Raw genomic sequence first — 109,160 nt, 5'->3', positions numbered from 1 at the left:
ATCCCCTTGCCCTGCCTCCAGGCAAACCTTCTCTCAAGCATCGATTTCCAGCCTCACTTATTCCTGCTACCCAAATGTGCTGTCTGGCCCTTGTCTGTTTTCAAGGTAAATGCATTGAAATTATTTTCCCTTTGAGAATTTTATGAGGATCTCACCTCCCTCCCCCAACCCCTGTGGTGACCCTGAACTCAACTTGAGAATTGCCCGGCTCAGTTTTTACAAACTAAAGGGGATGCATTGATACTGTTCTCAGACATATCCAAGGAGTCATCTTCTCTCTAGGGAAGCCTTTGGTAACGACCATTCACACTTAGGGTGAAGGGAGAATGAGAAAAAGGACAGGAGAGGAGAAAGGAACGTCCCCTGTCCCCAAGAGAAGACACAAAGAAGTAGGTTCCCATTGAAGTGAGAGGGATTTACTCTGGAGCCCAGAAGAGGGCTGGGAGTGCAGTGCGCACCCTTTTCTCTTCTTAGAGGTGGAGGACAATGGACGTGGAACGCTGCTTATTTTGTTAGACTCTGACGACGTATTGATTACTTTGGCTGAATGAACGGTTTTTCCCCATCTTTTTTTTTCTTTTGTTACTAGGGAATGTGGGCAGCTAGGTGGCACGGTGGGTCAGGAGTCAGGAAGGCTCCTGCTCCTGCGTTCAAATCTGGCCTCAGACAGTTACTAGCTATGTGACCGGGACAATGAGAGAGCTGGCGGGCTGAAGGAGTTAGGCATTTTTAATCTATAGACGAGAAAACCTGAGGCACATGATGCCTGTCCAAGTATTTGAAAGGCTGGCCGTCCCAGCCCTTAGACTGGAATATAATTCAATTCAATGAATATTCCTTATGACTAAGTGGGATACAAAGGGGGGGGGGAATAACCCATGTCCTTAGCCCTGTTTGCCTCAGTTTTCTCATCTGTAAAATGAGCTGGAGAAGGAAATGGCCAACCACTCCGGCACCTTTGTCCAGAAAAGCCCCGAATGGGGTCACAAAGGTCGTTCACGGCTGAAACGACTGAGCAACAGAAACCACCACGGAATGGAGAAAAACGGTGATTTTTAAAAATCATTAAAATTCTTAAAAAGAGAGAGAGCAGAGCCATGGAAAGAAGACGGCTCAGAGGCCGGAGAGCTGGGCTTCGGGCCTGGCTGTGTCACTTCGCGGGCCCCGCCCACACCTGTCTTTTCTACGACTTCCTCCTCACTGGTTATCCAGCTGCCATTCTATCTCCAGCAACGGCAAACTCACCACCTTCCTTCTGCTTTGGGACAGCTCCTCGCTAGAACCTCAAGATTAAACCTGCCTCTCTGCAAAAGCTCCCCAGCTCCTAGCCCTGCCCTCTGAGGCCACGCAGAACAAAACCAGTCCTTCGTCCCTCCTTGAGGACATGGGTTATTTTTCCCCCCTTTGTATCCCACTTAGGCATAAGGAATATTCATTGAATCAAATTATATTCCGTTCCAAGGGCTGGGATCGGATGTGCCCCAGGTTTTCTAGTCTATAGATTAAAAATCCCTAACTCCTTTAGCCCGCCAGCTCTCTCATTGTCCTAGTCATCATCTAGATTAGCAGCATTCTTCCTAAAATGAGCTGGCTAGAGCTGAATGTGGTCCTCCAGAAGTCATCCAACCAGAGCAGAAGGCATCAGGCTTTAGACATTAAAATCTCTCTTAACAAAGCCTAAAATTACAATAGCTGGTTTCTGTTTCTGGCTTTTTGTTTTTTGTGTTTTGTTTTGGTTTTTTGCTGACATCTCATACAGTTGACTCATATTATCTGACTTATTAGCTGTGTGACCTTAGTCAAATGATTTCCCCTCAGGCCCCCAGCTTTCCCTGCTAAGGGTGGAGGAGAGGTGTTAACATTCTAAATGCCTAGAACACAGTCTCAAAGGGTAAGGGAAATGCGGCCCGGGAATATACAGTGCTCTATCAGACCCCAAGAGAGCCGGGCTTAAGCTTTCCCACCAGTTACCGACAGGGCGAGCCGGCTGAGCTCTAGACAGCTTGTGCATAGCCGGGAAAGGACAGCAGGGAGACATTTGGGGAGGGGGGGCCAATGAGCAGACAGAATGCCCACTGTAGCTAGCACAGATGTTTAATAAATGTTGATTGATTGAAGGAGTAATGGGTGAACCCAAGGGGCCAGCTCAGAGGGAAATCAGTGAGCAGAAAGGGAGTAGACAGGAAGATTACTGAGGTTTGCACTGTGTTCTGCACACAATAGGTGATTAATAATTGCTAATTAATTAATTGTTAATTAATAATTCTTCAGTTGTTCGAGGGGGAATCATCAAACAGACAAGACACAGACTCGGAATTTAGGAGGCAGAGTGTCCTGAGTGACCACCCAGCAGGGCGGTAGTAGAGGTGAGGCCCTGATGAGGGTCCCCATCTCGGGGGTTGGGGGTGGGGGCGGGCAGGGCGGTGCTCGGCCTGAAAAGTAGCAATGTCTAAAGTCCTTGTGGCCCACCAGCCACGGAAGGCTCTGATTACCAGCCGGACTCTGGGCCCCTCTCCCCCCGCCCCCGGCTGTCTCTCTCCCTCACATTCCTCCGGGAGCTGATCAGGGCTTGAATGACACCCCAGATGAGTCTTCACTATTAATTCCCACAGACAGAATGGGTCCCTTGTTCTCCAGTTCCTACTCTTGGAGAAGAATGGCCAGCACCAACCCAAGAGTTAACCCTTCTCCCGGCTTCCCCGGCGCCTTCACCAAGGCTGTGGAGGGCAGTAGGAGCCCCCTGGAGTGGATTGGAGGTCTGTGGGGACTTCGGGGCAACACAGGGAGCTCTCGCCAACCAGAGTCTCCCCCTACCCCATCAGAAGCCAAGGTCCCACAGAGAAAAGAGTCAGGGACACCCCATTCTTCCCTTCGAGGGGGGGCTCTAGGCCCTCAGGGACGTCTGTTGGGGAGTCGGAGCTGTTGCCCCTGACTGAGGGACCCCCAGCACCTTAGGGCCTCAGCTAAGTCCCCCCAGGCCTCTCTGGCCCACTGCGTGTCCCCTAGAGGTGGGGAACTGGCATTACCTGAACTCAGTCCTCCACTCTGCCTCTCATACCAGAGGGGGTTAAAAGCACAGACAGAGGCAGGACACCACCTGCCAGGGCAGGTAGCTGAGAAGAAACACTGGGGCCCAGTGACTCCTTTCGATCCTCCAAGGCCCCCAAGAACAGAGGAGAAATTGCTCAATTTAGCGCCAAAAAAAAAAAATCTCCTTCCTTTCAATTCTGTAACCCTGCCCCACACCACCACCTCCTCTGCCTCTGCCTTGCCCAGAGGAAGGCAGAACCACACAGGATAGACAGAGCTGGAAGGAACTTCAGGATACGGTGTTGGAGAGCCAGTATGAGCCAGCAGAGTGGGTGCTGGATTTGGAGTCAGCATAGTCCACCCATTTTACAGATGAGGCAACTGAGACCCAGAGAAGGGAAGTGACTTTCCCAAGGTCACACCGTAGTGGCTAGATAGAGACTAGACTCAGAGCTGCCTGGCTCAGGATCTGCTGTTCTTTCTATGACAGGCTGCTGTCTTCCTTATAGAGTAACCCTTTCCTCCCCTCCCACCTGCTCATCCAGGGCCTAGCCAGGCTCACCCCTGGCTCTCCTGGTATTCTACCCAGTGTTGGCCTCTTCTGTCCTTGAATCTGTGACCCCTTCGAGGTCTCAATGGAGAGGAGGTGGGTTTGGCTAGGATGTACTCTCCCCCGTTTCCTGACCTGCCACCACCTCCCAGAGACCTGGAGGACAGTGTCATGGGGACCGCGGCCAAGCTAACTGACTGGAACTGGACCCAGTTCAGGGGAACGGCCCCCTGCCCTGCCCACTTCCGCCTTTGCCTGGCTCAGCCCCACAGGCATTGGAGCTCCACTGGGCAGCCTCTCCCATAGCCTGATGAGCTTGGACTGGGAGTGGGGGAGAAATGGGTGCTGACTCTCCTCTATGAGGGTCCTAAGGCGAGTTACCTCAGAGACTTTGGGCTGGTCATTTCATCTTTGACAGTAAGCTTTCTCACTTACCAGATAGGGAGACTAGATGCTCACTATGGTCCTTCCTAGGGCTGACATCCTCTGTTCTAGTGCCTCTCCCAGCCCTGACAACCCCTGTTCTAAGGCCCTCCCAGCTCTGACATCCTCTGTTCTAGGGCCTCTCCCAGCCCTGACATCCCCTGTTCTAAGGCCCCTCCCAGCCCTGACATCCTCTGTTCTCAGGTCCTCCCAGCTCTGACATCCCCTATTCTCAGGCCCCCCCCCAGCTGTGACATCCCCTGTTCTAAGGCCCCTCTCAGCTTTACAAGTCTCTATAACCCTCTGATCCCTGGGCCTCAGTTTCTTCACAAAATGAGGATCACCATGAGGCACGCTAAACTCTCAACACTGTCCTGAAGATCAGACTTTTCAGTGGGTCACTCTTGTCTACAGGACAAAGTCCACAAGGCCCTCCACAATCTGGTTCCCACCTTTCACTCACACAGGAACACTCTCAGCTCTGGGCAAAAGGGTTTCCTCACTGTTTCCCAAACACCAATTCTCTTCTGGGGTCTGTGCAAAGGAGATGCCTGCTCCCCACCACCCCCCCCACCACACACACACACACACACACACACACACACACACACACACACACACAAACACTTATATTCCTACACACCCCAGTACCCTGGAGGGCAGTGATATTAGGAACCCCAGCTACTCTGCCTGAACCAAACTAGACTCTTTTGATCCAGCTCTGGTCTGGCCAGGAATGTTCTCTTCATCTTCTCAGCCCAGCTCCTGTCCGACCTGGCCTAGGAAGTCCCTCTACTCAGCCCTGTCTACAGAAATTCCTCCCTTCTCCCTTCCCTCCTCTCCCCTCCTGTAGCCTGGGGTGTCTGGGGCCCTAATCATGATCTTTCCAGATGTGTCTCATCTCCCTGACTAGACTGTGAGCTAGTTCCATGAGATTTGAGAGTGGCATACAGTAGGTACTCCACAAATACTCATTACATTGTTCAGCATCTGTTGAATCGAACTGACAAGTGTCTTCGTTGGGTTCCCATAATAAATATGAAACTTCTTAGCATCATCCCTGTTCCTGGGCCATGCCCAACACCAGTCTACTTTAATCCATGATTGCCTTCCCACCTGACCCTCCCCAGCCATTCAGGCCTTCAGCTAAAAGGTTATGGTCCTTCTATTTACAAAGTCTCTCCATTGGAATGGGACTGCTTTCACTTTTTCTTTGTGACCCCAGCATTTTGCACACAGTGAGCTCTAGTGAATGCTCAGTTGATTGATTGATCAAAGAAAACGATCTTGAAAATCGTGGCTGATGTTAGACACGTGGGATCCCCACCCACGTGGGATCTCTGAAGGTTCCCGATCTCTTTTCCAACGAAGAGTGAGGAGCTCTCCAGTCCCATGGGACAGCTCGAGGGGCAGGGTGCGACGCCATGGACACAGAAGAAGCCAGTGCCTAGCCCAATCCATCTCCCAGGCTCTAATTCATTTTCCCTGTGACACTTTCCCTGGGTGGACTCAGGGCCCCGGGAAAATCCCCCTTCGGCCAGCCTCGTGAGTAGCTGCAGTGCGACCTACAGAGCTTGAGAATGGGGAACTGTGTGTCAGTCTGGAGGGACTGGGGTTCCCAGGAGAGGCTGGGAATTAATAATGTGATTACGACCTCTTTCATTCCATTCAACACACACACATTAAATATCTATGAGGGGCCAGGCACTGGGCTAAGCGCTTTACAAACACTATCTCATTTGATCTAAGAAGAGACAGGCTGACAGACTGAAAAGTGAAGAGAATAACTGATCAAGAAGATAGTGCAGGGGGGTGGAGCCACGATGGCAGAGTGAAAGCAGTAACTTGCTTAAGGTCTCCCCCAAACCCCTCCAAATACTCATATAAAATGGCTCTAAACAAATTCTGAAGCAGCAGAACCCACAAAAAGACAGAGTGAAACAAATTTCCAGCCCAAGACAACCAGGATGGTTGATCAGAAAGGTGTATCACGCCAGGCTGGGAGCGCAGCGCAGCACGGCGTGGGCGTGCAGGCCTCAGTGAACCTGAAGCAGGCCTCAGAGGACTGAATTGCGGGCAGCTGTGGAGGTTTCCAGACTTCTCAACCCACCAATGCCAAAGACAACTTAGAAGGTCAGTGGGAATAGTCTGTTTCTGTCAGTGCTGAGAAAGAAAGGTGGGTTCTCAGCTCCATTCCCCAAGAGTGGCCCTGGGGGGGGGCAACTGCTTCCCCAGCTTCCGGCCCACAGACTGAGGGGGAATCCAGTGGCTGATCAGAGAGGGATTGCAGGGATCTCTTTGCCAGTGCTCAGGCAGGGATCTCTTGCTTTGCCCATGTTTGGATCTGGGTCACAGTTCTGGGGCGGTGCTGGGGTGAGGAGGAAGCTGGTGGGTGGAGCTTGTAGTGGCAGAGGCCCTCCTCACAGTTACAGGACAGAAAGGAATACTTGTGGTCACAGGCCAGGAAAGGAGTAAACACCTGCCCCTTATCATACCACCTTGTGAGAACTGAAAATTTACAGGTCCCTACAAGTATCTCTGAAAACAGCTGTACAAACCCCTGAAGCTTGGGACAGTACATTCTCCACATTGGAAGCAGACTCTTACCTTAACAAAGAGTTTAAAACTCAAGTAATTGGCTGGGATCATGAGCAAGCAGTGCAAAAAGAGTCAGACTATATTATCTTACTTTGGTGACAAAGAAGATCAAAATATACAACCAGAAGAAGACAACAAAGTCAAAGCTCCTACATCCAAAGCCTCCAAGAAAAATATGAATCAGTCCCAGGCCTTGGAAGAGCTCAAAAGGGATTTTGAGAAGCAAGTAAGGGAAGTAGAGGAAAAACTGGAAGAGAAATGAGAGTGATGCAAGAAAATCATGAAAAACAAGTCAACAGCTTGCTAAAGGAGACCCAAAAAAATACTGAAGAAAATAACACCTTAAAAAATAGCCTAACCCAAATGGCAAAAGAGGTCCAAAAAGCCAATGAGGAGAAAAATGCCCTAAAAAGAAAAATTGGCCAAATGGAAAAGGAAGTCCAAAAGATTACTGAAGAAAATACTTCCTTAAAAATTAGAATAGAGCAATTGGAAGCTAGTGACTTTATGAGAAATCAAGACACTGTAAAACAAATCCAAAAGAATGAAAAATTAGAAAACAATGTGAAATATCTCATTGGAAAAACAACTGACCTGGAAAATAGATCCAGGAGAGAGAATTTAAAAATTATTGGACTATCTGAAAGCCATGATCAAAAAAAGAGCCTAGACATCATCTTTCAAGAAATTATCAAGGAAAACTGCCCTGATAGTAGAACCAGAGGGCAAAATAGAAATTGAAAGAATCCACAGATCTCCTCCTGAAAGAGATCCCCAAAGGAAAACTCCTAGGAATACAATAGCCAAATTCCAGAGTTCCCAGGTCAAGGAGAAAATATTACAAGCTGCCAGAAGGAAACAATTCAAGTACTGTGGAAACACAATCAGGATAACACAAGATTTAGCAGCTTCTACATTAAAGGACCGCAGGGCATGGAATATAATATTCCAGAGGGCAAAGGAGATAGGATTACAACCAAGAATCACCTACCCAGCAAAACTGAGTATAATCCTTCAGGGGAAAAAATGGTCATTCAGTGAAATAGAGGACTTTCAAGCATTCCTGATGAAAAGACCAGAGCTGAATAGAAAATTTGACTTTCAAATACAGGACTCAAGTGGAACATGAAGAGGTAAACAGGAAAGAGAAATCATAAGAGACTTATTAAGATTGAACTGTTTACATTCCTGCATGGAAAGATGATATTTATAACTCATGAGACCTTTGTCAGTATTAGGGTAGTTGGAGGAAAAAAATTATATGTATGTAGATAGAATAGATAGATAGATAGATAGATAGATAGATAGATAGATAGATAGATAGCACAGGGTGAGTTGAAGATTAAGGGGTCATATCTGGAGAATAAAATTAAGGGATGAGGGAGGATTATACTCGGAGAAGAAGAAAGGGAGAGGTAGAATGGGGTAAATTATCTCACAAAAAAAAAACAGAAAAGAAAAGTCTCTTACAGTGGAAGGGAAGCAGGGGAAGGTGAGAGGGAATGAGTGAATCTTATTCTCATAGGATTTGGCTTAAGGAGGGAATAACATACACATTCAATTGGGTATGGAAGTTTGTCTTACCCTACAGGAAAATAGGGGGAGAAGGGGACAAGAGAGCAGGGGGATGATAGAGAGGAGGGCAGATTGGAAAAGGGTGTAATCAGAAGTAAATACTTCTGAGGAGGACAGGGTCAAAAGAAAGAATAGAATATATGGGAGAGCAGAATAGGATTAAGGGAAATAGAGTTAGTTTTTCACAACATGTCTCCTATGGAAGTTTTTTGCAAAACTGCACATGTACAACCTATATTGAGTTGCTTGCCTTTTCAATGAGGGTGGGTGGGGAGGGAGGAAGAGAGAAAATTTGAAACCTAAAGTTTTAAAAACATATGTTTAAAAAAAAGTTTTCACATGCTATTGGGAAATAAGAAATACAGGAAATGGGGTACAGAAGTCTATCCTGCCCTACAGGGAAATAGAAGGGGAAAGGGATAAGAGAAGGGGGGAGAGAAAGAAAAGAGGACAGACTAGGGGAAAGGATATTCAGAATGCATTCCATCTTGGGGTGGAGAGAGGGTGAGACGGGTTGAAAATTTGGAACTCAAAAACTTGTGAGGAAATGAATGTTGAAAACTACAAATAAATAAATTTATATTAAAAAAAAGAAGAAGATGGTGCAGTGGAGAGAAGGATGGATGGGTGAGGAGGAGTGGAAGGATCTGGGTTCAAATCCTATCTCTGAGAGGAGACTTTAGGTCAATCACTCCTCTCTGTGCCTCAGTTTCCCCATCTGTAGAATGAGGAGGTTGGAGTGAGTGGCCCCTGAGGTCCCCTCCAGCTCTAAAGCTGGGATCCTTCTTCTGGAGTGGGGGGATGGCAGCAGGAGGAGCAGGAAAGAGATACGCAGGGGGTGGTGAAGGCGAGCAGGAGGAAAGGGTTGGGGAGCAGGAAGACCTCCCATTTCTACAGCATTTATGAAGCACTTTGGCACAGGCTTCACTCTGACAGCTCTGTGATGGCTCTGTGAGGTCACCCAAATTGGAAACGATGGACATAGTTCAGCCCAAGCGATCCAGACCACGTTCTGATCTTTGGGAGGGCCATTTACCCAGCAGCCCCCCAGATCTCAACGGCTGCTTGAGCAGTAGCTACAGCAGGGGTTGACACCCAGCTCAGCCCCAGCCCATCAGGACCCAGGGGCATGATTTCTGTCTCTCCTGCCCCCCCACCCCCAACTACCCCCACTCTGTGTTCTTCCCTTAACCTTCCGGCTGATGTGGAGAAGTCTGAGCCAAGGCCCCAGGGCTTCATGTTGGGAGCCAGAGGTGGGGGTGGAGGGTGGGGCCAGGAGGTAGGGAGGAGGGGCCGGGGTGCTTCCTGTCTGCTGGGTCCCACTGAGTGCTCAGGGCTGGGTCCCCCCTGGGCACTGGTGTCTGAAGCAGAGACATCTGTCGGCCCCAGGTAGGGAGAGTCAAGGCTGGGACAAGCCTGGATCCCCAAGCGCTGTCCCTGGCATTCCTTGGCTTGGCACCAGTGTTTGCCTCCTGCATTCCAGTGCTCAGAACCTTCCAGGATCCTAATGTTCCTTATCCCAAGGTTAGATCTACCCCACACAGGGGAACTCAGTTCCATCCCCTGTTCTAAGGTCCCTCCCAGCTCTGACCTTCCCTGTTTTAAGGCCTTTCTTAGCTCTGACATTCCCTGTTCTAAGGCCTCTCCCAGCTCAGACATTCCATGTTCTAAGGCCCCTCCTAGCTCTGATATTCCATGTTCTAAGGCCTCTCCCAGCTCAGACATTCCATGTTCTAAGGCCTCTCCCAGCTCAGACATTCCATGTTCTAAGCCCCTCCCAGCTCTGACATCCCCTGTTCTAAGCCCCTCCCAGCTCTGACATCCCCTGTTCTAAGCTCCCTCCCAGCTCTGACATTCTTTGATTCTTTAATTTGTTAAATGCAGTTGAGCCCCTGAATAACCCTGAGTGCTCCTGGCCCTGAGACTACATTGATTCCACATGGTGGGAGGAGGCTTCCCAGCCTGGAGACTCTGCCTCAGGCAGAGGCAGAGAGAACACAGACCCTGAGGGTTCCTGGGTCTAGCTCTGGACCCCTCTTCTGCAGCCTCCTCTCTGCTTCCTCTCTTCCCTCCTCTGCTGAAAAAGCCTCGGGTGAGCGCTCTTTGTTGCCTCCTCCAGGAAGCTTTCCTAATTGAACCACCCAATGATGGTTCCCTCATCCCTCATTCCCGAAACACCTGGGCGCTCAGTTCTCAGCTTGCTTGTTCCTATATTTCTGCTTTATGTCCCAGAGTCTTTTTCGTGGGTCTTTTTCTCATCACCCCCGCTAGACTCAGTCCTGTGGGGGGCATCATGTTGTAAAACACGTGTATCTTCTCAAGGCCCAGAGGGAGTCAGTGAACCGAGCACCGCGTACGGAGCACCCTCCCTATTCCAGGTGGTGTGCCACACACCAAGGATCTCTGAGCCCGTCTAATCTGCCCCTTATTTTAAAGATGAGAAACTGAGGCACAGGGAGAGAAAAGGATCTGCCTGAGATCAGAACAAATCGGTAGCAAAGCTGGGACTCAAAACCAGGCCTCCTGATTCTCAGTCCAGAACTCTGTCTACCAACCCACCTCTGCATCACCTAAGAATGAAGACAAGCTTCTATCACGTATTGACCTTGGACCCCTGAAGGGGGAGTCCGGAGCCCTGAACACTGCCCACAACCTCGGCCAATCACATCTCCGAGTTCTGTCGAAAGGACCAGAATGGGGGGGGGGGCGGTGTTTACCTGGGAGCCACTGACAGAGGGGTCTGGGAGCTTGGATGGGAAAATGGTTACGCCTTTTTTCAATAGAATTGGTTTTCTTTGTAATTGCTTCTCTTTTTCATTTGTGCATTTAAAACGGGATTCCGAGAAGGGCTCCATGCACCCACCTGACTGCCCGAGGCATCTGGGACACACACAGAAAGGCGAAGCGCCCTGGGCCAGGTGCTCCCCAGGCTCCTTCCAGCTCCCAAGCCCACAGGCTAGACTGGAGCCCCGCTCTAATTGTGTGTTTGTATTTTGGACTCTGCTTCACTCCTCGGACTTGAAAGGAGAAAGATTTTCTTCAATTTGCATTTACATTGACTGTTGAATGTTAGCCAACCCCTCTGGCTAATGACAGACATTAACCTGCTGTTAACATTAACAGTTATAAATACAGACGTAAGGACTCACATAATCACACAGACTGGAAAGAACCTCTGGCATCATTAAATCCAACCCCCTCATTTCACACAGGAGAACGCTGAGTACGTAGGAGGTGACTTGTCCAGGGTCACACAGTGAATGGCAGAGCCGGGATTGGAGTTCAAATTGGGGGCCTGCCCAGTCAGGCACACGCACCATTGAGGCCTGAACTATGTTCCCTGGCGATTCCAATTAATATTCATTAATAATGAGGACACCATAAAAGTGTAAAGAATAAGCTCACTCCCAAAGAAAAGATAGGAAACAATACCTTTCCCAGCTCCTTTGCGGAGGTGGGGGTCCACAGGTGTGGGACATTACATTTAATGTCAGATTTTTTTTTTCATTATGTTGATCAGTTTTGCAGATTTTTTCCTCTTCCTTTTTTTTAAAGTCTTTGCTATAAAGGCATACATCTCTGGGAAGAAGGTGGGAGGTACACAAGAGGAGAAGAATCTGGGTCATCTCAAAACAAAAACAATCAGTAAAAATCTTATTAAGAAGTAATAAATGGGGGAAGCTAGGTGGCTCAGTGGATAGATGGCCTTGGAGTCAGGAGGACCTGAGTTCAAATGCAGCCCCAGACACTTGACACTAACTGTATATGACTGTGAGCAAGTCACTTAACTCCAATTGCCTCACCAAAAAAAAAAAAGTAATAAAGGAACTATAATACATCAAGAATCTGTGGTTTGGTCTGTATGGATTTGCTCTCCACCAAAGCAGATAGAGAGTGACTCCTTAGGAAGAAGTCCTGAAGAGCCACTGCCCCTCCCCCCAAACTACTACCTGGGGACTAATGTTCCTGGTTATGAGGCTCTCTAAACATAGCTAGGCCAGTGCTGGGATGATGGATACACAGTCTACTAGTGGGTCCAGGTTCCAAGTCTTTCCAACTTGGTAGGCCCTGCCAAAACTTGGGCTCTGCTGGTACAACCTTCAAGAAGTGGGGCGGTCAGAATTCTGGATTTGGAATTGGAAAGACCCAGGTTCAGATCCCAACCACAGTGACTTTCTAATTTTGTGATCTTGGCTAAGTCCTTTAATAACTCCCCCCTTCCCCCACTCCTCAGTTTCCTCTTCTGTAAAATGAGGTTGGACCAGTTATCCTCTGCCATCTCTTCTATCTCTAGAACTATGATGATATGAATTCAGTTTCAGCTCCAAAGTATGCTGAGGCACTAGGGGAAGGACCTGAGTGGAGGAGTCACTAGTGATAATAAAATAACAATTCACATCCATGTAGTGGCATGAAATATATGATCTCACTTGAGCCTAACAACAGGCCCGCAGACTAGGTATGCAGGTATCGTTCCTTCCACCTTAATCCATCAGCCAACATGTATTAAGCACCTACTATGTGCCCAGTACTGTACTAAGTTCTGGGGAAGCAAACAAAGGCCAAAAGACAGTCCTTGCCCTCAAGAAGCTTACAGTCTAATAGGAGAGACAACAAGCAAATAAATATATACTCAAAAGTTATGTGCAGGATAAAAATACTTAAATACTTGAGAGGGAAGGCAGCAGAATTGAGAGGGGTTAGGAAAAGCTAACAGACGAGATTTTTGCTGAGGCTTAAAGGAAGCCAGGGAAGGCAGTGGGTAGAGGTGAAGAGAGAACACGCGGGGCAGGCAGGACGGTCAGTGAAAATGCTTGGAGCTGGGAGATGGAGGCTCTTGTTCCTGGGCCAATCAGGAGGCCAGCGTCCCTGGATGGAAGAGCACGTGGTGGGGCGTGAGGTGTGAGAAGGCTGGAGAGGTAGGAGGGGGCCAGGTTATGAAGGGCCTTGAATGCCAAGCAGAGAATGTTGTATTCGCTCCTGGAGGTGATAGGGAGCCACTGCAGTTTACTGAGTATGGGAGCGACATGGGTTTAGGTGGAACCATGATTTCGGAAATGGCAGAGCAAGGGGTGAAAAAGAAAGTGAGAGGAGGGAAAGTGAAGACACCTATTGTAAACATTCTTCTTGAAGAGTTTAGCCACAGAGGTCAGAAGAAAGATAAGACCATAATTATCTGGGACAGAAGCATCCCGTGAGGGTTTTTTCAAGATGGGGGAGACAAGGGCATGTTTGTAGGCAATAGGGAAGGGGCCAACAGAAAGGGAGAGAGTAAAAACAAGTGAAAGTGGGGATGAGAGAGGGGATGATCTGCTGGAGGAGACAAAATGGAATGGGGTCACTCGAACTCCTTGTTAGTAAAGAGTAAGGCTACCTCATCATGAGAAACAAGGGTGAAGAGAGTGACAAAGGGCACCTGAGTGACAGGAGATGAGGAAGAGGAGAGAAGAGAGAGCTCATGGAGAATGGCTTCCATTCCAATAAAAACAGGAGGCAAGGGTCTCGGCTGAGAGAGTGGGGGGAGGAGAAGTCATGGGACGTTTGAAGAGGGATGAAAATGCTCGGAAGAGCGGCCGTGGAGAGTGGCAGCGTGAGTTAAGAGGGAGGTAGGGTAGGACTTCCTGGCAGCAGTGAGGGTCCAGCCAAGGTTGTGTGACAAAATTTGTAGCGGACCCAACCAGAACAGCTGTGGGATCTTCTGCGTCTTCACTCAGTGGCACATATGTTGGAGCAAAGGTGACAAACAGGGTGGGTGATCCAAGGCCGATAACCCAACTGGTGAAATGATAAGGAGTTGAATTGGTTCACCAAGGAGCCCAGATGGGGAAAAGAGGAGAGAATGGCTAGTGAGGAAGAGATGGCCTGGAAGAGAATTGAGGTCAAGGGGTTGGAATTCCTGGTGCAGATGAAGAGTAGGGTTATGGGGAAAACAGAGGAAGAAGTGAAAAGCCAATAGATTACAGCTGGATTAAGGAATTTCAGAATTCTTGTACATCGACATGGTACATTCGTGTGATGGCAAGATTGAGGGGATAGCCATCTTTGCGTGTGGCTGAGGTAGAATGGATGAGTAGTAGCTCATAAGTAGTAAGTAGGTTGAGGCACTGAATGTTTAGGGTGTTTGAGGGAAAGGCAATATGTATATTGATATCCCCCAGAATGAAAGCAGGAGTTGGGGAAGAGAGAAAAATTGTGAGCCATGCATCGACCTCATTGAGTGATAAGGATCTCCACTCAAGTCTCTCTCCATGGTATGGAGGCAACTGTAGGCTATCAAAGACCAAGGGAGTACAGATGGTGCTCACTCCTACCAAGACTGGAAAGACTTCAAGTCAGCAGGTCCAGTTGGCCAAGCCTACAGACAAGCCCAGTCTAGCCAAGTGCAGAGAGGCTTGTGACAGAAGCGTGGCCACTGGGCAATGAGTCTGTTTAAACATGGCAGCTCATGCAGACCATCCGCCAAAGTGGGGAGACATTGGCATCTGGATGGGCAGGAAATCAGAGATCCTGGAATGGGAGATTCACAAAGCACATGTCACTCCTCTGCTCAAGAAACCCTTGACATAGGAGCAAATACAAAGTCTGTTTGGCATTTACAGCTCTTCACAACCTGGCCCCAGTTTCTCTTTACAGCCTTATTATATATTTTCCTCTTCCATGTTCTCTGCAATCCAACCAAACTGACTATTCTGTCATTCCTAACAGAACACTCCATCTCCGACCTCCCTGACTTTGCTCTGGCAGTCCTTCAGGCCCGAAACGCCATTCCTCCTCATTTCCACTGCTTACAATCCCTAGTTTCCCTCAGAGCTCATCTCCAATGCTATCTTCTACATGAGGTCTTTCCTGATCCATCCCTGCCAGCTGTTCATGCCTCCCCTCCAAAAAAAATTACTTTATACTTACTTTGCATATATTTTGCATGTGTGTACATGGAGAGGCAGTATAGCAAAGCAGGAAGAGGACATCACTGGGCCTGGATTCAAATCTCAGCTTGGCCACTTACGACCTTTATGAACTTGGGTAAGTCACTCTTTCTGGGCCTCAGTTACATTATCTGTAAAATGAAGAGGCTGCACTAAATCAGGGCCTCTTAACATGGTATCTGTGACCTTGTTTTCCAAAAATATGTTGATTGCTGTATTTTAATAGAATTGGTTTCCTTTGCAATCCTGTGTATTTTATTTTATGCATTTAAAAATATGATCCGGAGAAGAGGTCCATAAGCTTTGCCAGACTGACTGCCAAAGGGGTCCAGGTCACAAAAAAAGGTGAGGATCCCCTAGATGAGATGACTTTTAAATCTCTGACCCTATGTTGTTTCACCTAGTAGAATGTGAAGTAGGCAGAGACCAGCTGGTTTTTATTTTTCTTTCATTCGTATCCCTATTTTCCCAGCAATATCATTAAAATAACTATACCTCAATTCAATTCAATTTAATTCAATAAACATTAAGTGCTACGATGTATGAGGCACTGTGCCAACAGATTAAAGACAGACGAAGATCCTACGTGTATGAAAAGAACGTGTTGCAGCTCTTCTTGCAATGGTCAAGAACTGGACCCTAGTGGGGTGCCCGTCCACTGGGGAGCTGGGGTATCTGAATGTAGTGGAATACGCCTGGGCTGTAGGAAATGTAGAGATGCTTTCAGAGAAACCTGAGAAGACTTATATAAACTGATGCAGAGTGGAAGGGAGTAGGACCAGGAGGAGGCTTTGTACAAAGAGAACAATATGGTAAAGACAAACAACTTTGAAAGATTTAGGAACTCAGGTCAATCCGAAGTAAACCTCAAATCACCTCCTGGTAGAGAGGAGATGGATTCATAAGCAGAATAAGACACACATTTTTGGAAACGACCATTATGGGAGTTTGTGCTGTTTGACTACGTTTGAAAGGTTCTGTTTTTTTCTTCCCAGTTTGGGAGTGACAGGGTAAAAGGGAGGGAAAAACAGTTCAATAATTGAAAAAAATTAATTTAATTTTAAAATGTGTATCCCTAGCTGCTAGCATTGTGCCTGACACATAGTAGGCACTCAATAAATGTTTGTGAGTTGATTGACTGAAGTAAGTTCAGAAGAGGAAACTGAGGCTCAGAGCAGTCATGACTGGTCCACAGCCATATGACTAATAAGCAGCAGGGCTGAGACTGGGCAGAGTCGTCTGACTCCAAGTCCAGAATGACATGAGTGATAGAAGGAACCAGTTTGCTGTCCCATCCCCCACTCTAAGAAAGTACATGGAAGGACAGCTCCACATTACAGAGAAGGGGATTCTGTTGGGACAACAGGAAGGTGAGACAGAGAGGGCTGTGTGATCCAGGAAGGTGGCAGTCCGTTCTCAGATTTCCAAGAAGCCAGCAGACGTCAGCCTCCTCCCTCCTGCCCTCCCACTGCCCAGCCAGAGAGGCATCACGTTCTGCCCCAATCCCAGAGCAGCAGACGTGCCAGCCTGCTCTGGCTCTGTATGACCCCCCAGCATCCCCCTGGGCAGAGTTGGGGGACAGTGCTGCCGACCCCCACAGGGTTTGACCTGATTGTCCCCCTCTGGTGGGGCCGGGGGCCCTGGAGAGAGTGCACTTTGGCCTGAGGACAATAGCCTTTTCTTTGCATGGGTTCTAATTCTCCAGCTTTCAAGCACCTTCCTCCAGGAAGCTCCCTTGGCCGTGCTCCGAGAGAGAATAGACTCACAGATTGTGATTCACCCTTCATTCTAAAGAGGACCAGTGCTAGAGTTGGGAATAAGGGAGTTATTCCCAGACTGGGAATCCTGCCTCAGACATTCTCTAGCTGAATGACCCTGGACAAGTCACCTGCCTTTTACAGACTTCAGATTCCTGTCTGTAAAGAGAGGGGGTTGAACTCAATGAACCCTAAGGTCCCTTCCAGCACTAAATCTACAATCCTGTGGTCCCTCTGAGCCCCACAGCTGGATTTGGAGACAATGGTTCAAGTCCCAGCTCAGTGACTTACTAGTAGTGTGACCCTGGGGAAGTCATTTCCATTCTGTTCATTTGTAAAGGGGGTAATATTGACACTGGGTGTTTGTGGTGAAAGTGCTTTGAGATCTCGATGGAAGTGGGAGTTGTGTTTACCCCATATTTGGCACCAGGCCTCTGGCCTTCCCAATAAGGCTGTGAGTACTCTCAGCACCCATAGCTTCTCCTCCCTCCCTCACAGGGCCCAGGATGGGATGCCCCCAAAGTAGAGACTGAATAGAACTGCATTAAGTTCACTTGAATTGAAAAGCCCCTTCTCCACTTTGCAGAAGGCACAACAGTGCCCAGATGCAGCGGCAGAGACCCCTCATTGCAGCTTCCTCCTTAAAAAATGTGTCATTCAAGGCTCCTCTTTCGTTTCTGCCACCACCAGATGCATGCCTGGGGTCAGAGCAGGAGAGAATCCCTTCCCGACCAGGGCACTCCCTCCAATACTAAAGTCCCGAGTCTGCCCTCAGACACTCCTTACAAACCCAGAGTGCTCAAGCCTGCAAGTAATAATAATAATAATAGCTAGCATTTATAGAAGGCTTTAAGGTTTACCAAGCATTTTATATACCTCATCTCATCTGATCCTCACGACACCCCTAGGAGGGGGTTATTATATATTATTAGCCGTTATTATCCCCACTATACAGATGACGAAACTGAGGCTGAGAGCTTAACTGACTTGCCCAGGGTCACAAAGCTAGTCTCTGGGGCAGAATTTGAACCAAGGTCTTCCTGATTCTAAGAATCTATTCATTCTGCTGCCTAGTTGTCTCATGTACAAGCCCCAGTACATGCCCACAGAACACACATCATACTCCCATGTGCACATCCCTAGGGCTAACAACACACAAATATACAACCCCCAAAGCCCACAACACTGCCTCCCCACTTCCCAATAATCCCAAATCCAATAACTCCAAGGTCATTAAGCCCATCCAGGTTCAAACTGACAAGCTTCCTTCCCCCCACCCTACCCTGTCACACAGACATGATCCCCATACTAACTTCTGGGAAAAGCTCCCTGTTCTCAGCCCCCAGTCCCCAGGGAACTCTTCTGACTCTTGTCATCCCCCCTCCCTCTATGTCTCTTCCCTGAACTGGCCCTGGCTGGGTTGGGGGGATGCTGGTGTTCCAGAGGTGGGAGATGGGAGGTGTGGCCGGTCACAGCCTCTGGGCACACCCATGGGAGCCCATGGGGATCGGGGTGGGGTTCCCTTTAAGCAGGCCAAGCCCAGCAAAAACAAATTAGAGGGGAGGGGACCGATGGCTTGCTAATCCTCCATTTACAAAAGGCTCCTTCACAGACTAGGAAAGATAGAGGGGAGGGGAGGGGAGGAGGAGGAGGAAAGAGACGTTGGGAACTATAGGGTTAAGAGTCAAGGGCCCTAAAGGAATGAGAACAGAAAGCAGCCCTGGACTGGCCACGTCAGTCCAGAAGACAGTGAGAGGGAATTTACAGACATTTGATTTACCTATGAACTCTCTAGAGTGTGGTAGGCCACCTCGGGGACCTAGGGCCAGCCTTACTAGTAAATGGAGAAGTAAAAGGAGTAAAATAGAAACACACAAAAAATTCGGGGCTGCAAAAGACCTTAGAACATGGAATGTCAAAACTGGAAAAGGCCTTAGAACAGAGAATGGCAGAGCTGGGAGGGAGCTTAGAACAGAGAATGGCAGAGCTGGGAGGGAGCTTAGAACAGAGAATGGCAGAGCTGGGAGGGAGCTTAGAACAGGGAATGGCAGAGCTGGGAGGGAGCTTAGAACAGGGAATGGCAGAGCTGGAAGGGAGCTTAGAACAGAGAATGGCAGAGCTGGGAGGGAGCTTAGAACAGGGAATGGCAGAGCTGGGAGGGAGCTTAGAACAGGGAATGGCAGAGCTGGGAGGGAGGTTAGCAGAACAACTGACTTAGGAAGAGACTTAGAACATAGACTGTCAGAGCCTGGAAGTACCATAGAACATCAGCTGTGACCAAGGGGCCAGGGAGATCAGCTAGTGTCACACCTTCATTTTCCAGGCTCTGAAAGCGAGAGTGACTTGCCCCCTCAATAGAATCCGTGGCCAGCTAGGGTTGGAGCCCTTTCTCAAGGGTCCTGGAGGTCTCCTTTCACCTCCATCCCTTAGAAGTCCTCCATTGGATGACAGGGGACATTTCAGTCATCTCCTGATGACCCAAAGCCCATCATCCTTAGGAACTAATCCCTTTGGCTTAAGATTCCGCACTCTGTTAAAACGCAAAGTGGTGGGGAAGAGAGCTAGGCTCTTATTGGCCGTGGACACCTATCTGAATGAATGTGTCAGGCCCTTTTCTGGGAGCATGTGCTGTGGGTGGGCAGATAGAAGAGGAGGGCACTGAGGGCCTGGGGGAAATCAGGGTGGGGGGAGGTTATGATTGGTTCTTCGGCCATCCCTGGAGAGATGTTCTTTTGGGGGACACTTCCCTCCATACCCCTAACCTCTACAAGGGCAGATGCATGGTTTGACCCTGACCCCCCAAAAACAGGGCCAAGCTCAGATCCCTCAACTTGGCTCTCTAAAAGAAATGAGAATTTCTATCCTTTCTTCATCCCAAAAAAGATTGCTTGGCCCCTGAGATATTGGGGGGCGGTGAGGAGTAAGGCAGGGGCTGCAGAGAACTTCAGGATCATAGATCTAAGATCTAGAGCTAGAAAAAAAACTCTGAGGTCACCTAATCCAATCCCCTCCTTTCACAGATAGGGAAACCAAGGCCAGGGGAGTTAAGTGACTTACCCCAAGTCACATATATATAAGTAGAATTTGAACCCAGGTCCTCTAACTCCAGAGACAAAATATGTAGAGTCAGAGAAAGCAGCCTAGGAATGGGGAATTGGGGGCAAGTTAGCAAGAAGCCTCTTCTCCCCACCTCTAGTCACTCTAGTGAGATTTTCACTCCCTATGCCCCCTCCTCCTCCTCACACACACACACACACACACACACACACACACACACACACACCCCACCTCCACTGACCAATAATTCTTTTGAGAACAGAATGACCAACCTTTGGCAGTATATGGCCTCAATCTGATGGTCAGAGGTAGGGGCTCCCCCCAGCTCTGGACCCTCCTGAGCCATCATATCTACCATCCACCCTCTCCAGACCAGGAGAGGGAAGGAGGTGTGCCCCAAAGGGGGAGAGGTCAGAAGCACCCTCCTTCCTCAGCCTCCCCCAAAGAGGGATCTCTCTACTCCTGCTCTGCCCCAAGGCCCTGGCACTGAGGGCCCCAAGAGCTAAGGGGAAAAAGAAATGGAAAACAGGGGGACCCACCGGGAGCCAGAGGCCGGGGCTGGAGGCTGTCAGCAGCAGAGGGTTGGAAGGAGGGAGGGAGGGAGGCCAGGCCAGGAGGCTGCCTCTGGCTGGGGCGCCTGTCCCATCGGTTCTGAGGCTGGTCTGCCGGCTGCTCTCAAAAAAGCTTTTTATGTGAGACTGTGTGTGTGTGTGTGAGTGTGTGTGGTGTATATCACATGATTGCCGTTCACCTGTATTTCGAACAAAGACGGCTCACTGTTTCAAGGCCCCAAACCCGAGCCCAGGCACAGGGAAGAAGGGCGGGTAGGAGGGGTGGGGGCCGGCTGCACTGGGGGTGGTGTCGAGGAAAACTGGGGGGGGATTGTCAGAGTCCAGCGAGGGAGAGAAAGAGAAAACCCTTATCAAACTCCTAATTCATTGGGCTCCTGAGCCCTGACACACTGGTCTGATTGTCTGATCTGTTGTGTGTGTGTGTGTGTGTGTCTGTGTGTGTGTATGTGTGTGTCTGTGTGTGGGGTTTTACAGTGTCCATCCCCCCACACACACACCCCCTGGCCTTCTCTGTATGTGACTCTTTCATTGTGATCCACCCCCCCCAATCTGGCCTTTCCTGGGCATGGATTGGCCTATGCCCCCTTCCCCAGACAGGACCCCAGGACAGAGAGCTATCTGCTCTCACCCAGCTGCTGGTGGGCTACTCAGGTGTCTGGGATCCCTGTTCTCCTGCCCCTGACTCCCGCTTAAGGGGGCCTCCCCTCTTCTCCTTCCTCCTCCTCCTCCTCTCCTCCCCCCTCCTCCTTCTTCCCCCACCCCAAGCCCGAGGGCCATTGGAAACCCACAAGAGACCAGGTACCATATTGGCAAAATAGGAGAAAAAAGGGGGTCAATTCAGCAGAAAGAGGGTGCTCGGGGGTCACCAGACTTGTGTTCAAATCTTCCTCTGATACTACCTGTGTGACCCTACGCAACTCAGCCTCTCTGGGCCTCAGTTTCCCAGCTGTAAAATAAAGGATTCTGGACTACATGATCTCTGAAGTCCTTTCCAGGTCTCTAGGATTCTATTTGGCGGGGGGGACATAATAAGGGAGAGCAACCGGAGGGAGACAGGATAAAGGGTGGTCCTGGGAAGGTAGAAACAGGAAGAGACATCTATAGAGCCAGGTGAAGAGCAAATAGGGGAGGATGGCCATTAGAACCTTGGGGAGAATCTGGACCCTGGATCAGGGCCCCTGAACTGGCATCACAGTCAAAGGGCCGAGATCACACAGTGACTCAGTACCAGGGCCAGGGCCAGGGCTGGCTAGGATGTCCTATGCTGCACGGAGGGAAATTCTAGTGGGTCTGGGGTTCCCTTAGCTAGCTGCTTAAATCTCTCCCTTACCCTGTACCTACACTCCTTCTCCCATTCACTTTCCCTGTGGGGAGTCAGGGCTGAGGTCATCAGAAGCAGGGAATGGGGTGGGGGGCTGTCTCTTCCCTTCCCTCCTTCTTCCAGAGCCTACAGAGATCCTTGCCTCCAAGGCCCAGGCATCAGAAATTCTGTTGGGGGGGGGAGACCCCTGACTTTAGAGAGTGAAAATTCCATCCCCTACTCCCCTCCCCCCAATTCATTCCTATAAGCAACCCTCCCTCCCCCCATCTTAATTCCCTAGCTGGACCAGAGAGGAGGCATGTGATGGTGGTGCACTGGCCACACCCCTCTCCCCCGACCCTATTCTACTCATCCCTTCCCCCTTACCCCAGGTTAGCTCCACTAGTAAACCCAGAGCAGGGAGCTGAGTGGGGAAGGAGGGGAAACAATCAACTCAGTGTTTCCAGACTGGGACCACCTTCCCAAGCAGATCTCACACTGTTCCCCCACCCCAGGCTACGTCCACCCCCAATATCCTCCCCTCTACCTCTTCTGCCCAGGGCATGAGCATAGGAGACCCAGATGCATAGGACTGTCAGAGTCGGGAGAGCCCTTAGAACAAGGAATGTCAGGGCCGGGAGGGCCCTCAGGATGAGGAATGTCAGGGCTGGGAGGGCCCTTAGGACAGGGAATGTCAGGGCTGGGAGGGCCCTCAGGACGAGGAATGTCAGGGCTGGGAGGGCCCTCAGGACAGGGAATGTCAGGGCTGGGAGGGCCCTCAGGATGAGGAATGTCAGGGCTGAGAAGAACCTTAGAACAAAGAGCACAGTAAAGGAACCTTTGATCCAGAAGTGCTCTTTACTCTACACCTCAATGATCCTTGGTTGTTCCCTCCCCTACCACAGCACCCCCAGGCTTGGTGGGGGTCACCCCTTTTCCCACAGGCCCTGGGGCGGCCGCTGCTTTGGGCACCATTAGACACCCCACCACAGTCAGACTTCCATCTCCACCTCTGGCCTAGGGCATCCTGGGAGTTGTAGTCCCCCTCACTCCCCATCATGTCTCCAGGGATCTGGGGAGGGCCCTCTAACCTAGGGGGAAGGGAGTCAGAAGCTCTCCACACTTGGCTTCTGCATCCTGGTGCTTCAAACAAGCTGGAGTCCAAAATCTTCCCTCTGTGGGCCTCAGTTTCCTTTTCTGTTAAATGAGGGAGTTGGATCAGATGGTCCATCTCCAAGCCCTCTCCCAGCTCTGACATTCCATGTTCTAGGGGCTCATGTAGCACTAACATTCTGTGTTCTAATATTCTAGGTTCTAACATTCTAGGTTCTAAGTCTTTAGATTTATGACACTTTAGGTCTGTGATCCCTTAGCCCAATTGCTACTTGAGGCCCCCAATCTTAACCCAGAAAGAAACTGCCTCCCCCCACCCCTGCTGCTTCATTCACAATGGCTACCGCACCCCAAGAGGCCTTCACTGGGGGGAAAGGGGAACAGGGTAACTGGACCCCAGCAAGGCCCTTTGAAATCCCCTAAGGCACAGGGCCCCACTTCCCAGTGGAATGTCTTTCGTCCCCAGGCCACAATCTATGTGCAGCTCTGGCACCCCAACTGCTGTCTCCCCAAAATGAGAAAGGAGAAGTGGCCCAGAGAAGGCAGGGTGGGCTGAAGGGGTGGGGGGGCCTGGGGGGACCTGTAGGAACCCCACGGGTCGGGCAGAGCAAAAGAGCAAATGACTCCACCTTCCGCCCTTCCTTCCCTCCCTCCCCCCCTCCCTCCCTCCCCAGCCCTCAGCAGCCACAGTCAGTCAGTGGCGTCCAGCCGGAGTGGTGGTGAGCAGAGTGAGCTGGTTTCTCTGCTGCATGGCAGCAGTCTGAGGCCCTCTGGGCCCCCCAGCTCCCTCCCTCAGAACCCAGAGGGACCCCATCCTCCCCAGCCTGGAGCTGGACCCCGAGCCCTGGGATACCCCTCTTCATCGCCCCACTTTGGGACTCACTGCTCCAGACGGGACCGGAGGCCGACCGAGGTGAGCTCCCTCCCTGCCCCTGTGCCTCTCTCTGGACCCCCCTCCCACCCCAATCCTTCTTCTGCTAGTGGACGGCAAGGGGAATCTGGTGGAGGCTGAGGAGGGGTCTCTCATCCCTTCTGTTGCCTAATCTCCTTCGCCCAGATGGGCACCAGAGTGAGAGGAGGGTACAGGAGGAAGCGGGGAGTTGTCTGGCCCTTTCCCTGTCTGCCACCTGCCTGGTGCCCCTGCTCTTGTCTCGGAATCTTGGAAAGGGATAAGGGGAGGCTGATGGGAGCCTCGGTCCCTGTCCTGCTTCCCCTCATTCCCGTCCCCTCTGCCCAGATGAGGCACCACTGAGAGGCAAGGGGGAAGAAGGTGCGAAAATGGGAAATTCCCAAAGAGAGATTCTATTCTTTAGGGAGTCCGTTTTTCTCTCTTTCTCTCCACAAACCACCACCTGAAAGCAGAAACAAACAAAAAAAAATCCTCAAATCCACCCACACCAAGAAACGGTTGGGACTGGGTTGGGGGGAGGGGAGGGGGAGGAGGTCTCTTTCCCTGTCTGGGAGGGACTTGCAGGGTTGTAGTCAGATCCCCTGGGCCACTGCGGCTGGAGTTCACTCTCTGCCAAGGTGGGGACCTGGGGGGCTGGCCTGAGGCTCTGGCCCTGTCTCTCTCTCCCCTCTGCCACCCAGCTGGGCTGGGAGCCAGGGCTGGGGGAAGGGAGGACCTGTGGGTGCTCCCCAGGAGCAGGAGATCAGGAGGCACTTCTATTCCATCTCTCTCTTCCCTTTCTAGTCCAGAGGCAAAAGGCTTCCCTGGCAGAGGGGCCCAGAGGAAGAGGACGAGCAAGAAGAAGGCAGGATGAGTGAGGAGCAGGACCTTTCGGAGGTCGAGCTGAGCCCAGTGGGCTCCGAAGACCCCAGGTGCCTGTCCCCCGGAGGCCCCTCCATGGGGCCGGACGGCTCAGCCCTCCACGCCAGCCCTGGGCCCGGGGAGCTGGGCAAGGTGAAGAAGGAGCAGCAGGACCCCGAGGCGGACGACGACAAGTTTCCCGTGTGCATCCGGGAGGCTGTGAGCCAGGTGCTCAGTGGTTACGACTGGACCCTGGTGCCCATGCCCGTCCGAGTCAACGGCAGCAGCAAAAGCAAGCCTCACGTGAAGCGCCCCATGAACGCCTTCATGGTGTGGGCGCAGGCCGCCCGGAGGAAGCTGGCCGACCAGTACCCGCACCTCCACAACGCGGAGCTCAGCAAGACCCTGGGGAAGCTGTGGAGGTAAGGGTCCAGGGCCGGGGTCAGAGCCGGAGGAAGCAGGGGCGAGCCCTCTACAGGGGAGGCCAGCCGGGGAGGGGGGCCCCCTTCCCATTCTTGGCTGTAGAGCTGGGACGGAACTTTGGAAACCATGTTGTCGAGAGCAAGGGAAACTGAGGCCCCAAGAAGGGAAAGGACTCGTCCAAGGTCACCCTGGTACTAGGTGGTGGCAGAGCCCAAATTTGAACCAATGCGCTTCCTGTTCGGGCACGTAGCTATCTCCCCTCCTGGGGTGGCTAGAAGATAAGGGGCCTTCTTTGCCTCCTTCTCACACGTACACACCAAGTTCCCCTTCCCCCAGAACATTTGAACCCAAGACTCTTTGGTAGCTTCTCCCCCCAGGGCTAGAGTCAGCAGAGTCACCAGCACCCTCTGGTGGTTGGTATTCTGTTGGGGGAGGGAGGGAGGGGACAAGGAGCTTGGGTTGGGTTGGGTTGGAGACCATGGGTGGATTCACAAGATTACAGGATCCCAGAACCGCAAGCTTGGAAGGGCCCTTAGAAAGCAACCATCTAGTCCAACCATCTCCTTTTACAGATGAGGAAACTGAGTCCTCATACCATACACATGAAACAGCCTTGTCTAATAGCTGAGTTCTCCATACTTTCCAACCTCGAGAACAGAAAAGGGCTGGGGGCCAGGGCAGAGTTGGACAAGAAGTGTCATAAACTGGACAGAACCTCTCGGGAGAATTGGGCCCGTATCCCAGCTCCACCATTTACAAGCTGTGGGACATTGGACAAGCAGTTAATCCTCAACCTTTTGGGGTCTCAGTTTCCTCATCTGTAAATTTTTTTTGGGGGGGGGAGTCTGGGCTACAGAATTCTAAGAACCCTTCCGGTTTTGACAGACTGTGATTTGATGACCGAATAAGGATGGGGATGGGGTGGGGTGTGTGTGTGTGTGTGTGTGTGTGTGTGTGTGTGTGTGTGTGTGTGTGCAGATACTGGAGAAGGGGGGAAGGAAGGATGCAAGGATGGTGAACTTTTCTCTCGTTTTAGCCCTCGGAGTTAGGGACAATCCCAGGCAACCAAGAATTTTAAAAGATGAGAAAAGAGGGAAAGTAGAAAGAAATCTGTAAGGACGAATAGGATGTCAGACCTGTCCCAGCACGTTGGTACTCCTTTCATTTTGCTGCCCCCATCTCCGGGCATACCCGCCATGCTTGGCCTCAGAAAGGTCAGCCCCAATTCCCTCATGACACCAGTTGGCACAGGCTGCCCCAGCCCTGTCTTCCCAATCTCCCATTATGTCCCATTCTTGTTTCTACTCTTGTATTCCTAGGCTTCTCTTTCTCAAGCTCAAGAATAACCCCAAAAGGAAGAGCCAGGCACTCATCCCTATGGCAGCAATGGAGACTGTCTCCTAACCCAGTCTTATATACTCTGACACTCTTCCCCTGCCCTGGTGCCCTCCTGCCACCCAGCCTGCCCCCAGGACAGTCTCAGGTCATCTTCCTTCCTGGTGCCATCTTCCCTCTTGGGACCCTACCCAGGGATTACCAATTCCCTCCTTCTCTCCCTGGCAGGTTCTACCTCCACCCAAAGGTGGGGTGAGGGACAGCAGTGCCCAGGATGGTCATATGTCTCCTCATCCCACCACCCCAGTAGACACCCTCCCCCAAACAGGGGACTCCAGCCCAGAAACGAGACTGTATCACCTCCTTCCCCCTGCTGCCCCATCCCCCAATCTGTATCTGAAAAAGGGCAAGTCTTCAGATCAGGGGACCTGGGCGGGTCCCTGCTGGCGCTCTGCCCTGTCCCACAATTCCTCACCTCCGTTCCCTTCATTCCAGCCCTGAAACCATGTGCCTATGCTTTCAGAGTGTGGTAGTAGGTTGAGCAAGAAGACAGGAGTTGAAAATTGGGGTCTTAATTCCCAGGCCCATCATAGTGAGGACATAAGCTATTCACCTTCCTTCTGGGCCATAGTTTTCCCATTTGTAAAACCAAGGAGTTGATCTGGCTCTGAAGTTCCCCGTTCTAAGGCTCCTCCCGACTCAGACATTCTGTATTCTAGAGTCTTTGCAAGCGCTGGTGTGTGAGAGGGCAGAATGCCTGGGCCCCAGGAGCATCAGCCCAAAATGTCAGGAGCTGGGAGAGCTCCCTCTGGGCCCTGGTCCGAGCAGAGGTTTTCTGAGAGTCCTGTCCCCAGTCGCCCCGATCTGGGAGCTTCCCTCCATTGCAGGTCCAAGGCTTGGAGGAACCCAGAGATCCCTCGGAGCTGCCGGGCCAGGCCCCCTGGGACAACCTGGGCATGAACAGCAGAGCCCGGCTGGGGAGTAGGGGTGGGGGAGGGGTCCTTGGTCTTGCTCCCTAAATAAGTCTCATGTACGTCTGGGCAGACCTGGGCCCCCAAGAGCCAGCAAAGAAAGGATGTGAGAGAAAGAGAAAGGGCAGGCCAGCCTTGGGAGGTGGGTGGGGAGCTGGGATGGGGGGTGGGTAGCACAGAGTAGGAGACAGAAAGCAGAACAATATAGAACACCACTGGCTGTGAGACCCTGAGCAAGTCACTGAACTAACCTCTTTGAGACTCAGTTTCTTCATCTGTAACATGGGGAAAACACTTAGCAAGGCAGTGTGATACACAGCACCGACTCTGGGGTCACAGGGCTTGGGTTCAAATCCTACCTCAGTTTCTTGCTACCTGTTCGATTTTGGGCAGGTCATTTAGTTTCCTCCTCTGTAAAATGAGGACTGGATGGCCGTGGAGGTCCCATCTATGATCCTACATCCTACTTGGACCACCCACTACCCACTTCACCAGATGGTTAGAAGGAAAATACTTTCTAAACCACTGGCACGTATAGCTTATTGTATCAATTAACAAACATTTATTAAGCACTTACTGTGTGCACAAGGGATACAAAGACAGATATACCACTCCCCTCCCTCAAGAAGCCTAAGTATAACTAGGGAAGCCACTCTGTGCATATGGAAGCGTATCTGATAGATACTAGGGGTAGGGGGAAGTGGGGCGCTGGCGGCTGGGGGTCAGGGAGGCTTCGTGCAGAGAGCGTTCCTGGAGCTGAGCACTGCAGGAAAGGAGGCATGTGAAGTCAGCCCTCCAAAGCCCTCCAGGCTGAGGATCCGCCCACCCAGTGCCGACTTCCAAGTCTCGACCCTCCCTGCCCTTCCCACGCTACATTCCCCCACCCAGGACTTGACCGAATGGGGGAGACCCAGGCCCCAGTTTGGACACAAGACGCGTTCCCACCTCCCCAGTCTGCTGCCCCGCGTGTGCTAACCAGACTCGAGGGATGGGTTGGGGTAAGCCAGGATAGGGAATGAGGAAGGAGAGACTAGGTGTGGCTGCACCCCGGGCAGGACCTGAAGGGGCTGCCAGGCAGGCTCTGCTGGGCAGATACTCGGGGAAGTCGGTGCCTGAGGGTGGCAGGCTGGGAGTCGCGGGCCCTGGGTGCGAGGAGTCCGACAGCCAGCCCACCACACCTCGGGGGAGGTTGGAGAGCTGAGCTGGCCAGCTCCCCGCGAGCTCCTGGGAGCCCCCGGGAATCTCGCTCAGGAGCTCCGGGGACCAGGGCTTCCAGATGGGCAGTGCTGAGACCCTAGGAACACCTCCCTTTTCCCGCCGCTGGGCGATGCGCAGAAGGGGCGAGCAGTCCAGGGTCTGGCGGAAGGTGCCCAGGCTCCTAGTGAGTGAGAGCAGCGGCTGAGGTTGCCGGTGCCCCGCAAGCACTCTGCTCCCCCAACCCAGACCTCCTGGAACTTTCTAGAAGTGAGGGGGGATGGGAGGAGAGAGTCTCCGACCTCCCCGATGACCCCAACCCCCTTATTTAGGATGCCGCCGGTCCCTTTGTCCCGGAGTATGAGATGGGCGCATCCGGATTGGGGGAGCGCTCTAGGGTGGTTGCCTCTGCGAGCCGGCGTTAGGGGGTGGGGCTGGGGAAATTTCCATGCTCCCTCCCCTTCCCCACCCTCACCCCACCAGGACATCTCGGGTGTAGCTTTGGTTTTTGACCCCTCCTTCCTCAGCTCTAGGTCCCCATGCCTAATGGGTGCCAGCCCCTTAAGTGATTTGCCCAGGGTCACACAGGGAATGAATGAGTGATGGGGCAGAGATTCGAACCCAGGTCCCCTGACTCCAAACAGGCACCTTCTCTCCACTGTTCTGCTCTTCCCCAAAGGCAGGGTTCGAGGGGATCCAGGGCAGAGTGGTTCAGCTGAAGGAAGCCTGGACCTGGCAAGAGTTCCTCAATTCAAACCCCAGCTCTGCCACTTGCTCTATGTGTGAATGTGGGCCTCAGTGTCCTCACCTGTAAGATGAGGACAGTTAGACTAAATGTCCTAGAAGGTGCCTTCCACCCCTGACTCCATGGTCCTTCTGAAACCACTAGGATGTTAGCCTGGGGCCCCGGGGCTGAAATCACCAGGCAGACATAGTCAGCTTTAGGCTGGGGATTGGTTTCAGGCAGGGTGAGGGTGAGGTTTGGGGTCTTCCTTAAGGCTAGTGTTGAATTGCGGTCAGAGTTAGGGCTGGCAGAAAGGGGCAGGGGGTGCAGTGCTCCAGCCATCCCTTCCAGCTAACATTCTTCACTCCCCATCTCAACCCCCCCCCCATTCCATTCAAGTGGCCTGGAACTCAGATCCCAGGACTAAGGACAGGTCTGGGTGCCTCATTTCCCCATCTATTCCCACCCAACCCTGCCCAAGGAGTCTCAAGCTTTAGGTCTAGTGAGAGAGGGCTCTCCTCTTCATGCTTAATGTGGGACCCAACACCCCCAATTCTACAGCCAGGTGGTGTGGGGGCTGAAGCACTGGACCTGGAGTCAGGAAAAACTGAATTAGATCCTGCCTCAGATACTGACTAGCTGTGACTCTGGGCAAGTGCCTCAGGTTCCTCATCTGTAAAATGTCGCTGATAACAGCCCCTACCTCCCAGGGTTGTTGTGAGGATCAAATGAGTCACATGTGTAAACTTTAAAGTGTTATATAAATGCCAGCTGCTATTATTATTATCATTACCATCAACCACCATCATTATATATTCCCCAATTATGATATGGGGTCAGAATGAGACACTGGAGGTTAAAGGCCACCCTGGGGTAAAATTAATAATAACTGATATTTCCAGAACACTTACTATGTCATTTTTCCTCTCAACAATTCTGTTGCACATTTTACAGATGGGGAAACTGAGGCTCAAAATGTTAAGCAACACAGCTAGGGAATGTCTGAGGAAGGATTCGAACTCAGGTCTTCCTGACTCCCAGGCCAGTGAGCTGTCCCTTATCCCAGGGTGCCTAGGCTCTGTTCATTACTTTTTTCTGTGGGCTCTGCAAACATTCTATATATCCTGATGGCACTTAGCTCTTGGGTCTCAGCCCAGAAAACAATGGCCAAGTCCTGGGCTTTGCTGGCCAGCAGATATCAGGGATGGGGAGCGGGGAGGGGGAATAGTACAGGATTAACCACTGGGATGGACCCTGGAGATAGTTTAGCCCACTGCCCTCATTTTATAGAGAGGGAAACTGAGGCCTGGAGAGAAGGGATTTGTCCAAGGTCAAACAGCTAGTAAATGACATGGATAGGACTCCAGCCCAAGGCCTCCAGCCCAGAGGGTGGGGGTGGGAAGGGAGGAAGCTGGCAGTGGGGAGGAGCAGCTGGTCTCTAGGCCTGGCAGCTCAGAGGTTTAAGACTCAGGAATGAAAGTCTCCTAGGAATGCTGGCCCTAGGAATGCTAGCCAGGCAGGGATGCCTGGCATGACCACTCCCTCACACCCAGGCAGGGGGGAGGGGGAGGAGGGGAGGAGGCACAAGGCAAGTGGGGGAGGGGAGGGGGAGCACAAAGCTAGTGGGAGAGGGGAGTGGGGGGAGACACAAAGCTAGTGGGGGAAGGGGCACCTCCTAAAAAGAAAAGGGAGTGGGGATACAGCTGCCCAGTGGGTCCTTTCCAGGAGAGATTAGCACAGCAATGAACACGTGTGGCATTTTCTCTGCTGGCTTGTATCCTTGCACTCAGGGTGCCTCTGTCCCCGGAGCTAGGGAAGGGTCACTTCCACTTCTCTGAAGGCTTTGGGAAGGACAGGAAGGGAAAGGCTCCTCCAGTGAGTTTCCCTTGGCTCTCTCTGTCTCCGCCCTACTCCATCCCCCAGTCTCCATGTGAGCAGTGTGCCACAATGCTCAGAACGCCAGCATGGGGCAGGGTGGGAGGAGGCCCAGGATACCCAAGTTCCTTATTCCCCACTTTTCAGCTCCTCTGAACCCAGTCCCCACCCATAACATGAAGAAAGGATTTCTCTCCCTCGATCATCCCCCTCCCCCCACCCCTTTCTGCTGGAGCTGGAAAGAACCTTTGGGTATCATCTAGTCATGCCCTCACTTCACAGATAGGAAAACTGAGGCCCGAGGAGGGAAATGACTTGCCCAGGCTCGTGAAGTAGCAGAGCCAAGATTTCAACCCAGGTCCTCTGACTCCAAATCCAGTGGGTTTTCCCCACTGGGTGGTTGCAAACATCGGCTCCCGCTTACAGAGGCAAACACACCCTGACTAAAATGGTCTCACTTGGGATGGAGCCTATGGGATCCGGGACACAAAACCAGCTCCATCCCTGCCCCTCACCAAATCCGGGATGAGCGGCCCCACCCTCATGGGTATTTCCTTCCTGGCAGCTGAGAGATAGGCTAAATGACCCCTGGGGGTCTCTGTGAGCCAGAGGAGTTCTGGGAAGCCCTGGCCTATCCTCAGAAGCAGTCTGTGGGGAGGCAGCGTGGTGAGGGGTGAGAAAGGCAGGAGAGATAGAATCAATCTGGCCCAAACTCTGGGGTCAGGAAGTAACTGACAGACAGACAGACAGACAGAGAGACTTCTGCTTCCTGGGTTCAGGATGGGAGTTTGTGGGAAGGGGAACCAAGTTTTGAGAGCTGCAGGGAGATGGGAAGGCAGAGGAGAGGCCCCCTGAGAATCCCAAGATCTGAGACCTGGAAGGTACCCAGTCCTTTCACAGAGGATGAGACAGTGACCCCAGAGAATTCACGCTCTGGCCCCAGGCTCATGCTCTTCTGTCTGCATTTTCAACGAGAGGAATTGATGCAGGATGGGTCCCTCGGTGCTGACTGAGCCCAAGTTCTGGAAGCTGGGAAGATGACCAAGTGCCCAGATCCTCTCAATCCCTGGGTGGCTCAAAGCTGCTCTGAGGTTTCTGGCCACTCCATCCCACATCCCCTCGGTTCCCATCCCTCCTAAAATTCCAGCTTGGGGTGGGCATGGGGGAGAGAGAAGACAAGGAAAGACGTGGGGAACATAACTTCAAGGATCTGAAGGGCCCTCACATGGAAGAGAAGTTAGCCTGGCTCTGCTTGGTTTTTTCAGGGCAGAGCTAGGAGCCGTGAAGGAGGAAAGATGCAGAAAGACAGATTCCCTTCAATGAATAGGGTTCCTAACAATGAAGCTGTCCAGGAGTGAGCGGGCTACCGCTGCGGTCGGTAGTGAGTTTCCCATCACTGGACACTGTCAAATGCTCACTGGAGGCCCACGGAGCAGGGGCCTTATAGAAGAGATTCCCTCATGGGGGTGGGACCTTTGAGAGCCTGACACCCTCAGATTCCAAGGTCCTTAGTGGCAATGATAGTAACAATAATAATAATAATAATAATAATGATAGCAGGCATTCCTATAGCAGTCCAAAGTTTGCAAAGACATTGACATAGGATTTTAGATTTAGGGGCTGTCTAGTTCAGCCTTCTCATTTTGTAGGCGAGGAAACTGAGCAAAAGAGGTTAAGAGACTTGCCCAAGATCATATGGGTAGCAGGTGATATAGGCAACATTTGAACACAGGTCCTCTGATCCTCAATGGCTCCTGCTACTGTAGGGCACCCACAGGATTTCTTTTGACCCCCACAACAACCCTTTGAGGCACAGCTTGCAAGATTCAACAACTCACACTCTGTTCTCCCATCCCACCTTCCTCCCCTCTTCCTCCTGCTGCCCCACCCCCTCCTCCCCTCTTCCTCCTGCTCCCCCATCCAACCCTCCTCTCCTCTTCCTCTTCTTCCTCCTGCTGCCCCACCCCCTCCTCCCCTCTTCCTCCTGCTCCCCAACCCCCTCCTCCCCTCTTCCTCCTGCCCCTTCCACCCACTTTCCTCCCCTCTTCCTCCTGCTCCCCGCCCACTCCTCTCCTCTTCCTCGGGGCACCCAGGCTGCTGAATGAGAGTGACAAAAGGCCCTTCATCGAGGAAGCTGAGCGCCTGCGGATGCAGCACAAAAAGGACCATCCGGACTACAAATACCAGCCCCGGCGCAGGAAGAACGGGAAGGCGACCTCGGGGGAAGGGGAGGCCCCTGGCGAGGGAGAGCCTGGAGGGGCGGCCGCCATCCAGGCGCACTACAAGAACTCCCACCTGGACCACCGGCACCCCGGCGAGGGCTCCCCCATGTCCGACGGGAACCCAGAGCACTCCTCAGGTGAGGGCTGGACAGCAGGGCAGGTGATGAGCTGGGGCGGGGGGCGCCGTGGCACTGCGGGGTTGTGACAATGAGAATGACCCCCCAAGGCAGGGAGGCGGGGCCCAGGAGTCTGAAGGGCGTGGTCCGATTGGCCTTTCTCTGGGTGGGGTGGGATAGGGGACAGGAGGAAGGAGCCAGGTCCTGCGCTCACCTGGCCTGGCTTCCCGAGGGGTGCCAGCCTGCTCAGGTAGACCGGGCTCCTTGGGGAGCTCAGCGGCGCTGTCATTCTTCTGGGGAAGGAGGGATCGGGGGTGGCCGACACTCAGCTGGGGGGAAGATGCGATCCATGAGGGGTGGCCAGGAAAGCCAAGGCAGGGACCGCAAGATGGGGCAGGGCAGCTGACAAGAGAACATCGTTTCTGATCTCGATGAACCCCAGATTTGATGGGGAAACACCCCCCTTAGGGAGTTCTTGGTATGAAGAGGGGGACACAGTCCGTGCCCCTAGGGAGCCTAGGTCTGAGGAGGCAGACCAGTGTCAGAAAGGTGCTGCCCCACAGCTGTGCCCACCCCCCAGTTTCTCAGTCTCTTGGACAACCCCGGGGGATGTCATCTGTGTGCGGGCCCTCCTCCTCAGCAGGAGGTGCTAGGAATCCAAGACAAAGGGAGACATGCCAGCAGGCTGGGACATGTGCCCACACTGAGGGAGCCCCTTAGGTCCAGTCAGCTAGTAGAGGCATGCTGATCTTGAGGGGAAAGCCATCCCAATAAAGGAGACACAGGATGCTCCTGGCTTTAAAAATGTCCTGGGGATTCATCTGCTCCCCTCTGTCCCTGATGGTCTCCCCAAGCAGCCTGGAATTGAGAGCTTGAAGAGACCACCTACTCCCAGTTTTACAGATGAGAAAGCTGATTCCCATTTTACAGATGAGAAAACTGATTCCCAAAGAGGGGAAGCAATGTATGCAAGGTCACACAAGTAATAAGGAACAGAGCCAGAATTCAAACTCAGGACTGCAAACTCCAAATCGAATTCCCCTTTCCTTACACCCTGCATCCTTCCTTAAAAAGCCTGACCAGCTTCTCTGAAGCTGGTGTGGGAACCTCCCTCACTGCTATTAAGAGAGGTGGGCAAAGTGGCTGGGCCAGAAACATCCATAAGACCATAAACAAGGTTGTGCTGACAAAAAGCAGACCTCAGTTCAAGGACAGAAGACATGAAGTTAGACCCACTCAGCCAGAGTTCCTCATTCCCACCTTGTGCTGGAGAGACAGACAAAGACAGAGATGGGGAGGGAGAGAGAGACAGAGAGAGAGAGAGAGAGAGAGAGAGAGAGAGAGAGAGAGAGAGAGACAGACAGACAGACAGACAGACAGAGAGACAGAGAGACAGAGAGAGAGAGAGAGAGAGAGTGAGTGAGAGTTGGCCCCTGGCCTTCAAGCTCACGAAACACCTGGAGACAGTCTATAACGGAGCCCCAGATTATGCGGTGAGCCAGATTCTTGTGAGTACCTTAGGAAGATGTGCCTTCCTTGTAAGCTCAGCAGACTTCTTGGAGGAGGCAGTTATGAGCAGGGGCTTGAAGGACGGGAAGAATGTAGCTCTTGGAGCAAAGAGGAAGAGAGGAAGGAGGGCAGAAAAGGGAATCATTTGAGCAAGGTCCCTCCCAGGAGGGAGCCTGGCAGGGGCAGAGTCACCTGAGTGGAGGGAGGGTCTGTGGAGGAGAAGAAAATCTCAGAGGAGATAAAATGAATTCAAGTCCACTGCAGCCAGGCTTTGAATGTTGGACATAAAGAATCCATGGGTAGAATTCAGTGCACATTTATTGAACACCGACTGTATGCAGGGTTCTTTACTCCCTACGGGGGATTTAAAAGTGGGAAAAAACCACAGGTGCGGTGCCAGCCTTCAGGTATCTACTTCTAATCTACTTGGGGAGGGAGACGCAAACAGAGAAATCTAACTCGAGGTAGGGTGTGAGAAGAGCGCAGGAGAGATTCAAACAAAGTGCTCTAGAAAAACTTGAGGAAGAAGACCACGTTCTGGACAAGGATGTTCCAGCCAGTTGGGCAAGTCAGTTGGCTTATCGACTGCTTGAATTTCTAGCCAGGAAAGTTATGGGGGCTTCAAGTGTACTTCTTCCTGTTCAGCAATGGAATGTGAGGTGCTGGTAAATATTTAACACCTGGCTCTCTGGGGAAAATAAACTCATGGGGCACACATTTAAATTCAGTTTGCAAAATTAATATTTTCTCCCTCACTTTCTTAAGTTTAGACAATCCACAAAACAATAAATTGAGCCCTAATTTGCAGCACTTGTGGATTTCTGATGTGTAAACGCGTACTCTGAAGATTTAACAATCAGCTTGCCGCTCAAACCCCAGCACACTCCTGGTAGTGAGTACCTCGTCACTGGTGATCAAGAAGGAATCTCTGAGGTTATTTAGCTCAACTCCCTCGTTTTATGGGCCAATTGAGAAACATTTATTGAGCACCTACTATGTGCAGGGCCCTCAGAGGAAACAGAAATTAGATAAGAATGATCCCTGGAATATGGTCCAAGGAATCACTGCTTTTGTGTGTAAACAGGTATGGAAACTGAGGCCCAGAGGCAAAGCGGCCCAGGGTCTGGCAGGCATTAAGTAGCATAAGTGAGATTAGAATTTCTGAGGCGGTGGACAAATCATGGCTCTGCCATTCACCAGCTATGGGTGAGTCACTGGGTCTCAGTTTCCCTATCTGTAAAATGAGAGGGGCTGAAGTAGAGGGCCTCTGAGGCCCCTTCCAGCTGTAGAGTGATGGTCCTCTAGGAGTTCATACAGTGATGAGCAAAGCCTGGCACTCATTCCAGTAAGACTTCTTAAGGGCAGTCTTCATTCCACCAAGAAAACAAACCATCAGACTTAAATTGGATTCAACTAACTCAGTGGAATGCAACAAGCCTTTAGTAAACACCAGCTGTTTGCCCAGCAATGTGCTGAGCACCAGGACATGAAGACAGGGCAGGTCCAGTCCTTGGCCAGGCGTCCCAGAAGTCTTAGTGCGGATAGACGCTTCCATAGTTCTGCAGAGGGCATTTATAGCAGCAGAAACAGGAGCCTGAGTCGTTCCTTGAGTCAGTCAGTCAATAAGCATTTATTAAAAACCTACCGTATCCAGGGCCTGGAACTACAAAGACCAAAAAATCCCTACGCTCAAGGATCTGACGCTTTAATGTGGAGAGACAGGAACGGGGAGTGGGAAAGAGTCCACTGTCTTCTCCCATTAGAGTGTAAGCTCCTTGAGGGCAGGGATTGCCATACTTATTTCTGTGCATGCAAAGGTTTAGCACAGTAGATGCTTAATAAATGCTGATTAATGGCTTGCTTGATTGGGGGATGCTGTAAGCAAAGGCACAAAAACGGGGAGAAGACTGGGGTAAATGGAGGGTGGAGAGTGGTCTGCCAAGCCCCCAGAATTTATTAAGTGCTTACTGTATGCCTCTGGCCTCACCAAGGGAGGGCACAGAGACAGACTGGCTGGAGCCAGCCTGAGATGGGCTTTGGCATGCAGAGGCAGTTCCACGGGCCACGGGGAGCCACGTGTGATCAGAGCGGTGCCTGAGAAGGTCATTCAGGCTTGGAAGGACGGACGGACGACCGGGACGGGGCAGAGGCTGGAGGCAGGGAGCTGTTAGGAGGTCATTATGCACAGAGGCCAGCAGGAGGAGAGACAGAGCAGGGAACACGTTCCCACGGCACAGTGACCATCCTGTGATGTCAGCTGTTCAAGGATCACTGCAGCCATTTGGCTGACAAGGAAACAGGCTCACGGAAAGTGACCCGGAAGCGTCAGAGCCAAGACAAATACATGTTTTCTGAGGTAGAAGAGCTATGTCTTGAAGAAAGAGAAGGACTCTCTGAATTCAAGATGAGGAGGGAGGGCATTCCAGCCATGGGGGACAGCCAGGGCAAAGGTGTGGAGGCGGTAGATGGAGGGCCTTAGTAAGAAGGCCAGTTTGGCTGTCCTGTAATGTGCATGGAGGGAGGGATGTGTAGCTTGGAGCCAGGTTGTTGAAGGCTTGCAATGTCAGAGGAGTTTGCCTGGAATCCCAGAGGTAACAGGCTCCTGAACCCTCAAACTCGGTGACTCAGTGTCCCTGTTTTCTCTCTTCTCCTTCCACCCCCACCCTAGGCCAGAGCCATGGCCCCCCCACCCCTCCGACCACCCCAAAGACAGAGCTGCAGTCGGCCAAGGCAGACTCGAAGCGGGACGGGCGCTCACTGGGGGACAGTGGGAAGCCCCACATCGACTTTGGAACCATGGACATTGGGGAGATCAGCCACGAGGTGATGTCCAACATGGAGACCTTCGATGTGGCTGAGTTTGACCAATATCTGCCCCCCAATGGACACGCTGGCCATCCCGGTCATGTGGGGGGCTACGCCGCGGCCGGTTATGGGCTGGGCAGCGCCCTGGCAGTGGCCAGCGGACACTCGGCCTGGATCTCCAAGCCGCCTGGGGTGACCCTGCCTGCCTCCTCGCCGCCTGGGGTGGACACCAAGGCCCAGGTGAAGACGGAGGCCTCAGGCCCCCCAGGACCACCGCACTATGCCGACCAGCCGTCCACCTCCCAGATCGCTTACACCTCCCTCAGCCTGCCCCACTATGGCTCTGCTTTTCCTTCCATCTCGCGCCCCCAGTTCGACTACTCTGACCACCAGCCCTCGGGACCCTACTACGGCCACTCGGGCCAGGCCTCCAGCCTCTACTCAGCCTTCTCCTACATGGGGCCCTCTCAGCGGCCACTCTACACGGCCATCTCTGACCCCAGTCCCTCAGGGCCCCAGTCCCACAGCCCCACACACTGGGAGCAGCCTGTGTATACGACGCTCTCCAGACCCTAAAAGGGTTCTGGGACCCCACTTGAGGCCCTTCAGGAGGCCACCCCCTCCTCCTCAGCCCTCGACCCTCTCGGCCATCAGCCACAGAACAGGTTGCCCCGTCTCCTTCCTTCTAAGGGAGGCTCTCTCCATCCCTCTTAACTCCATCACTGTCCCCCCTCGCCTCCCCTGGTCTCGACGACGCCTCGTCCTCCCAGGACCTCAGTGGGATACTCTCATCTTGGCCTGTTATGGCTCGAGGGTGGGTACTGTAGCCCAGTTCCTCTTAGGACAGCCCTTCTTCCTTCCTTCGGGCCCATAGACTTTGCTCGTCTCCGCTGGGGAGGACGGACCTGTCCTGGACCCCACAGCCCTGACGTACCAGCCCAATACTCAGGCTGGCCAAGGACCTGACGACCTGACCACACTGACTGAGGTGGCTGTGGGGGTGGTAGAGACCCTCTGAGGGCCATGTGGGTCAGCCACACCAGCCAGGTGTGCAAGGGGACAGAAGGAAGGGTCATGGGGCTTCCCCTGCCCCCCAAACTGATTGTATATGGAGGAGGCAGCAGAGAGGGCCCTGGGGATGGATTCGCACCAGCCCCCTCTGCCTGCGTAAGCAAGAAGAGACTCTCAACCTCCTTCCTTCAACTTTCTTTGCTAAATGAGCTGGGGGCTTCACCCCAGGCAGTGATGGGGAAAGGAGTCGCCAGGGAGGTGGGCAGAGGATTCAGAAACAACTAAATGGGGGGGGGTGCTAACTGGTCACCCCTGCCCCTCCCACCATGCCTGCCCATCCCACATCCCCACTCCTTCCCTACAGTACTTCCCACTTCCCTGCCCACATCCCAGGCCCCTGGACCCCCAGGTTGGAGAGGTCAGGCCAACGAAGCCCCAGACTTTGGCTCCCAGTCCCAGGGGAGAGCCAAGGCCCCTGTGGTCTGGCAGCCAGGACCTTCCTGAAGACACCAAAATATCAGTATGTACATTCTCCTCAACCCGTGCGTTGGCCCTATCCACCCGGCCCCCAGTCCCAACCCCAACCCATGATGTTTGAAGAAAATATGTAGCTGTGTCTGTCCCCCCATGCCCAGGTCCCCAGCCCCCCAGCCCACATATAACACATTGTTGCCCCTCTCCCCCTATTTATCTCAGTAGCCCCTTGTCTATTCCCCTGCCCAGCCCCTATTAACTCTGCATTAAGCAATCCAGAATAATAAAATTAAAGGTTTCAGTTACTGGTCTCCTGGGCCTGGCCTTAGTCTGTCTGTTGGGAATAGGGTGGGAGACCAGGCAGCCCTTAGATCTCAGACCCACAGGATGGCAGAGTCAGAAGGAAGCTCAGAGGTCTCTGGGAGCCCCTCCTCATGGGCTCCAGGGAAGGGGGGGGGTGTCTATCTCAGGTGGATGCCAAAGTCGATCAACTCCTGGTTGGGGTGGGGATGGGGAAGTGACGAAGCTGTTCTCCTGAGGGTAGAGATGGACATGTGCACACACTCATACACATACACATGTTCATACACATGCATTCACACTCATGCACACGTACTCATGTACTCTCTCACACACATGCTCACACTCATATATTCACACACATGTTTGTGTACACACATGTTCACACACACACCCATACACACACACACACACACACACACCCAGCACTCACATCTTCAGCTATGGGTTCTCCTTAGGGGATGTTTCACTGTCTCCCCTCCACCCTACCCGCACTGTACCATATGTCCCCTTCTCTCATCCATGCCCTTTACATAATCTCAGGGTTGGGAGGACCACACACTACTACTTCCACGCCCTTGGGGAGATGACAGAGGGACAGCTTGGTTGGGGAGGGGCTGGAGGTTCAGAGGGGCCGGAAGTCTCTGAGCCTATTCACAGATAGAGCTCATCAGACTGGGTCCTCGGAAACCCAGCACCCAGCTGCCCTGGATGACTGCGAACCACCTGGCCCAGATGAATTACATCCCCAGGTCGCGGAGGAAAGGGAAGACACGCTTAAAAGGAGGACAGGAAACACAAGACTGGAGGACAAACGTCCCAATTCATAAATGACCGACTCCTGGATTCACAGGAGCAGAGCCTTAGAGCTTCAAGGGGCCCCCAAAGTCATTGAATCCACCCCTCCCCCACCTCACAGATGAGGAGAATGAGGCTCAGGAATTAAGGGACATGCCGAGGATACACACAGTTAGTAAGGGTCTGAGGTGGGATTCGAACCCAGGTCACCTGGATGCCATAGTCTAGTGCTGTGTCTACTGGGACATGTTGCCTTTCTATAAGTTTGGTTTAGGGTGGAATCTGACATTTCACACACAGACTCAGAGTTAGAAGAGACAGCACAGTGCCTGGCACATAGCAGACGCTATAGCGATGCTGGTTATTATCATCTGGTCCAACCTCCCACCATTGCCAGAAGTGCTTTTACTAAAACCCTGACCAGTGCCCATCCGAGTACCTCCAGCGATGAGGAGCTCACTACCTAAAAATTGGCCTGCTCTACAGCTGGGTAGATCTCATTGCTAGGAAGTTGGTCTTCATCCCAAGCTCCTGATTCTGCTCTCTGGGGCCAAGCAGAATTAACCTGACTCTGCTTTCATGGGACATTCCTTCCATGACTTGAAGGCAATGATCATGGCCCCAGGCTTTCCCAGCTAAGCTTCCCAAGATAGTCAGTCATGCTGTAGGGAGTGGGAGAGCCAGACAGCCAGCATTCAGCTCTAGCGTACACATACAACCTGGAGAGAACAGAGGAGGCCTCTGGCTTGAGGTGAATTCATGGAAAAACACAGAAAAGAATCCCTCAGGACAAAAGGGTCTGAAAGTTTGTGATCTGTCCTGGCACGGGCAGAGGTAAGACAAGTACCAAGCTGGTGAACCAATGACAGTACAGTATGGTGGACAGAATCACGGACTCGAGCTCAGGAAGACCTGGCTTCAGACCTCAGCCATGCCACTTGCTAGCTGTGTGACCAACATAACAATCCCTGCCCTCAACAGGCTTGCATTCTACTGGCGCAAACAATGATAACACACGGAAGCAAAGACAAATATTTACTAAGTAAATATGAGGTAATTTGGAGGTCCTAGAGGATGGCAGGAGGGGAATCAGGAAAGGCTTCATAAGTCACTTCTCTAGGGTTTATTTTCTTGATCTATAAAATGGGAGTAATAATTATGCATACTATCTGCGGTTACTATGAGGCGGGCACCAGGGAAAACAGTAAAGAACAAGGTAAATGAGAACAAACCTCATTATTACTAGAATCAAGCCTGCTGTCAACTCCCCCCCCCCCCACCAAGGTCTCCTTTTCTACACAAATTACATATAGACCGCATAACCCTGTCTTCTAATCATGTCGCTGACTTTTTGGACCTAACTGTAAGGCTTGACATTTCTTCCTGTTAAACTGCCATTGGACAAATGCAAACAGATCTTTCCAAGTCAGGTTAACAGACATTTACCAAAAGGTAGTCCAAGCCTTTTGGGATCCTGAGGCTGTAATTTAATCTATCAGCTCACCCCCCTCCTCCCCGTCGGCTCCTCCAGTCTAGGGTCACCAGGGTATTCAGCCAATATGTGGGAATTTGGTGCAACTGCTCTGGAAAACAATTTGAAATTTTGCAAGAGCAGTGACTAAATTAGCCATGCCCTTCCACCTCACCTCTGGGACTAGATGCCAGGAGACTGTTGACTGCAAGTAACCAGGAGACTGTTGACTGCAAGTAAAGACCCACGGGTATAAAAAATGTTCACAGCAGCATTATTCATGATAACAAAGACAAAATGTATCTAAAAATTGGGGAGGGGGATTCTAGCCCGCGAGTGTAACGGAATATTAGTTTGCAAGGAAGAATTCCAGCCTCAGACACTTGGTAGCTATGGCACCATGGACAAGGCTGGAAGACTTGTATGAATCCTCCAAAGGGAGGATTGGGAAATTTTAAAAAACAGCTTACTTAAGGATAGAAGTGAATGAATGAATCCATGAATGAAGCATTTATTAAGCGTTTACTAGGTGCAATAGAAAAGTCAGTCCCTGCCCTGGAGGAGCTTCCATTCTAATGGCATAGACAACACAGAGCAAAGGTTTCAGCTGCAAGTCCTTAGGCAAAGCAAATACTCAGGCCTCTTCTTTCATGTCCTAGCCACCGATAAAAATCACGAGTTTTGACATTTGACAACGATGCCAACATTGAAAGACAAGAAAATTCTGAATTGAATGGTGTTTGTTCAGAACTCCAAATTAAAGGACACATCCTTCCCTGATTTTCTTTTTTTTGGGGGGGGCAATGGGGTTAAGTGACTTACTCAGGATCACACAGCTAGTAAATGTCTGAGGCCTGATTTGAACTTGGGTCCTCCTGTCTCCAGGCCCGGTGCACCATTAGCTGCACCTCCTTCCTTGCTTTTCAACAACTGATTAACCTATTTTCTCCTGGAATTTATTTTGCCAACAGGTTGGTTTGGGTGCAGGGTGGGAAGTGTCTGTTGCATCAAACCCAAGGAAATACCCATCTGATAAGCGGGTAGCCTATGCTTTCCAGCTGAGTCAGGGCTCCCTCTTCGAAGCCGAGAAGATGACGATCCTAGCTCACTCACTCCTGGTCATCCCTTCCTTGAGATATCCCATCCCAACTACTTCTCCTAGCAACGATAGCTCACGTTTGCCTAACACTTTGGAGTTTACTGAATGTTTGCCCACAAGGACCCCGTGAGAGAAGTCCTCCAAATACTGCTGCCACCAAATTACAGGGGAGGAAACTGAGGCTCAGTGAGCCTGTGTGCCCACCTAGGACTCGCACCCAGGAAGGCGGGCTCGAGGCCCAGCGTGTTGCTGCCTCCTAGGGTAGTTTTCAGACCGTGGCCTCACATCCTCATCCCCCTGCTCTGGGTTTGGTCCAGTTCTGACGCAGGGGCCTGCAGCAAGCTACTGAAGAGGTAGTTAGTTGGCAGCTAGAGCCCCAGGTCTGGAGTCGGGAAGACCCAAACTCAGACCCAGCCTCAGACACTTACTAGCCGTGGGACCCTGGGCAAGTCATTTTACTCAGTTTCCTCAACTATAAAGTGGAGATAATAATATCATACCCAGGGTTATTGTGAAGATCAAAGGAGATAATATTTGCATGATGCTTGGCACAGTGCCTGGCATACAGTAGGCATTTAATAAGTGCTTGTTCTCTTCCTATTGAAGAGTTCATTCCAGGTTAGCATAATCCATGAACATTTAAAGCTGGAAGAAATCTTGGGGACAACCTTGCTCAACTGCCTTGTTTTGTAGATGGAGAAGTCAACCAATTAATGAGCATTTATTAAACACCTACTATATGCCAGGCACTGTGCTAGAGATACAAAAATGAAACAGTCCCTGCCTTCAGGGAGCTACAAGGAGCCAGAGGGAAGCAATTCGTAAACAGATAAGTATAAGCAAAATAAACAAGGTAATTCTGCAGGGGGGCAGCCAAGTGGCTGGGCCGAGTCAGGAAGACCCGAGTTAAACTCTGGCCTCAGACGCTTACTGGCTGTGTGACCCTGCCTCGGTTTCCTCATCTGTAAAATGAGCTGGAGAAGGAAATGGCAAACCTCTCCAGTATCTTTGCCAAGAAAACCCCAAATGGAGTCACGAAGAGTCACAATTTTGCTGGGCAAAATACTAGCAACTGGGTAGGGTGGGGAGCTACAGCTGTTTTATCCAGCTGCAAATCTTCCTATGACAGAGCAAAAAGTGTCTATGTTCTGGAGGCAGATGCCTGAGACCCATTAGGCTCACTTGGATTAGACTGCCTTTATCCCCTCTTCCTTTTTAAAAATCTTTCCTAGCCCAGGGGGCAGCTAGGTGGCACAGTGGATAGAGCTCTGGCCTTGGGGTCAGGAGGACCTGAGTTCAAAACCAGCCTCAGACACTTGACACTTACTAGCTGTGTGATCCTGGGCAAGTCACTTAACTCTGATTGCCTCACCAAAAAAAACCCAAACCTTTCCTAGCCCATCTTTGCATACTCTGCTTGACTGGCGGGTCATCTCCCTGCCTGTGGCATCAGAAATGACAACCAATCAGATGTGAATGAGAGGCAGCTTGGCATGGATAGAACAATGGAGTTGGGAGTCAGGAAGACCTAGGTGCAAATCCTGTCACCTCTGATAATTCAACCCCAAGCCAGGTCACTTTCACTTTTCTCAGTCTCATTAATCTGTAAAATGGGGATGATAATAGCACCTATCATGAGGATTAAATGAGTCAATACATACAAAGGTGCTATAGGACATGGCAGATATGATGATGAGAACCTCCCCCTGACCTATAAAATCCCTGGCCTCCAGCACCACAGCAAGCTGTTCTGGCAAAAGATAAAGGACCCAGGTGATCCACCCATTGGCCAGGGAGCTTCAAGTGTGGCAAGAAACAGGTACTGTTGGAGGGCTGCGTCTCCCAAGCATTCTCACCAACTCATCCCCACCTTCTTCCTGCTATGGTGTGAGGACCACCATGGCCAAGCATCCCTCCCCTTCTGGCAACTGAGACCCCGATGTCTCCTCTGCCCTGAACCTCTCCTTCTACTGCACCCATTTTCCAACACTTTTGCCTCCAAGTGATTCCTGAATTTCGGACTCTGGCTTTTCTTGAGTGAATTAAACTTTGCCACACTAAAGGATTATCGTTTTACTAACTGCTGACCTTTCCAATTCTTTTAACCATCTCTTAAGTCTCACACCTGTTGGGCTAAACTGGGGCACACCTAACCATGTGGAAACTGTAACAAACCTAAGAGGATGCTACATCTCTGGCATTCTGATGATCTAGCAGCCTAACAGAACAAAAAAGGGGGCTCCACAAAGCATATGTTCATAGTGAATCCATGCTGGCTCCTAATGATCACTGCTTTCTTTTCTAAGTGCCCAGAAACCATCAGTTCATGGATGCAAACTAGAATCTTCCTGAGTGATCAGTATTAAGCTTGGCAGTCTGTAATTCCTGGAGTCCACTTTTTTTCCCTTCTTGAAAATCAGAACCTTTGTCCATCCTGAACTAAGTTTTAGTATCTCTCTTGGGCTCCATGATTTCTTAATTACTGACAATCGTATTTTCAGTCTTGAAGATGGTATTACACTGTCTTTTCGGGGAGAGCACTTTATAAGCCAACAAGTTAAGTAAACAAACATTTATTAAAGGGATTTGGGTGTTTGTTGGGAAGTGCCCCACTGTGTAAGAACAAAATGTAGCAACTTAAACATTTTGTTTAAATTTGTTAAAAGAAAAAAAATTACTGACAAAGATTCTTGGATCCCAACTAAATTGAATTGTTTCTCATCCAGTGAGATGAGAGTTTGCTAAGGAAGCCAAGAGCCCAAGAATGATGCCTCAGATGGCCCAGGAGAGATTGGAAGTGGCACTAGCTGAAGGAGGGGAAAATGGATAGAAGAATAGAGGGGACAAGAATAAGGCAAAGAAGTCAGGCACCATGTAAAGACAAGTGTCCTCAGGGATGAGGAGGGTAAAGGGTGGGGGTGGAGAAGGGGCTCCCGCTAGTCGTACGTAGGAGAGAAGAGCTGAATGAGTTTCAGTTGAGAGGGTGAAGGGAGCGTGGGCCAAACCACAGAGGATGTGGAAGGACAAGTGTTGACGGTGGCATGAGATCTATTATCTGAATGGCACCCAGGAAGGGACAAATCCCAAGCCAGGCCAGCAGAGGAACAAGGCTCCCCCAGGAAGAGATGCAGGGAGAGCAGCAGGGACTCATCCAACTCTCTCCTGGCCCCCTGAGGGTTAACCCCCCCATCTTCTCCAACCATACCACCCCCTGCCACCCCAACCCCACCTCCCTTTAATCACATCTGATACTGAGCAGCCCAGCAGGGAACAAAGAGGCCATTTAAAGAAACGGGGCCGAGAAAATGACCCCCGCGCTCCGGGGCGGTGGCCCGGGATGCCTGCACAAAGGCGGCATTTCAGGACTGAAATTTCAGCGCCCGATGTGATTAAAGGATTCCATGAGCTTGGGGCGGGGGTGGAGGGTGGGTGATGGGGGGGGAAGGGCCACAAAGGCCACAGCTCAGCTCCACAGATTAACCCTCTCCCACCTGGAGAGTCATCAGCTGCCCCCTCACCCTAACCAGGGCTGCCAAAAACTCAAACCGGCTCATCCCTTCCCTCCCCGCGCTGGCCGAAGCAGCCCGGGGTCCTTCCAACTCCTGGGCCGAGGCAAAGTGCATGGGGATGGCAGAAAGGCTCAAGTGATCCCAGGGAACCTTCACAGTCCTCTGAGGCAGTCACCCCATGTTACCTCCGGGGGAGCAGAACATGCACATGGCACAAGGGGGTGGAGAGGCGAGGCCCTGCCTCACCTCAGAGAGAGAGCCAGGAGCGAGGCCAGGACCCGGCTTCTACAGCTGTCTGCCCCAGCACAGAGAAAGACCAAAGGGAAAGCGGAGGTCCCAGAGGGGGTGTGGGCAGGGCCCAGGGCCTGAGACGTGTACATGAGAGGGAAAGCAGGTGTCAGCCCCTCTGCCGGACACTCATTTGTCCAGGGGGTTCCCAACAGGGCCAGGTGAGGGGCTGGGGGAGGGGGGAAGGCTGCCTCCAGTCCTGCGCTTCCTGCTGGGACGCTGCTCCTGAAAGGGGATCCCGATGGGTGATAAGGGCTTGGGGCAGGTCCTCAGGAAACAATGGGTGGCTTGATGAGACCTGCTCTGTGATACTCCTGAGAAGCCCCCGAAGTCAGTCCCCATCGGAGGAAATTGGAGGTTTCCATGGCAACCAGCTCCCTGGGCACAAAGGCTCGTCTGTGTGCTGGGGAGGCAGCTGAAGCGTCTCCCTCCCTTGCAGCAGCCATGGCCTCTTGTCAGCGGGGCTGGGGGAGAAGGAGCTGGGGGGGGTGCAGGGGGCTGGAGAGATTCTTAGAGAGCTGAGGGGTGACAGGAGCAGTGGGCCGGGGGCCAACGCAGAGCCTGGCAGTGGCACCCAACGGGGAAGCAGCTGGACTAAGGAGAGCAGGAGAGGGTGAATAGGCTTTATTATCCATAGAGAAAAACAACAGAGCATCGAAAGGACCAGGGGCAGGGGCCGGGCAGGGGCAAGGGCCGCTCAGTCAGTGATGATGAGCTCGTCCACGCCCCAGTCTTCGTAGCTCCCATCGGGCAGGTAACGGCGGATGATGATGGGGATTTTTCGAGCCCTGTGGGCGGAAGGAGAGGCTTGAGAGACAGTAAGCCCCCCCGCTGCCCAAGCCAAGGCCAGAGCAGAAGGGGCACGGAATGCCAAAGTGAAAAGGGGCAGGCCAAAGGCCTAGGAGGCTCTGGAAACCCCCCTTTTCAGGGCAGCCTCACCCCATACAGGGCATCTGTAGGGGACGGCCAGAGAGCCGAGGAGGTCCCCGGGGATGGGGGCAAGAGGCAGGAGCAAGAAGGGGACCATCGGGGCTCTCAGAAAACTCACTTGAGCTCTTTCATGGCGATGAGCAGCGGGTCAGTCTCCCCTTCCAGCTCCACCATCACAGGGGCACACATTCTGCAGGGCACAAAGTGACAGCATGGGCACCCTCCCCCTGGGGGGTCTGAAGCCACCGGCTTGTCGTAGAACAAGGAGCAAACCAGGGCACTCCCCGGGGCCTCAGTTTGGTCACCTGTGAAATGGGGGCGCTCTCAGGCCTCTCCCAGCTAGGACCCTCCTTCCCAGTGCTCAGCTCTGAGTTCTAATTCTGAGCACCTGGGTTCACCCTCCCAGCTCGCCGATTCGGTTCTAACTAACAGCTGTCCTGAGGTCCCTCCTGGCCCTGGTTTTGTGTGCTCTCTCTCCCAGATAACTGCAGATGAGGAAGACCGCTGCATCCTCCAAAACGGGCAGGATCTGGGAAAGACAGTCCAGCCACAGGGACAGTAACAATGGAAGGGCTGGGGAGCGGGCTCCTACTGAGACAGGTGGGACAAGCCTGATCCCCGCCATTTTACCCAGGAGGAGACTGAGCCGCAGCCAGGGTGAGGCTGCTCAGAGTCACAGCTGTCTCCAGCCTCCAGGCCTCTTCAGCCTCGATGGGCCCGCTTCTCCCTCTGCACAACGAGGGGAGTGCCCAAGAGGACCTTTCCAGGTCAACAGGTGCACACACCCCGAGCCCAGGAGAAATGCCCAGCGACTAGCGGTGTCTCTGCATCCCTGGCATCAAGCACGGTGCCTGACACCCAGCAGCACACAACTAACAAACGCTTGCTCACTGACTAAGCCCTCAGAAACGGCCGTCTGAAGACCACCAGCAAGGCAGGGCCCACACAGCCTCTCCTGGGCCTTTGGGCCTGCTCTTTCTCCTGCCTAAAAAGCAGCACTCAGGTCTCTGCCAGCCCCACCATCCTCCCCATGCCACCTAGACAGCCCACCTCCCCCAGGAAGTCTTCCCAAGAGCTGTGGTGGCTGCTGCTGCTGCCCGCATGCATCTTCTTGCCCTTCTCTGGGCAGCGCCACGCTAGGCCCCAGCTGTGTTCATACTGATGCACATCCTATCTTCCCAACAAGATCCCAGGCTCCCCAAGGGCAGGGAGCCCGTCTTATTAATAAGCATTAGAGCAACACTCTCCTCCCAACCACCCTGGAAGAGGGGCCGGGGTACAAGGCTCCAGGGCCTAGGATGACCTAGCTGCTACAGCTCCAGGGCAGGGCAGGCTCTGAGCCTGGACGCCTGACTCCAAGCCCAAGCTCTCATCCGATTTCTCTTTCCTCCTGAACCACAAGGTGAAAAATGAGCCTTAGATCCATACCTTATAGCTTATTCCACAATAAATTCAAAATAGACCCTCGACCTGCATATTAAAGATCACACCATTAGCAAATTAGAAGAGAAGCTACATGGCATCATGGGAAAAGTGCTAGATTTGGTGCTAGGAGAGACCTCCACAGGTAGGCTACCCCCAGTCTCAGTTTGCTCATCTATAAAATGGAGGGAATGACACTGTGTGCCACCTCCCTTGCTGGGGTGCTGAGGCACATGCTTGTGTTGAACAAAGGAAACTCACACCATCGGCATGAGAGGAGCCGCCAGAATGTACCCAGTCCAGGCCTCTTCAGGGAGCGCAGGCCAGAGAGGGAGGAAGTCACCTGCCTGTGGTTCCCTTGGGGGCCACAGGGTGTCCCACACAATCAGCCCTTGTCCGAGCGACCTGTCACTTGCAGGGCCCCTTCTCACACCCCCAGGGACGGAGTGCTCTGTGGACGGCCTCCTCTCTTCTCTCCTTTCACCAGATCAGAGGAAACCTCAGCAAACCCAGGAGGCCGTGTGGCCCAAGCTAAGTCACTCCCCAGGTCTGGGCCCTACTTTTCCTGAGTAAAATGAGGGGGAGCTAACTGAAAGTTCTGCATGGTTCCTTCCAGAGCTGATAGGAGGCCTCTGGCTGGACTACCGCCTTATACTTATTGGCTGGAGGAACCACCATCCTTCAGAACCTAAGGCAGCAAGAAGAAAGTGACTCCCTCTGCCCGACAACGCAATTAATCCAGCAAAGCTGATGGAGGGAGAAAAGATGAGGCCACCGAACTCCGCAGAGGTCTCTGGGCCCCAAGAGAGACTGATGAAGGACTTCCGCTCACTTGGGAGAGAAGATGCCCCTCCTTGTCTCCACTGGCCAGATTTCCCATCAGGGTAGGGGCTGGGCCTTTCTGGCCTAAGGAGGCTATAGCCAGAAGCCGCCTGGCCTGGGAGCAATAGAAGAAGGATGATACTGGCTAACACTTAATCTTTGAGAAGCACTTCATTTAGTCTCAGTTTCAATCCTGATTGTTTACTAATGAACCTTGAGACCTCTGAAATGTCACCTCCCCCTGGGGGCCTCAATCGCCTGTTCTGTGAAAAGGGAGGGTTGAGCCAGACACCGAGGTCCCTGCTAGCTCTAACACCCTGTTATCTAAGGCAGGCGTGGAGAGCCTGCAGCCTCGAGGCCACACGTAGCCCTGTAGGTCCTCAAGTGCAGCCCTTTGACTGAATCCAAACTTCATAAAAGGATTGGTTCTGTAAAACTGCGGCCTTCAGGCTGCAGTCCCCGTCCCCCCCCCCAATCTAAGGCTCTGCCTCAGGCAAGTCATGACACTTGCACAGGCCTCGGCTTCCCCATAAGAACAGCAGATCGGGCAAGCTTCTAGATCCGACAAAATGAAGTGTAGCTGATGAGGCTTGTGATGATGCTTTTATGAGTGATGTTTCATAGGAAAAAAAGGTGTCTGCCCTTCAGCCTCAGATCTAGAGTTGAAGCCTTCATTTCAACCAGACGTCTGCTTTCTAAAACTCAGGACCTGCCTCCTCTCAGCAGACGACAGTCTGACAAACAAGCATGCTGTATATTCTGGACACTACTGAAAAAGGCCTTGAACCTGGGAATTCATGACATAAGCATTCATTCAGAGGCACTACGGAACCTATATGATAACATCTACCACATCTGTGAATTCATTTATTAAAAAAAAGGCCCTCCTACTTGGCAACACGCACACTCTGCAATGCTGTCCACTGAAACCCGCTCCAAACTCACTCTCTTTCAGCTGAGGCCTAAAAGGACCACAGGGCAGTGCCTGCAGCACGGGGCAGTGACCACCAGGTGGCGCACACAAGGCTTGTCCTACACAGCAGTGACCGCCAGGCGGCAGGCTGAAGCCGATGCAGACCTTGCCCACCTGCCCAAACCCTAGCCAAGGCTGCCAACCTCATGAAGGGCCAGTGAGCAGACCCATGGATAATCCTTCCGTTTCTATTCTGATTCCAAAGTTAATGTCCGTTTAAGATGTGCTTGCTCCACCGTGGCCAAGAACTTATCAATCTCTCCCGTGAATGCTCCCTCCGCGGAGGGCCCAGAGCTGGACACTTGACAGGACACGGAGACGTGTAAAACAGAAGTCTTGGCGTCACGAAGCCTAGGAAGTCAAGAAAAGCCTTGGAAGGAAGAGCAGCTCCGAACCCCACAGGGAACAAGGGAAGCTGGGACAGGCGCTCTCCAGCCCCCACCCCTCTGCCTTGTGCTCTTCCTACCACACACCGTCACCATCATTTTATCGAGCCAAAGTCTGCCTCTCGATCTTAGCTACTCTTCATTCTGTCTTCTGAGCAGAGTGAAGGGCAGCTGGTCCCCCTGCCCATGCCAGTGCCTCAGATATTGGAGGACAGGTATCACACACCTCCCCCTAATCCAAGTTTTCCTTGCCCCTCTCCCTTCAACCCCATTATCCCACACTTGCTGAACAAATACCAGCCTGTCAAAATCCTGCCTAAAACATAGCCTCAGCATGAAAGTCAGCCCTGCAGATGTGGGCAGCCCTGGGCTGCAGCTCTAGGGGCTACCTGTCTGCTTCCCTGGGCTGGGTGCTACGCCCCCCTCAACAGAGCCTCAGGTCCTCTGGACTCTGTTTCTGTCGATTTTTCTTCATCTACCCGAGTTCAAATCTGGCCTCAGATGCTAGCTGTGTGACCCTAGGCAAGCCACTTCAGCCTGCTTGCCTCAGCTTCCTCATCTGTAAAATGATCTGGAGAAGGAAATGGCAAACCACTGCGGTAGCTCTGCCAAGAAAACTCCCAAATGGGGTCACAGAGTTGGACGTGACTGAACAATGACAAACAATAAAAACATTTCTTTCTCTTCATCCCCCTCTTCTCTCTCTCTCTCTTTTCACACTGTTAATGCTAATGAAATCAGCACGTTAATGAAATTACTAACCCTTCTGCCCCTCAATCTTTTCCAATCATGTGGTCTAGCCACACCCTTCCTGCTCTGATGTCTTTAGCTGACAATTTTGAACCCCCACATAGGGGTTAACGTTCATTTCTTTCCATCTCCTCTCGTTAGACTCAGTCTATATGCCTGTCATCCCTCCTACACATTTGACAATCACACCTTCATCCAAACCACTGACAGAAAAGCTGAACAGAACGTGGCCAAAAATAGACTCCCAGGCACTTCCGTAAGACCCAGAAAAGAAAGTTCTTGCCCCCAAAGTCTTGGGGCCGTCAAATCGTTCAACATCAACAAGTGATGATTTTATCAGTGGGGATGAGGCCTGACATCTGACCGCTGCCCCCTAAGGCCCATGGCACACGTCCATCTGACTGGAAGCTGAAACCTGCCCTCAGTGCTGCCTCCTCCATTAGAATGTGAGCTCCTCGAGGGCAGGGCTGACTTTGTCCGGTGCTCAGCAGTGATCTGTACAAAGGAAGAGCTTAATAAATACCTCACTCCTTCATTCATCCCTCCCTACCACTTCGTTTATCTTGCCCTTTGCCCAGGGAAGTACATCCCTTCGAGGCCCCAATCAAATCCTCCAGGGGAGAGGGATCTCTTCTTCAACAAATTCATCCTCCTGGATTTGTCCCTGCATCTCTACTACGCGCTGGTATCACTTATGTCAGTTCTCTGTGTACCTGCTCATTCGCTAATCTATCACTTGATAACCTTTTGTTCAATGCCTAGTATGGGGGGGGTGGGAACCTGTCAATCCTTCCATAAGGGGCTTTGTTCTCAGAAGTCTGGATTCAGTCAAAGGGCCGCATGTGAGGATCTACAGGGCCACATGTGGCCTGCAGGCCGCAGGCTCCCCACCCCTGGCCTAGCAGGTGGAATGCACTGTGCTGGGTACACATGAAGGCCAGTGGCCCCGGCTCAGAGACTCAGAGCTGGGAGGGACCTGTCAGTTCATCTTGTCCAGTCTGACTTTACATATGAGGAAGGTGAGGTGCACAGAAATGAAATGACTTACCCCACATCAAACAGAGCCCTGGGCCTTTGACTTCTGGGTGACTTTGGGCAACTGGTGGCACAGGGAAGAGAGCATAGGGCCTGCAGGCAGGAGGACCTGAATTCAAATCTGACCTCAGACACTTCCTAGCTGTGTGACCCTGGGCAAGTCACTTCACTCTGTGCTTCAGTTTCCTCATTAGTCAAATGAGCTGGAGAAGAAATGGCAAACCACTCTGGTATCTTTGCTAAGAAAACCCCAAATACGGCAGCTAAGTGGGGCAGCGAACAAAGCTGCAGCCTTGGAGTCAGGAAAGACACTTCACACTTACTAGCTGTGTGACCCTGGGCAAGTCACTTAACCCCAACTGCCTCACCAAAAAGCAAAAAAAAAACAAAACAAAACTAAACAGAGTCACAAAGAGTCAGACACGAATGAAACAAATGAACAACAATAAAACCTCTGACTTCAACTCTGTGTCAATTTCCTAAAATTTCCTTAGTGTAGGAAGTCCTTTCACAAAAACACATTGCAACCCATTAATAGCTGAGTGGATTAGGTCTTAGGCAGTTGTCATCAAGAGGATATAGCTAGAAATGACAGGGTTGGACAAGGGCCATGAGAGTTGCATCTGAACCCAAGTCTTCCTGGCTCTCAAACTCATCATTTTACCTACCATGCCCAGCTGCTTTTCAGAGAGAAAACTTAGTATCTGTTGAACTGAGATGTCGATGGGGGTAGGGAGGAATGAGCAAAAGAGGGAGATTCCCACTTACGCAATCTGAAGGGCCCGGGTCCCCAGAACCCGGGCTCGCTCATACTTGGTCATGTAGGGAGTAGTGATCCTCTTCTGGTTGGCCTGCTGCCGCTCCCCAGAGGGAAGGATCTCCACATTCTCCTGGCCCTCCTAGAAAAAGGGAGAGGAGAGTGGGAAGTTTCCTTTTGGATGCAAGAAGTCTAAGGCTCAGATCTAGAAGCTCCTGGCGACTTCAACCAAAGATCATGGTGAAGTAAGACTACAAACCCTCCCAAGAGAGGGCCAGGTGCCTGCTTCCCATTTTCCAACTGGAGTAAACAACTACAGCGGTGACAAGTGTCTGGCAGAGTCAGTTTGGAGGAATCAAAGTTTAAAAGATTTTGGCTGCCAGACCAAAATTCTAATGACTGGCCACGTCACTGGTCAAATGGCAACGTCCTCTTGTTATGAAATCCCCATCCAGCTGCCACATCCTGATCACAAGGCAGACGCCTGTCTTCCAGAGTTACTCTATCCCAGACCTGTCCCTTCCGTGACGCTTCACCTGCGATAATGGACTGAGAGCCCCAGCAGCCGAGAACAGTCAAAAGACGGGATGAAAAACCTGCAGTTAGCCGGCTCACATGGGGTGGCTGTTCCACTCAATGCTCAGTGGCCCTCTCTGTGGTTCCAGGTGAGGAGAAGAGCCATGAATTAGAATGACACCATGCCCTGCACCTGAGTCACTGGCTGCCAGCCCTGGCTTTGGTTGTGCTGGGGCAGTAAGAGGCCATGGGAGAAGTACAGACCTCCTCGGGATTCTCCAAGTCATCGAGACCCTCATCTTCCTCCACGTCATCGAAGTCATCACCATCATAACTGCACAGGAAGAAAGCCCCCGTGAACCTGGGTGCTCAGAGAGGGCTGAACACCCTCCCCCACCTCCCCCAATTCCAGCCTGGAGCTGATGGGAGAGTGGAAAAGAAGGCTGCATCTAGAATGGGAGAAGCTGGGTTTGAAGCCTGGCATGGTCACTCAGCAGCTGTAAAAAGCAGGAGCTGGATGAAATGAGCCCCAGGCCCCTCTTTCTCTGGCATCTCTGCCCCCAATCCGGCCTCAGGATGCTCAAGGTGTGAGACCCCAAGCACACCCCGACTCCACAGCCTTTCCTGAGCACCGACTATGTGCCAGGCGCTATGCTGGGCACTGGGAATACAGACGGAGCCCAAACAGTCCTTGCCCTCTGGGAGCTTTCATTCTACAAGAGGAAACAACAGGTCCACAGAGAGAAGAGCCTTCAAGGGCCACGGAGTCCAACCCCCCTCATTTCACAGGACACAAGGGAGCCCAACGGAGGGGAAAAAACTTGCCCAGGTGGTTTGTATCACGGACAAGATGTGAAGCCAAGCTCTTCTGACCCTAGACCACTATTACGCCTCTCTGCCTGTACCACTTTTCAGCCGACCCTCTAACGCTGACACCCCATCTCCTGCCCTCCCCTCCCCTCCATCCCCCAGCTCCTCCTCCATCCTCCACCGCCCCTCCATTCCCTCCCCTCCCCTCCATCCTCGCCCCTGCCCCGCACTCACTTGTCCTCGTTGTCAGACATGCTTGCGGATCCTCGGGCTCGGGCCGAATGGCCGCCTGGGCCAGGAGGAGCTGTCCCAGGGCAGCGCTTTCTTCACACAAGCCGAAGAGCCCCAGCCCCCGGGCCCGGCCTCACGCGCCGCTCGCGCTCGCGCCGCAGCGACCAAACTCACACTTCTAGCACCCACTTCCGGGTCGGCCCTACCAGAACCCCCAGCGCCTGCGCAGTGACCTTAGCGTTGACGAAATTTCCGGTGATCGGGGAGGGGGCGGAACCTCGAGCTCACGGGGCGAGGAAGGGTGGTAAAAGGCCAGGGGGGTGGAGCCTGATGCCAGGAGGGGGCGTGGGGCTGCCGTTGTCATGGCAAAGAGGAGCCGGATAGCTGTGAGAGGGCGCGTGGCTGTTCCCTCGGTAGCCGGAGGCGGAAGCAGATCCGGGAGCCGAGACTGTTCCGGTGCAGTGGCAGAGCCCGGTGCGCGTCCTTTGCAGCGGAGGCGGGGCCGGGAATTACACTGGGGAGGGAGAGCTGGAGGGGAGGAGCCGGTGTTGCCATGGCATCTGGAGGCGGGGCCTAGAGGGGGAGGAGGCACGGGGTCGGAGGCGGGTACGTAAGCGCTGGCGGAAGGGGTGGAGCTTGAGAGAGGTAGCTCGGCGGAGCGTAGCTAAGAGGATGCCGGAGGCGGGGCCCAGAATGTTCGCGAAGGGGCGGAGCCTGGAGGGAGGTAAAGGGCTCGGCCGTTGCCATGGTACCGGAGGCGGAGCCGAGGGTTCCGGAGGCGAGCCTAGAGCCTGGGCAGTTGCCATGGCAGTGTGGGCGGGGCCAGGGGCCCTGGAAGCAAGCGGCCGTTGCCATGGTAGCTGGAGGTGCCAGCTGCTCGGAGCCCTATGGACCGGGTTGGGGGACTGGAGCGGTCCGGAGCCCGTCCCTGGGGGAGAGGCGAAGCCCAGGGAGGGTGGCCGTGGGGGGCTTGTGGCGTGGCACCGCCTCGACCCGGTCGGCCTGTCGCGATAGTTCTGACACCATAAGCGGGAAGTCTCGTCCTCTGCGTCGCTGTGGGTCGTCTGCAGTGATCGCCTCTCCTTGTGGCCTCGAGTGCAGCCTGTTCCCCCAGCTCCGGACATCTCTGGAGGGCAGAAGATGCTTCCCATCAGGCCCGGCCTGGGAAGAGCTGAAACTGGACTGCTAGGGGTCAGAAGCCCAGAGCTGCGGGGAACCTCAGGCCACCGAGGCCACCTCCCCCCCAACTAGGAATCCCCCATCTCTACATCCTGCTGAGAGGAGCTGCCCTAGAAAGCAGTGAATTCCCTGTCACTGGAGGTCTTCAGGAAGTCTGAATGACCGCTGGTTCCAAACGCTGGAGAGATTTCTTCCCATTCTAGATCTGTGATACTATGATTTCCTCCAACTTGATTCCGTGATAAGCGATAGTCCAGCCTCCTATTTCCTTCCACTTTTGAATAGCTCTAATTGTTAGGGGTGTATCCTGACATACAAGCATAAATCTGCCCCCATGACTCGGTTGTCAGACTGCTCTCTGGGGCTGAGCAGAACCGGACATCCCTCTGTAGAATGACCCTTCTAATGCCTAAGGACATCCGGCATTTCCCTCTCCCAAGACCTCTCTACTTCCACCCAACATCACCAGACCTGAAATCTCTTCACCGCTCAGTGGCTCATCTTAAGCAAGTCACTGCTGCCCCCAGGCCTGCTTCCAAGAAAAGATCTCCTCTAGCTCCTAACACTGTGGGAAGGCTAGTCATAAGAAACGTTCTTTTCCACCTCTAGGGTTTTGCCATGGCGGCAAAGGGGAAATCAGGAGCTGTGGCCAAAGGTACTGGCTTCTGGCACTCACCCCAATCCAACTACACCCCAGAAACCTGTCAGCTGCTGAAAGGTCAGTGGGGGAACAGCCCTGAAGGAAGGGCTGATCAGGAAAGGGCCCCAGGATGGACGAAAGCCCAGCGGCAATCATTTCAACTGTTTGTTTTGCAGTGATGATGGAGGAGTCCAAACTCACCAACTTTCAGCAGCGGCAGCTCATGGATTCGATGAAAAGTAATTTGAAGCCCCGATCCTCCTCCTACCTGTCCACTGCCCTCCCCACCCCTTCGTTGTAATGGCACAGCAGTGGCTGTCTGTGTAGCGGAGGGGGCACCTCTCCCTGACTGCCTAGAGATTCCTTTGGGATCATCTGTGGATGTCTCATCTCCCCTATCCATGAACTAGTCTGTTTGGGAAGGTGGTAGACACCCCATCTTGCTTCCACAGAGGACACTTGCCTGGTTTGACTGGGAGATTTGGGAGAGGAATCTTGAGGGAGCTCACTTCTGTTGGCCTTACCTTTCTCAGTGAAGTGGGAGATGACTCATCTGTTGAAGGTTGCAGGTTTGGGGTGGAATCTTAACCTGAAAAGAGTGGGAAGTAAAGGTGGCACTGGGCCCCAGAAGCAGTCCAACTCTGGAATTCTGTGGGAAATATCCCATTTCAAGACAGTTCTCCACACTCTGGCCCAAACTTGGCTCTCCAAACCCTTTTCCCACTGCTTCCCTTTGGGGAAATCCTCCTCTGTAGCCAAACAGGTTTCCCCCACTCTGCGGATGTTCCTCTTCTCCCCAAAGTCTTTGTCCTGCTCCCCTTATCCAAATCTTGCCCATCTTTTAAGACTCTGTTCATATCCCACCTTTTCAATAAAGTATTTCCAGCCTAAGCCATAGCCTTGGTCTCTCTTCTACCCCTTCTAATTCCCATGGTACTGATTAGCTGGGCTATTCCTAGGCTGGGTACCGTGGCTGGACCTGTAATTTCTTTGATAGAAAGACTCCCCAAGTGAAGACATTCCCTCTCCCTTCTCTGCAGCCTTACAGAGCTGCTGAAATCACAGAAAGGGTCACCCAGCCAGGATGTCAGGTGTTACTGTCTCAGAGACCAGCTCCCTACCCACTATACCTTGCTGCCTGTCCTGTGCCCTGCGCCAGGGTTACAGATGGAATTGGGACCTCTGGGATCATCCATTCCAGCCCCTTCCCAGGAAGAAGCCGGGGTCCTCCTTCTTCAAAGCTGCTGCTCCCAGCATCCTTCCTTCCTTAGTAGCCCGTGCTTTTCTTTGTGTGACAAGACTCCCTCCTGGTCTTGTCATGGGAAATGTCTTTGGTCTGTGGAGCTGCTCCTTCCCTCCACTTGAGCTCAATGACACTGAGTCACTGATTCTTCCAGCCCACATTTATGGAGGGCCTCCTAGGTGCAACACCCCGACCTAGGTAATAGAAGCAGGACGTAAAGATGTCTACATGGCCCTGCCCTCTGGGAGCTTCCAGTCTAGTAGAGGGCCACGATTAACCAGGACAGACATCAGGTTAAGTGCATTAAGGAGTTGCCAAGTTTAATGAAAAACTACAAGGAGAGAGGGTGTTACTTCCAGGGACTCTGCGGGAGAGGCCAGGACTTCAGGGTGTCCTGCTCAGCTAGGGGCTGGCCTGCATCTTGGAGCTCTCTTCCAGCTGGAGGCCCAGGGGCAGGGATGTGCCTTCCTAAGCCCTCAGTAGATAACATTCCTTGGCCTCCCTGGACCTTCCTTCACATCCTCCTCCTGCCCCCAACCTCATCCCCTCTGCTGACCTGGACAGTACCCTCCACTGGTGGAGATCTGCTACTGGAGCCCTGTAAGGGCCAGCCATCCCTATTAGACATTTAGGGAAACTGAGGCTCAGAGGGGGAAGGGGCTAAGAAGTGGCCGACCAAAGGAGGGGCTCCTGGTTCCTGGGCCTTGGCCTTCTTTCCATTCCTGTCTCTCTCTCTCCCCAGGAGGCGATGCACTACCTTCTCGCTGCAATCCAGTGTCTAGCCAGAAGCCAATGCCCAAGCGAGTCAACAAGTTCTGTCTGCCGCCCATCTTGACCCCGAGGCCCCACCTCCGCCCTGCTGAAGTCTGCCAGGCCAATAAGGCCTACGCCCGAGACCAGTTCAAGCCGAGACCTTGTCGTAAGTGATAAGGCTCTGGGCCTGGGGGAAGTAGCCCAGAATAGGGAGATGAGGCACTGCTGACCTCTGAGGACCATAACTGAGGACAGACATTGAACCAGGGAAGTTCCCCTGAGTTTGCAAGATTCTCCTTAAAATGAACCAGAGAACTGGGCAAGGTCTCCCACTCACCAAACATGTGCAGCAAATGCCCCTGGGAATGAGTGAGGCAGGAGGGGAAAGGGGAAAACACAAAATCCATGAAATTCGTGTGTCCAAAGGAGATTTATTGGGAGAGACACGGTGAGCTGAGCAGGGCCTGAGGGCAGTGCTGGGGCTGCCGGCTTGCTCTCTCCCCACCCCACTTCAACAGGGGCAGAGGACGTCTGTCATCCATCTTTCCTTCCTCCCTCCCTCCCTCCCTGAGCCTTGTCCTGAGGCTAGGCCTCCCATTCCAAGCTCTGCTCCTGTCCGTCTCCATCACCGAAGCATCATCCGGCCCGTTGGCACCACTCGCTGCCCTGTCTCTGCCCAGCACACAGAGCCCTTCCACTCCTCTCTCTCCCAGAGAGAAAGATGCCCTTAGGGGTGAAAGGCACCCAGGCCCTCCCCCACACTTGGGCTCTTCTTGGGAACCTGCAGGAGACATGGAGAAGGAGAAGGAGCGGCTCCAAGACATATTTGCCAACGGGAAGGACGGCAGTGAGAAGAAGAAAATAAAGCAGTCTGCTCGGCAGGCCGAGCCTCTGCCCTCGGACCCAGAGCCAGATAGATTTGAAGAACGTAAGGCACTAGAGAATGCCCAGGGCCCACGAGGGTATCCTGACCTTCCTCTGGGCCACCTCAAGCAAGGCACAGCCCATCTGTGTCACACAAGTGGCTTCCGAGGTCCCCTCATGCACCTTTGGTCCATAGCGATGTCACAGGCCAGATGAGAGAAGGGAAGGCCCACGGCCCTAGAGAACACAGCCCTTCCTCGCCCAGGCCGGTTATTCCTCTCCCTCTGGTCAATTCAGGGAGGGCCTTAGAGACTGAGAGGTGGATGGGCCTGGAGGGCTCCAGCCCCATCTTCCTGTGTGCGAATGAGTCTTCTCTCCTCCACAGTGGTGAAGGAAGTCCGGGAGAGGCAAGAGTTCCTGGCCGAGATGCAGGCCCTCGGACAGGGCAAGCAGTACCGAGGAATTATCCTTACTGAGATCTCACAGGTAGGGCCCGGGGGCTTCAGAGCAGCCTGAGGGCGTGGGCGGCTGCTGCAGCTCCTCTCCCCTGACTGTCCTTTGTGCAGAAACTGCGGGAAATGGAAGATATCGACCAAAAGAGAAAAGACGAGCTGCAGAAGGCGCTGCCCAAAGCCTCTCCTTAAGGAGCCGACACCATCCGCAGTCCTGCATTGGTCACCCTGCCTGCTGTGCTCCTGGACCCCGGCGTCCTCCAAACACATGACGGGGGAGGGCGGAGAGGCTCCACTTCTGAACGGCTGGCTGGCTGGCCACAGCCCAAGAGATGGCGCCCGGCCAAACCCACCACTACCTGTGGGGGAGGAAGCCCCCGTGCTGGAGGAGACCACAGCAGCAGGGAGGTCTCGTCCCATCGGCCCTGTGCTCCAGGGAAGCTTGCAAGGCCCCTTCTTCCTGCTGGAAGCTTGGGAGAGAACCAGCTCCTTTATGTCGCCTACTTCAGGCCCTACTTCTGACATCTCCCAGCATGGGCCATGGGGGTGGGAAGATCAATAAAAATGTCTTGGTCCGAGCCATGCGGAAAAGGCAGCTATTTCCAAAGGGGCAAATCGCATGTTAGTGGGTTAGAACTTCAGGGCCCCGACTGCTTGCGGCTAGGAGCTAATTAACAGCTGACCTATGTCAGTGCTCTAGAGGTTTGCAAAACATCTAGTCAGATGGAAGACCACCCCAAAGCAGCCGCTTCCACTTTGGGCAGCTTTCCAAAGCCAAGCCAACAGCACAGCACCCATGGCTCCCGCCATCGCCCCCTGGGGCCAAACAAGACTGCTCTTACCATCCCTCCACAAGGCAGCAGCCCCTGCCCTGGCTGTCTCCCCTTCCTCAGCCTACCCAGCCTCCTTCCTCTGCCTCAGACTCTGGGCCCTTCCCCATGGAGGCTGCCTCCTCCAGAACTCCAGGGCGCCTACACACTCTTGAGGTGGTCTGCCCAGGGCTTAGCCCCTCGTCCCAAGAAGCCTGCCTGAGATTGCCATGGCTCTCTTGGTGGCCACCGCATGCAGCTGTCCACTCATCCCCCAGGGGCCTCTTTAGACAGAGTGCTAACCAAGCCTCCCCCCATATCTGCTCCATCTAAAATCAAGCAGAAGATGCTTCTCCCCCTCAAGCTTCCCCTTCCTCCATCACGGTGCCATGGTCCCACCTGTCACAATCCATTTGGATCCCGCGTGAGCTCCACCCCCCCGCCCACTGGCCCCCACACATGGATGCACACGTTGTCCACGCCTTTCTCCAAATCACAGATAAAAACGTCCCAATAGCCCAGATCCCTGGGGATCCCCACTTGGACTCTCTCCACCTAGGGAGGCAGGCAAGCGGCAGGAGTACTTTATACATGAGGCACAGCGTGCTTTGGCCTCAGAGGCCTCCTCCTCAGTGCGGTACCGGACGCCTGCCATGCTTTCTCACCACTCGTCTCTAATGGCTGCATTGCAGATATTACTAGGTCGCGTTTCTGTAGCAGTTTAAGGGTTACAAAGTGCTTTCAACACATCACAGGTGCTAGCCCCATTTCCCAGCTCTGCCTAGGCAGTGGCGATGGGTAGCGGCCAAGTCTGGGGGTGTCCCCAGGGTACTACATACAACAAAGGGGCTGAGCAGGGGGCGGGGAGGGACTTCCCACTGGCACTGAGGTGCCAGTCACACCTCCAACCAGGATGCCACAGAGAAGGCGTGGTCATCCACCCAGGCCAGGTGGGCACAGCAGGTCGGGCACAAGAGGTGGTATCTGCAGAGCTCGGTTCTCATCCTGGGGACGTACAAACCTGGAGCAAGTCATTTCCTCAGTTTTCCCTCTGGACTGGCTGAAGGAAATGAGAACGTTTAGTCTGGAAGACAAGGGCAGGGTGGCAGTGGGGCCTGAATGCCTCTTCAAGGATGAAGGAGCTGGTCCATGAAGGGGTCCGACAGCAGACGGTGGTCTAAGGGGCGGGTTTAGGCTGGATGTCAGGAAGCCCTCCTGAGGAGGTCTGCCAGCATGGGCCGGAGCAGCACGTGACAAGGATACTGGAAGAGATGTTTCTCCATCAGGTTTGGATAGCATCAGACAGCTTCCAAATTCCCTTCCAGTTCTGACCCCCTAAGGTCTTGTGCTTGGATAATCTCAGAGGGTCCCTCCTCGTCCTCCAAATCCTGCCTGTCCCGTCCGAGCCTCTGGCCCACATGGGTTGGCCTCAGGTAAAGAAACAGGAATGCCCGCCTGGTTGATGTGGGACTGGGGCATGCCAGGCACTCACAAAGATGGCACGGTCAGCACAGCCATCTCAGCTTGGGACGGGCGGAGAGTGGACTGAGCACTGCTGAGCTCCCTCAACCACAGCTGCCCAACAGCCTGATGAGGAGTGCAGGCCAGAGGTCAAAGCAGCTTGATGGACAAATCACCAGGGGGATTCAGCTGGGTGGCAAATTTAATTGGGTTCCATTTATTCTGGGGAAAAGACACCCCCAAGATAACACAGTGTGACCTTTCGCTGAGCTCTATGGGCGCCAGCAGGGCCCTAGAGGTCACTGGGCCAGCCCAGCTGTGGGGAGTGAAGATGTTGGCTCTGGAGGAGCTAAGCAGGACAAGATGGGAACTTCTCGGAGTACAGGGGACCCTTCCCCTTCTGCAAAGGATCCATTCTGGAAGCTCCCCTCCTCTTAAAGAAGTGGAACGAGCCATCTACTACAGCTGTGACACGTGGAGACGGGTGCTTAATTAGGAGCCAAGTGACAGGTATTGGCGAGAGCCGGACTCTGGCCAGGAGCTGTCTGGTACAGGAAGAACTGAAAAGGTATCAAGAGACGGGAGAGGGCTTTTGGTATTGCCTGCGAGGAACCACTTCCTGTCGCCTTCTAGCACTGTGGGAAGGGAATCTCCTGGTAGCCCCTTCTATTCTTCCGTCTGCCATGAGACCAACCGAGGCAGCCCCCGTCTGCAGGTCAGGACTGAACTTCAACCCATCTGATCATTTAATAAATAGCCTCTGCGGTGGGGGGGGGGGCATGCTTCTGCTGCCATGGAGGCACTGGGGTGCTGCTACCGACCGCCTCAATCACGGGAAGCCTGACCCTTTCTAGAAGTGGGGAGGAGAGGGGCTGGGTAGGGGTGGGGCAGAGTAAAGTGGGACAGGGTGCACCCCAGTTCCTTGCCTGCTCAGTCAATAATAATAATAATAATAATAATAATAATAATAATAATAATAATAGTAACAACAACCATAAAAACACCGCTGAATAAATACTCCCTGGCACCCAGAGCCATGGGAAAGAGGGAGCTCTTTGGCCCAGCTCAGCCTGAGGATAGGGAGAAGGGAGAAGGCATTGCCTGGGGACCCCTTCCCGAAGTCCTCTGCCTGGTCTTGGAAGCCCCCCCTCAGGGAAGGGAGAGCCCGGCCCACGTGGGGAGGAAGTCGGCACCGCTGGGTGGAGGCAGAGGTGGAGGCGGTCAGCTGGTGCATGTTGCCACGCTGCTCTTAGCTCTTGTCTTTGGGGGCCTTGCTCTTGGAATCATGCTTGGTTCCCAGCAGCTTCAGCACCTTCATGGTCTTAAATTTGCCTTTCTTCTTCATCCCGGCTTCTGCCTCTTTGTGAAACTCTGCAGGAGGGAGGGTAGAGACAGGCGGCTGCTACCGGCCGTGTGGATTCATGCGCTTCTCCATCAGCCCCACAGGGTGAAAAGCACCCGCCACCCAACAGCCCAGCTGGCATCACAGGCCCTGTCCCCATCACTACATAGTTCTACCTGTGTTGATCCTGTATGTACTCTGTGCCTCAATATGGGGGCAAGGAAGGGCATCGGCACTGAGATAGCACCTTCTCTATGCCAAGCACTGTACTGGTACTTTACCAGCATCATCTCCCTGGATCCTGACAACAAGCCCGCAAGGCAGGCACTGTTATGACCGCCATTTTATAGATAAGGAGACTGAGGGTCACCCAGACAGTAAGTGCCTGATGCTAGATTTGAACTCAGGTCTTCCTGCCTCCAGACACAGTGTTCTGTCCATTCACAATAAACATATATACATACATGTATTAATAGTATTAATATGTGTGTACACACACACACACACACACACACACACACACACGCCAAGGCCACCACACCCAGACTCACTCAGGACCCTTGACCACTCTAGGACCAATGTAAGCACCAGATTTGGGCAGCCAGGCACCAGCTTCCCCATGGGGACGGGGAACAAGACCCCCGGGGTCCCGACCAGGGAATGGGAGCCCCTGACACCCACTCACCTTTCTTCCTGATCATGGCCTCCAACATTTTGTCTTCCTCTTCTTCCCTGAGATCAATGAGAATGAGACGGGGTGAGAGAGAGTCAGTGAGTAAGAGAAGGAATAAAACTCGCACAGATTACTCATTCATTAAAAAAATTTCCTGTTGTTTCATTGTTTTCATTTGTGTCTGACTCTATGACCCATCTGGGGTTTTCTTGGCAGAGATACTGGAGCGGTTTGCGGTTTCCTTCTCCAGCTCATTTTACAGAGAAGGAAACTGACGCAAACAGAGTGAAGTGACTCACCCAGGGTAACACAGCTAGTAAGTGTCTGAGGTCGGATTTGAACTCAGGAAGGTGAGTGAGTCCTCTTGACTCCAGGCCTGGCGCCCTGGGCACTGTGCCACCCAGCTGCTTTTCAACAAATACAGAATGTCTCAAAAGTCTAAGTACGGTTTTAAGCTATTAAATCACAGAATTTAGAACTCAACATTAATGTCAGAGGTCACGTATGAGTGCGACCCCTTTCTCTAACAGATTAGGAAATAGAGGAACAATGCCCAGTGTGAAGAGCCTGTGGTGGGTGCTGGCTGGTCCTAGTGTCTCAAGACTGCCTGGAAGTGCCCTTTTCTGTGAGTTGGGAGCCTGGCAGACAATTCCAGGAGACTCCTGGGAATCAGTAAAGAGCAGTGATGCCTCACTGGTCTCCAACACTCAGCCCTGTATTCCCTGCGAGCAATGAGAGGAAGGAGCCTTTCCCTCTCTCTGCACCATCTATTACCTTCCTCAAGAAGCCATGGCCAGAATATATAAGCAAAAGGTCAAAAGATGCCAGGCTCCAATCACCTTGGACCAGGAGGGAACAAGGAGATGTCTTGTCATTCTGTTCCATCTATGCCCTTTCAGTAAATGCCTTTGCACTGAGCCTACTGTCACCTCTGACTGACTAGAGGCAAGGCACACACTGGTGGGGGCTCAGGAAGTCTAGTTTTACTTGGGGGGAGGGGATGAGGGGAGGGGTTAACCATTCCTCACCCCCCCCACCCCCAGCCACTAGAACAGGAGCAAAGATCTGCTCTCCTTGCCCCCACCTCACCTCTGCCGGTCTTCATCCAAGCAGTTCACTATGGCGTTGCGCTGCTCAATAAGGGTCACCAGCTCCTGCATGAGTACCTTCTCCCGTCCCCGGTCTTCCTCCGTCCAGTCCTTATCTGCCCATGGAGGGAGGAGAGAAAAACAGAAGCTCAGACCAAGAAGAGAAGTCTCAAAGACTATCTGGTCTAATCGGCGCTGGAGAAAAGCGGGGATCCCTCCAGCAACACCTCTGACAGGTGGTCCTCTGAGCCTACCCTTGGATACTTCTAGCAATGGAGAGCTCACTATCTAACTAAGCAGCGTGGCCTAGGGGGAATGACTCCGGTCTTCCTGACTTCTAGGTCCAGTGCCTTCTTTACTTCTGTCCATCCTTTTTCTGCCCACACGCTGGAGCAGGAGGTTCCAGCCGGGTTTCCCACTTATTCTGGCCTGACCCTCGCCACGCTGCCCTGTCCAAGCCGCCCCTTTCCCAGCCTGGCCCCAGGCTCGTTGGCATCCTTCAGCAGGAGGCTGTCCAGCAATGAGCTGGGGCCGTGCTCACCGGGCTTGTTGAGAAGGCACCGCAGCTCATACTCCACGTCGGCCTGGCGCTGCTCCAGGTTCTGCTGCTTGAAGCTGCCAGGGATGGAGAGAAGAGGCTGAGAGCTGGAGGGGACTCCTGGAGGCAGGGACAAGAACCCAGCAGCTGCCCTTCTGTGAAAGGGTGGGGGGCTACAGGTGTGGGACGCCATATACGTGCACTGTCAGGCTGGGTCCGTGCCCTGGCTACTTCCGTTGAAACGGTTTATCCCACCTTCCTTCTTATTCTTTGTTACAAAGAACAAAAGGCATGTGTGGGAAATCAGCCAGGAAGACCTGTTTGAATCCTGCCTCCGACTTCTCAGTGCTCTAGGCAAAGTCTAAGGCTAGATGCTGCAGAGTAGGTGGCAATGTGCATTAGTAAAGGGGGTCTTCTCCCCTGGGAGTTCCCCATACCAATAACAGCACAGTCCAGTTCCTCTCCCTATCCAGGGCCTGGCTCTCTGGGAAGCAAGTAAAGATGACGTAAAAACAGGCAAACAAAAATGATTAAGTTCTATGCCCAAAGGGCTGTAAAACTGTGCGTACCCTTTGGCCCAGCAACAGCACTTCTAGGGCTGTATCCCAGAGAGATCATACAAATGGGAAAAGGACCCACAGGACAAAAATGTTAACAGCAGCTCTTTTTTGGTGGCAAAGAAATGGAAATAGAGAGGATGCCCATCGATTGAGGAATGGCTGAGCAAGTTGTGGTGTGAATGTAACGGAATACTATTGTGCTATGAGAAATGATGAGCAGGCTGACTTCAGAAAAACCTGGAAAGCCTTGTATGGACTGATGCTGAGTGAAGTGAGCAGGACCAGGAGAACATTGTACACAGTCACAGCCACGTTGTGCAATGACTGACTTTGATAGACTTGGCCCTTCTCAGCCATACAAGCATCTAAGACATCAAAGGTCTCATGATGGAAAATGCTCTCCACATCCAGAGAAAGAACCATGGAGTTTGAATGCAGATCGAAGCAGACTATCTGCTACTATTTTTTCTCTTCTGTTGAGTTTTGTTTCCTCTTTCTGGCGGTTCCTCCTGTTGGTTCTAATTCTTCCTTATAACATCACTAATGTGAATATATGTTTAATAGGAATGTATATGTAGAGCCTATATCAGATTGTGTGCCGTCTTGGGGAGGGAGGTAGGGAGGGAGGGGGAGAAAAAATTTAAACTCAAAAGCTTATGAAAGTGATTGTTGATAAATCAAAATAAATTAATTTAAAAAAATTTTTTTTTTAAATCATCAAGTTCTACAGATGGCAGATGTGTCTGGCTGCAGCAGAGAGATTCAGAGATGGAGAGATAGCTTCAGAGAAAGCTCTCTGCTCCCGCTAGGTCTCGGGGTATTTCTGGCCTGGAAGCCCCCGGCCTGCTTTCGGAGGCCCAGGGATGCTCCCTCCCAGCCCCGCGGCTCAGGGGAGGACCCAAGGGAGAGAGAAGCGGCCGCCACCACCAATGAACTCACACGTAGATGAGCTCTGACTCCCGCCGGACCAGCATGTGCTTCTCGTGAATAAGCTTGAACCAGTCCACCAGAAGGTCATCTTCATGGCTGTCTGCAAGGGGAAGCACACGTCCTGAGCCCCAGGGATGCTGCCACTGGGGAGGGGCCCTCCCACGGAGCTCGGGGGGTTGGGGACCTGGGCAGGGGTCAACGTGCAGCCCCGTGAGGCCTGTGGATCCCAGAATTCCCTTCCAGAGGGTGAGGGGAGCAGCTGGAAGCAGCCGAACTGGCCCGGCTAGTTTCAGAAGGTCACCCTGCCCCAAATGGGCTGGGAAGGGGCTGAGGAGAGGGAATCCTGTGCCCCACATGACCCTCCTTCCCCGTGCCAGACAGTACTCCCAGGCCTGGGCCAAGGAGCTCCCGGGGATGGGGCCTCCCCTCTGTCACCACCCGCTTCCTCCAGAGCACCCCACATACCATTCCGCCCACTGCGGAGTTTCTCCTCCAGGGCCACCCCGCGATGCTCCAGATGGTCCAGCTGCCGCTCAATGATGTCCATCTCCCCATGGAGATCCTCCTCTGGGATGTACTGGTCAGCTTGGACCTGCCCAAAAGGCCCCAGGTGAGGCCCCAGTCAGAGGAAGCGGGGAGGGGGAGGGGGAGGCCCTCTTCTCTGCCCAGCCCACCATCTGTCTGGTCACTGAGCCCTGGGAGTCAGCCACAGGCCTGGGAGGCTTTACAAGAGCAGGGCAAGCCTAGCACCCACGTCCGGCCTGCACTAGAACACTCTGAAATGAATGCATCCTTAATGAGAGGAAGAGGAGGAAGAAAGGGGGAAGAGCAAAGAGACAAAAGGAGGAAAGAGGAGACTAAGTGAGAGGCGGCATGGGCCAGGGGAGAGAGAGCTGGCCTCTGAGTCAGGAAGACCCGAGTTCGAATCTAGCTTCCAGCAGAGTTAATAGCTGGCTGACACCCAGCAACTGGAGCTGACCCTGGCTGCTGTCTCCCCCACCCAGCACAGCACAGCACCAGGCACACAGTAGGGGCTTCATAAATGCCCTTCCATCCATTCATTCTCGTTTCAGGCACAGCATGGCCCGGACACACTCTGAGGCCACGCTCCAGGCCTGTGGTTCCTAGAAGACCCTGCTAGGCCGGGAGGCCGGGGATGAGTCCATACCTTTCGTCTGATGAGTGGGAAGCCGTGTCCAGGGGCAGGTGGCCGCACAGGCTTGGCTCCTTTCTGGGTCTTCTTGGTGGCTGGGGAGGACATGGGGGACGCCTTCCGATTGAAGGGGTTCTCTTTGCAGGAGGTCTGAAAGCAACCAGAAAGAGGAGCTGGCTGGGAGTGAGGCTAGAGACCAGGGTGGCGACTGACCTGCCAGGTCAGACATTAACTTCTGGAGAGATCCAGGGGCGTTCTTCTGAAGAGCTGATCCGACTGGGTCACTCCCCAGCTCCAGAAGCTGCAGGGGCTCCCTATTACCTCCAGAGCCAATGACAGCCTCTTCTGTTTGCCCTCTGCCACCTGACATCTCCCCCCCTACCTTGGCCCAGGCTTCCTGGCCTTGCTGTGACTGGCCCAGGACCCTTCATCTCCCAACTCCACCTCTGCCCAGGCTGACCCCGCACCCATCTCCTTCCCTCCTGAGCTCAGCTCCAGGATCAGCTGATCCCCCCAAGCTGCCAGCACCTCCCCCCAAAGTTAGCTTTCATTCATCTATTTATTCTACAAGTGTGGTGTCTCTCCTGAGAGAACGCAAGCTCTTTGAGGGCACTGACTATTCGGTGTTGGCTTATACCCGTAGCACCTAACACAGAGCTTGCCACATGGCAGGCATTTAATAAATGCTCATGGACTGACTGCTCAAGGTCACACAGGTAGGAGAGCTGGAGGAGGAGGGGAAAGTAGGAGAGGCAGGATTCGAATCTGGTCTTCTGTCAACCCCTGGGAATCTCTGGGCCCCCACCCTGCTCTGACCAGCAGTTTCTGGGTGCCCTGGCTCTGCACCACCCCCTTCCTGCAGCTACCGCTGACCCGGCCGGTCTGAGGTTTCCCAGGCTGCTGGCTTCAAGGCAGGCACTCTCTGGGGGCCCCTCCCTGCACCTCCCACCTGGGAAAGTGCCCAGCCCTGCTGCAGAGGGGCATTCTACGGCTAATGTGGGGCCCCTGGGGGTTCAACAGCCAGCTTCTCTGGGCTCCAGGAAAATCACTTTTAGCCTTCCTGCCTCAGTTTCCTCAACTGTGAAATGAGGTCACGCTAGCACCTTCCTTCCAGGTTGTCTGGAAGATCAGTGAGATACCATGTGGACAGCACATATCTCAGCACAGTGCCTGGCACACGGTGGATGCTTAAATTAAGCTTTCCTTCCTTCTCTCCCTCCTTCCTTCCTAAAAGGTTGTTCACTGTGGGTGAACAACCGAACCCCAGACTGGAGAAGGCTCCCCACACAGGACTACAGAAATCTGGGCCTGGCCCGAGGAACAAGGGATCTGTGATCCTGTCATTACTGCCAGGGGGCCCCCTCCCAGGGCCTCAGTTTCCTCCTCAGTAAAATGGGGGGGGCGGCCTCTGATCCCCAAGGGCCCCTCCACCTCCCCAGCACCGAGTCTGACCCCCGGGAGGGAGGAAGGCCCAGCCTGCACAGGGGGGCCACCCTCGCCCCCCTGCCCCACCCCCAGGGCGTCCCTGGCCAGTGTCAAAGGCACCTGGCCCGGGCACTCAGCTCGGTCAATATTGTCGGAGCACCTTCCAGGTCTGCTCAACCAGGACCAGTGGTCAGGCCATGTTCCCTCAGGGCTTGTCTCAGGGCGGGGAGGGAGGAGGGAGAAAGAGACAGAACCAGAGACCAAGGCGGTGGGGAGAGAATGAATGGCCGAGGGGAGGGAAGGCTGTGCCCTTGAGCACTGAATCACATAAGCAGCTGGGCCTCAGTCTCCTCATCCGTAAAATGCAGGTGCTGACCCATCGCCCCCCAGGCCCCCACAGCCCCAGACCGCAGGTTGTAAACACCCAACCCCTTCTTGGTGCAAACTTGTGATTTCTCCAGCACTGGGAGCTCCTGGTGTGGAAGCTCCCTCCGCCTACACAGATAGCAGCTCCTCAGTAACTTCTGGTCTTAGAGATTTGGGAGGGGGCACTGAGAGATTAAGTGACTGGCCCAGGGTCCGACAGCCAGTTTGTGCACCAGCAGGACTAGACCCCGGTCCTCCTCCCTGAGTCCAGCTGTCTGACCCCCCAGCCCCAGAGCAGGCTCTATCTCCGTCAGACTCGGGGACGCTGGAGCAGCCTTGCCATGCACACGTTCACAGGATCTCATAAAACAGGAATCACATTACTTGTGATTCCTTAGCACCCCACACCCACTAGAGCTAAGAACAACATCTGACATTTACAACACCCGAGGGATCACAAGCACTTTACAGTGTTTCATTGGCCCCCCATAAGCATGACAGGCAGGTGCTATCGTCATCCCATTTGGCAGATGAAGAAACTGAGGCACCCGGGGGGACGGTGACTTTCCCAAGGGCACACGGTAAGTGGCAGGGTCTTCTCGGTCAGAGCCAGGCCCAGAGTTCTGGCCGCCTTCAGGTGAGCAGCCTGGGCTGGGAGGAGATAAGCGGCCAGGGCCAGACTCACCTTCACCTGCTGCTGGGGGGACGGAGGGCTCCTCTCTGTGACCAACAGGAGCGGGGTGGGGGCAGCCCCAACGCAAGGCTGGGCGGGCTGCGGGCCCGGGGTGCCCTTGGCGTGGCTGGCGGAGGGGCTAGGGGGGGCCCGGTCCAGGCAGGGCTGGGTTATGTCTTCGGAGGAGGAGAGGGAAGAGGAGGCCGAGAGGCTGTTGGGGGCCCCAGGGGCGTGGACGGTGGGCTCGGAGGAGCTCTTGGGCACCGCGGGGGGCTCCAGCTCGCCAGGGGCCGGAACAGAGCCCTCCGAGGAGAGACTCTCCACACTGAGGGCCGGCGATGGGGTCGAAGAGGGTGGCTCTGAGTGTGAGAGTCGAGGCATGGGGAGGCCGCCAGGGTGCAGAACTGTGGGGACAAGAAGAGGGGAATGAAGAGGGTGAGAAGTCCAGGGTTTGGGGGCGAGCGATGCCCAGAACCTTGGGGAAGGCGGCCTGACAGTGTGAAGAGCCCTGGCTCAGGCGCCAGAGGACCGGGGTTCACTTGGCAATCACCTTCCTGTGCCTCAGTCTCCTCATCTGTAAAGCGGGCCTCTGAGGTCCCGCCCGGCTCTAGGCAGGGAACAAAGATGGATACAGAAGGTCCAGCCTGCCTGCAGACGGCCACAGAATGCAGGAGGGCTGGACCTGGGAGGGCCAGCTCTGGGTTCTAGGGCCTTCACCCCCCAGGACAGAGGCGGGTGGCCCCACCAGACTGCCCATGCCTCGCTCCAGCTCTGTCACGCCCTCATGAGTTACTGGCTACCACGTTTAAAAACCCTGACTTTAAAAATTCTTCCATCGCCCACCCCGGCAAACTGTCTCCCTCCTCCCTTCCATTGGTGCGAACTTTGCCAAAGAGTGTGGTGGTGTAAGAAGAGCTGAGACCAGAAAAGAATGGAAGCCCTCTGAGGGCAGGGACTGGCCTGGGTTGGGTCTCTGTCCTGCCCAGCATACAGCAAGTGCTTAAGAAATGCTTGCTGAGCCGGCATGACAATAGCCAGCTTGGGCTCCATCCCGCCTTGCAGAGGTGGGGGGCTACGGCTGTGGAATATCACATATGCTGCCAGAACCCTGATGGTTAGGGGAGCTGTGCGGGACTTTTTTTCCTTTTCTATCTGTTACAAGGATCTGGGGTGGGAGTGGGGCAGGGGGAGAATGATAAAGGTGATGTAAAAATAAAAAATGCCATAAGGTGTTAAAAAAAAAAAAAGGAAATCCAAATGAATCTGAATGGTGGGGGACTGTGGGGTACTGGGAAAAGCTGCAACTAGAAGAGAATGGAAGCCCCCTGAGGGCAGGGACCGGTTCATTTCTGTCTTTGTACCCTCAATGTCCAGCTGTTGACTGACTTTTGAATTCAATTCTACCAATCAGGAAGCTAATAAGTAAGCATTTATTAAGCACTTACTAGCTGCTAGGCCGGAGGCCAGACCCTGAGGATACAAAGACAGAAAAATAAAATAACCCTGCCCTCAGTGAGCTACCATTCTCTTGGCAGACACAACCTTTATGTATGTTATGAGTAGATACCCAAGAAGTGGAGGTCCATGTGCTGCGGGGGAAGGGCAGGGAGAGGGGGAGACAGAACAGCCTTGACTCTGAGACTCAGCGTCCCTCTGTGAAAAATGGGTACAAACTCAAAAACTTGTGGAAGTGAATACTGAAAACTAAAAATAAATTTATATTAAAAAAAAAAAAACAGGTACAGCCACGACTGTGAGCCGCCTCACAGCACTGTGGGAGGAGAGTGGAGGGCAGCTCTTTCACTGAGGGAGGCGTGCGTGCGTGCGTGCGTGCGTGCGTGTGTGTGTGTGTGTGTGTGTGTGTGTGACAGAGAGAGAGAGAAATGTTTTTGTTGTTCAGTCACTGCTCAGTCCCATCTGACTTCCTGACCCCATTTGGGGTTTTCTTGGCAATTTCCTTCTCCAGCTCATTTTACAGATGAGGAAATCAAGGTAAACAGGGTGAAGTGACTTGCCCAGGGTCACACAGCCAAGAAGTGTCTGAGGCCGGATTTGAACTTGGGGAGATGAGAGAAACTGACAGAAAAAGAGAGACAGAGGGAGGAGAGGAGGGAGGGAGGAAGAGGAAGGGGGAGAGAGAAAGAGATGGAGGGAGAGAAGTGTATGAAAATATCTGTGGGAGGGGGGCTCAGGAGGGGCTTTATGCCTGACAAGGCCTCACAGGGCCTCTAGGCCAATGTACACAGCAGAACATATTGGAATTCCTTCTGCCGCTGACTACTCAGTCTCTGCTTGGAGGCACCTAGTGATGGGGAACTCACTACCTTTCCCAGGACAGTGCATGCTTGCATGGATTTCTTCCCTTTCCACTGACCCCTAGCCTGCCCTCATGCAGCTTCCCCTCTCTGCCCCAGTCTGGCCCTCTGGCCCTTCCTCTTATCAGTGAGTGACCCTGTTGGGTCCCAAACCGAATGGAACAAGGTCTGGAGGAGCCACACTTGGAGACTGTCCACCTTCATGGGCTGCCTTCTCTCCCCAGGCTGGACAAGGAGGGTGTGTGAGTGCCTGGGGATGCTCTGTCATAGTACTGGAGCAAGGAGACACTGCCCAGGCCCCCCCCGGGGGAGTGATCTCCCCACACTGCTCAGAGGCAGACTGACCACACTGGGGGCCAAGGGAACAGAACCCCAGACTGGCCACACCGGTCAGCCACGGAGACAGAGCCCCAGACTGGCCACGCCAGGCAGCCATGGGGACAGAGCCCTGGACGAGGCAAGGGAACAGGGCCTTGCTCACAAAGCCCAGGACCTACTGAGGTCTGAGCTCTCATTTCCATCCAGCTCAGGAGACAGGGCCCCGAAGGCCACGACCCACAGGAAGCAGGAGCACGGCAGGGACTCACCCAGGGGGGAGGCGCTGGGCGCTCGCGGAGCTGGCCGCTTCTTCGTGCGGGGGCTGCTGGTGGGGGTGATGCCGTACCAGGGATGCAGACTCTTGGGGGTCTGCTCGGCAGGGGCTGGGGCAGGCGGGGCTGCTGCTGCTTCGTCCACCTCATCGTCATCCTCAAAGGGGTTGTAGGGCTTGGGCTCTCGCGCGGCTGGCCTCGGCTCTCCTCGGCTCTCCTCTCCCTCTGCAGGCCGCGAGGGAGTCTCTGGGCGGCTGCCGGGTGGGAGAGGGGCTGGCTTCTTCTTGGGCTCCGCCTGCACCAGGGCGATCCACGGTGGGTCCTTCTTCTTAGGGGCTGCAGCTCTGCAGGAAGCAGAAACCAAGCCATCCATCAACCAGCATTTATTAAGCACCTACTACATGCCGGGCATTAGGAATAAAAGACCAAAATATGAGCTATAGTCCTTGCCCTCTAGCAGCTTATATTCTGTCGGGAGACACAACACAAGAGGCGTCGACTGGGAACTGGCCTCTGATCCTGGAAGACCTGGGTTCGAGCTCCACGTCTTAACATATACAGGCTGTGTGACCCTGGGGAAGGCACTTAACTTCTCACCCTAGGCGACTCTCTAAGACTATTAAGTCCTAAGCAGGCACCGCCCCGCTTTGGTACAATGGAGTTTCTCACCTGGGACACCAAAAGCCTCACAGACCAGGCCCTTACCCTTATCCAGAACATTCACAAAATGAATACAAGCTAACTTTGAAAGGATGCACACTAATTAGAACCCTGAGTGATGAAGAGGGGATCTGGAAAGCCCTGGATCTGCCTCGTGAAGGAAACCAAGGAATCAGAGGTAGAGGTGAGGAAGGGGAGCCTGGGGGCCAGACTCAGCAAAGGCATGGAGGCGGGAAATAAGTGTGTGCGTGAGGAAAAGCAAGGAAGCCAGTCTGGCTGGAAGAAGAGTAATGTCCAAGCAGGATGGGAAGCAGACTGCGGCATAATGCCAAACCGAGGAAGGGAAGGAACAATGAGGCCAATAAGGGGGACAAGAAGGAAGGCATGAGGACTCCCCCGAGGCCATCGGGGGCAGCTGGCCCAGCTGGGACCAAAGGAGGAGTTCTCCCTGACACGAGGCTGGCCAGCCCTGGTCTGGGAGCATCTGGACCTCTCAGAAAGCCGCCCAATGCCCCCAGGTCCCTTCTCTGGGGCCAAGCAGAGCCAGCGGGATGCCACCTCCTCGCGACGTCCCTTCACGTACCTGAAGGCGGCTGCACCAAGTCCTTCCTGAGTCTAAACACCCCCAGTCCCTTTGACCACAGTGCCCGGTCGCCCCCCCGGCCAGCCTCCGCTGAGGAACCCTATCAAGGAGGCACCTTAACCAGCTGGTTCCTCCTCCCTTTCACAACTCTGACCCTGGCCGGATGCGTGGCTGGCACACCTGTCAATCGCCCTCTTGTTTCATCAGCGTGGACACACCCACCCCTCCCTGCTGACCCAGGCTGAAACCTGAAGACCTCCATGTCTTCAGGGGGTGCTGGGGGCCGCACTTGGGGGGATGAGCCTCATTCAGGCCAAGGCCCACTGGACCTTGGCCAGCAAGGTCCATCACTGGGCCCGTACCCCGAGTCCTTCTGGTCTCCTGACACCTGCTGGCTAGAGCTCGTATCTGAGACGGGGGGCAGGGGCCACGCAGGGGCTGTGGGGGCCCTTCCCAGCCTGGTTTTCTCCACCTCCCAGATAAGCCTGTCTGTCTCTTGAACAGACACGAGAAGGAAATGTTCCCGGGGTTCAAAGGAGGACCCAGGTCCCCAAGTCCAGAGCCCAACAGGAGGAGAGGATTTCCTTGTTAGCTGTGCCCTGTCTCTCCCAGGCCCCCAGTTATGAAGGGGTGAAGGGCTCAGCTACCTGAGGGACTAGTTCCCCTTACCGGTCAATTGCATACCTATCTGAGGCCTTGGGTGTCCCTCTTGGTTTGGGCACCGGGGGGCTGGATTCATGCACCCTTCCTAGGCGGAAAGTAAGAAAGAGACAGGTGTTCATTGGTAGTGGTGAATTGACCCCTCCCCCCCAGCGGCCAAGAAGCCCGTATCTCCTGGAGAGTCCAGGGGGCTCTCTCCCCTGTGAGGCCATGGGCTTCTATCCCTATAGTAACTTCCTGGTCCGACAAGGATGGATTCCACCACCATCCCTCGTGGCATGATTAGACGAGCCACCTCTCCACAGGAAGCCAAGATAAAGAGATGTCACCAGAGCAAACCTCATCTACAGTGCAGGTGAGAAATGAAATCTAGGTCCCAGGCAACCAATTTTAGTCCACCCCCTCCCCTCCCAGATCTGAACAGAAGCACCGGGGAGTCCGTGTCCCAGTTCAGCTCCCAGAGGAGAGAGGGAGGGAGGCCAGCTGAGTCCCCTGCCTCCCCTCCTCTGCCCTGAGGAGAAGGGCACCAGCTACGACACTCCCCCCACTCCGGCCACCAGAAGGGACTGGATGGCCTGCATCAGTGGGGAGGGACAGGGATAGAAAGGGCTCGATCAGCCAAGATCCCACAACGCTGCTAAGGGGCCTGGCACCGCTAGGAGGTGGGAGCTCAGAGGAAGCACTGTGCCTGTGGGCATGCAAATGAGGCGTCAGATCACCCGGTGCAGCCCCCTTACTCTGAAGATGGACAAGAAGCAAGTGACCCGAGATCACACAGAGCGGGCCTCTCAGGACAAGCCCGGCTCTTTCCGCCACAATGTCTGCCACACGATGACGCGGTGGACCGAGCCCAGAGCCCTGGGTTCTAGGCCTGACGCTTGCCACGCTGACTGAGGAGCCCTAGACAAGTTAGTGAACACCTCAGTTCCCCCCAGCAACTTCCTATGTCCACACGTCACAGGTCAGGTGCCCCATCTCCTAACCAGGATCTCCCTCCATCAGTGAAATCAAGGGTTCCAAAAACCAAAAACAAAACCAGCTGGGAGCGGGACATTAGATCCCAGCGACCCCATGCAACAGCTTCAATCAGGATCTCAGCCCAGGAGCGATGGGGTCGGAGGCCATCTGAGCCTGGCAAGCCACTGGCTGCTGGCCATCACCCCTGTTACTGGGCCCTGGTGGAGAGGCTGGAGAGGAGCAGGCAGGGGGAGGCCTGTACAGGCCCCTCAGAGGGAGTGAGCGCAGGGCCAGGAGCTGTCGAGCCGCCTCACACTCTCGAGGTCCTCGTCTGGCAGGGAAAAGAGCTGCATGAGGAGGCCTTTCCAGCACAAACTGTGAGCCTGTGAGCCTAGCTGGGTGACCTGACACAAATCACAGCTCCCTGGGCTTCCGTTTTTTCATCTGTAAGATGGGGGTGGGAGGGGTGGGACTGGGTCATCCATTCATGAGCTGCTGTGTGCCAGGCTCACTGGGGACTCTGAGACGAGTAAAGCAATTCCTGCCCTCAAGCAGCATACATTCTACTGGGGGAGACAACCAGTATACGTAGAGGTAAATACAGACTATATGCAAAGCAATACAAAATAATTTAGGGGGGAAGGAGTCACGTGGATAGAGCGCTGGGCCTAGCATCTGGAAGACCTAAGTTCAAATCTGGCCTCAGACACTTACTAGCTGGGTGACCCTGAGCCAGTCACTTCCCAGTTCTATCTGCCTCAGTTTCCTTTTCTGTAAAATGAAGAGGCTGGACCATTGAGCCTACGGCCCCTTCCCAGCTCTCTGTCTGGGTCACTGAACCTCCCTGGGCCTCATGAAGTGGGGTGGGGGGGCCTGGAAGGCTTCAAAGGCTCCTTCCACCTCTAGACCAGGGCCCACTCAAGCTGCCCCAAGCGCTGACCTTCAACTTGGAAACAGACAAGTGAGACTTGGCCACAGGCCAGCTGTCCCTGAGAGACCATCAGGGGGCGCCAAAGCCTCCCACAGGAATACGGTCATGGCGGGCAGGGCCAACCGAGCATGTGGGGTTTCCACCCAAGGGAGACTGGAGGCCAGAGAGGAGGGGAGACAGAGAGGACAGAGAAAGAAGGAAGGAAGGAAGGAGAGGGAGAGGAAGAAGGAAGGAAGGAGGAGAGACAGAGAGGAGAGAGAAAGAAGAAAGGAAGGAAGGAAGGAAGGAGAGGGAGAGGAAGAAGGAAGGAAGGGAGAGAGAAAGGAAGAAGGACGGAAGGAGAGAAAGAAAGAAGGAAGGAAGGAAGGAGGAGAGACAGAGAGGAGAGAGAAAGAAGGAAGGAGAAAGAAAGAAAGAAAGAAAGAAAGAAAGAAAGAAAGAAAGAAAGAAAGAAAGAAAGAAAGAAAGAAAGAAAGAAAGAAAGAAAGAGAAAGGGAGACAGAGAGGAGAAAGAAGGAAGGAAGGAGGGGAGACAGAGAGGAGAGAGAAAGAAGGAAGGAAGGAAGGAGGGGAGACAGAGGAGAGAGAAAGAAAGAAGGAAGGAAGGAGGGGAGACAGAGGAGAAAGAAGGAAGGAAGGAGGGGAGACAGAGAGGAGAGAGAAAGAAGGAAGGAAGGAAGGAAGGAAGGAGGAAGGAAGGAAGGAAGGAAGGAAGGAAGGAAGGAAGGAAGGAAGGAAGGAAGGAAGGAAGGAAGGAAGGAAGGAAGGAGGAGAGAGGAGAAAGAAGGAAGGAAGGAGAAGAGACAGAGAGGAAAGAGAAGGAAAGGAGGAAGGAAGGAGGAGAGACAGAGAGGAGAGAGAAGGAAGGAGGAGAGACAGAGAGGAGAGAGAAAGAAGGAAGGAAGGAAGGAAGGAAGGAAGGAAGGAAGGAAGGAAGGAAGGAAGGAAGGAAGGAAGGAAGGAGGAGAGACAGAGAGAAGAGAGAAAGAAGGAAGGAAGGAGGGGAGACAGAGAGGAGAAAGAAGGAAGGAAGGAAGGAAGGAGGAGAGACAGAGAGGAGAAAGAAGGAAGGAAGGAGAAGAGACAGAGAGGAGAGAGAAGGAAAGAAGGAAGGAAGGAGGACAGAGAGGAGAGAGAAAGAAGAAAGAAAGGAGGAGGGGAGACAGAAGAGAGGAAAGAGGGGAGGAGAAAGGCAGAACAGAGAGAGAAGGAAAGAGGAGGAAGGAACAGAGAAATGGGGGGTGGGGCAGAGGTAGTGGGGGAGGAGCAATGGAGAAAAAGAGGAGGGGGAGGGAGGAGAGCCCGCTGACTCCAAGCTGGGCCCTGGGCCCCAGGCGCCAGATCCCGCCTTCACTCAACTCTCCAAAACTCCAAGTGCTGCTGCTTTGTACCAAGGACCTTTTCCCTGCCCCCACCAAACAAAGTGGGCTCGATTCTTGGCCTGGGGAGAATGGGGAGTCCAGCTAGACTCCTATACCCAGGACGTGACCAAACCAAGCCGCACTTTGAGAGCTCAGCGCCACGGGGTGCACAACCTGACCCCATCACTCTGGACCACTCCCCACACCTCGGTTTCCCTGTCGCTGGCATGGAGATGGCAACGCGTACCCTCCTGTCCCCACGGTGCCGTGGTAGGGACCACAGGCGCTAACAGAGATCTGTAGGATGCTCGGCATAAAGGTGTCCAGGTGGCCTCCACTCACCATTGACCAGGCAGCCGCCCTGCTCCCCAGGGCTCTCCCCTTGCACGCTGGAGCGGGGTCGAGGGACAGGCTGGGGGCTGGCAGATGAGGTGGACATCTCCGAGGCTTTCCTCGGGGCGGGAGTCGGCCGGCCGGCCGGTGGAGAAGCCAGCTCCTGCGGCTTACTGGGGAGCGGGGGTTTGGACAGAGGCTGAGGCAGGGGCTCCATGGGCTTCAGCTCCCCCGGGTCCCTCCTGGAGGCAGCAGGGTCTTCACCATCCTCCCCCATGCCGGCTGTCTCGGCCCTGTCTGCCACCTCTGGGCGCTGCGGGGCCGCTCTGGGCCTGCCCTCTGTCTGGCCCAGGGGGCCCCGCTTGCCCCGGTGCTGGGTGCACACAAACGTGCCTGCCTCTGGCCCGTTCTTGTAGGCTCCAGGGAGCAGAGTGCTGAAGCACTCCTTACATCTGTGGGAGAGAGACACCAGTGAGCCAGGGCAGTGACCTGGATCCAGGAGCTGGGGACCAGGGGCCTCGATCAGGGGATCAGCAATCCGGAGTTCAAAGGGACTTCCAAGGTCATCAAGGCCAATCCCCTCCTTTAGCAGAGCCTGGGACCTTGGACCCAGCGCTGGAAGGAGCCTCAGAGGAGATCTGGCCCTCATTTTACAGATAGGGAAACTGAGGCCCAGGGAAGTGAAGGGACTTGACCAATATCACATGGCTAGTCAGGTTCTGAACTGAGGCCTTGGGCCTCCAAGCTCAGCACGGCCCAAAAAGCAGCCGGGAGCCTCCATCCCCAGAGACACCACACGTAGCCAAGGACCTCCACGGTGGTCCCAGGCTGGACGGCCAGGAAGTGGGTGGTCGCCTGCCCATGGATACATGCTGCCCCACACTGACCTGAAGCACTGGCGGTGATAGAGCTTGCCCTCCACCAGGTATCGCTGCACCAAGTGGACATGCTGCTGACACGCAGCACAGGAGCTGCTGGGGATGCCGCGGGAGCCCTGCTCCGCTAGGCTTTCAGGGGCCACCCCCTCCTCCTCCTCCTGCCAGAGAGAGCCAGCCCCCCAGGGCAAGGTCAGAGCCCCATGGCCTGCCCCCAGCCCTCCTCCCGGGGTCCTGCCAGCACATTCTACAAACATACATCGCCTTCCTCCTGGGGGTGGGCAGGAAGGTGTCGAAACAGTCCCTGCCCTCATGGGGTGCAGTCTGGCGAGGGGATGAGACAAAACTCACGGGGTACTACAGGCATCTCTGGCGGGGGAGTAAAGGCCACTGGACCCATGCCTACGGAGGAGCAGTGCTCCGCTACCAACGCAGACCCAGAGAATGGCCTGGGGGGCACTGAGGGGTGAAGTGAGAACCCCAGGTCCACAGCTGGAAAGTCCACCCCCCCTCATTTTACAGATAAGAAAACTGAGGCCCAGAGACGGGAGGTCACTACATGACTTGTCCAAGGTCGCAGAGGCAGGACCCCAGCTCTAGGGCTGGGAGGGACCCCCTCATTTTGCAGATGAGGAAACTGAGGCCCAGACAAGGGAAGTGGGCATCACAAAGTTAGCCTATGCCGGAGGCAGGTCTTCCTGCTTCACTATACCACACAGGGCCTCCCGTGAGAACTAGGTTGGGGAGGAACAGATGCATACAATGGAGGTCTGAAGCTGGAAGGTGACCCCTGAGCTGGGGGGATTCAGGCACTAAAGAAGCAGAGGGAGGCCCCCCGAGAAGAGACAAGAGCAAAGTGAGCCCCTGAAGCTGGACCCGGCCAGGGCTCAGAGCCTGTGGGTTGGGGAACTGATGGAAACATTTCACTAACTGGATTTCAATGGGATCGCAGCCTTCCCGAAACGCCACGTTTTATTTTGTGTATTTAAAAGCCTGCTCTGAGAAGGGTCCAAGGCTTGGCTAGGCTGCCAGGACAGAGGAGCCCTGGCTACGGGCGGGCACTCCTGGCCCTGACCCACTGCGTCCTTTGCCAAGCCTGCTTTTAGCTAAGTGGAATTCCCCTGTGACTGTCACGTCCTGAGCTCCCTGGCCCATATGGAATAGGGGAAGTGAGCCTGCTGGCTTCCCTCACCCTGGGGGGCAGGAGGCCTTCTGGCCTCACCCCATCCCCGGGGAGCTTCCTTCAAGACTCCCTCCCTCCCTCCCGACTCCCCAGATGGCCCCAAGGAGAGGGCACCCACTGACCCACCTGGATCCTGCTACCTTCAGCGTCGGCATTGGGAGCTGCTTCAGAGGAGGAAGAGGAAGGAGCTGCTGGGTATTTCCTGGGTGGAGAGACGCTGGCTGGGGAAAGACAGTGAGAGGGAACGGGTTGTTGGCAGAGACCTCAGACTCCTGCTCATGGCCTGGGGCCAGGAGCCCCAAGGTCTAGAAGTCCAGATACACCCCCTCCTCCCCATCCCAGGGGAAGAACGCTCCACCCGCAGAGGAAGATGGTGAAGGCCATGGCCTCTGAGACCTGGGGAGTGGGGAGCTGCCGTGGAGGGCTGCATTGAAGAAAACGGGCAGAGCCAGACGGCTAGAAGGGACCTCACAGGCCCTTTAGGGCTACACTTTACAGAAGAGGAAACTGAGTCCCAGGGAGGCCAAGTGACTGGCCCAGAGTAAGCATCAGAGGTGAGATTTGAACCCAGGCCCCATCACGACACCAGAGACAGCGTACTTTCCAGAAGTACTTCCAGAAGTGGGAAAAGGTGACAAAAGCCCAAAAGAAGAAATGATCTCAAGTGATGGACTGTCTGTCCGGATGTAGGTGAGGGGGATTCATGCTTTGGACAGGGGGCTGGACAGGATGACCTCTGATGACCCCAGCTGGCTGCCACACTGTCCTGATTCAGGGAGGAGGAAGGGGGGTGACCCCCAATTCAGCAAATAATCGGTCCTCTCTCCCCCCAGTGGCCTTGGGTCCTTTCCGGCCTTTCTTTGTCCCCCCAAGGATGAGCACAGTGTCCGGCACACAGTAGGTCCTTCCCTCCCACACTCCACGGTGGGGGCAGGGATAAAGAGAAGTGTTTGTAAGCAGGAAATGGGCAGGGGGGGCTCCAGGATGGGCAGTGAGTGACCCCAGTCAGGGGCGCCCCAGGAGGAGTCGGGGGACTCACCTTGGCTGGAGCTGGTAAAGTGGTTATAATACTGAGACACATAGGTCATGATGCTAAGGCAGTCGGGCACGCTCATGGAGACCATGTCGTTGGGGTCCAGCAGGGCCGGGATGCCCAGCTCCCGCTCCGCCACCTCGAAGGCCTGGAAGGAGACAGGAGATGGCCTGAAACGCGGGCCTGCCCTGCTCTCTTCCCCATCCCACGAGGTTCCCAGGCACCCCGCCGCCCGCTCCCCCTTTTGTTCTAGGCCCCATCTGTCTGGGACTCACCAGCCGGTTGTTTTCATAGACATTGTCCTTGGAGAGCGAGTCAAAATCTCTGGAACAGACAAAGACAAGAGAGTAAGGAATAGAGGGGGGCTCAGCAGCTTTGGTGGGAGAGGAGGGGGCATCAGGGACCTGCCAACTGCCGTGGGGGCATGCCTGGCACTTACTGACCCTCTCCCTTCCCATCTGCACACAGCCTATTCTAAACACACAGAATGTTAGGGTTAGAAAGGTCCTTAGAACATAGAATATTAGAGCATAGAAGACCTTAGAACACAAAAGGTCAGTGCTGGGAGGGGTCTTAAAACAGAGAATGCCAAGGCTGGGAAGGGCTTTAGAACAGAGAATGTCAGAGCTGGGAAGGAGCCTAGAACAGGGAAGGTCAGAGCTGGGAGGGGCCTTAAAACAGAGAATGCCAGGGCTGAGAGGGGCTTTAGAACAGGGAAGGTCAGGCTGGGAAGGGCCCTAGAACAGTGGATGTCAGAGCTTCCAGGAACATGAGAAATCATTCCAGCGCTTCGGAGACATCCATGCTCTCATTCAACTCCAGAGGGGTCTGAGAACGGGCAGTCAGTATGGCTAAATTCTGACCACGAGTCCGGAGTAGCCCACGACACAGACCCCGGGTCCCACTCTCCCCAGCACCTCCACCTTCTCTCCTGTCTCCATCTGGCGGCTGGGGGCTCCTGTGTGGGCCTTCAAGGATCCCCGAGCCCTCCACCATCCCTCCACCCCCTTTTTCGCAGCTGGCCCTCCCTCTGGCAGTCAGGGAAGAGCTGGCACTCTTTACCACAAGGAAGGCGGGTTCTCAGGAAGAACCCTGATTGGAGAATCCTGATTGGAGGCACCTAAGGCGTGCCAGGCACTGGCTTGGGCCTGGGAGATCCTGAGATAAACAAGGGCCCTTCACTTCCCTCAAGGAGCTTCATGCACATACATTCAGACAAACTGAATTCAAATTGTATGACCTTGGACAGGTCACTTCTCTCCCTTCCCGGGCCTCAGTGTCCTCATCTGTAAAATGAGTTTAGCCTAAATGGCTTCTAAGGACATTCCAGCTCCAGATTTATCTATGATCCCGGGAGAGAGTGCTAGGCCTAGAGTCACAAAGACCCGAGTTCAAATCTGGCCTCAGACACTTACTAGCTATGTGACCCTGGGCAAGTCACTTAACCTGCCTCAGTTTCTTCAACTGTAAAATGGAAATAATAAAAACCTGCCTCCCAGGATTCTTGTAAGGATCCAATAAGACCCTCGTAAAACGTTCAGAAGTACCAAGTGTGGCCTTCTGACTGAATCCAAACTTCCCTGAACAAACCTCCTTAAAACAAGGATTTGTTCTGTGAAACTTGGGCTCCGTCACAAGGCACGTGGCCTTGAGCAGGCAGGTTCCCCACCCCTGCTCTGGCACACAGCAGGTGCTTAATAAATGCTTATCCCTTCCCACCTTGCTCCCTAATCCTGCAGGCATGATTCTGCTTGGCTCTGATGGCCTCTGGTGGTCCCTTCTAGGGGGGCAGTGACGGGGGCAACCCAGAGCTCCAGTCTCATGGCACTAGGAAAAGTTGGAGGAGGGGCAGGCCATTGTAGCTGGGGGGTGGGGAGTGTGGATGGGGGGTGGGAATCCAGGAAGGCTTCCAGGAAGAAGCTGCAGCTGAGCCAAGCCGAGAAGAAAACTGGTTTTCATGGGACTCGGAGCCAGAACAGACCTCACTCGGTCACAGGGTCACACAATCACAAACTTAGTCCAGCCCCCTTATTTTACAGGGGAAGAAACTGAGGCCCAGAATGGTTCAGCGATGGCTCTGCTAGACTGGGTGGGAAGCAAAGTGAGCTGTCTCTCCCTAACGCCCTTAGAGGGTTACCTGGCTCAGCTCCACCCTCACAGGATGGGGAGGGATGAGAAGGGGCCGTGGGCACCACCCGCTCTAAGAAACCCAGGCTCAGGGAGGCAGGGGGACTTAGGGCCCAAGACCCAGAGCTGGGAGGAGTCCCAAAGGCCCCTGGCCTTACGAAGGAGGACACGAAGGCTCAGAGGTCTGGCCCCAGGCAGGCTGCCAGCCCAGGCTGCCGGGTCCTTAATCCCGGCTGCCCCAGCAGCTGTCTGCACTTGAATGATCAGGGCCCCTGTCTGGCCGTCCTAGGCACCGCATCATTTTCTGACTTAATTGTGCGTCTCATCGCCCCTCACCAGACTGGGCGCTCGTCTGGGGGCTGCATCACCACCCAAGCAGGGGCCCTCCCCGACAGGGCGTCAGCAAGACTCACGGGGCACTTTCAAGGAGGAAGCCAGGGAGGCTGTCTGTGGCTCCTGGCCTTCCTCCTGGCCATTAAAGACGTCAGTATGAGAGAAACCTCACTCAGACGCTGGCAAAGCACTGCCCTGGCATTGGCACTAGCAGGAAACGCAAATGCGGCCACCCCTGGCTCTTCCCAAGGGAGAGGCCCCCAAGCAGGCCACTCCTGGGCCCAGGCGGTGCTTTGATATCCCAGACTCCTGCCAGCCTAGTCCCCAGGGGCCCAGGATCCAGGATCCTACAGGGTGCCACCTAGAACCTAGGGTTCCACATCTAGATCGAGTGCGGACCTTTAGAGAACCTTTCATTTTACAGACAAAGGAAACTGAGGCACACAGGGGTTAAGTGACTTGGCCAGGATCACACAGTGCCCGAGGGGAGATTTGAACCCAGATCTTCTTAAGTCCGAGTCTAGTACCCTAAACACTCCACTATGGAAGGAGGGGCCTGCAAACAGGGGATGTCAGAGCTGGGAAGGGGCCTCAGAACAGGGGATGCCAGGACGGGGAGGAGCCTCAGAACAAGGAATGTCAAGGCTGGGAGGGGCCTCAGAACAGGGCATGTCAGGGCTGGGAAGGGGCCTCAGAACAGGGCATGTCAGGGCTGGGAGGGTTTTTAGATAATCTTTTCCAACCACATTTTACAGCTAGAGAAACCGAGGCCCAAAGAAGGCTTCCAGGCCCTCACCTACCAATCAGTCGGCCAGCATCTCTAACGTGCCGCCCACCCAAAGCCACCCCGGCACCCAAAGGAGACAGCTGGAGAGCCTGTCTAACCTCCCCACGCCCCAGGCCCAGCCTTGGGACCACTCATTCAGCTCAGTGAGTCTCCGCTTCCCTGTGCACACAGGGAAGGTCTGGGACCAAAAGACCCCTGGGGCCCCTCCATGCGAACAGATCCAGAATTCTGAAAGCACGGTCGTCGGCCTCGGGAGGGGCCGTGAACACCTCCTCTTCGAATCCTGTTTTTCCAGCCGAGACCCGCAGCCTTACTCACCTAGAATCCCACTCCCTACCCCCCAGCCACAGGATCCTCTCCCCCGCTTCTCTCCATCCCGGGCAGCCGAAACCAGCTGAGGCGGCCCTGCCTCCCCACATCAGGCAATGCCCTTGTAAGGGCCTGGTGCGGGGGGCCTGGGAGCCTGACCAGGCTGCACAGATGGGCGCCCGGCCAAGCCCAGGGCAGCTCCATCCATCACCAAGGGAGCTGGCTTCCTTTCCTCAACTGAGAGTCGGGCTTGTGTTTTGTTTTGTTTTGGGGGGTATCCTGTCATTTCATCAATATAGGGAACTCATCCCAGTATGGAACCTCCCTCCACTGATGCAGACTGGCACCGCAGATAGAGTACAGGGGCCTAGAGTCAGGAAGGCTCATCTCTGGGAGTTCAAATCCGGACTCAGACACTCACGAGCTGTGTGACCCTGAGCAAGTCAGGTCACCCTGTTTGCCTCAGTTTCCTCATCTGTAAAAATAGCTGGAGAAGGAAATGGCAAACCATTCCAATATCTCTGCCAAGAAAATCCCAAACGGGGTCAAGAGGAGTCAGACATGACTGAACAGCAACAGCTGCAAATACTGTCTAAGACTATAAATTCCTGGGAGCGGTAAGACGTTAACATCCACCCAGGGTCCCACAGCCAGCCAACATGTATTGGGGGGGGGAGGACTTGAACCCAGTCCCTTCTGACGCCAAGGTCACGGTGCCAAGATGCTTGTCCCCAAACCGTAAGCCTGAACCTTAAAACCCAGCATGGGGTAAGGGGACTTGAACGCAGGGGGCCCCGGCTCTCATCCCTGCTCTGAAATTGAGCCAGTCCACAAACACGCACGTGCCAGGCCCCGTACAAGACTTCTCCCCATCAGCGACATCCCCCAGGCGCTGTCCAGCAATGACCCACACACGCCAGAGTCTGTGACCCAAAGCAGGCTCCCCACGCTGGGGAGCCTTGTTCCCCCGCCCCGCACCCGACTGCCTTCATCTGCCCCCCTTTCCAGACCTCTAGAGCATCTCTCCCCAAAAACCACACAAAGACAATATTGGTCTAACAGCTTTCTCCTCGCCCACAGGGACAGGACAGGGCCTTCAATGCCCTCCCAAGCCTCATTCAGTGCTCTCCCAAACCCAGCCTACCACTCCTAGACTCCCGAACAGTCCCTTTGTTCAGGGGTGAGGATGCCAGGGCTGGGCAGGGAGGGAGGAGAGGTCCGAACACCTGGGTTCTGTGCCCTCTGAGCTCACAGACTGCGGCTGAGCACCTTTAACCAGATGTCGTGAAACCAGCTGATTTCTTCACACACACACACACACACACACACACACACACACACAACACACACACACAAAACGACAACACTGGGGTAAGGAAGGCAAGACAGAATCACAGAATCCTACAGCTCGAAGATGATCAGAGACCATCAATATGGGCACATCTGATACAACCTGGCCTGGATCCCCGGGGATCTCCCGGCTCTGATGCCTCCTGGGATCTCAACAAGAGATGGCCAGCAGGGAGAAAGCCCTGGTTTTGAATCCTAACACCCCTGGTGTCTAGGTCGGGAGCTGAGCGCTTATAAGCAGCAGCTCGGGCTTTGCAATGTCCATTCCAGGATATAGATATCGAGCTGGAAAAGACCTCAGAGGCCAATCCTCTCATTTTACAGATGGAGAAACCGAGGCCCAGATAAAATGACTTGCCTCCTCTCACAGAATTCTGGGTTTTCATCCTCATTCATTCACAGATCCTTGCCCTTGCCCAAAAGAACAAGGCCGGCTGCTTCAACTCTTTCACTGAATCTTACAGACTGTCTACGCCATAGAGATAGAAGAGGCCCAGGAAGGGAAATGACTTGCCCAAGGTCACCCACTGAGCCAACAGCAGGGCCCCAAGTTCCTGAGCCCCACGTCAGAGTTCTTTATGCCAGACTGACTAGTTCTGAGAGCCTGGTCCCTCAGTACCTGGTAGAAAGAACCAAGTGCTGGTTCTGGGCATGGGATTCTGGTCTCAGCTTGCCCCCTAACTGGCTGTGTGACTGGACTCAGAGGCCCTCCCAAGCCATTTAACCCAACCCCTGAATTTTTACAGGTAAGGAAAGAGAAAATAACAGTGACCCAGGCAACAGAGGTGACAAGGCCTTCCCGGGCCATGGGGCCCATCTCCCTCAGAGAGCACCTGGGTTCAAAGCCACCTCTGCAACCCATTCAGGCTCATCAGGCCTCAGTTTCCTGCCCTGTAAAATACCGGGGTTGGACCAGTGGTGTCTGAGGCGCCCTCCAGCCAACAAATCCAAATCCTAAAACTCTTCTACATCAGAGGGGCCAAGCACACTACCCAACATTCCAGAGTGCAGCCAGGCCAGATTAAAATCTAACTGGGAAACATTTAACAAAATGAAAATGCAATACAAGGAAGATAGCATTAGATTTAAAAACTAAGTCAATCTGCGGCCCACAGAGATTCTCACGGAGTTTGACCCAGCGAGCAGCCTACGCTGTGGGCCCCAGGTTTCCCATCTGTAAACACAGGCTTCGGACCAGCTCTCTGAAACCCCCTGCCAGCGCCGACTGTCTGTGTGTCGGGGAGAGTATCCCATCCGGTGACCTACCTAGGGAGTGTGAGCACAGGCCTGGCCCAGTGACCTCTGGAACCAGCCCGGAGGTGACAGCCAGGAGGAGTGTGAGCAACACGTACTGGGAATTGGAATGTGTGCTCAGGTACACACACACACATACACACATACACACTCACACTTGCATGCACACTACACTCATACTCATACCACACACACACACAAACACACACATACACTCACTCACACACTGCATGCTCAAACCCACCCACACACTGCACACACATCCTCACATACTACATACACATTACACATCCTCACAATCACTACACACACATGCACACTCATGCACACATACACACACTTCACTCACTCACAAACTCACACTCGTACTCATTCACTATACTCCCTCACACTACACACTCACATTCTCACACATTACACACACTCCACTCACACACATTCCACATTTTCACAATCACACACTCACACAAACTCACTCATACACACACTCACAGGCACACTCATACACACACTTCACTCTCATAAACTCACACTTGTACTCTTTCACGACACTCACACATTACACACTCACATTCTCACACATTACACACACACTATACTCACTCAGACACTACATACTCACACAAACTCACTCATACACACACCCCCTACACACACAACCCTCACTCCCAGAGGCAGGAGGAGGGGTCTCATTTCTCGGACGGGGCATCTGGGGGCGCCGCCCGCTGCCCAGCCCCCCCCATCACTGCCCCTCCAGTCGGGGGAAGCCCCGGGTCCTGCGCCCTCTCACTCCGCAGACCGCGGACGAAGTGAAACTGACGGATGCCCTCCTCCCCCCCACCCCGGCAGGGTTCATCGCTCCCCCTCCCCCCGCTTTCCCCCCTCCCCCCGCCCCTCCCCCGCTCACAGCAGCTCCGGCCGGTGCCGGTGCAGCAGCGCGCAGAAGGCCAGGCCGTCCCGGAAGGAGCCGCTCAGGTCCCGGATCTCCACGCCGGGGTAGCCGCGGCACTGGCGGCGGCACCAGGCCAGCAGCGCGGCCCGGGGCCCGGCCATGGCCCGTCGCCTCGTCCGCCGCCCGCTGCCCGGGCTGCACCCGCGGGAGCCGGGCTCCGGCCGCTCCGGGGCTGCGCCGCTCGGGCTCCCGCTCCGGCTCCTCCTCCTCCTCCTCCTCCTCCTCCTCCCCCTCCCCTTCCTCCTGCCCCTCCCCCCGGCCCTGCTCAGACCTGTCCGGGGTCCGCCCCGCCCCGCCCCGCCCGGCGCTTACTCACGCCCAGCCCGGGCTGGCTCACCAGGCGGGGCGGGGCAGGGCGCCCCCCAACCCCGAGCCATCCCTGCACCGCAGACACCCCCCCCACTCCCTCCTTCCAGTCCCCTGGACGTCTGAGGGATTCCCCCCAGAACCCCCGACGCGCACGTGCCCAAGGGATTTCCCCCGGGGCCACAGAGATGGACATCTACGGGGCTCCCTCCTGCAGGGAGACGCCCCTCCCCCACCCGTGGCGCCGGCGGGACGGAGCCCCCACACCCCCCCATGACCTGATAAACCAGAAGGGCCACCTTCGTCCTAGAGGCAGGCAGGAACTCCCCCCCCAACCCCATACCCTTTAGACCACTAGGTATCCCCCCACCCAAAACAAGCACAGAACCCCGCCCCCACCGTAGGCTTTAGTGTTATGTCCGGCCCTCCACTCCTTCCCCACTCTGATTGATCCCTTGACCAGGAGCCCGGGGGTCAGCTCCGGGAGCTACTCCCTGGCTTCTTGTACATCCCCTTCCTAGACCCCAGCCCAGCCCCATCACATACCTGACTCTAGAGAATGACCCTGTAGGAGCGAGGTTTAGAGCGCACCCAGAACTAGGGGATTCATAACAAGGAGATCGATAAGTCTGGAGTTCAAGGACCAGCTCCACTGTTTACATCTTGTATAGCCTCTCCAGGCCTCAGTTTCCTCAACTGCAAAATAAGGGAGTTGGCCTCTGAGATCTCCAGCTCTACATATGTGGTCCTATGGTCCTTACCTGTGTGACCTTGAGCAAGTCTCTTTCCCTCTCTGAGCCTCAATTTCCCCATCTGTAAAATAGAGACTGGCCTAGATCCCTCCCAGCTCTAAAAGCTATGATCCTCAAATAGCTGCTCAATACTATTCCACTGAACATTTACCAAGTGTTTACTATGTGCAAAACCTTGGACCTGCCAGAGTGAAAACCAGGCACAGTCTTTGCCCTGAAGGAGCTCACAGCCTAATGGTGGGAAGCAATAACACACACTTGAATTAGTATAATATGGAATGTCCTAAGAGTCTTAGTGTGGTTTAAACTCATTTTTTAAAAAAGCGCTAAATCTGCACTCGAACTTTTGGGACACCCTAGACAAGACCTTGTGTGTTGGAGACGGGGAGATAGAGACAAAATGCTTCTTTGGTTGGGCAGCCCTCAAACTTTCAACTGGGTTAAGGCTTCCTGGAGAAGGTGACCCCTGAGCTAGACCTTTTGGGAAGAAGTTGTCACCAGGCCAAGCTGAGGACCGAACACTTTTCAGGCTGGAGAGGGATAAACTGTGCATGCATGAAAGGGATAGGAGGAGAGCTGAGCCCTGGTAATGCTCCTGGGGTGGGCAAAGGGAATATAGTGAAATAAAGCTGGAAAGGCGAATCAGCAGCCAGGCTAAGGTTTTTGTATTTTGTAATACACTAATCCATCCCTGTAACTTCCTGAACCAAAGTTCCCCTCCTTGACCACCACTCTGATTGATGGATTGCCTCCCTCTATTAGAATATAAGCTCATGAGGGCCCAGATGGTCTTTGCTTTTGTATTTCTACCGCTACCCCCCAACCCCCAGCCCTTAGCACAGTCTTGGCACACAAAACTTCCTTATTTATCCTGGAGGCAAGAGGGAACCAATGAAGTGTCAGGAGCTAGGGAGTGACCTGGTCAGATTCGTCTGGGGCCAAGCACACCTCCTTTATGACTAGTATATGGTTCTTGAGAATCCCTGAGATTAAAAACTATATCCCCCTGCAGCTAGCCCAGCACTCCACCTCTGCACAATTAGCAAGGCTGGGCATTGAACTGCAGTCATGTACTGTGTCATCAGGGCCCTTGGAAAAGTCCTCCCCCCTAATTATTCTTGGTTTATCTATCTCCCAGGTCTATGATGAGCCTCAGACAAGATAATGGACCAAACCCAGCCATTGTAAACTGTAAAACTGAAGAGCTGTACTACCGCTAGCAACAACCCACCATTTATAGCAATTCCGTAAGTGCTTGAATAAGGGAAGAGAGTTGCCTATTGTTATAAGATCAGAAATCTGGAGCTGGAAGGGACCTCAGTGTCCATCTAGTCCAGAACCTTCAGCCTCATAGGCACATGTGGCTCTCTAGGTCCTCAAGTGCAGCCCTTTGACTGAATCTAAACTTCACTGAACAAATCCCCTTCATAAAAGGATTTGTTCTGTAAAAACTTGGACTCAGTCAAAAGGCCACATGTGGCCTCCATGCCTCAGGTTCCCCACCCCTGATTCTAGTCCAAAATCCTCAGTTTACAGAGAAAACTGGGGCCCAGGGAGCTGAAGGGAATTTGCCCAAGGTCACTCAGGTAATGTCAGGAATGGGGTTAGCAGAGATGGAGCAGCTAGGTGATTCAGTGGATACAGTACCAGGCCTGGAGTCAGGGAGACTCATCTTTGTGAGTTCAAATCTAGCCTCAGGCTTTTAGCTGTATGACCCTGGGCAAGTCACTTAACCCGGTCTGCCTCTGTTTCTTCATCTATAAAAAGAGCCAGGGGAAAGAAATGTCAAACCACTCCAGTAGCTTTGCCAAGAAAACTCCAAATGGGGTCATGAAGAGTCAAACAAGACTGAAAACAACCGAACAATCACGTGGGATTAGCACACAGACCTTCTGATTCCTAAATGAGGCGTTCTTTCCACTCCACTAGCTTCATCTATTATATTATCACTCCAGTGATGTAATTGGGTTGTGTCTGCACCACTGTGCTCCCGTCCCCTGGTTAGGCTGCCCTTTTAAGAAGGGAGCTGAGTCAGGCTGAAGCTGACTAAGTGAGCATTGCACATGGATTTGCTGAAGTCATTCCCTAGTAATTATCCCATTTATGAGGTCTTGAAACCCAACATGATGTCACTACCCAAAGGGCAATAGACTCCTTAAGTCCATTCAACCAACATTCATGAAGCATCTGCTCTGTGCCCTGTGCTTTGCCAGACACAGAAGATACAGGGGAGAAAATGACCTGGTCCCCGATGTCCAAGACTTCACAGCCAAGCAGAGAGGTCCCCCTTAAACCAGGGAGGTGGCCTGAGACAGGCTCCAGTCATTGCCACGTTACCCACAAATGAAGCCAAGAGAACACAGATTCAGAGAAGGATAACAGTGCCAGAGATCTTTCCACTGTACCATGGAAGTGATTTACATATGTGGTACAGTAGAGATAGTACTTCTTTGGAGTCGGAGGACCTGGGTTCAAATCCTTCTGCCACTGTCTACCTTTGTGACTTCAGCACTTCCCATCTCTGGGTCTCAGTATCCTCACCTGTAAGATAAGGGTGTTGTACTAGGTGACCTCTGAGGTCCCTTCCAGCTCTGGGATCTTCTCTGGGCCTCAGTTTCCCCATCTAGAAGGTTTCTGAGGTCCAGTTCTGTTTTCTCTCCTTAGGATGCCTGTGAGATTTCAGGCTCATGCTCCTACACACCTCCAAACAGCCAATAACCATCTACCTCCTTCAGGTCTGGGTCTCGTATTGCCTGAGTCGCAAATCTCAATGTCCCTTGTGACCTAGCTGTGTGGCCTTCGGCAAGCCTCTTGTTTCTCTGACCTTTGATTTCTTTACCTGTAAAATAACAGGAGAAAGTCAGACAAGGTGATCCAGCTCAACTTTCATTTTACAGACAAGGAAACTGAGTCCCAGGGAGGCTCATAGGATCATAATTCAGAACCAGAAGGTCCAACCTTCTCATGCACCAGAAACAGAATTGGCATCCTGGTCTCCTGACCTGGGAGGCAGGATTCTTTCCATGGCACAATTGAACTGAACTGAATTGGAGAAGGGAGTAGTTACTTGGAGCTGCTATCCATGGGAAAGTGCCAGGCCTTTGACCTGCCCTTAGATCCTGACTGGGCACTCATAGCTCACCCAGCCTCTCTCAGGAGGAGACACACAGACAGACTGACAGAAAGACAGACTCACACACACACGCACACACACACACACACACACACACACACACACACACACACACACACAGAGCGGTGGGTTCCAGGCCACTGAAGAAAACAAGCCTCCTTACCTACCTGGTTAGCAACTCATTAACAACCCCCCTGGTACTTTGCCCTGTCCTGGCCCTAAGGGCAAAGCAGATATTTATCAGGGAAATCACTTTGCCAAAGTCACACCAGAAAATGGGGCACAACATGACCTGAGAGTTCAGTGTCCCATGGGGCACTTGAAGTTCCCAGAGGCAATTCCGTTTTCTCTCCTCGGGATACCTGTGAGATATAGAATTCTACTCCTTCCCACAGCCCTCCAGAGCAAGGAGTCATTGACCTCTTAGATGATGCCAAGTAACAGCTCTGAGCAAGAGCGGCAAGAATAAATGATGTAACAATCCATAGATCTCCTCCTGAAAGAGATCCCCAAAGGAAAACTCCTAGGAATATTGTAGCCAAATTCCAGAGTTCCCAGGTCAAGGAGAAAATATTACAAGCTGCCAGAAGGAAACAGTTCAAGTACTGTGGAAACACAATCAGGATAACACAAGATTTAGCAGCTTCTACATTAAAGGACCGCAGGGCATGGAATATAATATTCTGGAGGGCAAAGGAGATAGGATTACAACCAAGAATCACCCACCCAGCAAAACTGAGTATAATCCTTCAGGGGAAAAAAATGGTCATTCAGTGAAATAGAGGACTTTCAAGCATTCCTGATGAAAAGACCAGAGCTGAATAGAAAATTTGACTTCAAATACAGGACTCCAGTGGAACATGAAGAGGTAAACAGGAAAGAGAAATCATAAGAGACTTATTAAGATTGAACTGTTTACATTCCTGCATGGAAAGATGATATTTGTAACTCATGAGAACTTTGTCAGTATTAGGGTAGTTGAAGGAAAAAAATTGTATGTATGTATATATAGATAGATAGATAGAGGGCACAGGGTGAGTTGAAGATTAAGGGGTCATATCTGGAGAATAAAATTAAGGGATGAGAGAGGATGATACTCCGAGAAGAAAGGAGAGGTAGAATGGGGTAAATTATCTCACACAAAAAAAAACAAAAAAGAAAAAGTCTCTCACAGTGGAGGGGAAACAGGGGAAGGTGAGAGGGAATGAGGGAATCTTATTCTCATAGGATTTGGCTTAAGGAGGGAATAACATACACATTCAATTGGGTATGGAAATCTGTCTTACCCTACAGGAAAATAGGGGGAGAAGGGGACAGAGAGCAGGGGGTGATAGAGAGGAGGGCAGATTGGGAGGGGGTAATCAGAAGTAAATACTTCTGAGGAGGGACAGGGTCAAAAGAAAGAATAGAATAGATGGGAGGGCAGGATAGGATTAAGGGAAATAGAGTTAGTTTTTCACAACATGTCTACTAAGGAAGTGTTTTGCATAACTGCACATGTACAACCTATATTGAGTTGCTTGCCTTTTCAATGAGGGTGGGTGGGGAGGGAGGAAGGGAGAAAATTTGGAACTCAAAGTTTTAAAAACACATGTTTTTTAAAAAAAGTTTTCACATGCAACTGGGAAATAAGAAATACAGGAAATGGGGGTACAGAAGTCTGTCCTGCTCTACAGGAAAATAGAAGGGGAAGGGGATAAGAGAAGGGAGGGGGGAGATAGAAGAGAAGGCAGACCAGGGGAAGGGGTATTCAGAATGCATGCCATCTTGGGGTGGGGGAGGGGTGAGAAATTTGGAACTCAAAAACTTGTGGAAGTGAATATTGAAAACTAAAAATAAATACATTTATATTTTAAAAAAAAAAGAATAGATGATGTAGGGGCAGCTGGGTGGTGCAGTGAGTAGAGCTCTGGCCTTGAAATCAGGAGGGCCTGAGTTCAAATGCGACCTCAGACACTTCACATTTACTAGCTGTGTGACCCTGGGCAAGTCACTTAACCCTGACTGCCTTATCACAAAAAAGGAAAGAAAAAAAAAGAAGAAATGATGTATTCACATTTATGGATGACTTTCTACGTTCAGCATCCAGTCTGAGCCTGGCAGTAGCCGCCTTTCCCGGCTAGTTCTTCTGCGACGCCCGAGATTCTCCAGCGCCCGTGACCGTTGTCATCGCCATCAAACAAGTGAACGCTCGCCTGGGCCAGCCACTGCGCTCAGGGATAGACCAGGGTTTTGCTGTGAATCTGTGCCACGAAGCACCGCTCCCCGAAAGGCAGGCTAGGGCAGTGGCTGGAAAGTCAGGAAGATGCCAGCTTCAAGTCCTGGCACATGCCTGAGTGCCTTCAGGAACCTCTCTGAGATTATAAATAGCAGAGCAGATTCCTCCCTGGGAGTTCCCTACCCCAGTGCAATCATTGGTCTAGCCCATGAGAATTATGCCCAAATGAGGAAACTGAGGCACAGAAATGACCAAAGGGATGTGCCATCCTTGGAGTACTGAATTCTGAATGGGTCAATACCTAATGGGAGAGGAAAGCCCTCTGGAGCCGAGGGCACAAAGACTATTAAAACTATCTGTGCGGGGTCATACCTCGAGTTTCTTTTGTTTAAAAACAAAATGTCATTTTAATGGAACACAGGCTTGTCACTGAATTATGGTTTTTTCATTTTAATTAATATTGCAAGGTTGACACGTAAAAATAGGACATTACTCCTTTCTTTTTAGGGTACAGTAAGGATTTGTAAAACTAAAGAAAAATTAAATCCAGGAAATGCAAACATCACATCAGCTGTGGACGTGATTCTACAGAACAAGAAATTAAAGAAAAATAATTTGAGAGAAGAAAAAGTGATTCATCTAATCTGTTTCATTAAGGGTAGAGCCGGAATTAGAAGCCAGAACCTGGTCCAGGGCTTTCTCTGCCCCTGCCTCTCATTCACTATTCCAGCTTCCACACTGACAGTTGTGATGGAGCATCTGTCCTGGGGTCCAGGACATCTTGGTTTGATGGGCAGAACCTATTTAGCACCCTGGACCTCAATCTCCTCATCTGGAAAATGGAGAAGCAGGACACTTGTACTATGTGCCTCAGAGGGTTCCGGGGAATAAAGTTCATAGGATCCTTGATCTGGGGCTGGGGGGGACCCCAGACCTTGCCCACCTCCTTCATTTTAGAGATGAGGAAACTGAGGCCCAGAGATTAAGTGTGATGGAGTGACAGAGGCAATATTTTTGAAACAAGGTTCTTGGACTCCCAATCTGTCCACATTCCACTGTACCATGTCACCTCTCTCATCGAATCTCTCAGGTGTTTTTAAGAAGGCAGCCTGGCTTAGTAGATAGAATGTTGGACGTGTAGCCTAGAAGACCTGGGTTCGAATCTAACCCAACACAAACTGTGTGACCTTGGGCAGGCTCCAGCCTCATCTTCCTCACCTGTGAAATGGGGATAATAACACCCATAGTAGGACCTCTCTTATTGGCTTGTCATAAGGTTTCAGATGAGACCATGTAAGAAACGGCCTTTAGGGACAGCTAGGTGGCACAGTGGATAGAGCACTGGCCCTGGAGTCAGGAGGACCTGAGTTCAAATCTGGTCTCAGACACATAATGCTTACTAGCTGTGTGACCCTGGGCAAGTCACTTAAGCCCATTGCCCAGCCAAAACAAATAAACAAATAAATAAATAAATGGCCTTTAAAAATGCCCTTCCACAGACACACATGCCTTTCTCCCTTCTACCAAAAATACAACTCTATCCCTTCCTCTCCAGTCTCCTCTCTGACCTTGTCCCATCAGTCATCACCTTTGGCTGGAAGGAAGTGAGTCATGGCAGACTCATCTCATTTCTTTTTCTGGCTTGATGAGCAGACCTGCACTGTCATTGTAATTTAGCCAGATTTCAGCAGGGCATTTGATGAGGTCTCTAGCGATAAGCTTGAGGTGAAGACATGTGGATTAGAGGATGAGATAAGCACATAGGTTTGGAGCTGTGTGCCCGACTCCGACCAAAGATGGCCAGTCATTAGTAGGTCATTGTCAAGTTAGAGTGGAACAGAGAGACCCAAGGAGCCAGACTTGGCCCCAAACTTTTTAAAAAATCAGTGATATGGATGAAGGTATGGACTTTACATCTGTCACATTTGGAGAGAGTACAAAGCTAGGACGGGCAGCTAATGCTGGATGATAGATAGGGTCAGGAGCCAGAAATAGCTGGGCCAGGACTAAGGAAATGAAATCTGACAGGGAGAGACAAAAAATTCTGTCTTTGCCTTGAATGAATGAACAGATGGATGGGAAAAGCATTCATCAAGGACTTAGCGCGTGCCAGGCCCTGTTAGCAATGGGTATATAAATGCAAAAAGCAAAGCATTCTCAGCCTTTGAGGAACTTAGGGCATTCTCTCTGGCTCTCCTCCATGCCTGGAGCGCTCTCCCTGCTCTGCTCCGACTACTGACCTCCCCGGCTTCCTTCAAGTCCCAGCCCCTGTGTAGGAAGCCTTCCCCAACCCTTCTTCACTCCAGCGCCTTCCCTCGTTAACTATGTCCTATTTATCCTGGATATGGCTTGCTTTGTATAGATTTATTTGCATGTTTTCTGTCCCATTGGATTGTAAGCTCTTTGAGGGCATGAACTGACCTTTGCCTCTTTTTGTATCCTCTATGCTTAGCATAGTGCCTGACACACAGTAGGCATGTTGACTGGTAGCAGAAATAAATGAGATAACAGATAAATGAGAGTTGCTGTGGTCTGGAACATCATAGGGATGTTGAGGGCAGCTTTGAAGCAAAACTTGACAAGTCCTTTCCAGGAACAGTAGTGTTGATTTGATTAACATTGAGGGGAAAAGAGATTAAAGATGGCTAGAGATCATCTAGGTGGGTCTAGATCTGCTAGATGGGGTATACTTTCACTAAACAGGAGCTGGGCCCATGGGTGGGATCTGGAATGTTGGGCTGGAGGTAGAGACTGGATCCAGTGGGTCATTTTTTTTTAAATTTTATTTTTAATTTTTTAAATTTCATTATTGAAATTGAAATTTAAAAATTTCAATGAACAAAAATCTATTTTCTCTGCTTTCCACCTTCCTCTACTACCACTCCAACTGAAAAAAAAAGAATAAAAGAAACACAAAACATTTGTAACAAATATGCAGAGTCAAGCACAAATTCCCACATTAGTCACGTCCAAAAAATCCGCCTCATGCTGTACCCCAAGCCCATGGCTTTTTAGGAGGTGAGCAGTGTGTTTCATCATCAGCCTCCTGCAGTTCTGTTCGGTTTACATTGATCAAAGTCCTTAAAAGGCTTTCAAGATTTTTAAACCCCTATTCTGACGCTCTAGGAAAAATTGCTTAAAACTTAGATTTTAGCTCTTGTCTAGGGTCATTCCAAAAAAGGAAAGGGCGGGGTGGTGATTTGAAAGGTACTCAGTGTATAATATGCATCAGGTGTGGAATAGGCATTTATTTGCTCCACATGAAAGAAATGCTAAACATTAAACAGGAGAACTCTGGCAGAAAGACTTAAAAACAGGATTAGGTAGCTTAAGTTATGTTAATTGTTATGCTTTTCCAGGAGCCTGATAGTTAAACCTCCTCTTGAACATAATTTTTCTGGATTGTGGAGTAGGTATTTTATAATACATTTCAACTTGGTTCTGCACTGTCCACCTCAAGGTAGATATCTTTTGTCAAGCTGGACCAAGGTTGGGGTTCATCTTCTTGTTGGTGCTCATGTGCTCCAGGACGACAACTAGTAGTTGTGGAAGATTCCTCCTGTTGGTCCTGACCCAAGGACCTAGGACCTAGCACCATCCAATTTCTTGAACTCACAAGGTGTCTTCTAAGGGCAGGTGGGTATATCTCTGGGTCAATATTCACTCACTGAAAATCAGGGGAAAACAAAGTCAGAAGGAGTAGCTTCAAACCCAGGACCAACCACCCCTAGGTAGGATGCGGGTTTTATACCTGTCATGTACCTACAGCTGCTGTTTCTTCTGGGGCAGTGTTGAAGGGTAGCCCATCTCCTTGTCTACTGGTGGACACGGAGAGTCCAAAGAAGAAAACCAGGGACAGAGTCCCTCCCTTTTTCAAGGTTCACAAAGTCTTCTGCTCTTCCCGATCAGTGGCCAATGAAGGAGATGTGCCATCATCCTGAAAGCACGAGAGTCCCTCAGCCCAAGTCACCAGTGATCTTGGGGCGTCTCCACCCATTAAATGTTTGTTGAACTGTTGTTAGCTTTCTTCAAGGGAAGTAAAGACTTCCTGGAGGAGGCGGCACCTGACCTGAGGCTTGAAAGATGCCATTGCTTGCCAAATTGTTCTGGTTTCATTTACTGATGCTCTCAGAAGGATTCCTACCAGCTGGGTCATTCCTCCAGCACACGCTTAGAATACATATTTTTTTAATTACAAACTTCACCACCAGCAACAAAAATTGTCACATGGACATACAAAACAAGAAGGAAAGTCTTAGGCCAAAGCTGTCACCAGTCAAAACACCTCCACCCCCAGGAATGAACAAACAACAGAGAAACAAAGAAAACGCTTTTACTCTGAGTCCCGGTCTATTCCATCACCTTTGTTCTTGTTTTCCTGCCTTGCCTAGCTGGAGCCAGAGACAATGAGATCCTTCTTCTACAGATTTCACTCTGCATCCTTTCACTTGGAGTGAGGAAGCCTTGAATTCAAATCCTACCCTGGAATTAGCTAAGTGACCCAGGACAAGTCACTTACCCTTTCTCAGTCTCAGTTTTTTCATCTGTAAAATGGGCAGTAACAACAGCACCTATATCCCAGGGTTGTTGTGAGAACTGACATGAGACAACCTATTTTCACAACACTTTGCAAACTAAAGTACCAGATAAATGTTCCATCTTAGTTCATTTCCTTCTATGTTTCATATTTAAAGATTTTTAATTGGACCATGAAAGGAATAAACTGTAATTTGCTGCCATTCTCCAGTTGTTGGATACAGAGCTTGTTTCTGGTTGAGTTTTTTTCGTGTGTTTGTTTAGCTGGCTTGGGGTTTTATTTTCTCCTACAATAATAGCGCCGCTTTAAATATTTTTGCAGAGAGAGGTCCTTTTTCACCTTTTCATGATGTTTTTGGGACAGACTCCTAGCAATGGAATCTGTAAGCTCTTCCTTCCTTCCTTCCTTCCTTCCTTCCTCCTTCCTTCCTTCCTTCCTTCCTTCCTTCCTTCCTTCCTTCTTTCTTTCTTTCTTTCTTTCTCTCTCTCTGTCTCTCTCTCTCTCTCTCTCTCTCTCTCTCTCTCTCTCTCTTCTCTCTCTCTCTCTCTTTCTTTTCTTTTCCTGTTGGGTCACATGCCAGTCTTTGTAACCTTTTGTCAGCCTCTTTCATAATGTTTGGAAAATCAGTTGGCGTTCTCCACTGGTGTTACCTTTGGCTATCCCAACTCTGCTTGGCAAGGAGCTCCAGTTTCCGCTGCCAGGGGAGAGACAAAGGAAAAGGATGCTTAGTCCCTGCCCTCTGGGAGTTTGCCATCTAGTATGGATGACAAAAACTGAGGCTCAGAGAGACCTGCCCAAGGTCACACAGGCTAGTGGAGATGGGGAAGGCAGGAGCATGATTAAAAGGGATTTATGGTGAGGGGAAACTCCATCTCCCTTGAAGATGTCTGACTACAGGGGGAGTGGATAGAAGCCTCCCCTGGTGGGAAATGAGAGAGCTGTCAGACCCCAGGATCAAGAACTTGGCATGTTCCAGAAAGGGAAGGTACTAACACCTAATCTTCACATGCCCGTTGGAGCTGAGGTGGGGACACTGTAGCCCTCTAGGTGCTCAAGTGCAGCCCTTTGACTGAATCCCAACTTCACAGAACAAACCCCACCTCTGCATCGGAGCTGGCCAGATCCTTTTACACATCATCTCCTTTCACACTGAGGCTGGACTCAAACCAAGTCCAGTTCTCTAACCACTATGCAAACTGTCGCTCAGAAACCATGTGCCTGTGTTATAGCTGTCTGGAGGGTGGAGACTACTTTGCACATAGTCAGCACTTAATGTTTTTATTTTTTTAAGTTCTCTTTTCTCTTTCTTTCTCCTTCCTTCCTTTCTTTCAGTCTTTCTGTCTTTTTTCCTTCCATCCTTCCCTCTCTCCTCTCTCTCTTTCTCCCTCTCTCACCCTTCTTTCTTTCTCCTTCCTTCCTCCCTTCTTTTCTCTCATTCTCTTTCTCTCTTTCTTGCCTTTCTTTGTGTCTTTCTTTTCTTTGTTCTTTCCTTCCTCCTTTCTCTTTTCTCTCTTTTTCTCTTTCTTTCCTTTCTCTTTCTTTCTCTCCTTCTCTCTCTCTCTCTCTCTCTCTCTCTCTCTCTCTCTCACTTTCCTCTCTCTCTCTCTCTCGCTTTCCTCTCTCTCTTTCTCTCGCTTTCCTCTCTCCCTCTCTCTCTCTCTCTCTCTCTGTCTCTCTCTCTCTCTCTTTCTCTCTCTCTCTCTCTCTCTCTCTCTCTCTCTCTCTCTCTCTCTCGCTTTCCTCTCTCTCTTTCTCTCTCTCTCTCTCTCTCTCTCTCTCTCTCTCTCTCTCTCTCTTCTCTCTCTCGCTTCCTCTCTCTCTCTCTCTCTCTCTCTCTCTCTCTCTCTCTCTCTCTCTCTCTCTCTCTCTCTCTCTCCCTCTCTCTCTCTCTCTCTTTCTTCTTCTCTCCCTGTATCTTGTAGTAGGGTGTATGCTCCGCAGGGGCAGGGACCACATCTCATCTAAACTGTGGAATGAATTCTTTGATGAAGGTAGGGTGAACACTATCTCATAACAATGCCCTGGGCCGGGCTGGCCCAGTGGGGACAGGGCAGGAGAGAATTTCAGTTAGATACTGTAGAAAGAGTGCTAGCTCTGAAGTCAGAGAGCCTGGGTTCAAATCCTGCCACATGGGGAAGCCCCTCCACCTTGCTGGGTTTCAGTTTCTTTGGACTAGACCCTCTAAGGACCTTTCCTCCTCTAGAGCCAGGATCTCATTCTCTATGGATGGTTTGGGGAAGACACTTGACTGTATTGGGCCTCAGTTTCCTGGTCTAGAAGATGAAGGGGTTGGATTGGACAACCGCTAGGGTCCCGGCCAGCTAGCTTTAAGGTCACGTCTTCCTGGGGCCACGAAGTATGATTCCCCCAGCCTCCTAGCCTCAGTATCCTCTTCCCAGGGCAGCTGGCCAGCGGAGCCGAGGTGCCCGGCACAATGACGGCATTGTGGAGGCTTGAGAGCTTGGGGGAGGAGGGGATCAAAGCCTGGAGTTACAGCGGGAGGTGTCCTGGGAGCCCAGGAGAGCAGGGATAAAAACCGGCAGCTTCCTGCCATTGCAGCAGGGCTCTGGAAGGACAGCAAGTCCTGACTATGGAAGGAATAAGGGATGAGGTCAACCTTGAACCTAAGGGTGGGGGTAGGGGCAGAGTTTTGTTAGAGTGTGGGGTAACCCTCCTCTGAGCAGTCCTTACCTTGAATTATGGAGTCATAGAATGTCAAGGCTGGGAGAGGCCCTAGAACAGGGAAGGTCAGAGCCGGGAGGGAACCTTCACACGAGGCTCTAAGAAAGTAGAAGCTTAATGTCAGAGGGACCTGGCTGGTAGATAACAGAACCCACAATGTCAGACGTTGATTACAACATTTATTGGTGGGTTTTGTTTTTCTGTCACTTTCACTGGTGAATCTCTTCCTCTTCTTCCCTGCTGAAACAAAAAATAAAACGAGGAAAGACAAAAGACAAAAGATAAAACGAGGAAAGACTTTGAAGACGTTCCGAAGCTTGGGGCCACTCACTCCCCCAAGAGTATTGTGGGTAGATTTCAGGGGGTCTGTGAACTTGGATGGGAAAAAAAAGAACAGTTTTATTTTTACTAACCTTTATCTGAAAGTTAGCAGTTCCTTCAATTATAAATAAAGATGACAAATACGGTTCTGAGAAGGGGTCCATAGGCTGCACCAGACTGAGGGCCAGAGGAGTCCGGGGAAAAAAAAAGGTAAAGAACTCCAGCTCTGGGCCAAACCCCTCATTCTGCAGATGGGGAAACTGAGGCCCAGGGAAGGGAGTCCTACACTGTTATTGGCAAAAGGGGGACAGAAAGCGATGTCTCATTGTCAAGCCCAGCATGCTTTTCCTTGACCTGTGATACTCCCTTGACCCGCACACACGAACACTCCTTTTCCAGCCTGAGCTCTTTTCCTGTGAGGCGCTGGAGTGTGCCTAGATAAAGATACCTCCCCCCTCTCCTCCACCTCCCGGCCATCCCACAGCTCATCAGCCCTCAGGGAAAAAGAAACCCTTCCATTAATACCCATTGTCCTTCAGACTGTCTCCCACTGAACCCTGATAAAATCGTTTGAAGTCCCAGAGTCCCCTCCACACCAGGCTCTCCGCACCGGCTGCCTCCAGCTAGGGAGGTATACAGAGGAGGTCAGAAGTTTGCCTGCGATCACCCAGAATGTCTGCTAACTATAGTTCAGGCTGCCTGACCACCAACTCCAACCCGGGGCCACCATTATCCTCCTCCTGCTTACACCATCTGAATTTTTCACTGCATCTAAAACACAGGGTGGGACAATGAATTGTCATCAGCTCCAGGGAAGCAGGGTCAGGACAGGGAGGAAGGGGTGGCTCGAGGAGAAGGTTTTGGGCAGAGGGGGAGTTCAAATCCGGCCTCAGACACTTGACACTTACTAGCTGTGTGACCTCAGGCACTGTAGATACCTCCCTGTGCCTCAGTTTCCTCATCGGTAAATTAAAGGCCTTTCTTTCTCTCAATTTTTAATTAGAGGGAGGGGGATTAGTAATAGTGATGCTAAAGAAAGGAGGACCATTATAACAGTTTTTAAAATGCCCAGAAGAAAATAAAAGGAATCATAGACAAGCTTTGAAAATTAGAATTTATTATAGACTTTTGTTTTTTAGAAAGCTAGACTGGCAGGCCTCTGAGATGTCTTCTAAAACCATGATTCTGTGTAAAAAGGATAAATTTGGGGCAGGTAGGTGGCACAGTGGATAGAGCACCACCCTGGAGTCAGGAGGACCTGAGTTCAAATCCGGCCTCAGACACTTGACACTTGCTAGCTGTGTGACCCTAGGCAAGTCACTTAACCCTGATTGCCTCACCCAAAAAAAGTATAAAAGAAAAATGAATGTCCAAATAGTCCACCTGGAAACCAATATTTCTCATGAGCACTATGCTGTGTCACCTTGGCTCCATCTCATCGGAGCCTCATACCAACCTGATGGGGCATTAAAGCCCATTTCCATCGGGTGAGTATAACTTTCCATTACCTTCTGCTGTAAAATGGAAGATCTTGAGAAAAAGAAATCTCCCCCCTCCCAAAGGTAACCAAAATTATACTTAAAGTACCTCAGAGGAAATGAAAATAAAAGGGGAAATGGCAATCAGAAAAGGTATGAAAAGTAGTATTCAAGATATCGACAATACCTGAAACTTAAAAGAATTGCCATTCAACCAAAGTTATCAAAATACTGAGAGTGAAATAAAACCAGGTGGCTTTACACAGCAGGTGTGCTCTGGAAAGGTATGTAAAGGAAATGTCTGTAAAAGTGGAAACGCGTCTGAAATGTATTAAGGGAACATTTATTGGTGGGTTTTGTTTTCCTATCACTTTCACTGGTGAATCTCTTCCTTTTTCTTCCAGTAAGTTTCCTTGTTGAAACAAAAAAATAAAACAAGAGGAAAGAAACAGAAAAGCCTGATCAGGCTTTGAAGACGTTCCTAAGCTCGGGGCCACTCACCCCCGCAAGGAGACTGTGGGTAGATTTCAGGGGGTCTGTGAACTAACGGCTTTATTTTTACTAACCTTTATCTGAAATTTAAAGATGTTTAAAGATTCTGAAGATGTTTTCTGCTAATTCTTTGGGAAAGTCAAGAATCACCCCCCAACTTTTGAGAGTGAAGATGCGGTGGTTTTCTGAAGGATGGGGGAGCCATCGGGCACAGGGTCAGAAATCTCTGGAGGAGCTTGTCCCTAGTGGAGGCAACAATCCCTAAAGCATTAGCGCCTGGTTCCATTTTTTCCATCATTCTTAAGCTGGCTTCACACCCCTAACTGAACACCCAAGCTCATGATTTGGTCTTGAATTTTTTCTTCTTTCTGTACTACCAATGGAAGCACAGAGATCTAGAACCAAGATATCTCAAAGGTTCCCAGGATAATACATCTAGAGACAGAAGGGAGATGAGGGGTCACCAAGTCCAACCAGCTCTTTTTACAGACGAGGAAAGTGAGGCACAGAGGGCTGGATTCCCTTACCCAGTCCCTGGCACCTAACGAAGGATCTGAACCCAGATTTCCCTGGCTCTAAGTCCAATGCCCTGTCCTTTACATCAGGGGTACTAACCTGGGGTCTACAGACTGAAAAAAGAATAAATATTTGGATGACTGTATTTCAATATTACTAGTTTCTTTTATAAACCTATTTTATTTTATGCATTTAAAAATATGAGTATAGGGGCAGCTAGGGGGCACAGTGGATAGAGTACCGGCCCTGGAGTCAGGAGGACCTGAGTTCAAATCCGGCCTCTGACACATAACACTTACTAGCTATGGAACCCTGGGCAAGTCACTTAGCCTCAATTGCCTAGCCAAAAAAAAAAAATGAGTATAAAAAGTCAATAGGTTTCACCAAGTTTGTCAAAGGAATATGTGACACACACAAAAAAACTTAATTCAGGACAAAAAGCATTTGTTAAATGTACCTACTGTGTGCCAGAAGCAGTTGGGTGGTGCAGTTATGGAATGTCGGGCCTAGAGTCAGGAAGACCTGAGTTCAAATCCAGACACTTACTAGCTGTCTGTGACCCTGGGCAAGTAACTTCCCTCTGTTTGCCTCAGTTTCCTTATCTGTAAAATGAGCTGGAGAAGGGATTGGCAAACCAATCCAGCATCTCTGACAAGAAAACCCCAAATGGGGTCATGAAAACAACAGCGTGCCAGGATTGCAACAGAGCACACGGCCTCAGACCTCAGCAAAGGCCAGGCGTGAGGCACAGAGGGCACAGAGCTAGCCTCCCACCCGTGTTTGGGGCCCACGTGCTAAGAATGGCTTTGACATTCAAAATACAACACTTTATTTAAAAAGGTAAAAAGCATCCTTAGCTTACTGACCCCACAAAATCCAAGCCCTCTTCCTGGCGTGATGTGCGCAAAGGCCTAATTCTTTAATATTACTCAAATAATACTCCTTAAAAAAAGAAATAAAACTATGATTCTACGATGGAAGAAGAGGAGGAGGAAGACGACTGGGTTGGCAGTCAGAATAGCCGATCCTCAGATAGGGAGGACTGAGGAAGAGTATGAAGAGGACTGTGGCTCCAGAATCAGACAGTCTGGGTTCAAATCCTACCTCTCTATGTGACCCTGGACAAGTCACTTAACCACATTAGGTCTCAGTTTCCTCCTCTGTAAAATGAAGGGATTAGACCAGGTAGCTGCTGAGGTCCCTTTCAGCTCTAATGCTGTGGTATGAGACTGACTGTCAAAACAGCTCTGAATCTGGAGTCCAAAGACCTGGGTTCAAATTCTCACTTGGTTGCCATGAGGCAGAGGAAGTCAGCTACCTTGCTCTCAGGGATAGTCTGGGGAGTGTCGGGGTTGTGGGTGGGAGCTCCTGATGGACAGAGAACCACATTCAGAGGTTGGAGGCCTGAGTTAGCTTCCCAGCCCTGATACTAGCTGTGTGACCCACTCTCCGAGCCTCAGTTTCTTCATCTGTACAATGCAGATGATAAGCCTGGCACTGCTTCCTCTCAGGGTTGTGCTTAATCAGAAAATATTCTGCAAACTGTCAAGTGCTCTAAAAACGAGAGCAGCTATCCCTGCACATCCTCCTGGGAAGAGCTCCAGGGATGCAGCCAGGAAACCCTGCCCTCTTCCCCTCCTTTAGCAAGTGACTCTGGGACTCAGGGACCCAGGCTCCTGCTGCTGGCTTATCAAAGCCCTGGGATGGGAAATGTTGCAAATGCCAAGTGTCCGAGAAGGGCCCTCCATCAGAGCTGGGAGCAAACTTGGCACAGTGAAGCCCAGCCTTATCTGATCCAGCCAGCATTTATTAAAGCCCCGCAGGCTCAAGGGTCTGTTCTAGGTGCCATATAAAGAGCAGCCCTGAACCTCAAGGACTTACCTCCGGGAGGGAGGGTGTCAGAACTGGGAGGGGGCTTAGAACAGGGCATGTCAGGGCTGGGAGGGGGCTTGGAACAGGGGATGTCAGAGCTGGGAGAGGGTTTAGAACAGGGGATGTCAGGGCTGGGAGGGGGCTTAGAACAGGGCATGTCAGAGCTGGGAGAGGGTTTAGAACAGGGGATGTCAGGGCTGGGAGGGGGCTTAGAACAGGGCATGTCAGGGCTGGGAGAGGGTTTAGAACAGGGGATGTCAGGGCTGGAAGGGGGCTTGGAATAGGGGATGTCGGAGCTGGGAGAGGGCTTAGAACAGGGCATGTCAGGGCTGGGAGGGGGCTTAGAGACAGAGAAGGTCAGAGCTGGGAGAGGGTTTAGAACAGGGGATGTCAGGGCTGGGAGAGGGCTTAGAACAGGACATGTCAGAGCTGGGACTTTAGAACAGGGGATATCAGAGCTGGGAGGGGGCTTAGAACATAGAGTGTTAGAAGGGATCTCCCCCCCCTAACACTCTTCTGCTACTTCATAGAAACTGAGTCTTGGCCCATCCGCCTCAGAACCCTTGAGGCTCCCGAAGTCATTCTTCCTCCCAGGTCTTCTTTTGCCCTTGGCCTGGTGCATGGCCTCCCCACCAGTGCCTCCCTCCAGCTCAGCTTCCCTCCGTCACACCTGGACTCTCCACCCCTGTACCCAGCTCCTCTCC

At 52.6% G+C, this 109,160-nt stretch overlaps 4 protein-coding genes and 1 long non-coding RNA gene across 11 annotated transcripts in view; 3 read left to right on the top strand and 2 right to left on the bottom strand.

Moving 5' to 3' along the window:
- LOC110205773 (uncharacterized) overlaps positions 1-6,217 on the top strand; it is a 30,685-nt gene extending 24,468 nt beyond the window's left edge. Inside the window, exons 3-4 of the long non-coding RNA XR_002323693.2 lie at positions 1-2,366; positions 2,613-6,217. The exon at positions 1-2,366 is cut by the window's left edge and continues 10,198 nt beyond it. This is a non-coding gene — a long non-coding RNA (uncharacterized LOC110205773). The remainder of the gene's footprint in view (positions 2,367-2,612) is intronic.
- Positions 6,218-23,592: 17,375 nt separating this feature from the next.
- SOX10 (SRY-box transcription factor 10) lies at positions 23,593-39,615 on the top strand. The gene is made up of 4 exons (XM_020982580.2): positions 23,593-23,814; positions 24,595-25,073; positions 33,267-33,532; positions 37,689-39,615. The coding sequence occupies exons 2-4, from the start codon at positions 24,661-24,663 to the stop codon at positions 38,399-38,401; spliced, it is 1,392 nt and encodes a 463-aa protein (XP_020838239.1). The 5' UTR covers positions 23,593-23,814; positions 24,595-24,660; the 3' UTR covers positions 38,402-39,615.
- A 7,769-nt stretch (positions 39,616-47,384) lies between these two features.
- POLR2F (RNA polymerase II, I and III subunit F) lies at positions 47,385-55,640 on the bottom strand. 5 transcript variants are annotated; one of them, XM_020982577.2, is made up of 5 exons: positions 55,411-55,629; positions 54,631-54,700; positions 53,862-53,992; positions 47,824-47,895; positions 47,385-47,563 (listed from the first exon to the last, which is right to left on the bottom strand). In XM_020982577.2, the coding sequence occupies exons 1-5, from the start codon at positions 55,428-55,430 to the stop codon at positions 47,473-47,475; spliced, it is 384 nt and encodes a 127-aa protein (XP_020838236.1). In that variant the 5' UTR covers positions 55,431-55,629; the 3' UTR covers positions 47,385-47,472. The 5 variants fall into 5 exon arrangements, with proteins under 5 accessions (XP_020838236.1, XP_020838237.1, XP_020838235.1 ...); XM_020982579.2 differs by lacking the exons at positions 47,385-47,563; positions 47,824-47,895 and adding exons at positions 52,528-52,553; positions 53,107-53,186 and having other exon boundaries at positions 55,411-55,637; XM_020982578.2 differs by lacking the exons at positions 47,385-47,563; positions 47,824-47,895 and adding an exon at positions 50,804-51,273 and having other exon boundaries at positions 55,411-55,639.
- Positions 55,641-56,276: 636 nt separating this feature from the next.
- On the top strand, positions 56,277-61,118 carry CUNH22orf23 (chromosome unknown C22orf23 homolog). Of its 2 annotated transcripts, XM_020982571.2 has the most exons (7): positions 56,282-56,598; positions 57,196-57,304; positions 57,403-57,465; positions 59,212-59,388; positions 60,010-60,150; positions 60,472-60,572; positions 60,653-61,118. In XM_020982571.2, the coding sequence occupies exons 1-7, from the start codon at positions 56,548-56,550 to the stop codon at positions 60,728-60,730; spliced, it is 720 nt and encodes a 239-aa protein (XP_020838230.1). In that variant the 5' UTR covers positions 56,282-56,547; the 3' UTR covers positions 60,731-61,118. The 2 variants fall into 2 exon arrangements, with proteins under 2 accessions (XP_020838233.1, XP_020838230.1); XM_020982574.2 differs by lacking the exon at positions 60,010-60,150 and having other exon boundaries at positions 56,277-56,598.
- Positions 59,634-90,316, bottom strand: MICALL1 (MICAL like 1). Of its 2 annotated transcripts, XR_013483329.1 has the most exons (17): positions 90,105-90,316; positions 83,313-83,361; positions 83,044-83,185; positions 82,131-82,225; positions 80,834-80,982; positions 79,956-80,398; positions 76,389-76,452; positions 74,459-74,805; positions 71,569-71,960; positions 69,108-69,242; positions 68,405-68,531; positions 67,949-68,039; positions 66,453-66,526; positions 65,913-66,027; positions 64,836-64,882; positions 62,369-64,179; positions 59,634-61,134 (listed from the first exon to the last, which is right to left on the bottom strand). XR_013483329.1 is itself a non-coding variant. In XM_020982569.2 (16 exons), the coding sequence occupies exons 1-16, from the start codon at positions 90,248-90,250 to the stop codon at positions 64,058-64,060; spliced, it is 2,538 nt and encodes an 845-aa protein (XP_020838228.1). In that variant the 5' UTR covers positions 90,251-90,316; the 3' UTR covers positions 59,634-64,057. The 2 variants fall into 2 exon arrangements, 1 of the variants encoding a protein (XP_020838228.1); XM_020982569.2 differs by having other exon boundaries at positions 59,634-64,179.
- Positions 90,317-109,160: the final 18,844 nt, after the last annotated feature.

Source organism: Phascolarctos cinereus, unplaced genomic scaffold, assembly GCF_003287225.1.
Source record: "Phascolarctos cinereus isolate Bilbo 61053 unplaced genomic scaffold, phaCin_HiC Scaffold_1;HRSCAF=81, whole genome shotgun sequence".
In the NCBI taxonomy this organism is placed as follows: Eukaryota; Metazoa; Chordata; class Mammalia; order Diprotodontia; family Phascolarctidae; genus Phascolarctos; species Phascolarctos cinereus.
Note: the sequence above shows the minus strand (reverse complement) of the source record. Positions and strands in the feature narration are given on the sequence as shown.

Coding starts and splice junctions, on each gene's coding strand:
- SOX10 (XM_020982580.2), top strand. CDS start 24,661: ATGAGTGAGGAGCAGGACCTTTCGGAGGTCGAGCTGAGCCCAGTGGGC. Junction 25,074..33,266: donor ACCCTGGGGAAGCTGTGGAG/GTAAGGGTCCAG, acceptor CGGGGCACCCAG/GCTGCTGAATGAGAGTGACA. Junction 33,533..37,688: donor GAACCCAGAGCACTCCTCAG/GTGAGGGCTGGA, acceptor CCCCCACCCTAG/GCCAGAGCCATGGCCCCCCC.
- POLR2F (XM_020982576.2), bottom strand. CDS start 55,430: ATGTCTGACAACGAGGACAA. Junction 53,993..54,630: donor ACTTGGAGAATCCCGAGGAG/GTCTGTACTTCT, acceptor CCCTTTTTCTAG/GAGGGCCAGGAGAATGTGGA. Junction 52,554..53,861: donor ACCCGGGCCCTTCAGATTGC/GTAAGTGGGAAT, acceptor TCCTTTGTACAG/ATCACTGCTGAGCACCGGAC.
- CUNH22orf23 (XM_020982571.2), top strand. CDS start 56,548: ATGCTTCCCATCAGGCCCGGCCTGGGAAGAGCTGAAACTGGACTGCTA. Junction 57,466..59,211: donor GCTCATGGATTCGATGAAAA/GTAATTTGAAGC, acceptor CTCTCTCCCCAG/GAGGCGATGCACTACCTTCT. Junction 60,573..60,652: donor TCCTTACTGAGATCTCACAG/GTAGGGCCCGGG, acceptor TCCTTTGTGCAG/AAACTGCGGGAAATGGAAGA.
- MICALL1 (XM_020982569.2), bottom strand. CDS start 90,250: ATGGCCGGGCCCCGGGCCGCGCTGCTGGCCTGGTGCCGCCGCCAGTGC. Junction 76,453..79,955: donor GGGCGGCTGCCTGGTCAATG/GTGAGTGGAGGC, acceptor CTTTCCGCCTAG/GAAGGGTGCATGAATCCAGC. Junction 74,806..76,388: donor ACACCCAAGGCCTCAGATAG/GTATGCAATTGA, acceptor TGCTTCCTGCAG/AGCTGCAGCCCCTAAGAAGA.